General features: G+C 43.3%; 1 protein-coding gene across 1 annotated transcript; it reads right to left on the bottom strand.

Moving 5' to 3' along the window:
* Positions 1-59,827: 59,827 nt before the first annotated feature.
* PJA2 (praja ring finger ubiquitin ligase 2) lies at positions 59,828-134,302 on the bottom strand. The gene is made up of 9 exons (XM_063453638.1): positions 134,232-134,302; positions 116,647-116,847; positions 110,715-111,738; positions 73,596-73,760; positions 69,419-69,604; positions 65,514-65,625; positions 64,097-64,211; positions 63,819-63,940; positions 59,828-60,587 (listed from the first exon to the last, which is right to left on the bottom strand). Exons 2-9 carry the CDS (start codon positions 116,843-116,845, stop codon positions 60,465-60,467), a joined length of 2,046 nt encoding a protein of 681 aa, XP_063309708.1. The 5' UTR covers positions 116,846-116,847; positions 134,232-134,302; the 3' UTR covers positions 59,828-60,464.
* Positions 134,303-144,179: the final 9,877 nt, after the last annotated feature.

Raw genomic sequence — 144,179 nt, 5'->3', positions numbered from 1 at the left:
GTAAAACAGCACAAATTTTTAAGGGAAATAGTAGGTTACGATAGGTTAGTGCGCAAATACAAGACATGCCCACCCACTGGGTATGTTAATGGTATGAGACAGTGTGCTATACTCAGGGGCCCAGCTCAGTAACATGTTAGGGCTACACATTATTCATTGTATAGAGTAGTGAGAGCTATACAGTCCTGTATAGCAGCCTCAGGTTAGAGTTGTTCATGCACAGATTAGGTCAAGCGTCAGAGTGTAGAATGTGCAAAAACAGTTGCTTTACTGGGTATGTGTCTATGGTTCAATGTAGAGCTGACTGTACAATTAAACAAATATTAATAATAGATAAACAATGTTTAAGCCATGCCTGCAGTTGTGTGTCAGTTAACGCATGTAGTCATTGCTAGTCAAGTAATTAGGCTAGTGCAGTGTAGCTTTTCGTACATACATTTGTGTTTGAGCCCTCGAACGTCCCTTCACAGGTAGCCCTTCATGTGCAACTAGGTACATAAAAAGAAACGTGCCTGCAAAAAGAGTCTCTATTGAGCTAAATGAATGTACTGGGCACAAAGTCACATAAGCTGGATCCTCAGTAGCAGGCACCTCTGTTTTCCGCTGGCTGAGGTGTTGTCCGACGGTCAGAGGAGCAGTTCAGGAAGCTGGTATGTTCATGGCGGTGGGTCTTGCTTATGACTGGCAGCGGTGTATCAGTCCTGAACTTGGGGTGTTCATCCCACCCCTGTGCTTGGGAAGAGGTAGGTATATGCCTGAGGGGGGGCTAGTTCGGCGTGCTTCATGGTGGCTCTTCCGCCCCAGGCTCTGCGAGGGGTCCGCTTTAAGTGGCCACAGACTCGGGGGCTCTTGTCTGAGTCCGGGTTTTTCCCGCAAGGGATGCGCCAGAGGCCCCCGGTGTGCTTGCGCTTCACATGGCGGGGGGCTTTCTGTCGTGGTGGTCTGAGCGTGGGGTGTTTCCCCGTGTTGGCCCTCGGCTCGGGTGGGCCCTGCCTGCTGGTGGTCGTGGCTCTTGGGTTGCGAGTGCCCGTAGGGCGTACCTGTGCCAGCCGCTCCTGTCCCCTTTGGTGTTTCCCCCGGCTTTGTGCTTGTGTGGGTTCGATTTGAGCTTCAAGTTGTGCCCAGAAGCGGAGGAAGAGCTTGTCGAGCCGTTGTTCCAGGCTTACGTGTGGGGCTGTGATGGTTGGTGGTTCAGGTAAGTTCAGTCCTGTATGTCCGTCCGCCATTTTGTGGGAGCACATGGCGGTCCTGGCCCTTGTCACCATCGCCGCTCGCTGGAGTCAAGGGTAGGTGAGGCAGCCAGTGGGGACAGGGATAACCCCCGCCGATCCAGAGGGGGGGGGGGGAGAGATGTCTGTGCCCGTAGCAGCCTGTGGCAGTGTGGCAGGGCAGCGGCCGTCTACCCCGTCCTCCGCTCAACAAGGCCGCGTTCCACGGGAGGCTGCTGGATCGGCCTGAGCTTTAGCTAGTCCGTTGTGGGGTCAGGCAGCCTTCTCTCCAGAGTGTTTTCCCCGTTTTTCAGTCCGTTTGTTGCACATTTAGTGTATATATTATCTGTTTTAGGCCTCGGGAGTCAGGAGCTCAGGGAACCTGCGTCTGATCAGTTCGGCGGCTTAGACCCGCCCCCAGTTTTTTATTATTGTATGTCATTTAGAGGGTGCACTTTAAGAACTAATAAGAATAAAAGTATCACTAAATTCACCTAATTCACCAATCATCAGGAATATAATATTAAATCATTTTTAACCTGTAATTCAAAGAATATTATATATATGGTTGTATGTTGTAACATCAAGGGCTTTAAAAATTTGCATTAGGGAACATATTAATAACATTAATCGCAAGTTTTTACAACATAGCGTATCCAAACATTTTTTGGAAGCCCATGGTGGGAATGTGAGTGGAATGGAATTTATAGGAATAGAAGGGGTTAAGGCACACTGGAGAGGAGGAGACATTGAAAACCTCCTTAGTAGAAGTGAGATAAGGTGGATTTTTAATATGGATACTCTGATACCTCACAGCTTAAATGCCAATTTCGAAATTAATTCTTGTATTTAAATGTTTTTATAAATTTTTTTCTTGTATTTAATGTTTTTATACACTTTTATCTAATGTGTTTTTTTCTCCCTTTTTCTCCTTTTTATTGCATTTTATTTTATTCATTTTTATTATTTTATTCCTCTGATTATTATCATGAGGTTTATTTTACATAAGACTTAATTATATCAATTTTTATTGTGTATATATCTTAATATTTTATTTGATATTCAATGTGTGTGTCTCAATTGTTTAACTTTTCAATTAATATGTATAGAGCAAAGGTCTTGAAGTACTTCTTTGTAAACATATGTCTCTAATTTGACATATATTTTTAATATGCCGCTTAAGAAATTTTTACGATAGAAAGATCCTGGCAAATGCTGCATTGGATGGACTTTTAAAAATGGCCGCCAGTAACTTCCGATATTACGGCTACGTCCTGACGTCACGGCGCAAGGATGCTGAATATGTGCGCCGAACGTGATAGACGGACATTGATGACGAACACGGAAGCAATAACCGGAAGGGGGAAAACGGCGCCAATATTTGATTTTAAAAAGGGAATCAATGGAGAAGAGCAGAATCACCACTTCTGAAGAAGGCTGTAATGCTGAAACGCGTCAGGTGGCAACATGGGCGTAGGAACCTGGGGGTATGGGGGGGCCACAGATGCTCTTCTCCGCTTTTTAGTCTGAGTCAGCTTTTAAAGTGACTCAGCTACATGTGAGTTTGACCAATAACAAGGTGTTTTAATATTAGTTTTTACTATATTACCCTATGGTCTTTTATGTCATTTTTTTAGGAATATTTCTTATGAAGTATTGGTAAATTTTATGATATTTGAGTGCTCTCACCATTTTATATTTCACAGGGAGTTAGATGGATTAGGACTATTTGAGGGAGGAAAGATGAGGACTTCAATTAACTCATTTAACTTTAGTTTGTTTTATTTATTTTTTAAAGAAACGGAAATGTTATGAATTGAGCAGAGGACATCAAATTTTGCAATTTACTTTTAAATTCAATAAAATTCAGAGTTAAATAAACACACCCCTGTATTTCCATGCTAAATAATAATGTTAACATAATATTCTTAGTGCTGGTTTATTAGAAAATATTTCTATAGTATATTGGCATAGTTCTCTGTAAATTCTGTTTGGATACATTTAACTCACGGTGAAAATATGATCCCCACACCTGGCAATCTCTTATTACTGGCCAGTAAAATGTTATCCCATCTAGCAGATGTTCAATTCAGACACCCGTCAATGGTTTTAATATCTTACTTTACCTTTATCTTACTTTACCTTTCCACGTTTTTAGAAGACAGGAGAAACATTTACTTAATCAGGTCTGTTCTGGATCCTTGTATCTGCTTTCCAATCACAGCCTTGGCACAATGTGTCTGTGTACAGTCAGGGTGCAGAATGCAATTGTTTGGTTTATCAGTTAGAGGTCTGCTCTGAGACCTTATCAGTATATTTCAGGCCGTGTGCTTCCTCCTGAATGACAACAGTACTAACTACATTCACGGTGATAGGCCGCGGGCTGAAGGAAGCCGGAGAAAGCTTGGCCTTGGGTATATTAAATGCCTTTTAGTCTACAGCAGGTCTCTTTTAAATGATTTGTAGTATCGAAATTGTACATTAAGGTTTGCTCATTGATCCCACACTCCAGCGGAATTTGTTATTTGAATAGATAGCCCTGCAAGGAGCAAAGAAATGAAATAAGAAAGTTAGTCACTTCATAATCAAAGGTAACAAAAAGTTCCACTACGATGACACACGAGAAAAAAGTTACCTTTATTACCTTTACCAAAACAAACTAAGAATTCCAGTTATTGTATTTTTGTACATTAATAACTTTATGTCAGACATTAAAGGATCACTATAGGTTCAGGTATACAATTGTGTATTCCTGACCCTATAGTGTTAAAAACACTATTTAGGTGAACGCATCTCCCTTGACCCCCTTAAAAGCTGTAAAACTCACCTTTACGCCAGTGCTGGCTCCGCCCCTGCCCTGTCTCATTGACTGAGATCATCAGAATTGACAATCTCAGCCAATCCAATGCTTTCCTATGGGGCAGAGCCATATGCCGCGCTGGCAAATGCCTTTCCCTGAGGAATGGTCAGCGTCTCAATGCTGAGCGTAGACACACTGAACATCAGTGCTACACGTTGTGCAGCACTGACTCAGGAAGCACTTCAAGTGGCCATCTAAATGATTGCCACTGGGGGGTATCCCTAGGCAGCAATGTAAACACTGACATTTCTCTGAAAAGGCAGTGTTTACATTAAAAAGCCTGCAGGGACAGGCTATACTCCCAGAACAAATACATTAAGCTGTAGTTGTTCTGGTGATTATAGTGTTATTTACAGAGTTATTTACTAAAGTGAGAATATTTGAAAATTCAAAGTGAATCAAAATTTAAGGCCAGAGTAGTTGAACTGAAGGCATTGCTGACTTGAGAATGCTAGCAGTTTGGCTATTTTGACCATAAATTTAAAATCCATTTTGAATTCCCAAACTTGGCACCCCAGGTATTTGTGAACTTTATTTCCCACAATACTTTGCCAGCCTGGATGAAGACTTCATATTCAAATCCCTCATATTTTACCTTTGTTAAGGTATATAGTTGTATATTTTAGTTAACCAAACAGTTTATTTTTAGACAGGCTACGCTGCGCAGAGTTAATAACGTTCCATGTCACTCTGATTTAAAGAGCCACTCTGTTGCTCGAGTTACATATTCTGATATGAAATAGCATCTGGTGTCATAAAGTGTGCAAGGCCAGCACACTCAGTATGAGGACTGGAGACTGGAGCTGCATATGGCGTGTCTCTGGAAACAACACTGTCCTGTTTAAATAATTCAAAACTGTTCATTGCTTTGTATCCAGCACTAAAATTTCTCCCTGAATGAGAAATATAATGACAAATATAAAAATCCATATTTCTATTGTACAATTCTTATAATTAGCTTTTATATATCGCCTATGTATTCCGCAGAGCTTTACAATTATATAATTGGGATATATGACAAGTCACTTACATACAGAATGCAAGAGAGGCAAGAGGTGAGGAAGACCATGCTCGAAATGAGCTTACAGTCTGTGAGGAAGGGGTAAGAACACAGGAAAAATAACAGCAAATCAGAGGTTGGGAGGGATTGATGGATAAAATACCTGTGTTGAAGTAAGCCTGTAAAAGCGGTGAGTGGAAGAGCCAAACTGTGTCAGGAAAGATTGAGGTGGGCTATGGAGGCGAGGGAATTCATGAGAGACGTGTCACCTAGGAAGATGGTAAGTTTTCATAATGAGGTCTGTTTTCAGTGACTTCTTGAAGGACTGGAGGCTAGGGGCAGGGCCGGATTAACATAGGGGCTGATGGAGCTGCAGCTCCAGGCCCAGGCCCATGGAATAGGCCCATTAAAAAAAAAAAAAAAACTTTTTTTTTTTTTTTTTTACACACTACGCTTAGGTTTGCCACCTGATTGGTATTTTAAGGCACAGCTGGTATTTGAGGCTGCCTGGCCGTGCCGGTATTGCAGTAAAACCGGCAATACAAATGCAAATATTTTTCTTAGTATAAACAGAGATTACTCTGCAATACCAGCACCGGCCAGTAAGGGTCACTGTGTATGGAGAGAGGCAGGGATAGGAAGTTACAGCATCTCCCTCCCTGCCTCTCTCTAATCACTGATCCGCAGGGGAGCAGCTACACAACACAGAGAGTCCAGACAGCAGCTCTCAGCCTGCAGAGACAGACTACAGCTCAGGTATGTGAAGGAGGGGGGAAAGGCAGCAGGGAGACATGGGGGCACTGAGACACTAGGAGACATGGGGACACTGAGAAACATGGGAACGCTGTGAGACATAGGTAGACACATTAAGACATGGAGACACTAGGGACACCGTGTCTCCATGTCTCCCAGTGTCCCTAGTCTCCCAGTGTCCCCAAATTGCTGTGCCCCCATGTCTCCCAGTGTCCACATGTCTCCCAGCCAGTGTCTGTGTCCCCATGTCTCTGTGTATCTAGTGCCCCCATGTCTCCCAGTGTCCCCAAGTCTCTCAGTCTCCCCATGTCTCACTGTGTCCCCATGTCTCTCAGTGTCCCCTAGTATCCTAGTGATATGGGACACACTGAGACATGGGGACACTGGGAGAAATAGGGACCCAGACACTGGGAGAATAAGGGACTGCGTGACATGGGGACACTGACACTGTGATACATAGGGACACTGATGCCAGGCTGGCCTTCCAATTCTTTGGACAGGCATGCCCCCTTTTTGGGCATGTTCGCCCCTGTTGGCAGATTTGGTCAGTGGCCCATTCTTTTACCCCACCCATTGACATCCTGCTTCACTGGACACTGCTGTTAGGGGGTATGGATTTACTTGAAAGATGAAAGCATAAGTTATATAAAGAGATTAGCATAGAGTATGTGTTTACTTATAGCTGCATCCTTTGAGTTTCCCTCCAACACCAACTCCATCAGATACATGACGCTTGAGAGGTATGACTGTTTTAGTGTTTTTGGTTGATAAGATTCTGTAATTAGGCCCCATCATAATTGTCAGCACCAGGCCCACAGGGCTCTTAATCTGGCCCTGGCTAGGGGAGAGTCTGAAGGCACGGGGTTACAAATTCTAAAGGAATGGGGCAGCCCTTGAAAAAATCCTGCAGAGGAGAGTTGGGAATGCGGGAATGTGCAGATGTCAGGAGAAGGTCATTTGGATTATTATTGTGCCATCAGCATTTATCTGGACATATATTTAATCTTTGGTATAATGGTATTATTACATTTTTGGAAAATTGAATACCCATTAAGAAGGGCAATGTAGAAATGTATGCCGATGTTGACCTCCTTTTTCAATACATTTTATCAGAAGAGGCTCTCTAATTATGCGATTTAAGCTCTCTTATTAGGCCTCCTAAGGCCTCGCACTGACTGGGGCCTTGTGGCGGCCTAACTTGCTTTAGGGCAGAATAACATGTCCTCTGCTCATTGTTTGGTGTGGACCCGATACAGGGAGGGGGCTCTGCTCTGTATGCCCCTCCACTGATATGGAGCTGCAGACTGGGAAGTTAATGTCTTGCGATCTCTGGCCAATTAGCTTGTTGCCATGGGTTACCACAGCAACTTTTTGATACTTCCGGATCTCATGAGACACTAACCCTGTGGTCGACAACTCTGCATCCGGCAGATAACAAGGCAAAAAAAGGTATTTCAGTGTAGGGAAGCCGGAAATATAACTTCCCCACAAACTGTGTTGTCATTTTCTTCTCACAATATCACCCCATCGCCCGCCACCCCCCCCCCCCCCCACACACACACACTGTCAACCCCAGCACACACTGCCAACCCCCCACAAAACTGTCACCCGATAAACCCACACACACTGTCACACCACCACAAACACTGTCACCCCATCAACCCATACACACACTGTCACCCCACACACTATCACACCCCCACAAACACTGTCACACCATCACCTCCCCCACACACTGTCACCCCCGACAAACACTGTCACCCAATCAACCTCCACACACACACTGTCACCCCACCACCACCCACATACACTGTCACACCTCCACAAATACTGTCACCCCATCACCACCCCCACACACTGTCACCCCCCCACAAACACTGTCACCCAATCAACCCCCACAAACACTGTCACCCCATCACCTCCCCCACACACTATCACACCCACACACACACTGTCACCCCCCCAAATACTGTCACCTCATCAACCCCTACACACACACTGTCACACCATCACCACTCGCACCCACTGTCACCCCATCACACACACTGTCACCCTATCAACCTCCACAGACACTGTCACCCCATTACAACCCACTCACAATCACAACCCACTCACACTGTCAAACCCCCACACACACTGTCACCCCATCCACTCCCCCACATACACTTGCAACCCCATCACCACCCACACACATTCAACCCATGACCCCCACACACTGCCACACCCCCACAAACACTGTTTGTATATCCTTTTGTAGTTTGAATGCGGCGGTGTGTTGTATGTAATATTTGTGTTAGATTGCAGGATTGTGTGTGTATGACTGATTGGATGTATGCACATACATACATACTTACACAGATATTCATATAGACACCTACACATACACACACATTGACACATACACACACCTTAACACACGCATACACCAACATATACACACACCCTGAAACACACAAATATTGATACATGCCCACACCATGATACAGATACACACGCTGACATAAAAACACACACAGATGCACGTACACAGACGCTTATCCCGACACACAGATGTGTGCACACAAACACACTGACACAGAAGCTCATTGACATATACATACAGATGCACAGCCTGACACACACACACTGATGCACACTCAGACACACACAGATACACACTCATACATACACACACCCTCATACATACACAAGTGATATTTTTAATATCTCCAGCCACCCTCCTGTTAGCTTACCTTGTCTGTCCATGATTATGGCTTGGAGCCCTGCTGCTCCTGGTGGGAGTGAGGGACCTGGAGCTCTTTGTGCTCCTCTCCCCTCATGCTTTGGCTGCCTCCTCTCTCTCCTGTGCTGTCTCCCTTCATGACACTGAGCGGAAGTGACAGGCTGCCACTTCCTCCCAGCCGGCCAATATTACCGGCGCCCGGTCACGGTCTTCAAGGACAGCGGCATGTTATGTTTCCTTGGTGCTATAATCATAGCACCGGGGAACAGCCCCGGACTGGCCATCGGGCATACCAGCCAAATGCCCAGTGGGCCGAGATGGCCATGGGCTGAGGCCGGCAGGGAAGATCACAGAATCTCCCTGGCCGGTCCATGCAGGGCCCACGCTATCTGATCAAAGATCTCCCTCACCGGCCCACTAGCACTAACAAGCGCCCGCGGGCTGGGGAGGAAGGGAGAGAGGACCCGGTGGAGCTCTAACCTGCAGCTTCACCAGGTTTATCTTGCGAGATCTCGCAAGAGTGAACTCTAGACTAGCTGGATAGAGTTCACTCTCACCACTAGGGATGGCAGCACGGTCCCCACCCTCCCAGGCTAAAGGTAAGAAGGGAGGGGGTAAGATATAACGTTTTGTTTTTTATTTAATACAAAAAACAAAAACATATATTTTTAAATCTGTCACCCCCCCACAAACACACACAATCCCTTAAAGATATACACACACACACACCCTCACACAGCACATTCACACACACAGCATCCTCAGACACACACAGCACCGTCAGACACACAGCACGCTCAGACACGCACAGCATCCTCACATACACACACACACAGCACACTCACACACATACACACATATATATATACAAGGTAAGAAGGGCTGCACTCACCTAAACATGCATATAATATAAAATAGCCCTCAGTGAGTTAACAGACAAAGAAAATTAGAATCATAGAATGTGATGGCAGAGAAGTCGACCCTCACACACAGCACCCCTTTTACACACACACTGCACCCCTCACACACACACACACACACACATGCTCAGGGGTGGACTGGGAAAAAAATTTTGGCCCGGGCATTTTTTTGTCACAGCGGCCCACTAAGAAGTGGGCGGGGCAGAGAGGGTGTGTTCTTTTCATCACTAATGAGAAACACGCCCCCTGTCAAAGTGAGCATGTTAGTTTAATGCTCTTTCAGGGCAAACCATTTGTTCTGCACTACGCAAGCATGTTTGCTTGCACTGTGTTTCCTTGCAACCTGTCACTGGTGTCACTATAAATGGGATACCAGGAGACAAAAGGGCCAGGGAAGAGTATTGTACATGTGTTTGGAGCCTGCTTGTGGGATTGCGTGTGTGTAGAGTGAGCTAATTGTGGTGTGGGTATTGTGTAATAAGGTCGGTTTTAATCGTGTTGTGTTTGTGGTGTAATGCAATGCATGTATGGCTAGGGGCTGTTGAGTGTGTATAGGGGATGCAGTATGTGTGTGAGAGGTGCAGTGTTTGTGTGAGGGGTGCTATAGTGTGTGTGTGTGTATATATATATATATATATATATATATATATATATATATGTATGTTTGGAAGTGTGTGTATGTGTGAGTGGTGCAGTGTGTTGGGGGGGTTCTGTGTGTATGTGTGAGGGGCGCAGTGTGTGTGTGTGAGTAGTGTAGTGTGTATGTGAGGGGTGCAGTATGTGTGTGTGGGGGAGTAAAGTGTGTGTGTGAGAGGGGTGCATTGTGAGGGGTGAAATGTGTGTGAGGGTGATGTGTGCGTGAGACTGCTGTGTGTGAGTGTTGTGTGTGTGAGGCATTGTATCCCCCCTCCTTCTTACATTTAGCCTTAGTGCTGCCATCCCTGGTGGTGCTTAGTGCTCCCCAGCCGCATATCTGTGCAAGTGGGCCGGTGAGGGAGATCTTTGATCTCCCCACCGGCCCGTCATGGACTGCTGCAGGGCTGGCGCTCGGTAGCACGGGCCCTGCATGGACCGGCTGGGGAGGTCCTGTGACCTACCCTGCCGGCCTCGGCCCATGGCCATCGCAGCCCACCAGGCATTTGCCTGGTGTGCCTGATGCCTAGCCCAGGCCTGCACATGCTGCACCCTTCACACATACACACAGCACACCCAACACACTGCGCCCTCAAATATACAATATGTCCAAACATATATATATACATACACACACACACTACAAAACCCCTCACACAGCACCACTACACACATTATGCTCCAAATACACGCTGGATCCCTTACTCAACTCTGGATCAGCTAATCTACACACACACACACACACACACTAGATCCCTATATACACTCTGAATCATCTATAGACACACACATACATACACAATCTCCTATACACACTCTGGGTCCTTTACACTCTAGATCCCTACACAGACACACTGCACCACCTACACACACTACATTCCTGACATACAAACTCTGGATCCCCTATGCACACACTACATTCTCTTAACACACACTCTCTACAACCCCTACATACACTATGCCCCCTATACACACACTGTCTACAGCCCCTAGCCACACACATTACATCACAAACACAAATTAAATTGACCTATTTACACGATACCACACCACAATCCGCTCACTCTACACACACGCAATCTCACAAGCAGGCTCCAAACACATGCACAATACTCTTCTACTTCTACTATGCTTATGGAGACACCAGAGGCAAGTTAAAAGCAAACACAGCGCAAGCATGTTATTAAATTTGCTTGCGCTGCGCAGAACAAATTCAGGGCCTTTTTCTCATGCTAGAGCTCTTCAGCAGGGCTCTGTGCATTGAACCAACATGCTCACTTTGAGAGGGGGCGTGCTTGTCATTAGTGATGACAAAACACACCCTCTCTGGCCCCGTCCCCTTATCAGGGGGCCACTGTGATTAAAAAATGCCCGGGCCAAATTTATTTCCCAATCCGTCCTTGCCGGGGAAACCGCTGTGTTAGCCACTTCCTGGTGCAAGGAGAACTTTCTGTAGCAGGTGCAAATCCCGTTAATTGCAAAAAACATCTGAACTTTAAAAATGCTTTTTTTTTTAACAAATATCTTCATTTTGTTTTATATTCTTTTTTGCATTGCAAAATTCCATTTTTTTTGTATACTACTAGGTAAAACCTAGCCTGTAGTATTGATTCAATGTATTTTTTTTCTGAGAAAGACATGCAAAATGAAGCCAATTCCATGCACGCATCAGATTGCAAGGGAACAGGTTAATTACTTACCAATCTAACAAGAAAACAATACTTGATTAATGAGCTTTCTATCAGGTGTGTGATCCTGCATCTACCTACTAATCAATGGGTTTTACACCAGCCTAGTGTGGCTGAAACAGTGTTAAAGAAAGTACTTTGTTCGTCAGGAAAGAATTATATCATACGCTTTATAAGAAACCATTACCTCTAAGAAAATTAAACTTTTGCCGCAATGAATATAGGACAGATCTTTTCATTTATTTTCTCATAGCAGAAGCATAGCATAAATCGTTCGGCGAACAGGAGGACCGTATAACTTATTTGTCTCCATAAATCAGACACTGCATCGCTACCTTTTAATGCATATTAAATCACAGAGGTTACATTATAGTCTTCTTTCACCTTTTCACATTCAAGGAAACAGAAAAGAGAGATGTTCTAAAGTCCATAAGAAAAAGATAAAACCGTTTTATTATTTCATCCCTCCCACAGACAGAACTAAACATAATCCTCTGAAGCATTTGTTTTTTTAATGAAAGGACTAAACAAGGAAGGCATTTAGTATTGAGAAAGCATCGGCGGAGAAGTAAGAAATGTGGAAATCTTCATAAAAATATAACAAAAGCACTATTGAAATCATGTTAATGTGCTTTAATATTTTATACACACATAGAAAAGAAAAATATGACTATAGAATAACATACACAGTTCTAAAATAGTGGTCTTACACTTAGAGTTAAATATAGGTTTCATGGGCTAAGGTTCTTCTCCATGCCGCTGTCCTCTCTCGCTTGCACTACTGTAATCCGTTTCTCAGTGGTCTTGTGTTCCCAACTTCCCCAATACCTATACTGAATGCGTTGGCGAGACTCATTTCCTGTCTGCCCGAACCTCCCCCCTTTGTCAGTCCCTACATTGGCTTCCCGTAGATATAGGGCTCAATTTATGATCCTGATACTTGCTTACAAATCTCTACATAATGCTGCTCCGACTTACCTATCATCACTAATACACAAATATATCCCGTCTAGGCCCCTACGCTCTGCCGGAGACCTACATCTAGCCTCTGTTCGTACTCCTACCTCTGATGCTCGCCTTAAATACTTCTCTAAGGCTGCACCGTTCCTATTAAACGCCCTTCCCCTCTCTGTTAGACTTTCACCCAGTCTCCACTCTCAAATCTTTGAAAACTTAGTTTTTTAGGAATGTGTATCAATTAAACTGTCAACAGTTTTCCCTCCCCGCACCCTGATTCCTCTCCTGCAACAGTCAGCAAAACAAAACACTAAGTGAATACTATCCTAACAACCTACTTTTCTACCCTACCCTTACCTTTTGTGTCACTATACCCCACTCCCTCTAGCATGTACGTTTATTGAGCAGGGCCCTAAATCCCACTGTTCCTGTGCATCCAACTCGTCTGGTTAGAAATAAGTGTCTGTTAGTCCACCCATTGTACAGTGTTGCGGAATGTGTTGGCGTTTTATAAATAATAATAATGGACCATTGTTATATCACCTGACAAAATGCAGCTATCTACCTTGCAGTCCATCAAAGGGAATCAGATTTTTTTTCTTCGAGATTGTAATAAAACCAAAATATGTGTATACAGTCCTATGGACCCCTATAAAATATAGAAGGGACCCACCATGTTGAGGGAATGGGAGAAGATAAACCATAAGTGTTTTCTTAACACCTTATGTTGGTTGACAGTGGAACCAACCACTTTGGTTGGACCTATCATGACAATAAGATAAAAATGAATCCACATAGTGACATCACATTCTTGTCAGTGGAACATTGTGTCCTCAGAAATACTTCCAAAAGAGGAATAATACCTAGTCTTAGCTCTGTAAACTAAAGATAGCATCTGGCTGACGATGAGGTCTTGATTCTATATTATCTGAAAAATCCAGTAGTAAAATCCTCTGATAAATGTGCATCGGAACCCTGTAAGTCCTTTAATAAAAAACTAGCGACTGTCCGTTATTCTCCCCCCCCCCCCTCGTTATTATTAAATTAGTCCCACCATGGGGGTATGGAGGGATGCTATGTTTCGCCCTGCTTTTTTTCTTCAAATTGATGCCCAACCATGGAGGCATGTGCAGTGGACTGATCACAGTCCATCCCCGTTTTTTTAATTAATGCCCCAATGCCCACAGGTGGGGTCCCCTGATTGTTACTATCGACTGAGCAGCAATAGCCTTAGGTCTTCATTTAATTAAGAAAAGCTTTTCAAATGATTTATCTACAGAAGGTAACATTAAAGGATTTTTTCTAGATAAATTATTTAAAAGTTTGATTGTAATTACCGTATTTGAAAAGTTTATGCAAAATAATTAAATCTAGGCCTTTGGTGTAGTCACCTCTTGCTTATTGTAGGCTAAATGTATCAATAAAATGTTCAATTCCCTACATATCGACAATGCCTTGTGATGCCCTCAGCCATTGTAAATGATAGGGGAAAAAGTAAGAGGATATTGTGGGTTACTATTTTGACCACAAATCTGCTTGTTTTAGGTCTTATTTGATTAGTTGAATATGCCTTTTTCTCATTGGAAGTGGTGGAAATTCTACAAAATATGTCTGGAAAAAGTTTTACTGAAGTCTTTGTTACAATGTATAGTATTATTAATGCATTGGTCTAAATATATAATAAATTTAGTTTGTCATAAAAGGTGTACTTTATGAGGATTTATAGCTTACAATAGGTGTCACCCAAAATAAACATATTATATGCCACAATCTCACAAATTTCTCTTACCCCTTGACATTCGATCCAAACAAACATGTCTCCTTGTACTGTTGGGTAATTACACTACAAATCATTGTGACATGATGTAAGAGGCTTTTTCCTGCCTCTATAGCCGAACCTATTATACACCTCTCCTGCATAAGGTTAGAAACATTGCGGCTAAGTTAACTGAGCAGAGTATCTAATAGATAACAAAACATGTGCTAACACAGAACATAATGACTAGAATCTATTTAACCTCTAATCCTTGAGTTTCAAAGGAAACAATAGAACCATCTCCCTCTATTTCCTTTAGTTTATGTAACGTATTTTATTTATTAAATAAAAAGTAAATGTAAATGTCAATCCTAAACCAGGATAAAGAATAGATAGACATTGTACCAGGATTGTCGTAATTGAAGAGGCGCTTTATGCTTTGTCTCATTAATTTAAAAAAACAAAAACATATTAAAGATTATTTGGAGATCTATTCCGTGCACTCGGTTTGGAAAGCAGAATATAAAGTAAAGTTGCCATAAACACTTGTTAAAATATCTCCCTCCTAAGCAGAAGATCAAAAACAAGAAGATAGTGATGGGGTCCAGAAAGAACAATCAAATATAGAAGTCCATTGGCGTCGCAACGTAGCGTGAAGAACAATAATATTTATTGTGGATCAAGAAGGACAAAAAGGATACAATGTTGTGGCCGTGAGGCCTTAATCATGTCCAGAAAGAAAATGCACTAAAAGATGTATCTTCAAATCTAAAACAATAATAAATTAGACGTAATCCACAACATGAAATTGTACCTTAAAGTCAGAGAAGGACTAAGATTAGACGGGGCTCTAGGAAGGTGACCAGATCCTTCGCCCCTCTTTATTCTCTACATAGGGATGGTTAATAGGGCTAAGCAAATTCAAGGGTCTTGAACCTCTGTCTAACGCCTGGGCTCCAGGTGGCTGCCTAGAGCTGCCTTCTGGTTAATCCTGCTTTGCTCACAGGCTTGTAGGAACTAGGAAATAAAGGAAGGAAACTCCACCAAAACCTTTTAACCTAGCAGTCCCAACCTCTTCTATCCCCAAATAATCACTACTTAGACTGTAAAGTTATTATTCTTCACCACTTCATCATTTCCTCTCCACTCTTTCCAATACCACTGTTTCACCATCTCAGCCCTTTTCTGATGCACGTATGACTCTCTATTCACCCAAATGTGGCCAACCCATCAGCGAAGTGTCCTCAGCTTCCCAGCGAAGTGTCCTCAGCTGAGAAGCAGTGTCACCTTCTCTTCGCCCTTTGCCACCTAACTCCAGCTACCTACCCTAGTGTCATACTGAGGGTCATCATCTTTAATGTTTTTACAATGAGGGTTATTATGGGTAAATGGAGACACCTTATCCGTTCCCCACCATCATTACTGTTTTCCACATCTCTTACAGGTTCTTTTCTATTGCACTCTGTAGCGGAGCTGCAATAGTAAAATCCTTGATCTCCGCTGATACAGTAGGTAATCCACAGCCAGCGCTGAAAAGTAAGGCAATATCCCAAATCCCCCAGTAACCAGACGAAACACAGTTCTGGGAGTCAACTGAGGTCTTTATTCACAGCTTCCAGTATTTATGCAAGTCCCCATGCAAGGGGTTTCCTTACTGACATGGCAGGGGTAATACAGTAGTGGACTACATGGGGGACTTAACATTTGGAGCATTTCTCCCATCAGGCACTGCTGCACGAGAGGGACACTCCCACTGAAATACACCGTTAAGTGGATTATCCCTCCGTGCAGCAGAACCGGCAATTCACATGAAAATCTATAACTTCAATAATATTCACTTTATTTGCACGAACGGACGTTCGGTAGATAGCTGGGGTCTCAGTGCACATTTCGTGAGAGTATCGCTGAGATCCCAGCTAAAACAACCGAACGCCGCACGAAATACACTTTATTACTAAAGTCGTCTGAAAGTACCGAACACTGATGGGGAACCACAATAGGGGAAGACCGGAGCTCCCGAACGGCCTGGAAGTACAGTGGTGTTCGTGCTGTCGAGTAGCCATTTTCAGTTCCAGGCACTCGACGACAAAACACCGCTGGGGAGACAAAGGATCCAAGATGGCCGACCGCTGCGTGGTCGGTAGTCGAACGACGGCCACCCAGGAAAGAACTTAACTACCGATTACAACAATGTTGCAATCTGTTAATTGGTGCCACACGACCCTCAGTGTGTGAGCTTGGGTTCGGTACTTAATTTGTTTCACGAACAGCCGGTAAAGTTGCTGTTCGTGAAACAACCAGGTAAATGCTAGCGGCTTTCGTCTGCCAGCTACGAATGCTATAGGAATACAGGTAATCATACGGTTCAAAACAGAAAGCAAATTACATTTAAACATAATATGGCAGCAGTGTGTAGGACAACCTTTAGAGACACAGTTCTATCATCTAAAGTGGCTAGGTTTTGCCACACACTCCATCTTCTTTGTTGCTCTCATGTCGTCTTCTACTTCTTTTTCTTTTATATCCTCATTTCCATTTTTCTTTAACATATTCCTCTATTACTGTGCTTTTTTTCATGTCTCACCACTCTATTTTTCATGCTGTCTCCCCTTTTATTAACTTGGTGTCCTCACTCCTCTTCCATCAATCTATCCACCTCTCATCCCCTTCCTCTCCCACTGTTATTCATTTCTTTCTTCACCTCTTGCATGCTTGCTGTCCCCCGTTTTATTTCTCTCCCCACTTTTCTTTCTCTCTTCTAACTTCCCTTACACCTCTCAGCCTTCATCCATTCTGTGGCTTCCCTATAGTTCATTCTTGCTTTACCATTTTCTTTATTTCAATCCCCTTTTCCGTGTTTTCTTTTGTTATTCTTTGTCAGTTTCTCTTTGAATGTTCTCCCCCATATTTATTGCTCTCCCATCACCCTTTGTTCTGTTTCACGCATTTAGCTTTTTCTGACGTATTAAGTCAGTCAGCGTATATATATATATAGAATCCACCAACTGCAGCTCATTCATGTAATATAGATTGATTGCACTGAGTAGAGTCACATTTTCAATAAACCTACTGTCTGTGCAATATACGACCTACGATTTAATTATCCATTGACATGCATTGCCACTAATGGAACGGACAAGATAATGATGGCTAGCTATATAAAACACCGTGAAGTGCAACATCAAACACAGCTGGGGTTTGTAATTGTAACGCAAAACTTGGGCAAAAACTTTATAATTATAAAAATTATAATAATTGTATCCCCTTATGTGTATTTAAACTAGTTAGACAATTTTTTTTTTAGCAATGTAGCAAGTTCTTTGGTATTGAGCTTTGTCGATGATTGTCAAGGTCATCATTATGTTTCCACTGGTATATGGCAATAAAACTAATGTGTATTATAAGTCCTCATTATTGTAAAACAAAACTCTTCCACACAAAAAAAAAATTGCAGAATGAATGTTAAAAGCAGTTCATAACAGAAGCAGACTGCGTTCTTTGCAATGAAGGACTTCGTAAAAGAAAGGTCAATGCTGGAATATAATGTTGAACAATTTGAAATCGAGCAAAGGTAGTTTTTTTGTAACCAATCATTTTTATTACACTTTTTTTTATCAACTCAGAATAATATATGCAGAATGCAAAATTAGAGGTGGTTATGAATGTACGAAATAGTTTGTTGTGATTACAGGTGGCAATATTTTCTTTCGAAATTATGGTAATAGCATTTGATTGCAGTTGTCATAAAGCGAAACGCTGATGGTATATTAGTTAAGTTTTTCCCAACTGTATTTTCTACGGCGAGTTAAACGTCGCTAGCAGTCCTGAAATATATATATATATAGAAAGGCAAAAGCTACACCCCGTTGCGATTGTGTGTAAAAAGAAAAGAGTGTTGATTAAATGTCACTTTAGTAGAGTGGCCGAGACCAGAGGGTGATTGGCGTCAAAGAATATGTATAATTTTCAGAAAATCAAAGCACAGTATAAGGATAGAAAGACAAATATGACTAGGGATGATTGGCTATGGAGCATAACAATTAAATTTACCAAAACAAACAGATATTTGAAGGAGAATGAGCCATATAGAACAAAGTATGCAGACTCCTTAGTAACAGTGGTAGAGGTTTTGAGTATAATTAGGGTTAATATTCTTAGAAGTGAAATTATATTATTAGAATTATACATGCGGAACATCTGTCACAGTAAAATCATTACATACAATTTGTCCCCTGGTAAGTGATTAATACCATGCAATATTCTAAATAGTGTTATGCGGTAATTAAGGTACTGCTGAATCTTTTTTTTCCCGAAGATAGAAAATTTTCCAGGACAACCAAACTTCGATCAGTTGTCAGTTTGACTCAGCCAAATGTCAATTCGGAACCGAATCAGGAGAGCAACCAAAAAGGCATGAAGATGGACCAATCCGTGTACTGCACAAAATATACATAATATAATATTATGTATATATTATGCAGAACGCTGATAGGAACATTTTTCTACCATTTAGTTCACAGATCAAGTGAGAAAACGAAACCAATAGCGGCATGCAGAATATTGACCAGCAGCCCCCCAAGCATGTTCAGTAGTGATGTCCCGAACTGTTCGCCGGCGAACATAGCTTGTTCGTGGCGAACGTGGCGGGCGAACATATGCGATGGTCGGTCCGCCCCCTATTCGTCATCATTGAGTAAACTTTGACCCCGTACGTCACAGTCAGCAGACACATTCCAGCCAATCAGCAGCAGACCCTCCCTCCCAGAACCTCCCACCTCCATGACGAATAGAGTGCGGACCGACCATCGCATATGTTCGCCCGCCGCGTTCGCCACGAACAAGCTATGTTCGCCAGCGAACGGTTCCTGGCTAACAGTTTGGGACATCACTAATGTTCAGCATTGTGTGTTTCCTTTAGTTTGTAATTCCTGAATATTTGGGCTCTTAAGTCAGGAATTCTGCCGAACAAGCGATTTACCCCAAATTTGGCCGAATTCCAGTCTAGCACTCTACTGAAGAAAGAAGAGTGATTTTTCCGTGGCAAAACAACTGAAAGTTTAAGCATCGCATTCATCCAGGGTTATTTAACAAAGTAAGAAAGCAAGGTGAATTCAACGTGAATTTCAAATTTAAGGTTGAATTAGCCTTAAATTTTAAATTCATTTCAAATCCTGATTTGAAAAACCCTGGTAGAAAACAGAACAACAGAAACATTAATAGAAGGTAGTCATCAGGATTCCATATTAATAAGAAAGTCCCAGCATATATTCTTTGTCTATTCCTCTACGTGTGGTGAGTAGTTAGTAACAGGATCCATGCCATCCCTCCATTCACTCCTTCCTATATTGATTTGTATGTGGCTCCCGTAATTGCCAAGTACTCTCATTCCACTTCAGCTAGGGAAGATGTCTTTATGATCCCCTCCCCAGATGCATTATAAATCCTCTGTAACGAACCCTGAAGTGGTAGCTAGGGGTTCATCAGTTTTTACCCGAACGGCTAAGAGCAAGAGTGATTATAGCTCGGTTCTTCGTTCGTCTAGTATTCCAGAGTAGATGAAGCTCTCAAGCTGAATTTCCCCAAAGCAGTAATCAGGTACCCAAACACCAGCCAAAACACGATGAACGGTGTAACAGGAATTATTATTATATTCATATAGCACCATCAAATTCCGCAGCGCTTTACAATGGGTGGACTAACAGACATGTAGTTGTGACCAGACAAGTTGGAATGAAATTTTATTGTGCCACACTGGCTTTTATGCAAATTTCAGGCCAGGGGAACACCTCCCCTGGACCTTGTGGAAAACTGGGACACAACTTAGTGCAACCAATAGTAACACAGAGCAAAACAGTGACACTCCCAGTACAAACAGTTAATCCCCTCCTCTCTGCCTGGAGATAATTGGGTCAGCTAAAGTAATAACTTAATTATCTCTAGGCAGAGGGGACACAATTTTCACAATATCTGGAAAACACCCCAAAACATACAGGACCCCCACAAATGTAACATCTCTTGATAGCCCGATCTGGGTGACCAACATATCCAAAAATCACCCAGATCGGTTCAGGGGTTTTCGAATGTCATGGAAGTCTCATTTGACCAACCGCACACGAGGCTCCTGCCCAGAACAATTCCATAAGTTTAGGCTGTGCGGCCGGGCTATTTCGTTAAGTCATAAAACCGAACAAAATACACGAATGGATCCCTATGGCTCATAGCAGCGATTGTTCCCCTAGTTCGTGGGAACCAAATTACCGAACAGCGCTCTCCTAACTGTTCAGGAAAAAGGAAGCAGGCGTTCGTCAGTTTGACCGGTGTTTCGGTGTAGCGGTACTTACCCTTTCCAGGGGCCGACCGGGGTCCTCTGTTCCAGCCGCGCATGGTCCTGCTGCTGCACAAGCCGCGCGCGGCTCATCCGACGGCTGCAACAGGAAGGCGGGCAGTGACCACGAGAAGCGGTCACGTGTCCCGCCTGACTCTAAGAGCGCGCCGCGGATCTCGGGCGCGCTCTTACAGGGACAGTGGGAGCCTAAATTGGCAAAGGCCTCCCATTGGTCCCTGTCATACCACACTCCCCATACACTTACCTTTTGGGGGCGTGGAAGTGACAGGGACCAATCAAAATAGATGTTTAGGCATATATACTCACCTTTTTCCCTTAGTTCCTTGCCCTTTCGTGGTTTCTGTTTCAGTTCCCTTTAGCGCTCATTGTGTTCACTTGTGTTCCTTCGTACTTGACCTTGGCTTTGTTTCTGACTATGTTATCTCTTTATCCTTATTTGTTTGCCGGCTTGCTGTTTACTGTGTACCAGACCCCGGCTAGTCCTAGTTTCCTTATGGCTTTTCGTAGAACTTTTGACACAACGAAAAGGTCAAAAAATGCCGCCAGAGCATTAATGAGAATTAAACAGGGTTCTAGGTCTGTGGCTGACTATGCCATTCAGTTTCGTACCCTTGCTTCACAGGTAGATTGGACCAACAATGGGTTAACTACTGCATTCGTGGAAGGTTTATCTGACTCTATATTGGATGAGGTAGCAGCTAGGGACCTTCCTATTGCATTAGAGGACCTTATTGACTACCTCATTGATATAGATCAGTGGTAGTCAACCTTTTTCTAACTACCGCCCACTAATGCATCTTTTTGGTTGAAAAAATTTCCTTACCGCCCACCAGTTTTCGCGCAAGTGCGGAATATTTTTTTCGAAAGGAGGGTGTTTTAAAAAAAATAAATGTACGTACATTTATCTTTTTATTTGCAATTAATGCATGTTTATAATGTTTTTAACTTTATAAAAAGTTTAATGAGAAAACAATAAAGTAAATTGAAATTACCTTTACTAGTGATTAATGAGATCCTTGAGGTTGTAAGGAACAAACGAAGGTCTCCTCTTTCGGTGATATTCAGACGACTTCTCTGTTTGCGCATAATATGATTTCTCATCTGTGCGTCAGCTCCCCTCTTCTCCCTCCTCAATTCCCCTCCCCACCTTTTTTCCCCCTTTTTTTAACCTTCCTTATAGCAATGCCCAGTAGGAAGGCTGAGCTAGGTATCCCACTATAACAGACTGGCACACATACATACAGACATACAGACACACATACAGACATACAGACAGACAGGCACACACACACACACAAAGACATACATACAAAGACACATACACATACAGATAGACACAAGAAACAGACACACATACACACATATATACAGACAGACACACACACATACATCATACACACATATATACAGACAGACACACACACACAACACATACAAAGACACACACACACGACACATACAAAGACATACATACAAAGACACACACACACAAAGACATACATACAAAGACACACACACACACACAAGACATACATACAAAGACACACACACACAAGACATACATACAAAGACACACACACAATACATACATACAAAGACACACACACACACAAAACATACAAACACACACACACAAGACATGCATACAAAGACACACACACAACATACATACAAAGACAAGACACACATATATACAGACATACACACAGACACAAACAAGACATACATACAAAGACAAGACACATGTATACAGACATACACACACACAAGACACATACATAAGACACACACAGGACATACATACAAAGACAAGACACACATATATACAGACATACACACACACACACAAGACACATACATAAGACACACATACAGACACACACACAAGGCATACATACAAACACAAGACACATGTATACAGACATACACACAAGACACATACATAAGACACACATACACACACACAAGACATACATACAAACACAAGACACATGTATACAGACATACACACAAGACACATACAAGACATACATACAAACACAAGACATGTATACAGACATACACACAAGACACATACATAAGACACACACAAGACATACATACAAAGACAAGACACATGTATACAGACATACACACACAAGACACTTACATAAGACACACACAAGACATACATACAGACACACACAAGACATACATACAAAGACACATACACAAACAAACACACATTATATTTAAGTCACCCTCCTGTTTCCTACCTTTAAGGTGCAGGAGGGTGACTTTCCCTGGGGTCCAGTGGTGGCTCAGGTGCATGGGAGTCAGAGTTCCCACTCTGACTCCCTCCTCCTCCTTCCTCCCGCGCGGCTCTCTGTATGCTGGGAGGAGTGACCGGGGAATCACTTCCTCCCAGCAGATTTGATGTCATCACAGGGGGCCCGGTCGCGCTGTTAAAGCGCCCAGCGCTGACCGGGCCCCCTCACAATCCACATCCATCGGGTGGCCCTGACAGCATGGGCCACCCGATGGACCCCTCCATATGCGGCCCCGGCGGTTTGCCGCCGGGGCCGCAAGTGGTGATGGCGGTACCCAGTCACAGTGGTACCGCCGGCTCGCGCGCGCCCGCCCGCCTGCCCAATTTATAAAAAAAAATTGAAAATCCCTACCGCCCACCTGGAATCCTGAAACGCCCACTAGTGGGCGGTAGGGACCAGGTTGACGACCCATGATATAGATAATAGGATTCGTGACAGGCTCTATACTAAAAACAGGAATAGACGTTTGGTTACACCTTTTAACCCCAGAGTTGATAAACCTGAGAGTGTTAAAGTATCTGAGGAGGAACCCATGCAATTAGGGGTTGCCAAACTCTCTGATACTGAAAAATTACATAGGAGAAGGGACGGACTCTGCCTCTACTGTGGTAGGAGAGACCATATGGTAAAAGAATGTCCCTTGCTTCCGGAAAACTCTTGCACCTAAGACCTTATAGGGGACTGGCCTTGGTTGTGATATCTAAGTCTCCTAAATTGCCTCCTAACCGTTTGCTTCTCCCTGCTTCTTTGCATATGGGAGAGAGTTGCATAGCTGAGCACATACAAGCTCTGGTTGACTCCGGGGCAGCTGAAAATTTCATAGACTCTGGTCTGGTTTTGTTAAGAAAAACAACATTCCCATCAGAGAGAAGGAGATACCCTTGGCCGTTGAGGCCATAGATGGTAGACCATTAAGTTCTCCAGTTGTTACTCATGAAACTGTACCGTTACACATGTATACAGGGGTTTTACACTTTGAAACCATTCGGTTCCTGGTCATCACCTCTCCCACGTCGTGTTAGGGTACCCATGGTTACGTGCTCACAATCCCATTTTCGACTGGGAGTCAGGGCAAATAAAATCATGGAGCGAGTCCTGCCACGAGTCTTGTACTATTGAAGTCACCCCTTTTAATTCTATTAATGTTCCTACTACTCCTCCTTTGTCTACTGTTGTACCCCCTCAGTACTTATTTCTCAAGACTGTCTTCGATAAAAAGGAGGCTGACAAATGACCGCCTCACAGACCCTACGATTGTGCTATCGATTTTTTGCCTGGCACTATACCTCCAAAGGGCAGGGTGTACCCTTTATCTGTTCAAGAAAACCGTGTCATGGAGGAGTATATTAAGGAATCAGTAGAAAATGGGTTTATTAGGAGATCCTCTTCTCCGGCTGGAGTGGGGTTCTTCTTTGTATCGAAGAAAGAAGGTGATTTAAGACTGTGTATCGATTATAGAGGTCTAAATAAAATCACCATAAAAAATGCACACCCTATACCTTTAATCACGGAATTATTTGACAGACTCAAACATGCTACTGTATTCACTAAATTAGATCTTAGAGCTGCTTACAATTTAATACGTATTAAGAAAGACCACGAATGGAAGACGGCATTCAACACTAGATCTGGCCATTACGAGTATACTGTTATGCCATTTGGTCTATGTAATGCCCCAGCAGTATTTCAAGAATTTATTAATGACGTCTTAAGATACTTTATTCACACATTTGTAATTGTGTACTTGGACAACATATTAATATACTCTACAGATTTACACACTCATCACAGACATGTTACAACAGTTCTGAAGACCCTTCTTGCTAATGGTCTTTATTGTAAACTGGAAAAATGTCAATTTGATCAATCCGAAGTCCAGTTTTTGGGGTATTTGATTTCCGCTAAAGGTTTTCGTATGGATCCCCAGAAGCTTTCTGCTGTCATAGAATGGCCTCTACCACAAGGTTTGAAAGCCATTCAGCGTTTTCTTGGCTTCTCTAACTATTATAGACGCTTTATTAAAGGTTTTTCCTCTATTGTAGCGCCTATCACCCGTATGACAAAAAAGGATGGCAATACTCGTGTCTGGTCTCCCAAGGCACTTCAGGCTTTTGAATTTCTTAAAACTACATTCGCCTCTGCACCTATTTTACAACATCCTATATTCTTGAAGTTGATGCTTCCGATATCAGGGTAGGTGCTGTCTGATCCCAAAGAGAGTCGCCTGAAAAGCCATTGCATCCTTGTGGGTTCTTTTCCAAACAAATGTCCAAAGCAGAAAAGAATTATGATGTGGGTAATCGCGAACTCCTTGTTATTATTTTAGCACTTAAAGAATGGAGACATTTGTTAGAAGGAACTAAGGATCCCATCCTCATATTTACAGATCACAAGAACCTATCCTACCTTAGTGAGGCTAAAGGATTGTCTTCTAGGCAGGCTAGGTGGTCACTGTTTTTGTCTCATTTCAATTATATTGTCACCTATAGGCCAGGTGATCACAGCACTAAAGCAGACGCTCTGTCCAGACAGTTCGAAACTGCTGACAAACAGGAGATTGATGTTACTCCTGTCATTCCCCCAGACAGGATAATAGCTACTACTATTTTGTCTATTTCCTCGTCCCTCTTGCAGGCCATACAAGCGAAACAAAGCATGGCACCTAGCGAGAGGCCTACTGATAAACTATTCGTTGATGTTCCCGAGAGACGGGATATTCTGTCGTTGTATCATGACACTAAGACTGCTGGACATCCTGGTATTTCTAATATGGTGTCAGCTGTTTCTATGTATTTTTGGTGGGATTCCTTGCGCAAGGATGTCACAGACTATATAGGTGCTTGTACTACTTGTGCCTGTATGAAATCCTCTCGTAGAGTTCCTTGTGGGCTGTTGCATCCGTTACCCGTTCCCGAGAGACCTTGGTCTAACCTGTCCATGGATTTTATTGTTGAATTACCCCCTTCGAATGGTAACACAGTTATCCTAATGATAGTAGATCGGTTTTCCAAGATGACTCACTTTGTGTCTCTTCGCAAGCTGCCCATGTCTAGGGAACTGGCACTTATCTTCGCTAGAGAAGTGTTTCGGTTGCATGGCATTCCCGTATCTATTGTGTCCGATCGTGGTAGCCAATTTATTTCCAGGTTCTGGAAAGCCTTTTGTTTGGAAATGGGATTACTCTCTCATTTTCTTCTGCTTACCACCCCCAGTCTAATGGAGCTGCTGAACGTGCCAATCAATCTCTGGAGCAGTACCTTCGTTGTTTCGTATCCCACCATCAGAACAATTGGGCTGACCTTCCTTGGGCTGAGTTTGCTCGGAATAACGCTACTCATGATTCTTCCGGCAAAGGTCCTTTTTACGTTGTCTCGTTGTGTTCAGTTGTGTTCCTTCGTACTTGACCTTGGCTTTGTTTCTGACTACGTTATATCTTTATCCTTATCTGTTCTGTTTGCCGGCTTGCTGTTTACTGTGTACCAGACCCCGGCTAGTCCTAGTTTACGCTGTCTCTTTGTGCCCTTGACCTCGGATCGCTCCTGACTCTGTACTCCTCTCATATACGTCGAGTCCGGCCATTCTAAGGTCTGGTAGACGTATCTCCCCTCTGTGTTGTCTTCTGTTGAGTTGAATCCTGCGTGTTGGGGTATATTTTCATTACATTCGGGAAGTCGAGTGTCCGAGCTTAGTTCCAGACCAAGTCCCGCTACCTCCTTTCGTGCAAACAAGATGGCCGCCGTTTTCTCTTCCACGTGGCGTTCGGCCACACATAAAGAGTGCTCAATTGAAGGTTTCCTGTAGTGATAATGAGCCAAAGGGGTGGTTGGTTGTTCAGTAGTTTGAAAACTACTGAACAAATAAATGAAATATAAAGAAAAATCCGAAAAGTTGCACGAATAAAGGTAGAAACGGCTGATTATCTCACATCCTCCATCTCATTCTATAACACAGAAATATGGAGTTGGTGCATTAATTGATTGTAACCTAGTTATTTACTAAAGTAAGAATTCTAAGTGAATTTAAACTAAATTTTACATTTAAGGTTAAAATAGCCAAGCTTGAAAAATTCTCTAAGTCCGCTATGCGTTCAGTTTGGCTAGTCTGGCCATAATTTGAACTTCACTTTTTTGAATAACCGACCTCTCAGCCCACCACATGCAGCAAAAGAGAAGAAAAAAAGGCAAACTGCCAGGCCATTGTTGGTTACCGGAGGATCCAAGGAACATTCATTTTTTCAGGGTTGCCAATTCTCTCATGCCCTACTTACTGACAGGTTGGTCCTGTAAACATCTGCCCAAATAAATTTTTTCCTTTTTTTTTAAGACAATCCTGGATCCTCAGACACTCTCCATATCACCATAATGTACCCAATCATTATGGTGATATGGAGAGTGTCTGAGGATCCAAAACACCATTTTGTCATTATTCTGGCATTTATATATGTCCATCGCAGCAATGAGCAGTTATATGTCCTATTTTCTGCGACAATAAAGAAGTTATTGTATTAATGCATGCAAAGTAAAGTTTTATGGTATGTGCATATTGCAAGTGTCCCTCCAGGACACTCCAAATACGAGACACTTGGATTCATTGCTTCTCTATGAAATACATTTGATTGGATGAGAGAGGCACTTCCCACGCATTCACTTCTTGCGGCCCTGAAGCTTTCATATGAGAAGCATTGAATTAGATGAGAAGACAAAGAGGAGATGTCTGCAGGAAGATGACGCGGGAGGCAGAGCAAGCAGCTGCAAGGAGTGATTTGTGGCACTTAATAAAAAGTGGGACTTTTTGCCAAACTCAATGGTACTTTGTACTTTGCATTATGATTTTTCAGGGATTAGTAACTAAAGTTAGATTTGATGAATAATAATAATAAATGATAACATTTTTCTATGTTATTTTCTCAGCAACATTCCTAACAACAATTGTCACTTTCTACTCTGTGACATGGCTACATTGTTTCTGTCACTTATTGCTATTGTAACAGGAAGGTCTACTGAGAATGTCACTGCAATTACTATTGTTGTGAGAATGTTAACGGGGTCATTTGCATAGAATTGCATCTGTGTTTGTATGGCTCACCATACGCTGAATCATGTGTAGCTGGAGGCTAGTCGTTGTTATGAATAAAATATTTTAGTTATTCTTGCCTCCTGAACTGAAGTGTTGTGTTTTATTTGGAGGAGCATGGTGGCAGAATAATGGACCTCTGAGCCAAAAGCTTAATCACTTGGGACTCTGAGCCAAAACTGTATTTTTAAAGACGGTGTCAGGTAGCACTTAGATGAATTGATATTTTCAGAAGCGGTCAGAAGACGGGATGTCTGCCTGTGGGTAGAGGAACGACCTTACCCTGATGAATCATGGTGGTAGACTCTGATGCCAGTGGATAAAGTTCAGCTTTAGCAACTGGGTCTGTAGCGCTCCAGAGTCCCCTGAAAGCAGCGAGGAAGCTGACCTGACGGAGCTACTCAGTCCGAGTACAGGAATTTGTTACAACTTGATTTGTGAATAAAATCAATATTTAGTGACTGACCTTAGCAATTAATAATCGATTTTTTTTTTAAAAAATTTCTTTGACTTCATGTGCAGAATGCACGTGGAATGATGATACTATGTACATAAAGTGAGTTTGATTTTGGTTCTAATTAGCTGCATAAGACTGTTTATATATTATGATTCAAATGCGCAATGTAGGGTATTGTATTTACCAAACTGCTTTCCATGCTATGGATCGGCCTCGAAATGCATGTAATAGTGTGTACTGTTATTTCTTAAATGTTAAAATGTTATGTTGTATGCACATCAATTTTGTGTGAAAATTCAAAAAACATAAATAAAGAATTAAAAAAAAATAAGTTACGTCTTATATGGGATTGATAGCCTCCTTCTCGTTTTTTCTGATAAATTGCAGAGCCAGAGAATGAAAAAAAATGTATTTCATTTCGAGAACCGAGAACAGGGGATGACAAAATACTGAGTGGCATTGAAAGTTTTCAGAAACAATTAGTGCCACAAACACAGAAATATTTACGTCTTTCTATGTTAAGTTGAATGATAAGATTGACAAGCTACAAACTGAAATTGTTGAGTGGAAAAAAAAGACATTTATACGAGACAATGAAGACTATGAAGATCACAATATCTATGTGAGAAAGAGAAGCTTTAGTCAATTCAGAAATCAAATAAATGATGACAGGCCATTGTGATCAATTTTAAAAGAGGCAAGACGTAAGAAAAAAAATGTTGGGGTGGGGCCTGTCTGCCATGGCGGACAGACGCACTTTGTCTGAGCTCCAGCACACAATCTCAAGTTTACAGCTATGTTGGCATACTACTCCCCCATCATTGACTCCAGCTGCGCTGCCGGTGACCCTAAACAGATTCCGAAGCGTGTTCTGATGTTTTTGGGTGTCCACGCTACCGGAGACCCATGAGCAGTTTTGGCGGCTTAGTGGACCTAGGAGAGTGGAGAAGCGGCCGATCTCCACCCTGGACCCGTGCGGCCGATTAATGACCTGTAACCCCCCCTTTGGACCAGTGGGGGTGATCCCGGTCTAGGCACACCCGCCATACAAGCAACAGGCCCTCAAACTTACTCAATATGGCGGGTTCCATGTGCGCCCCCGGGCAATATAGAGGCTTCTCAGATGTCCTGCACCATCTGGATGGGCTATTTCAGTCCTTTCAGGCAAGGCTGGAGGCACACTTGCGACCCACTATACCAAGGGACCTGACAACTGCTACAAGTCCACGGACAGACCCTGGGCAAAAGGAGAGCAGTTAGTGTCACACCGAGGACCGAATGGCGCGTAGAAGGAGAGCGAGACCCACAGTGAAGCCGGCAGCACAAGCTGGAACTTGGGACCACCTGCTGATCTCACTGGATTTACCTGACTGCCACAAACCACCACTTAAGGGAGTTATCAGACTTCCATCTGGGACTCCTGTAAGGGGTCTACATTTGGCCACCACAAGGCATAGGCTCATCTCATACCCAAACCAGGGTCTACCTACCTTTAACATCACATCCCAACAGTGATGCTGCTGAATTCGCTATTTAAACGGTTGTCTCGTTTCTTTTCATATACTTCTTAATGCTTTTACATATAGCCTGTCTGGGGGGGCCTCCTGAGGATTCTTACTCGTTGCTAAACTGTGACATTCTTAAGTTAACTACTATTAACTCTATAGCTTCTACAGCTGCAAAGAACCTGATGGCTATTATCATAATGTTTCACTCAAACTGCACTCTTTCTTGCCGTTTTTATTTTTTCCTTTAGTTAATTTTAAAAAGGTGCTGCTTCTTCTATACACTATAATTTTCAGCATATACTATCCTATTTTTGTCATTGACAAGCACATCAAAAATAAAGAATTAAAAAATAAAAAGAAACAAAATGTTGATGTCACAGATTATCAGGTGTACTGGGGGAAGTCACACATTTGGTTCTTCATCAACTAGTAATGCTAGTAACAGCAATTTGAAAGAGGAATAAATATTAAGAAAACATACAAAATCAAAAGACTGAAGAAGAATATGAGTATCCATGAACGAGATTTAGAAACTGTCACTGGCAGCCACCAAGCAAGGTGGATTTTGTTCCTGTAGAGAACATTTCCAAACAAGGTATTTACTGACAGTGAGGTAAAAGCAGGTGAAGCTGTTTTGGTGTATAGATCATGTCCCTGCAGGCTCACTGCTCAATCCTCTGCCATTTAGGAGTTAAATCCCTTTGTTTATACAGCCCTAGTCACACCTCCCTGCATGTGACTTGCCCAGCCTTCCTAAACACTTCCTGTAAAGACAGATCTAGTGTTTAAATTTCCTTTATTGCAAATTATGTTTAATTTAAAGGGAAACTCCAGTGCCAGGAAAACAATCAGTTTTCCTGGCACTGGAGGTACCCTCTCCCTCCCACCCCCCAATCCCTGGTTACTGAAGAGGTGAAAACCCCTTCAGTCACTTACCTGAGGCATCGGCGATGTCCCTCGTCGCTGTCTCCTCCTCCGCGCCGCTCCTCCCTCTGATTCCGTCGGCCGGTGGGCGAGACTGATCCCGCCCACCGGCCGAGGAGACCTAATGCGCATGCGCATTAGCGCACCCCATAGGAAAGCATTGAAAAAAAATTTCAATGCTTTCCTATGGGGAAATGAGCGACGCTGGAGGTCCTCACACAGCGTGAGGACGTCCAGCGACGCTCTAGCAAGGAAAATCCTTGCTAGAAATCAGGAAGTGACCTCTAGTGGCTGTCACTTCCACTAGAGGTGGAATTAACCCGGCAAGGTAATTATTGCAGTTTATAAAAAACTGCAATAATTACACTTGCAGGGTTAGGAGTAGTTGGAGTTGGCACCCAGACCACTATCATTAAGCAGAAGTGGTCTGGGTGCCTGGAGTGTCCCTTTAATTTCATATGTCCTTCATTAATAGCTTCCTACACCCTGCATGAGCCTCCTGTATATAATTAAAGTTCAATTTGCAGAGCTAAAAACTTTTAAAGTAAGTTAACATCTGATGCAGGCTGTTTTAGTCAGAGCCAGTAGAGGCGTGGCTAGTTCTGCATGACAAACAAAAATGATCTAACTCCAAAATTCTATTGTGATTCAAATTATATTATGCTTGAAATGGAGCATTGCAATGTGAAAAATTATGACATAGGTTGTGTGCTTTGTAGTCTGTAATATTTGCATAATACATATATATATTAGAGATGTCGCGAACATAACATTTTCCGTTCGCAAATGGCGAATGCGAATTTCCGCAAATGTTCGCGAACGGGCAAACCGGACGAACCGCCATAGACTTCAATAGGCAGGCGAATTTTAAAACCCACAGGGACTCTTTCTGGCCACAATAGTGATGGAAAAGTTGTTTCAAGGAGACTAACACCTGGACTGTGGCATGCCGGAGGGGGATCCATGGCAAAACTCCCATGGAAAATTACATAGTTGATGCAGAGTCTGGTTTTAATCCATAAAGGGCATAAATCACCTAACATTCCTAAATTGTTTGGAATAACGTGCTTTAAAACATCAGGTATGATGTTGTATCAATCAGGTAATGTAAGGGTTACGCCCGCTTCACAGTGACAGACCAAACTCCCCGTTTAACGCACCGCAAACAACCGCAAACAGTCCATTTGCACAACCGCTAACTCCCCATTTGCACAAGGTTGGATACCAAGCTAGCCATGTCCCGTTCCTTGTCCTCACTGATGTCATTGAAGGTCTCTTCCTCCACCCAGCCACGTACAACACCAAGGGTCCCCGAAAGGTGACAACAAGGCCCCTGGGACGCCTGCTGTGTTTGGTCTTCCACCTCCTCAAAGCCACCTTCCTCTTCTGACTCCTCTTCTTCAGACTCCTCTCTCTGCGTTGCTTCTCTCTGTGTTATTATAAGGTGTGTTAAGTAGTACTATTCCTATCAGTTTAATCCCTGTTACGTCCCCTATCAGGGGACGTGTGTATGGCATCGATTTTAGCAACCGGGAGATGGAAAAAGATGCTTGGTCGGTCCTCCTACTTCAAATTTGGGGCACTGCGCGTGCAATCTAATGTGCCACCAGATAGGAGTGGTGTGTTAAGTAGTACTATTCTTATCAGTTTAATCCCTGTTACGTCCCCTATCAGGGGACGTGTATATGGCATCGATTTTAGAAACCGGGAGATGGAAAAAGATGCTTGGTTGGTCCTCCTACTTCAAATTAGGGGCACTGTGCGTGTAATCTAATGTGCCGCCAGATAGGAGTGGTGTGTTAAGTAGTACTATTCTTATCAGTTTAATCCCTGTTATGTCCCCTATCAGGGGACGTGTATATGGCATCGATTTTAGGAACCGGGAGATGGAAAAAGATGCTTGGTTGGTCCTCCTACTTCAAATTTGGGGCACTGCGCGTGCAAACTAATGTGCCACCAAATAGGAGTGGTGTGTTAAGTAGTACTATTCCTATCAGTTTAATCCCTGTTACGTCCCCCTCATCAGGCCTTTTTTAGTCGAATGTATCGCCCACTGTCAGTCCCTTCGGGATCCATCCCTCATTCATCTTAATAAAGGTGAGGTAATCTAGACTTTTTTGACCTAGGCGACTTCTCTTCTCAGTGACAATACCTCCTGCTGCACTGAAGGTCCTTTCTGACAGGACACTTGAAGCGGGGCAGGCCAGAAGTTCTATCGCAAATTGGGATAGCTCAGGCCACAGGTCAAGCCTGCACACCCAGTAGTCAAGGGGTTCATCGCTCCTCAGAGTGTCGATATCTGCAGTTAAGGCGAGGAAGTCTGCTACCTGTCGGTCGAGTCGTTCTCTGAGGGTGGACCCCGAAGGGCTGTGGCGATGCGTAGGACTTAAAAAGCTCTGCATGTCCTCCATCAACAACACGTCTGTAAAGCGTCCTGTCCTTGCCGGCGTGGTCGTGGGAGGAGGAGGATTACTTTCACCTCTTCCCCTGTTAGATTCCCGTTGTGCTGTGACATCACCCTTATACGCTGTGTAAAGCATACTTTTTCATTTATTTTGGAACTGCTGCATCCTTTCCAACTTGGGGTAATTCAGTAAAATTTCAGGCACTTTCTGCTTATACCGGTGGTCTAGTAGCGTGGACACCCAGTACAGGTAGTTTTCCTTCAGCCTTTTTATACGAGGGTCCCTCAACAGGCACGACAGCATGAAAGACCCCATTTGCACAAGGTTGGATGCCTAGCTACTCATGTCCTGTTCCTCGTCCTCAGTGATCTCACTAAAGGTATGTTCTTCCCCCCAGCCATGTACAACACCACGGGTACCAGATAGGTGACAACGAGCACCCTGGGATGCCTGTTGTGGTTGGTCTTCCTCCTCCTCCTCAAAGCCACATTCCTCCTCTGACTCCTCTTCCTCACAATCCTCTTCCAGCGTTGCCGCAGGTCCAGCAAGCGATGCTGATAAGGCTGTTTCTGGTGGTGATGGTGACCACAACTCTTCCTCTTCACGCTCATCTACGGCCTGATCCAGCACTCTTCGCAGGGCATGCTCCAGGAAGAAAACAAATGGTATGATGTCGCTGATGGTGCCTTCGGTGCAACTGACTAGGTTTGTCACCTCCTCAAAAGGACGCATGAGCCTACAGGCATTGCGCAAAATAACTGTCCTAGCACCCCGGTCATACAAATAGTCGTTAACGGCTTTTTCTTGTTGGAGCATGCGGTCGAACATTAGGAGTGTTGAATTCCAATGTGTCGGGCTTTCGCAAATCAAGCGCCTCACTGGCATGTTGATTCGCCGCTGGATATCTGAAAAGTGCGCCATTTTGTGCAAAGAAATTTCGGCCGGGTACCTTCCACTGCAGTGTCCCAATAGCTACAATTTTTTGGAACGCCTCAGACTCCACCAGCTTGTATGGTAAAAGCTGGCGGGCTAAGAGTTCAGACAAGCCAGCTGTCAGATGCCGGGCAAGGGGGTGACTTTGTGACATTGGCTTCTTACGCTCAAACATGTCCTTGACAGACATCTGACTGATGAGCAGGAACTGCTCAAGGCGAGAGACGGAGTGGCGGATGGTTGAGAGGGGGCAAGGAGGACAGCAGTGGTTGACGTGGCTGAAGATGCTGGACCAGGAGGAGGATGGCGGCTTTGATTTTGTGTGCTGCTTGTACTCATGTGTTGATCCCATAGGTGTTTGTGATGTGCGATCATGTGCCTTCGCAAAGCAGTTGTACCTAGGTGGGTGTTGGACTTCCCACGACTCAGTTTCTTTTGGCACAGGTTGCAAATGGCATTGCTGTTGTCAGAGGCAGACACACAAAAAAATGCCACACTGCTGAGCTCTGCAATGACGGCATTCTGGTGGTGGCAACAGCATGCGTTGATTGGCGTGCTGTCTGGCTGACCGCAGGTGCCGATGCATGCTGTCTGACTGTGCCACTAGCTCCTTGCGACGACCTCCCCCTGCTTCCAACTCATCTCCTCCTCCTCTCTGTCTCCCCATCTGAACTTTCCCCCTGTTCTTCTTCTCTTCTAGCAGGCACCCACGTGACATCCACGGATGCATCGTCATCATCAACCGCTTCACTTGTATCTGACAACTCAGCAAAGGAAGCAGCAGCGGGTACAACATCATCATCATCACACCGTACGTCCATGTGTGTAATGTTGCCTGACTGAGACATATCCCTGTTATCTACATCCTCTGGCAATAATGGTTGCGCATCACTCATTTCTTCCAACTGATGTGTAAATAACTCCTCTGACAGATCAAGTGAAGCGGCTGTGGTGCTAGTGTTGGTGGTGGTGGCAGGCGGGTGAGTAGTAACTTGAGAGGTGCCCGAAGCTAAGCTGGAGGAGGATGGTGTGTCAAGGTTCCGAGCGGAAGCTGTAGAAGATTGGGTGTCCTGTGTTAGCCAGTCAACTATGTCCTCAGAACTTTTCGAGTTCAGGGTACGTGGCCTCTCAACACTGGGCATTATTCTAGGGCCAAAGGGAATCACAGCACCACGACCACAACAGCCCCTGCGGGGTGGCCTGCCTCTGCCTGTCATTTTTTTCGATTACATTTTTACTATGCGTGCAAGCTACTGTGACAACAGATATGAGTGGCACTGTGCACTGGCAGAAGTTGGCAGAGTAGACGCTGTAGGCCTGACACACACGCTTGCAGACAACTAACTGATATTCAATCTATTACAGTCATGATATGAGTTGCACTGGTGTGACACTGTGCCCTGGCAGGCCCTGAAACGCACACGTGTGAAGGAAACTGACTGCTATTATATTGCAGTCAATTTTTTAAATGCAAGCTATTGTGGCAGGCAGGCAGGCAGGCAACTGTAATTAGATTACACAGGAAAAAAAAAAAAGCAGACTGATGTTCTAGCCCTAAAAACTGGCTTTTTGGGGTGCTGTCCTTACAGCAGAGATCAGATGAGTCCTTCAGGACTGTAGTGGACACTGAATACACTAGCCTAGCTATCAATTTCCCTATTAAATCAGCAGCAGCTACACTGTCCCTCCTCTCACTAAGAATGCAGCTTCCGAATGAATCTAAAATGGATGCTGTCCAGGAGGTGTGAGGGTCTGTGAGGGAGGGATTGCTGCTGATTGGCTGGAATGTGTCTGCTGACTGTGAGGTACAGGGTCAAAGTTTACTCAATGATGACGAATAGGGGGCGAACGCGAACAAGGTATGTTCGCCGGAAGTATTCGCCAGCGAACTATTCGGGACATCTCTAATATATATGCAATAGCTCTTTGTAAGGCTCTATTAATAGAGTAAAATGTATTATTTATTATTATTCTTTGCTAAACATAACTTATGTTTAATGTGCGATTAAGGTGTTTAGGACCTTTTTACACCCCTGGCTGTCAATTAGACAACAGATCATGTAATTTCCTGGTTTGTTTAGCTCTATGGGGCTAAACTCAAAAAGCAGCAATTGCCCAGAGCAGAGTGACTGCAAAGTTTACAGTACATCATGCAGTACATTGCACTGCATTTAGCAGCCCTGGGGAGATGGAAGCAGGAATTAACCACCAGCTGCTTAGCTCGTTTTGGCGTTAATAGAGTAGCAATGAACCTCTGGGTGTAATGGGGTAATTCAGCACCGGAAACTGACTCCGACACTCCCCAAATGTGTGTGTGTCTGGGAGTGACAGTGTGTGTGTCTGTGAGTGACAGCGTGTGTCTGTGAGTGACAGTGTGTGCTGTTACAAATCGCTATTTGTAACTGGCCCTTTAAATGGAAAATTGCCCTGCTTCCCTGGATTGTGGAGAAGCCTATTTGCCAGCCTCCTTCCTCATGACTATGGCCCCTGGAAGATTGTGCCCCTGAAAACGTATTAACCTATATTGGGCTGCTGCTGGCCCTTTAAGAACTGTCTGGGGCCATATTGAGACTTTGGGTAACAATACCCTTTAAGACTATGGCCCCTGGAAGGTATTACCTGTTAAAGACTCTTTTAGCAGATTGGATTTTATAAGACTGTCCCTTTAAATAATTTGGAACAGTGCTGCAGCTTTAAATGGGCACTTCGGATGCAGCCGAAGTGCCGAAGTATTCGAAGTGGCCGCCATTCGACAAACGAACACGTGGCGGCGGCCATCTTTGTTCATTCGAACGAGGTCAGCGGTATGTGTAGCCAAATTCATGGAACTGAAATCGGCTACACATTTTACCGAACACCGCTGACCCTTACCTTCTCCTACACTTCGTTTTTCAGCTCCAGAGACTAATCCCGTTCGAAATGGGACTTAGTCGTTTTTTTCGCATGAAATTGACCGACCGCACAGCCCAAATCTATGGAACTGTTTTGGGCAGGAAATTGTGCTTGCGGTCGGTCATAAAGGGACCTGCAGCTAACTTTTGATCCACTGGGGGGGTTTGGCTGATTTTTGGAAGTGTTTATGTTTGAAGTGTGCTGAGTTCAAATATGTAATTATGGAGATTGAATGTATAGTTTTAAAGTTACAGTGTATGTGTGAAAACTGTATTTTTACTGTATGCTATAATTATGTTATATGTTTATCTGAGGGGAGGAGACGTGGGGGTGGTACCATGTAGGTGATTGGTTAATTTCAACCTCCCCCTGGGAGTGTCCTGTGTGTACCTTTTTGTAATAAAAAGCAGGCTGGGTGTTCCAGTCCTCAGTTCTTCTTGACCCTTCAAAACGTAGCCTCGTCTCGTTATTGGAGGGGATTGCTGTATCACACTGGGGATTGCTATGCTCTGCATATTCCCCTGAGCTTAATCACTTAGCTCTTTTAAGAGCTTGTTCCAGATACGCTCTCCTGGAGGAGAGGTCTTCCCCACACGGTCCTGGAGGACAGAAGCCGATCCAGGGTGGAAGGAAGACGGCGCGGCTCCAGTTAAGCTACGGCGATTGTGGAGTCTGCGGTGGTTGTGGTGTCCAGTGCGGTGCTTGTGGTCCTCGGCGCAAGCTAGGAAGCGTCCATCAACGGAGGGTACTCGGTCGGAGTACACGGAGCTCCGTTACAGTGGTGTCCAGTGCGGTGCTTGTGGTCCTCGGCGCAAGCTAGGAAGCGTCCATCAATGGAGGGTACTCGGTCGGAGTACACAGAGCTCCGTTACATGTGTGTTTGTGAGTGACAGCGTGTGTGTCTGTGAGTGACAGAGTGTGTGTCTGTGAGTGACAGTGTGTGTGTCTGTGAGTGACATCGTGTGTCTGTTAGTGACAGCGTGTGTGTCTGTGAGTGACAGTCTGTCTGTGAGTGACAGCGTGTGTCTGTGTGTGTCTGTGAGTGATTGTATGAGTGTGTGTGTATGTGAGTGTATGAGTGTGTATGTCAGTGTATGATGAGTGTGTGTCTGTCAAATCAGTGAGAGTATGTTTGTCATTGAGTCTGTGTGTGACTATCAGTGTGTCTGTCAGTCAGTGTCAATGAATGAATGTGTGTCAGATCAATGAGTCTGTGTCGGTCAGTGCAATGCAACAATAGAGGTAGGAGGCACACCAGAAAGGGGAGTGTGACCACTAAAGGGGGTGTGGGGTACACCAAGGGACAGGGAGGGAATGGGAGAGAAACACCAAGAGGCAGGGAAAAGATGGGGGAGTGGAGAAGAACACTAAGGGACAGGGAAGGGACCACTAATGGTCGGGCCGGGGAGAGGGGCTGGTTAAGAGGCACATAGGTGAAGTTTTTTGGGGTTTTTTTTGGGGGGGGGGGGGGGCAGAAAAATGCATCTTCGCCTATGTACCTAAAAATCCAAGCACCGGCCCTGATCGCAACCGGGGTGCAACTCCAGTCAGGCTGTAATCACTGGAAAATCTTTGTGATCAGATAAGAAAAATGGATATGCCGCGATGTGAGTCTAACTTGTATTGGGCGTTGGCACTGCCTACTTTATTTATTTTTTTTTTTTATTTGGGCAGTCAAGTGTCCATTAAAAAAAAAAAACAAGTAAGAATGTTCAATTGTGTACAAAAATATAACATAAATATTAAAAATTTTGGAAAAACCAATATACAGGTAGACACGCAAGAAACCTGTCAAATTGTCAGGTAAAACGTGACCTCATGTTAATTTAATTTGAACACATTAATGTTATAGAAAGTTGAGAATTACCGTATATACTCGAGTATAAGCCGACCCGAATATAAGCCGAGGCCCCTAATTTTATCCCAAAAAACTGGGAAAACTTATTGACTCGAGTATAAGACTAGGGTGGGAAATGCAGCAGCTACTGGTAAATTTCTAAATAAAATTAGATCCTAAAAAAATATATTAATTGAATATTTATTTACAGTGTGTGTATAATGAATGCAGTGTGTGCGTATGTGTGTGTGTATGAGTGCAGCGTGTGTGTATGAGTGCAGTGTGTGCATGAATGCAGTGTGTGTGTGCATGAATGCAGTGTGTGTGTGCATGAATGCAGTGTGTGTGTGTATGAATGCAGTGTGTGCAGGGCCGGTGCAAGGATATTTGCCACGTAGGCAAAAAAGTTTTTGCCGCCCCCTCCCCCCCCCATATGTCCTGACTTCCCCTCCTCCTCCCTCAGTGGTCCTTACCTCCCCACCCCCGTGTTCCTTCACTCCCCCCCAAGTGGTCCTGACTCACCCCTCCCCTAGTGGTCCTTACCCTCCCCTCCCCTAGTGGTCCTTACTTCCCCCTCCCCTCCCATAGTGGTCCTTATCCCACCCCCTCCCTCTCATAGTGGTCCTTATCCCCCTTCTCCCTCCCATAGTGTTCCTTATCCCCCCCCTCCCTCCCATAGTGGTCCTTATCCCCCCCCCTCCCTCCCATAGTGGTCCTTATGCCCCCCTCCCTCCCATAGTGGTCCTTATCCCCCCCCTCCCTCCCATAGTGGTCCTTATCCCCCCCCCTCCCTCCCATAGTGGTCCTTATCCCCCCCTTCCCTCCCATAGTGGTCCTTATACCCCCCTCCCTCCCATAGTGGTCCTTATACCCCCCCCCTCCCATAGCGGTCCTTATACCCCCCTCCCTCCCATAGTGGTCCTTAACCCACCCCCTCCCTCCCATAGTGGTCCTTATACCCCCCCCTCCCATAGTGGTCCTTATACCCCTTTTTTTTGTTATTATTAATTTTTTTTTTTTTTTTTTTTATTATTATTTATATATTTTTTTTTCATCCCCCCTCCCTGCTTGATATATGGCAGGGAGGGGGGCTCTCCTTCCCTGGTGGTCCAGTGGCAGTTCAGTGGGGGGGGAGAGGGGGGCTGGCAGAGCTGTAACTTACCTGTCCTGCAGCTCCTGTCAGCTCTCTCCTCCTCTGCGCCGTCCGTTCTGCTCTTCTGTCAGCTTACACTGTAAGTCTTGCGAGAGCCGCGGCTCTCGCGAGATTTACACTGGGAGCTGACCGAGGTGCTGACCGGACGGCGCAGAGGAGGAGAGAGCTGACAGGAGCTGCAGGACAGGTAAGTTACAGCTCTGCCAGCCCCCCTCTCCCCCCAGTCTGTATTATGGCAATGCAAATTGCCATAATACAGACCTTGACTCGAGTATAAGCCGAGTTGGGGTTTTTCAGCCCAAAAAATGGGCTGAAAAACTCGGCTTATACTCGAGTATATACGGTAATTTCGGAAATGTAGGACAAAATAGTCAGGGTCATACACTAGAAGGAAAATATAAAGTTAAGGTCAAAATCCAAGTTAAGGTCAAAATAGCCGAGCAGGGTAAATGCTCCGTCAGATATGCCTTAAATGTGAAATTCACTTTGAATTCTATAAGATAAGAGGAGTGTGTCAGACACCTCATACAAAAAAAGCGGAAAGCGGAAAGAAGGAGAGATGGTACTATACCAGTTACCTTAGGTAATCCAACCTCTGATTGGCATCAAACAGTACCAACTATAACAGGGGAGTAAAAGCAAAGGAGCAATAATATGTATCCCTATAACTCCTAAGGAAACACCTTCAAGGGTGTTCTATGCTGACCCTAGGAGCTCCAAGAAGGCAGGGACATAGCTACTCCAAATGCTTATGGCGTTCCAATTCTTAATATAAGCGGTGCTGTCTGGACAAAAAACTTAGGTGACCCAAATAAAGTTAATTAAACACCTAGTGTTCCCATAGTGCTAAGTGAACAAAATAATAAATAAAATAAAAGGTTGGATTACCTAAGGTAACTGGTATAGTACCATCTCTCCTTCTTTCCGCTTTCAGGGAAAGTATAGAACACCCTTGAAGGTGTTTTTTAGGAGTTGCAGGGATAACTGCTATTTTGACCACTTTTTAGTGGAACTTCTCAGATTTACCAGTGATTAGCCTCATATACTTTGGAGGCGCATTATCTAGGAATCTAGGATTATGCTTCCGTTGGCATCATTTGCAGTATACCGATCTGACTTTGGGCGATTCTTTATTATGTTCATTGTTTAAAGAATCTACCACTATTTTTTATAGCCTGTGCATTCCATTTCTAAGTATATCGTATCTCTCCCTGTTGGTACTCTCCAGTGGCATTATGTGTTCTTATGAATTTCTGTTCTGTTAAAGAACATTATAAAGTATTTTTATTAGAATCTATGCCCTTTATCTGGAGTTACACATCAGGATAATATAGATACTATACAGTGCGTCTGGTTGAGTCATTTATATATATGTTAAACTATTCAGTATCTATTGTATTAAAACCAGCTCATGAGCCTCACTTCGGTGAGCCTCTACATTATCTATTTACTTTTTGTTTATCACTTTGAATTCTTACTTTAGTAAATAATCCTGAGTGAGTTTTCCAAAACCTCCATTTTGGGTCTTGGTCTAAGATGTCAACTTGCTGCAATGCACTGGTTAGCAATTCATTGCTAATATTTTGTGATATGCAGCTTTTCTGATGTGTCCCTCCAACACAAATGCTTCATCAAAAGACTGATGGCAAACTGTCCAGTAATTAAAAAGTCACCTTCAACAGTGAAACCAAATTAGTGATTTGATTAAGAGAAGCAATAAAACATGAAAATGATTAGCTATAATGTACAAATCACTTGTATTGTAATTAAAATGGCTCTTTACGTTCCTATTGTTCCTGCTTTTTTTTCCAGATGTTTGCTACGAATTCCTTTAAAGCACTAATTGTCCTTCCAATACCAGCCTTTTGACTTTACTCCATCCTTCAACGCTGAAAGTGCAGGGCTTCAGTTTTAGGGTTAGATATGCGAAAACATAAAAATACCATAAAAAAAAAAAAAATCAACTATACTGACACACAATACTATTACAGTGTTTTATATATCAGACGTTATTTGTATTCTTATGTAACTTTTTTAACATTTAGATTTTTATTTCATGTAATTATACAATGTTCCAGTTTAACCCTTTAAGACCAGAGGGCGTACAATTACGTCCTTTTTTAAGCGGCTCCAATTGCCACCGGGCGTAATTGTACGCCCTCCGTTTTTTTTTTTACTTACCCGGTCGCTGGCTGTAATGACAGTTAGTCCTCCTGCTGGCTGAAATCAAATAAAAAAAAAGTAAACTAAGTGTAAAAACAAATAATTATATACTTAGATCATTATATATATTTTATACACATATACATACACACACATACACTGTCTAGGTGTATTTTACTATTAATATATATATAATTATATATATATATTAATTTCAAATTACACGTAGACTGATACTGATTAAATATCTATAATTATTGTTATATATATATATTTATATATAATATAAAAAAATGTAAATACATAAAAAAAAAAAAAAAAAAAAAAAATAATTAAAAAATATATAGATGTGTGTTATTTCATTCTAACTGTATTGTGATATTAAAATATATATATTAATATATATATATATTTATATTTATATCAAAATACACGTAGAACGAAATAATATATATATCTGTATACATAAATATATACGTATATATCACTATATATATACCTATATATAAATAAAAATATTTAAAAAATTATATATATTTATATACATATATATACACATATGTATATATATATATATATATATATATATATATATATATATATATATATATATATATACATATATTAATTCTACACATATATTTATGTAATATTTTTACATCATTAGGTATCCTAATTAATTACAATTAGCGGGACCTGCCTGACCACCCATGCCGAAAGTATAGGGAATTTAATTTGCTAGCACTATATTTAACCCTATAACTTTCCAAGACACCATAAAACCTGTACAGTGGGGGTACTGTTTTACTCGGGAGACTTCGCTGAACACAAATATTAGTGTTTCAAAACAGTAAAATGTATTACAACGATGATATCGCCAGTAAAAGTGACATTTTTCATTTCATTTTTCATGCACAAACAGCACTTACACGGACGATATTATTGCTGCAATACTTTTTACTGTTTTGAAACACATGTACAGGTTTTATGGTGTTTTCAAAAGTTACAGCGTCAAATATAAGGCTTGTGTTTCATTTTTTTCACATTAAAATCCGCCAGATTGCTTACGTTGCCTTTGTGACCCTATGGTAGCCCAAGAATTAAAATTACCCCTATGATGGCATACCATTTGCAATAGTAGACAACCCAAGGTATTGCAAATGGGGTATGTCCAGTCTTTTTTAGTAGCCACTTAGTCACAAACACTGGCCAAAATTGGCGTTTTTTGCATTTTTCACACTCAAACAAATACTAACGCTAACTTTGGCCAGTGTTTGTGACCAAATGGCTACTAAAAAAGACTGGACATACCCCATTTGCAATACCTTGGGTTGTCTACTATTGCAAATGGTATGCCATTATGGGTGTAAATTTAATTCCTGGGCTACTATACAGTCTCAAAGGCAACGTAACCAATCTGGCGAATTTCAATTTCAAATGTAACATGCTATATTTGACCCTGTAACTTCCCAAAACACCATAAAACCTGTACATAGGGGTTCTGTTTTACACGTGAGACTTTGCTGAATACAAATATGTGTATTTTATTGCAGTAAAAGCAAACAGTATTATGACATTGACAGTTAAAATGTCATGTAGAAATAAAAAAATAAAATAATGTCTTATTTTCTCCCATTTTTTCATATTAAATTATGTTTCATAGCTAAATATTTGATATTAAATGAAAGCCCTGTTTCCCCTGAATAAAATGATATATAATAAGGGGGGGGGGGGTGCATTTAATATGAAAGAGGTGAATTGCGGTTAGACAGACATATAGCGCAAATGCCAGGTTTTGTTTATGTTTTGATCACAACTTGTACATTTGGCTGTGGTCTTAAGGGGTAAAAGGAACACTATAGGGTGAGGAACACAAACATATTCCTGACCCTATAGTGTTAGAAACACTATCTGGCCCCCCTTGCCCTCCTAAATATAGTAACATCTTACCATTATTTCACTCTATGTTGCTGGCTCTGCCCCTGATTTGCCTCCTTGGCTGACATCAATAGAAGTGATAATATCAGCCAATCACTATGATTCCCATAGGAAAGCATTGGATTGGCTGAGCTCAATTCTGATGATCTCAGTCGAGGAGGTGGGCTGGGGCGGAGCCAAACGCCACCCTGACCAAATTTCATCTCCTCATAGAGGTGCATTGAATCAATGGATCTCTATGAGGAAAGTTTAGTGTCTCCATGCAGACGGTGGAGACACTAAATAGCAGTCACACTGTGCAGCACTGCCCCAGTGAGCACTTCTAGTAGCCATCTGAGGAGTGGCCGGTGGAGGTATCCCTAAGCTGTAATGTAACCACAGCATTTTCTCTAAAAAGACAGGAAAAATCCAGATGGGAATGACTATACTCACCAGAACAAATACAATAAGCTGTAGTTGTTCTGGTGACTGTAGTGTCCCTTTAATCTTTTTATTGAAGACTTTTCTTGTTCATTACTCTCTATCAAGTTAAAATAATGCTATGTATTTGAAAGATGGGAAGCATAGCTATACATACATGCAGGTTAAAATGGTAGATTTCTGTATATACAGTGAGGGAAAAAAAAGTATTTGACACCCTGCTGATTTTTAACGTTTGCCCACTGACAAAGAAATTATCTCTCTATAATTTTAATGGTAGGTGTATTTTAACAGTGAGAGACAGAATAACAAAAAAAAAAATCCAGAAAAACACACGTCAAAAAAGTTAGAAATTGATTTGCATGTCAATAAGTATTTTACCCCTTTGACTTAGTACTTGGTGGCAAAACCCTTGTTGGCAATCACAGAGGTCAGATGTTTCTTGTAGTTGGCAAACCAGGTTTGCACACATCGCAGAAGAGATTTTGCCCCACTCCTCTTTGCAGATCCTCTCCAAGTCATTAAGGTTTCAAGGCTGACGTTTGGCAACTCGAACCTTCAGTTCTGTCAACAGATTTTCTATGGGATTAAAATCTGGAGACTGGCTAGGCCACTCCAGGACCTTAATGTGTTTCTTCTTGAGCCACTCATTTGGTGCATTGGCTGTGTGTTTTGGGTCATTGTCATGCTGGAATATCCATCCACGACCCATTTTCAATGCCCTAGCTGAGGGAAAGAGGTTCTAACCCAAGACTTGATGGTAAATGGCCCCATCCATCGTCCCTTTGATGCGGTGCATTTGTCCTGTCCCCTTAGCAGAAAAACACCCCCAAAGCATAATGTTTCCACCTCCATGTTTGATGGTGAGTTGAGTTGATGCCAAAGAGCTCGATTTTAGTCTCATCTGACCACAACAATTTGACCCAGTTCTCATCTGCATCATTCAGAATTTCATTGGCAAACTTCAGACAGGCCTGTACATGTGCTTTCTTGAGCAGGGGAACCTTGCAGGCGCTGCAGGATTTCAGTCCTTCACGGCGTAGTGTGTTACCAATTGTTTTCTTGCTGACCATGGTCCCAGCTGCTTTGAGATCACTAACAAGATCCTCCTGTGTAGTTCTAGGCTGATTCCTCACCGTTCTCATTACCATTGAAACTCCACAAGGTGAGATCTTGCATGGAGCACCAGACCGAGAGAGACTGACAGTTATTTTGTGTTTCTTCCATTTGCGAATAATTGCACCAACTGTTGTCACCTTCTCACCAAGCTGATTGGTAATGGTCTTGTAGCCCATTCCAGCCTTGTGTAGGGCTACAATCTTGTCCCTGACATCCTTGGACAGCTCTTTGGTCTTGGCCATTGTGGAGAGTTTGGAATCTGAGTTTGGAATCTGAGTGATTTATTGCTTGTTGTCTTTTATACCTTCAAGCTGAGATAAGAATTACTCCCTTTAAGAGAGTGCTCCTAATCTCAGCTTGTTACTTGTATAAAAGACACGTAAGAGCCATAAATCTTGCTGGTTGATAAGGGATCAAATACTTATTTCACTCATTGACATGCAAATTAATTTATAACTTTTTTGACATGCGTTTTTCTGGATATTTTTTTCTGTCTCTCACTATTAAAATAATGCAAAAAATAACACCTACCATTAAAATTATAGACTGATCATCTATTTGTCAGTGGGCAAACGTTCAAAATCAGCAGGGGATCAAATACTTTTTCCACTCACTGTATTGCTGTAAATAGATCCCTAGAAGTATTTGAGATGAGTAGAACTACTTCAGAGAGATTTAGCCCATAATCCCTTTTGCTTGACAGTGGTTTATGGGATAAGATCAGACCAATAAACAAACAATAATGAAAGGCTCCTGATTGGTGGAGACACTTCCTGATGAGGGAGGGATCGCCTGAAGCTGCAGTCAGCTTATCTAAACTGTTTCAGGATTATGGAAAGCAAAATTGTATTCAGTGTAATTTTTTTTATGTGTTTTTTGTTTGCATTAGTTTTTGTCTGCCTTATCTCTACAATGTATTAAAGAAACACTCCCATTCCCATAACAACTTCAACTCATTAAAGTCGTTATGGGGCAGGAGTTGCTTAGCTTCATCTTATCTCTAAAGGTTAAACCATTTTCTAATGGCCTAACCCCAAAGTTGGTTCCCTGGTGTCTAAAACTGCTGCACCCTAACGTTTTTCCTTCCGGCCGCTGCAGTATGAGTAGGATTTACTGAGAGATCGGTGATAGAGAGAGTATCACCTGAAGTTCTCAGTCTCTCACTGGCCAACCACGGAGAACATTAGCTCCTGCAGAACAGCAATGTTGTCAGTTGAAGGGTTAACCAGACAGGGAAATGGCACCCAGACCACTTCATTGAGATCAAGTGGTCTGGATGCCTTTAGTGTCCCTTTAATTACAGAAACAGCCAGAGTATTTTTAGACAGGAAAAAAGGAAGCAATCCAGCCATGGAAATATGGATTGCCCTAACCCTTTCTGACAATAATATGTTCCAATGTTGGAAGGTATGAAAGGTTAGAGTGCCCGTGGATGGAGCAGAAAATAGAGTGACTGACTGCATGACAAAGTTTCTAAATATGGAAGAAGTTATTTGTCTCCACTTGAAAAGTAGATGCCATGTTAGTCTGTGTCCTTGTTTCTCAACCAGTGGTATCAGGGCCGGTCCAAGACATTGTGCTGTCTGGGTCCAAGGATAAAATACTGCCCCTCCACTCCAAAAAAAAACATGCCCACCAAAACACGAACACATCCATCATGTTAGATCATAATAATGAAAAATAATATTAAACTCAATAATGAGCTGATTCACTCTATGAGGATTGCAGGTCAAGTGCCCCCGAGTGGAAACTGTTATATGTACGGAACTGTTTTAAAGCCAAGGGTGGCCAAATGCCGCTATGGTAGACCTACAAATCCTTTAATGCTTTGCCAGCTTTATGTTGGCAAAGCATCAGGGGGACTGTAATTCCACAATATTTAGCTTCCCTGGTTTAAAGGGACACTCTAGTCACCAGAACCATTAGAGCTTAATGTAGTGGTTCTGTTGTCTATAGCCTGTCTCTGCAGGCTTTTCAATGTAAACACTGCTTTTTCAGAGAAATTCACACTTCAGTCAATAACCTTATATGACTGACCCGGACCGTTCAAGCCATTGCATTTTTCTGGGTAGGTTAGAAAATTTTTAATACTTTGGGTCTATGCTTTGTTAACACGTTTATTAGAACGTTAGAGTTGATTTGACAGTTTAATAACAGTAATTTGTGACTGTGAATATCAGAACTACTTTTCAAGACAGTTGCTACGATCATTTCATGTTTTTTCCTTTTTTTTTTTCTTAATTAAAAATGTTTATTCATTTCCGAAATAATAGAACAATTTTTAAGCAGAAATTGCTCTGTCAATCCAGGTCATGTTTGTTAAAATTGCTGGTCTGGTAGTCCTTTGACTGATATTTCTGTAGTATGTGACTACTACTTCATTATGGAAATCGGTTTCCTATTATTCTGGATATTATAGTTGAAAGACAATCATCGTAATTTTCCAATTTTAACTACATATCATGTTTTATTGAGAAGTAAATTGGGGCAAGGAAAATAAAAAAAGGGTTAATTGAGATTTTTTTAACCTAGAAGCAGTTGTTTAATCATGTATTAAAAGGGAAGAAATATACATTTTATTCCCGATTGCTTTTATCCCTCCAGAATATTATCTTCATATATTGCCGTGAATGCATAACACATCGAGTTTGATATTATGAAAAATAATTACCTGTAGAGTCATTTTCATCTGAAAGATTGAGTACATAATGCATGCTGAATTTAGATTTTGCAAAAGAAACACTATTTGTCTGATCTCTAAAATACATTTTTCCCCTCAAAGGTCATCTCTCGGATTAACTGGTCACCGTAGAATGCTGTTAACCAATTTACAAGACAAAATACTCGATTTACTGTCGTTTTTTTACCCAGCAGGCTTCCTATTTCACAGCCTCTAAGCAATCATATGCTTCTTGCGGATATTAATCAAAGTTGGCATCTGTTTCAAGCTAACAATTTTGTAGGTCCACTTGTTTTCACGAGAACCGTACTATCCATTATAAAAAATAAAAAAAATCAACTCAGGAGGACTTTTATTTCATTTACAATATCTGAACCTTAATCTACTTTGAGGAACATGAAATTACCGAAGACATTAGTATTCTTCCTGCATTAATATTAAGTATTTAATCACAATGGGATATAGAAAAAAAAAAGATCCCCTGAATGCGCTACGTGTAATGGCAATAGAATAGTAAGAAAATAATATTATTATAAAAAAATGCTATCACCTTAATATGCCATATGGCCACGACTGTGGTCCTCAGAGGGTCTGTCTAAGACCCTCGGCCTAAGTAAGCAGTTTTGGTGTATAGATCATGCTGCTGCAGTCTCAATGCTCAATGCTCTGCAGTTTAGCCCCGCCTCCCGTGACTGAGACTCCCACAGCCTCCCTAGCACTTCCTGAAAAGATAGATTCTGTTTTATAGTCAGTACCAATGTCTACTTTAGAAACGAGTGAATGCATACTTTTAAACTACATTTTCGAAATCCATATAATAAAAATGCATTTTGTAACCTAGACATTCCCTTTAATACTTCTAGTTCGCTTTTATACACTGTAAAACATTATGGTGATAAACTATGTTTTTTGTCAAGTGAGCACATTTTGATGTATTTACCATGTGTCATACAATGCAGTGTCTCCTGTCTGTGTGTGTGTGTGTGTGTTTTGTACTGACTGGATGGATTTACCCCAGTTGTTCTTTTTACATATCCATCTTATTTTAGAAGATTTATTATGCAACATCTTTCTTTTAATTTCAAGGCTTCTCCAGCTACAGAGCAAATGTAAGTAACTAGGTCACTGAGCCCCATTTAAACATTATGCCGACACAGAATAAAAAAAACACAAAATTAATATTTTTGTGGCTGAAGGAGATAGATAGTAAATGTGAATATACAGTGTTTATAGTTGGTCCAAAATCAACCCACAGGGCCAGATTTAAACGATACTCAGACACACCATTTTGATTCATTTAATTAGAAAATGTATTTCTTTTTTTTAAGTAAACACATAAATGATGAGCAACTACATCATTTTTTCTCCCGTGTTTCTTGAATGAATGAGAGAGACCATTGTCTGCTTCACTTCTAAATGATAAATACTTAACTGCACTATTTTATGCAATTTATTAGAAAAAAAAATAATATATATGAAATAGGTTTAGTCTTCCAATCACATTTCTAAAGAACACACATGAGGATTCTTTTTTAGTTAAAATAAGTAATATAGTGTGACTGTACAATGTGCAGGGGTATGATAGCATTAATCTACCACTAAGAGGGGAACTATGCCTGACATTTGGGGAAGGGGGGGGGGGGGCGGGGGGCATCTGTGTCAAGTACCTGACACTTGAGTTAAATAAACTGTATTGGCTATAACAGCTCAGTGAACATAATATACAAAGAGCCACAGGATATGGTACAACATTTTATCACACCTTCAAGATTTTGGCATTCATAGCTCATAGAGGGGACCTGTAGCGGTTCTATTACTAAACGTAATCATTAAACCAGGCATTGTGAAGTATTTACAAAGGAATTGCAAATGTTATGTCAAAATAACTGAAATAAAAAAATTAGTTGAATTGGAGACATTTTCCATTATGGATAATTTGACCAAATTCTGTATTTATCTTTTTTGATTTTATGAAATGTATTGTTTAGTAAATTATCTCAATGAGTATTGTTTCTGCAACAGGAAACAAACATTTTCCATATGAAATATATTTTGATTAAAAGAGTGTTGAAGTTATCTGTAAAGTTAAGCAAAATACTAGACTTACTAGAAAATGTTTATTTTGGCCAAAGCAATTATTTCAAAAAGGTTCTTAACACCCGAAGTTTGTTTGAATAATTTTTCAGCTCAGCCCAATTCCAATATTATGTATATATTTTGTAGTATAATGATAGGAGCATTTTCCCACCAATCGGTTCACAGAACAAGTGAGAATATGTAACCAACAGAGGGAAAAAGTAGAGAAACAGTAAAATAAATTAATAAATGAAAATCATATATAAATATACATATGATCAGCAACAGCAAAACCACTGACAGGGGAAATTAGAGCATCTGCAAAATGACAAGTCTTGTGGAGTGTTTACATTATTCAGTGGTTAGTGCCTACCAAAAGTGGTGCAAGAAAGGACAACCAGTGAACCGGCGTCAGGGTCATGGGCGCCCAAGGCTCATTGATGCATGGGGGGAGCAAAGGCTAGCCAGTCTCATCCGATCACTCAAAAGAGCTTTCCTACTTCAAATTGCTGAAAAACGTAATCCAAGCCACGATAGAAAGATTCCAGAACACATATCACAACTGCATCACATGTGCCTATGATGACCCCTGCTCCACCACCAAAAGCGCCTTAGATGGGATGTGAGCACCAGAACTGGACCACGGAGCAATAGAAGAAGGTTGCCTGGTCTGATGAATCATGTCTTCTTTTAGATCAGGTGAATGGCTGAGTGTGTGCGTTGTATACCTGGAAAAGAGATGGCAGCAGAATGCATCATGGGATGAAGGCAGGCCGGCAGAGGCAGTGTTATGCTCTTGGCAATGTTCTACTGAAAAAACCTTGAGTCGTGGCATTCATATGGATGTTACTTTGACATGTACCACCTACCTAGAGATTGTTTCAGGTCACGTACACACTTTCATGGCAATGGCCCATTCAGCAGGACAATCCACCCTATCACACTGCAAAAATTGTTCAGGAACGGTTAGAGGAACATGACAAAGAATTCAAGGTGTTGACTTGGCCTTCATACTCCCCTGATCTGTGAATAAAATCAACATTTGGTTATTGTCCCCTAGCCATCAATTATCTTTTTTTCCCATCAATTATATAGTTTGTTGGCATGGTTGGGATTCATATTATTGATTCCCCATTTTTGGCTTTGCACTGTTCGGTTAGTCCAATATTCGGATACATTGCTGTTTCAAAGTCGAAAGTCTAGCCAAACAACAGATCAGCCCAAATTCGTTGGTCCAAAATGAATCTCCGTCTCTACAAAATACCATCAACTTATAAACGTTATTTCATGTTGACCTTTGATAAAAGGTATCAGATCATAAACTGTGTCCTCAGAGTCTGGCAGAGAAATTTAATATTCACGTGCAGTGTTCTATACAGTTAGGAATACATTAAATTAACAGATGTAAGAATGAATCTCTGCTTTATATGATGGATGGGTAGTTCTCAGATCTGGTCTTCAAATATGTTACTTCACAAAATATCCGTCACTGGAGAATTTCTACAAACACACAGATGTTCGTCTGAACCAACATTAGAAATATTGCTTGTAATAAAGAAAAGCTGATTATGAGGATAGAGTTCATAAAGACATATTTGTTTAGTACTGTTTATGAACTGGAAAATATCTCAGTCAGTCTTTGTAATTTTGTTCGCTCAAAGAACATTTTATCTAATAGAAATTACTTTCATGATATTTAAAGTCTAGATGTAGCACTGGGCAAAAAGTAAACATTTTGCTTTGTTCTGGTCTCCTGTGAATAAGACATCACGTCTTTGCCTTTTATTTTGAACTTAAAATGACATTCTATGCACCATAACAACGTCATTGTTGTTATGGTGTTAGCAGGTCCCAGGCGCTGGCGTACCTGCAGGTTTACAGGTACAAAACCTAATCACCCTTCCTTGTACATCTACTTAATATCCAAGGCTTCAATTTAGAAATCTTGGACAGGGCATTGCTTATAGCCTGAGCTCCTAGCCGATCAGTAACTCCCTATTGTAAAAAGAGAATGAAAAATGTACTTATCATTTAGAGATTTATCTGTTGAAATAGATTTGGTAATAATAGGCAGTTGAGCCGATATAAAGCCATTCTTCCGAGTTCCGGCCCTGAGCCCACAACAAAATTGATAAAATATTCCTACTGATCGATTTTTTTTAGCCGAATGCTGGATGGACTAGAGTGGGGGAACTCCATAGCTACCCTACTAAATATGTCTGAAGCGAAATGCGTTATGAGAAATGAGACACCAAAATCTCTGGCTGAATCAACATCATAAGCCTGTGTTATTATGAGCTTGATCTTGGTACAGGACCCCTAGAGACCACAGAGACATGGTTTTGCCCTTCAGGTTACTCGGAGGGGATCTTCACGCTGGCTCCTTTTTCATGTGTCCCCTTCTGTTTTTGCAATAAAATTCAAATACAAATAATAATAAGTATCAAATATATGTTCAGCAATTCCAATTGAAGCTATAAAAGTCCACAAATATATAGCCTAAGTATCCCTAACCATGCTTGCAAAAACAACACAGGACTGGTGGTACCAATGACAAATATTATACTTTTATATCAAATCTAAAAGATGATGTATTGTCCCACAAAGAACACAAGCAAGTCAGTATAGGGAACTGGTTGCTAAATAACATATGACGTTGGGAAATGCGCTTAATATTTTTTTTTCTATTTTAGATTATTTGAAGGATTTTTAAAAAATACACATTTGGATTAATATGTTTATATATATATATATATATATATATATATATATATATATATATATTTTAAATTCTTTATTTTGTCGTGCATAGGATAAACAGGGAGGCAAGCAATGCCACAACAGCTGTGTGGCATTAATTAACAGTGCACATTTTTATGTAATAACGTAGGTTGATCACAAGATTAGTTTTTATGTCAGCTCTGATATAAGATTTGGGAGACTAAGTCATATTAAACTTGCTGACAGATATACGGGGTGTCATATGAACAAGCTTGTACCAGTCGTGTAAAGACCGGGTTTGATATGTCTAACTACTGTCTGCTACATCCCACTGGGGGACCCCTCCTGTGGTGCTTAAGGGTTCTCTATGGGTTAGGGCATGAACCTGCAGTATGGTCAGTGGGTTAAACATAAAGGAGATGAAAAACAACAAAGTAAAAAAAACAACAACAAGGGGTGTGCAGTGCTCATACTGTTGTTTTAAGCTCATGCAGGTATGGTCTTGCGGTAGCCAGTCCAGTGCCCTGAGTCCCATAGAGTGGATTTATATTTCTAGCTGTTATTTTTTATTAAGTGCATTTTATTTATCATGTATTAGGTTTTTGTTTCTTTAAGGTCCCCCCCCCCCCCCCAGCAAGCAAATGGTTAAAGAGGAAACAATAGTAACGAGAAACGGGACCCTAAATTAACCAAGGGCCAGTAATATGTCTCCGTTTGTCTAATTATACCAGGGACATGGATTGAGAGTTAATAGAGAGAATAGGCAGCTGTTGCTTCTCATGCATTATCCCCCGCCCACTTGGCTTTAGGATGGAGGCTAGATATCCTAACTACCGGTCCACAGGATAGGTTACACTCTGATTGCCATTAAAGTATATGTTCACCTGCCACGTCAAGCACTAAGCACAGATTCCAAAAAGTGCTATGTTACCAGTTATTTCTCTTAACCCATTCTATTCATCGTTCCCTCCCCCTCCAGGACATAATATAACATCAGCCACCAGTTACCAGAGGTCAGGGCCATGCAAGGACTAATTGATACAAAGGCAAAAACGCATTTCACCGCTCCCCCAGACAGGTCTCCCCCTCACATATGAACACAAAGGTTATAGTTTTAAAGCTTCTTTAAGAAATGCTTGCCTATGGACTGTTTAAATGCGCGCGCGGCTCTTGCTGCACATGCGCACTCAAAGCTGATGTCGGGAGAGGGAGGAGAGTCATGGGGGTCATAAATGAGAATGTGCGGGGGGGGGACCTACTGTCCTCCCCCCGGCCCCACCCCTGCGCGGCGGGTGGGGGCCCTAAAGAACAATAAGGGGGGGGACCTACTGTCCTCCCCCCCCAGCCCTAAGCGGTGGGTGGTGGCCATAAATTAGAATGTGAGGGGGGGGGGACCTACTGTCCTCCCCCTGGCCCCAACCCTGCGCGGCAGGTGGTGGCCCTAAATAACAATAAGGGGGGACCTACTGTCCCCCCCAACCCCAATCCCTGAGCGGTGGATAGGGGCCATAAATAAGAATGTGGGGGGGGGGACCTACTGTCCTCCCCCCGGCCCCCACCTCTGAGCAGTGGGTGGGGGCCATAAATAAAAATTGTGGGGGGAGGGGGAAACTACTGTCCTCCCCCCGGCCCCCACCTCTGAGCAGTGGGTGGGGGCCATAAATAAAAATTGGGGGGGACCTATGTCCTCCGCCCCTGCCCCTGAGCTGTGGGTGAGGGCCATAACTAAAAATTGGGGGTGGGGGACCTATTGTCCTCCCCCCTGGCCGCCACCCCTGAGCGGCGGGTGGGGGCCCTAAATAAAAATGTAACACCCCCGCAGGTGACTAAGGGTCCCCAAACCCCTAGTCACCCCCCTCCCCAAAAAAGAATAACCCCTACCTAGCCCCCTCATCCTAAAAATAATGAGGGGGGACCCTGATCTAAATATGTAAAAATTAAAAATAGACTTACCATTTGATGTCTTCTTTCTTCTAAACTCTTCTCTTTTCAGCCCCCCAAAAAGGGCAAATAAAAATCCATAATAACCAACGCACTTTAAAAACAAAAAAATTAATAAATTTTCACCCATGGACAGCTCTACGCAGACTGAGCTCTGCAGGGCGGGGGAAGGCTTATAAAGCCTTGCCCCGCCCTGCAATTAGGCTCAGAGCACTCTGATTGGTGGGTTTAAGCCATCCAATCAGAGTGCTCTGACAGGTAAATTAAGAGACTGACAGGTAAGTCTCTACATTTACCTGTCACAGCACTGATTGGTTGGCTTGAAATCCACCAATCAGAGTGCTCTGTCATTTTACACAGCGTGGGAAAGTTCAGTGTGTTATGAGTCAAATTACACATAACTCTCATTATTTTTAGGATGAGGGGGGTAAGTAGGGGTTATTTTTTGGGGGGGGAGGGGGGTACTAGGGGTTTGGTGACCCCCCTAGTCACCTGGGGGGGTTACATTTTTATTCATGGCCCCCACCCACCGCTCAGGGGTGGGGGCCAGGGGGGTGGACATTAGGTCCCCCCCCCCAATTTTTAATTATGGCCCCCACCGCTCAGGGGTGGGGGCCGGGGGTGGAGGACAGTAGGTCGTCCCCCCCTTATTGTTATTTAGGGCCCCCACCCACCACGCAGGGGTGGGGACAGTAGGTCCCCCCTTATTGGTATTTAGGGCCTCCACCCGCCGCTCGGGGGGGGGGGGGCAGGGGAGGACAATAGGTCCCCCCTCCTTATTGATATTTAGGGACCCCACCCGCTGCTCAGGGGTGGGGGCCGGGGCAATAGGTCCCCCCTTTAGTTTAAAAGCCCCCACTCGAACATCGAGGGTGGGGGCTCAGGAGGGAGGAATGTGTTTTTTGTTTTTTTTTAACAGTGAACAGCCACAGGCTACTCACTGTTTAATAGACATGCCCCTACTCGGGGTATAGCAAGTAGGGGCATAATTTAATAATACTAAGTAACCAGCTTATATAGAGGCTGGGTCACATGCTGCACTGGCCAATCACAGCCATGTCATTAGTAGGCATGCCTGTGATGGCTTCTAAGGGCACACAAGTCAAACACTTGTTGATTGGCTGTCCTGCAGCCTTTCAAAACGCGTCATTAAATCGCTGAACACCAAACTCTGACCCGAACATACAGTGATATGTCCGTGTTTGGTCCGGGGTCCAAAAAACAATGTTCGGTACAAACCAGAACTTTACAGTCCAGGTTCGCTCAACTCTAGTTCTAACAGATTGTGATAATTTGAAAAGCGTATTCTATAGAATTAAATTGAGGCCATTGTTGGTAAACCACACCTAACAATTAATCATGGACTCAGTGGGAGATCTAGTGTATCAGAGAAAACAGAGAATCCAGAGACAAATCCAAGGTTATGATCTTAGATTGAAGTTTACAGCAATAGAAAGAGTGGTGCAGATAAAATATAGGTTTGTTGATGAATCTTCCTGGATCCTACACTAGTAATATCTGGATATCAGAGTCTAGGACAGTTTTCAGCACAGCTCTTTGGGAGTAGAGCTGCATGATACTATGTATCTATTTCATCAAAATCAGGCTTTAGTTTCAGAGAACAGAGCTCCACACTGCCCAAGTAAGGGGCTTCCCATTATTAGCTTTTATAAACGTATTAATTCAGCATTTCTATTTATTGAACCGTTTAGTGTGCAGTACTACAATCATATCACCAGTAAACATTGCTTATCTTACAGCTTGTTCAGTTTAATTTCAATGCAAATGGCAATACAGGTTTCTGCAGACAATAGCAATAAAGAATTGGATTATGTATTAGTATACGTATATAAAATTCTAACAATCCCAGGTCACAGAATTAGAGAATAGGTTATAGCATAGACCAGAACTGTCATTGTGTGACATGTGCATCCAGGAACATGAGTTGGATAAATGTGAGTTTGGGATAAGTAACAATCGGTCACAGGGAATAAGGGCATAGAAAAATAACATCAATCTTTGCTCTTCAAAATATTTAAGATTTACTTACAGCCCTGTGGGAGTACAGGATGTTCCACAACTATAGCTTAATAGCGTATAATTCTTTATTTATCACCCAGGACATACTGGAAAATGAGAGAAATCTCAATGTATCCTTCCTGGTAAAATATTTTATAAATAAATGTAAATTTTAATTTATTTTATAGCTGTGACGGACAAACATACAATATACTTGAAGTGGGGTGTATCAGAATGTCACTACAGAATTCCTGGAGATAGTGAGCTTTCAATATCACAAAAAAAAAAAAGCCATGGCTCAAAAGCACAGAGATGGCAGATAAAAGAAGGTCCTGTCACCTCTGACATGGCCTCCAGGTCAGATAGCCTCACTCAACTTTCTAACAATATTCTTGCAAATGAGCGGAAATTTCAAAAGTTTCTGTCAATCTTCGTTTCCATTCCATTATGGCTGATGTACATAAGGAGCTTAAGGATTTAGGTATATACATGTCCCATTGTGAATGCCGCACAGACAACTTTATGTTGCACATAACAAGTTCATAAGACATGGACACTGAACGTTTGCACATTTTTCTGAAGTCAGCAGAAATAGATAAAGCAAGGAGAACCAATTTAAGGATTCGAGACACACCAAATTCAGTCACCTCGGATGACTTCACTTTTTACATCACCTTGGGTTTTTAGTGCAATACTCCCAGCTTTCTAAGAACAGATGTTCGACAGGTATAATTAGACAATATGAAGCGGTGCGCATGAAAGGTTCAAACTTTCCCTAATCCTTACCATCCGTTATCTAGGTCGATATGTTCACCACCACAATGGCACAAAGGAAGGAGTTTGTCAATATCTTTAAAAGCTTAGGAAATCTTATCCCATACAGATGAGGTTATTCTTAAAAACTGCTAATATGGTGGAATGGTGTACACCTCTCTACCTGAAAACCATCCTTACCTGGAATCTAATACCAGACAAATCTGACATCTCGCTCAAGCCAATTGGATAATAAAAAACAAATTGCTCTAGACTGGCAAACTAGCTCTCCACCACGTAAACATGAAGTCAACTAGGATCTCTACTTGACTTTGTTCAGATCATTCTGAGTTTGCAAATTGCGGTCTCTTCTTCTACGCCATTTTCCGCTTAGTTATGGACTTTGATGTTCCCAGAATATACACTGCTATCACCATAAGGAAACATCAGTATTTTGCCCCAATCTATTTGAGATCTCTTTAGTCCTTTGGCATGATTTTACTACGTGAACGTGTTATTGTTGCCCTGACTGAGCTTTTATTTCACATTGATTGTTCCAATTAACTACCAGAAAAGGTTTATTTGCATATTGTATGTACTCCGAACATCTTTGACTGCATGCTTACTATAAAGTATATACTTTGTTACACACGATATTACCCTGGTTTGACTAATTATTTATAACCAGTGTTTCTTTTTTAATTTGTTTATTTGCTGGTAGCCTTGTTATCCTTGTTGCTCCTTTGGGTAACCCATGTAGGTTTCTTTTCCCAATTTAACACTGGAGCATAGACCTTAAATGTCCTCTTAGACACTGATCTGTTCCCATGCACTATTTTCCCCGAAATTCTAGATTGCTGTATCAAGACACCATTATTATATAAGAAACCATTATATTTCTACCCACTGCCATACTATACAAATCCCTTGTGCTCTGTTTCTCAATGGGTGCCAAGTGATAGGCTGAGAGCGTCAAAATAACAATACCATCCTCTTACTTGGGCAACCAGGTGGAAGGAAGTCATATTTTAAGGTTAAACCTTTGTGAAATTTAAGAAAGTGCTTGAAACTACTGCTGCATAACTTCAAAGAACTTTATAAATGATTGGAAGAGCTCCTTTAAGAGAAAAATAAGGCCAGAACCATGAGGAAATCTAGTAGTAAAGAAACACCGTGGGATTTATTAACTGAACCAATAACCGCACAGAATTAATTGGGGGGGGATTAAAAATGGTAGCCTAACATGATCCAATTATAAAAAATAGTGCGGTTCTTTCATAGTGTGTATTCTAGCATTTAGTTTGCATTTCCCTTGCCAGTTATCTATAGAGCCCAGGTACATGACTTGAAACCCAAATTGCTACATTTCGGTTCAAATACCCAGCGGTGACAATAGTTAATTTGGCATTACTTTTCTTTTTAACTCCAATTCACTATATAGTGCTTAAAGCAGCTATGTCACCTCACCTAAAATGTTGAACTTTTTATAGGATTGCTACAGGCTCTTTGAAAGCACTCATCTTGATTTATTAATCACACCATCAACTATGCATCTCAGCCACATACGTACACACCTTACTCAATATATGGAGAACTTTCTCATAGGAGACGGTGGTGGTAAACTGACTTTTGGCTCCTGTTATTTTTAGACCCAATGCAAACCTTGTTTCAATATGCATTTTATTGTAATAACGGAACCAATTGGTTATACTATTGTTATGGTCACAGAATGTCGTCACATTTGATGCAAACATGAGAGATCAATTACAAAACACAGTGGCACAATCAGCCTTTTTTTACTACAGGAAGGTGCAGAAACTTGATGCTTTGCATTAGATTTCCACACCTTAAAAAAAAAAAAAAAAAAAGTATTAAACTCAAATAACCAAAAATATTCAGCACTGGGGGTTTAAAGCTCTAACTGCACTGCAGTTACAGGAACACAAACATGTGCCACATGAAAAAACAAACAGGCAAGCAGAACCGTTACTCGAGTTTAGGATACAGGACATTCAAAATGTATTAGTTTGCAATAATTCTATGCTATTAATTAGCACTGGTTTCAAGTTGCAACTAGCGCTGCAAACAAAGAATTGCTTACAAGTCCTTGAGTCTCTCTATGCTACTATATAACATACTGTATGTGTGTGTGTGTGTGTGTGTGTGTGTGTATATATATATATATTTATTTATTTTATTTATATTTTGTGTATGCAGAATCATCTCATTTTACATGATACATTTTGAAAAGAAAACAAACTGTAGGTTTTTAGTAAAGTTTAGGAAGGTTTTATGTTATTCTATCGTGTTCCTGCAGCGCTGTGAATCGAAGGGGGGCTTTCGTGACCAGAGAGAAACGATGTGGCGGCGGCTTCAGGAAGCAGGGAGGCTAGGACGTGGCGGCATACGGGGCATGTTCCAGACTAAAAAGAATAGAAAAGAGAAGACATGAATTCATGCTTGTAAATCAAAAATAAACAAACACAGACTTTTAATTAAGCAGCTATTGTACTCTTCGGTAAAATTTCATCCCTTTAAAAATAAATTTTTTATGGCTTCAGTTAAGTTTATGAAGAGCTGTTGCAAAAAAAGTTTAGAAATGTGCTGTACAGTGAGGGAAAAAAGTATTCGATCCCCTGCTGATTTTGAACGTTTTCCCACTAACAAAGAAATGATCAGTCTATCATTTTAATAGTGAGAGACAGAATAACAAAAAGAAATGCCAGAAAAACGCATATCAAATAAGTTATAAATTGATTTGCATGTCAATGAGTGAAATAAGAATTTGACCCCTTCAACACCTTAGTACTTGGTGGCAAATCCCTTGTTGGCAGTCACAGAGGTCAGACGTTTCTTGTAGTTGACCACTGTAGCGAAAGCCACTTCGCCACTGTGTTTTGGAGGGGGCTGCTTGCCCGCCTCTTACCCTGTGACTACGGTCCCTGGGCGATTTGGCCCTTTATGCACGGTATTTGGGCATACTGTGGGTTATTGGGCTGCCCCAGGATTATGGGCCCTCTCATCAGCCCATACGAAACTTAAACCTCATGGCGTTTGAACTGTGTTTGTGGCATCTGAGCGCTGTTTGGATATGTTGAGCGCTCCGATCCAAGCCATCTGGGGATGGGTTGAATGTGGGGGTTCTGTTTAGTATAACAGGAGTTATGCATTTTTATGTCTTTTGGTGGTTGCTGGTAACATGTGCTTAATGGAGGCTGTGTTTGTCCCTGGATATAATTAAATCAGCTTCTCCATTGTCTCCAGGATAGAGGATTCTGGGGAACTAGTTTGAGCTGGAAAAAACATGCTTCCAGAAGGTCAAATGCACATTTGTACTAACTTTTGAACCCCTGGTCCAATTCGTATGATTTTTGAGTATGTTGTTCCCCCGAATGGATTGATTGTGAATATGTATTTTTATGCGAATGTGATGTATATTTTGGGAGTTATGAATGTTGTGTAAAAACTGTATTTTCCCTACCTATGATAATTGTATTTTCCTGTGTGTACAGATAATTAGTTTACAGGTAGAGGGGAGGGCTATGTGTGGGATGTAACTATTGTGTGATTGGTTAATGTACGTTACTGTGTGTGTCCCTCCCCTTCATGGGAGCACCTAATAAAAAGGGCTGCAAGCTAGCAGCCAGTGAGTTCTATTTTTACCCTCAACTTGAGTCCTGTCTCTTATTGGGGGAATCTGCTACAAGGGATTGCTATGCTAGGCATATTCCCTTGCTATAATCACTGAACTCTTGTAAGAGCTTGTTCCTGCTTCGTTCTGAAGGGAGATAGCTGCAGCCTGCGGTGCTTATGGTGTCTGGTGGAGTGCTTGGAGTCCTCTGGAAGCGCTAGGAGCATCTTTCAACGGAGGTACCCAGTCGGGGTGCCAGTGGATCCGTTACAGCCACCAAGTTTGCACACATCTCAGGAGGCATTTTGTCCCACTCCTCTTTGCAGATCCTCTCCAAGTCATTAAGGTTCCGAGGATGATGTTTGACAACTCGAACCTTCAGCTCCCTCCACAGATTTTCTATGGGATTAAGGTCCGAAGACTGGCTAGGCCACTCCAGGACCTTAAAGTGCTTCTTCTTGAGCCACTCCTTTGTTGCCTTGGCTGTGTGTTTTGGGTCATTGTCATGCTGAAATACCGATTCACGACCCATTTTCAATGCCCTGGCTGAGAGAAGGAGGTTCTAATCCAAGATTTGACTGCACCGCATCGTCCCTTTGATGCGGTGCAGTTCTCCTGTCCCCTTAGCAGAAAAACACCACCAAAGCATAATGTTTCCTACCTCATAGGCAGCATTCCTCCTCCTCCAAACACGGCGAGTTGAGGCCAAAGAGCTTGATTTTGGTCTCTTCTGAATCATTCAGATGTTCATTGGCAAACTTCAGACAGGCCTGTACATGTGCTTTCTTGAGCAGGGGGAACTTATGGGTGCTGCTGCTGGATTTCAGTCCTTCACGGCGTAGAGTGTTACCAATTGTTTTCTTGGTGACTATAGTCTCAGCTGCATTGAGATCATTAACAAGATCCTCCTGTGTAGTTCTGGGCTGATTCCTCACCGTTCTCATGATCATTGAATCACGAGGTGATATCTTGCATGGAGCACCAGACCGAGGGAGACTGACCGTTATTTTGTGTTTCTTCCATGTGCAAATAATCACACCAAGCTGCTTGGCGATGGTCTTGTAGCCCATTCCAGCCTGGTGTAGGTCTACAATCTTGTTCCTGACATCCTTGGACAGCTCTTTGGTCTTGGCCATGGTTTGGAACCTGCTTGATTGATTGCTTCTGTGAACAGGTGTCTTTTACAGAGGTAACAAGCTGAGATTAGGAGCACTCCCTTTAAGAGAGTGCTCCTAATCCCAGCTCGTTACCTGTATAAAAGACACCTGGGAGCCAGAAATCTTGCTGATTGATAGGGGATTTCACTCATTGACAAATCAATTTATAACTTTTTTGACATGCGTTTTTCTGGATTTCTTTTTGTTATTCTGTCTCTCACTGTTAAAATACACCTACCATTAAAATTATAGACCGATCATTTCTTTGTCAGTGGGCAAACGTTAAAAATCAGCAGGGAATCAAATACTTTTTTCCCTCACTGTATATCAGTGGCATGTCTAATGGGCCGTACTGTCTTCAAGAGAAATCAGACCTTTCATAAGACACCTTTGTTGCACCTGAATCCTTACATGAACTACGTAGAGTTAAATTTATCCTAGGGTGCATGAATTGTGGCTTACCATGAACACCATATCTAACACCATAACAGCACGCTGTAGTGGTTATGGTGCTTATACTTTTCCTTTAAGGGAAAAAAAAAAAAAGGCATTTTTAACAAAATACATCACCAGGAACATCACACTTTACATTTAAAATCCAAACTGTGCACTGTGACATACTAAAACGAGCCTACAGTCATGAGACACTATCAGAGGGGATTTATTGGACGAATGCTTTTGTTGTCAAAAGTAGCAGAAATCGTGCTTTTAAAAATATGTGTTCACATGTTAAAGAATACTGAAGAATGCAGAAAATAGCAGATCTGTTAATCTTCTTTATGAATGTTGCAGCTGTCTCTGTTTACATTTCTGGTACAGTTTGTGAAGACACAGAATTGGCCGTGTAGAGTACAAAGTCCACTTACTTTCTGTAACCAAAGTGTGACACAAGGCTTGTGAAAGAGGTGGTGACATGGCAGTTCAGTTAAAATCTCATCTTTAATATACTCGCTGCAGCAGATGGCACAACATTGTTCTTGACCTACAACTAAAATAATAATAAAATGATAAAACCGTTTTGAAATAGCATAAACAACCTTTGGAGAATCTTATAAAGAGAAAACAAATCTCAAAATACTGAGACTACATCTCAAACCCAAACCGGAGTATGTATGTATTTATCCATTAACAATTTGTATCTCACCGGTATGATCATCAGTGATAACTATTTGTGGCAGGCAATCTATACTCTCTTTCGTAGCTGGAGGGTGCGCCTGCTCAACATCCACGGCGAGAGATTCCAAGTGCGCTAGAGCAGTCTGCAAAGTAACAACAGATTTGGAGAATTTTTTTTTAAAAAAAAATTGTAATAACAATTTAATATTAAAACCAGACAAAAATTATTTCGATTTCATGGAATGTAAGACAACTGTAAATTAAATTGTGACTTTTTTTATCCCCGCCCCATACATTTAGAGCATCTTCGTTTGCCCAGTCCTCTGGCGGTAAGATACTACGGTATATTTGTGCCACCAGTGGCTTAGTGAATGCCTAGATTAAATCATCTAAGACAGCGAGCGGTGACACACTAATCTAGGACGACATGCGTTCTACGTTAAACTTCATTTGTGTTAAGATTTCTACATGAAGAATACAATATCAACAGAGAATCTCATGTAGAGAGGTTGCTTTTCGCATGTTCTGCCACTCTTTGTGTGTCACACGTTCTGGATCAATACCGTATAATAAAAGGAACGCTGCGGAGTAATTCCAACATTCAGAATTATATTTAAATGACATTAATGCCATAAATGACCTTAGAAAAGGAGGATTCCTGCCAATACTGTAAAACATTTATAAGAGTTTGCAAAACAGAGCATGAAGCACAAAACAGAATAAATATTGTGCTCAGTGCATGGAAAGGACAGAAAACACTTTGAAATTAATGAGGCTGTAGCTGTAAATACACTTTTCCTTTAGGCATGCTGTTATGCAATGTACACCATCTCTACAACCACTTCACAATCCCTCTGTGACTGCTATTTTTATCTATTCCACTGGTGCTACTGTGCAGTCATGTCTGTCTGTCACCTGCCTGTGTGCAACAGAAACACACAACAACCAAATAAATGGAGACAAAAAGTAAACCAAATTAAATCAAATGTATGGATTACTAATGATTGCTTTCTTTATTAAAACCGAATGTAAAGAGAATGTCATTTTACGTATCCATAATCAATGTTTCTCTGTGTAAAATATTGAATTTCTATCATGAAATACTCCCATAAACAGAGGATATGTAGCAGGTGAGATGTTTAAGAAAGACAATTTAGATTCCCATCAATTCTGGCCGTTATCTTTTAGGTAAAAGCATTTAGACCAGGAGTTCCCAAAATTTAGATCCCCGGATATTGTAGAACTACAACTGCCAACATGCTTTGCATGCCTTTAGAAGTTTAAAAACATCTGGGGGATCTACCTTTTGGGCACCCCTGCTCAAGACCTTCAGGATTTACATGGAAACTAACAAAAGCAAAGTATACCCTTCCTGGTTCAGTAATGCGATATCTTATAAGATTTTAAAGAATATTAATATTCACAAAATACACATGTATAAATACCTCCATCGCCTGAGCAAGGCGCTCTTCGAGGGCCATATATGTAAGAAACTGAGGATCCACGTAAGACATGGCTTGAGCTACTCCCAATCCATCTCCAAAGTCATCCAGTAACCTGCGACAAACAGATTCCATCAGTGAAGTCATGGACATATTTCATGCAGACGGGTAATATACTTATACAGTACATGCAACAGCCACCAAGCACGCTCCATTACAAGATGGAGAAGTAACAATTAAAAAATAAACAAAGTTTAAGTCATCAAAACAAAACTCTTTGAACAGGGATGCCACTAGAACAGGGTAATCACACCATAATTACACATTACACACCATAATCTGTGAAGGGCACTGTAATGGTTATGGTGTCAATTGTCCATTGGAACCATCCAGCTAGAAGGAAAACCGAAAGGCTATGACAAAATCTGGCAATGGCGCCGACAACTGTTTAACCATTTAAGAAAGTATGTAACCTAGAAAAGGTACAGATTACTCTGTTTTTTTTTTTTTTTAAATACGTCCTGTGGATGTTACCTTAGCCCAACATCCAGGGGTTGTTACTATTACCCAATTTAATGGTACTCATTTTATCTACCTCGGAAGGATGAATTGCTGAGTGAACCCCGCCAGGATTTGAATCTGCGACCCAAGGTTTTACCAGATTCTACTGATGATGCATTAGCCCACTGAGCTATCTCACCAGTTGTAAGATGCCAGGGACCTCCAGGTAGCATAACAACTTTATTTATATTCAGTTGTTATGATGTCACTGTAGCACCATACCCACTACAGCTTACTGTAAAAGTTAAGGTAGTATAACTATCGGTACAATCCTCTGTTCTAAAAAACAGTTTTAAAACAGTATAACAAAGACAAGGGCACTCCCAGTTATCAATAACCCTCTTACTTGGGAACGGCAAGTGCAGCAGCAGCCATTTTCACCGATACGTAATCAATGTTTTCTGATGCATATACCTTTGCTAGCAGTGTATAAGGTCACATTTACAAGCCCTACTAAAGTGGATATTCCAAGTAGTTTCAACGAACAGGGGAGTTTAATATGTATGATTTGAGGGACATGCTTAAATATTAAAATCTAGAGATATCATCTGAGCACATGTAAGGTAGCAGGTTCACATGAATGTACGTTTCATAGGGAAATCTGCACTAATAACTAATTTAAAATTGTATTTATTCTGTGTTTCTCAGCATTACTATATAGCATTTTATAAAACACTTTCCCGATAGGAACACAAACATGTATTCCTGACCCTAGAGTATTAATATCACTATCTAGCCCCCCTAAATATAGTAAAATCATACCTTTCTTCCAGTCAGCTGGTGCTGGTGCTGGATCTGTCCCTGATTTGCCTCCTTGACTGACATAATCAGAAGTGATGATATCAGCTAATCACAATGCTTTCCTATTGGAAAGCATTGGATTGCCTTAGATAGTAAATTTTTATAATCTCGGCCAAGGAGGCAGAGGGGTGGGGACAAACGCAGAGCTGGCCAATCAGCATCTCCTCATAGAGAGGCACTGATGCAATTAATTTCTATAAGGAAAGCTCAGCATCTCCATGCAGAGGGTGGAGACAATGTGCAGCACTGCCCCTGGAAGCACCTCTAGCAGCCATATGAAGAGTGGCCAGTGGAGGTATCCCTATGCTGTAATATAAATATTGCATTTTCTCTGAAAAGGCAGTGTTTACAGCAAAAAGCCTGAAGGGAATGATTATACTCACCAGAACAAATACAATAAGCTTGTTCTGGTGACTATAGTAGCAGTTAGAATGCAACACACTTACTGAAAGACACTAATTGGTTTATTCACCACAATCCCGTTGTTTCTGGTCTGCTTTGAGAGACAATGCTTTAACTAGCATTCTAAATGGAGTCTGACAAACTGAACCGGACTGTGGCTGATCTTTAATAAGGATTAGGGGCGTTTATCTTTATTACTAGAGGGATAAAGTGAGTATCTCATGTTTGAAGGTCATCATATTGTTTTGTGATTTAATTGTTCAATGCTGCCGTCTTCATGTCTCAGGATTAGTAAAAGGGCACACACACAAAGCATATCCAAATGTTCTTGTTTTCTGGTTCACTTAGAATATGACTGTGCCACCCATAATATAAGATTTGCGGGTTTTCACAGTGATAAACAATATAATTTGATTTCTGACGGATTTTCCATCTTTCACACTTTGCAACAATAAGAACATTTATATAATTTCATCTCAAGATATTTTTATAATTCATTGCTTGCACAGTTTTTTGATTTGTTGTCTGTTCCCAGGACAAACTCAAGCCCCCGATTTCCCTTCCCATTTTCCTCTACTTTAGCAATAAACCATTTTTGATGGATCTGAAATAAAAAATATAGTCCAAAATATGTTCATTGGTAAAATTGGAGAATATTTTCAGCGCTGTTATTTTGCCCTAAATTGTGCACTTTGGTTTATTCACTAAACTATGAAAGGCGTTTAATTTAAAACCCAACACGTGTATCCATTTCCTTCTCCTCTGGATCATCGCATCAAAGCAAACATTAACGTGGCCCTTCTTCCTTGCATTTATTGATCAAGTGTGACAAGCTGCCATCATACTGTCTTAATTGACACCTGCAGGCATAGAATTATGCTACATCTGTCCCCTATGTGAGCATTATCCATTATACATTAAACTCCTTTTCAGGTTGTGATATTGATGGGAAAAAAAAAAAAAAAGTCAGCCTGCAAAATGCGCTTTTAGAGCACAAGGCAGGTGGAACATCGCAGAGAAATTGACTAAATACAACTGAACAATTATCTTGATGGACTTCAAAGGCACATTTGCCATTAAACATCTATAAAGTATGCAGAATAAACACATTAAAAAAAAGTCTGCACACAGCATCTGCAAAAGCAAATGTGACTGTTCAGGTGAGGGAAGTTTGGGGAGAGGGATTTCATTATAGAATGAGGAAGAGACAGCTTAGCAGATCTAGATCTAGCAGGGCTAACTCGACCTTCATTCCTTCTAGATTAATAAAATAAGTATCATTTAATGTTAAATGTATAATTTCTTAAATAATTGTCATTATTAAGGCTAGGATAATTAGGGACGAACCTATTCCCTTCTTCATTATTTACCCATTTAACTATTTAAGTCTTTGTTTTTATATTTATTTTTATTTGAAGTCAGGGAAATAAATATTTTAAATTTAAATTCACTGAGAAATTCAGGAACAAGAGAACCAATTAACATGATCATTGTCGTCCAGAACGCTCCAGGTCTAGTTGTGATTTTCAGTTGACATCACTACAACCTGTACTTGCACAACAGGGTCTCAAAACTGCAATTTATTAAGCAAAAAAATATAAAAGGCACCATAGGGGTAATCAATGACCTTGACAAATGTGAAGTTGCCTGATTTCTAATTGCAGTGACAGCAATGCAAGACTTGTGCTACAAAAAAGTAAGTTTATACAACATGGAAGTTGGAAGGAGCACTCCTTCCTAATGACAGAAGTAGATCAGGTCATCTAGAAAGTAAGGGACAATGTGGCTCCTGGAGTTTGGATGCCTATTGCCAAGAAGTTGATGACACGCAGTTCAGATTTCAACAAGATGGAACAGGAGAAGGTCGGGATTACGACAGAAAGAAGGTTCAAGAAAAAAAATAAATGCACGGGAATCCTAAGGAAATTTCCAACATCAAGTTTTTCCCACCTTTAAGCAAATTTTAACTGAAACACACAAGGGGTTTACTGAGACATGAAAAGCATGTAAAATGATTGTTCTTTGGACATCACGGGTGGTCACTCCTCCCCTCCCCCTTTTTATTTTGCAACATATAAAATCCTAAATTAAAGGCAGGGCAAAAAAAAAAAACAAAACAAAAAAAAACCACATTTTAAACTTACCTCCACTCAACTTCTAAGTCTTCACTCATACTCGAATCATCTTCAAGATTGTTATTGCCATCCAACATGAAAAATCCTGGATGCACAAAATGACTGCCCATTTCATTTTCCTCATCGGTGCTACTTTCGATATCTTCATGGTACTGTAGCCAGGGAATTTCTCCATCTTCTAAAGAGTTTTGCTCCCTGAAAAGTTACACAAGAAATCCTGGATATAAAATCGAATTATTTAAATGTCCTATAGAATGATTATATTAATCGCACAAAGTGGTCAGGCTGAGCCAAGGAATGAGATATTTCTCAGGTCACACAATTCATAGCTTGACAAATATCGCTAGAATTTAACAGACAGGCAATGTCAATTTACTTTCTAACTGCCCCGATTGGGTATCTCCAATAACTTCCATTAGGTTTATTATTTTTAAATGAAGAAACAGAATTGTAACTTTCATGGAAATCCAGATACTGTTAGTTTTTTTGGCATAAATTTAGTGGGGTCCAACTATTCTACAGCAATGAAATTAGTGCACCTCTGGTACCCAACGAGTTAATAAAAGACAACACATCCACACTCTTAACCATCCATACTCAGACACACGCCTTGTCGATTCATTTGAATATGCACACATAACTAGTAATAAAATAGCAGAAATTTCAGTGCACACCCAAATAGACAATCACATTAGATCAATTCTTCCTCAACCTCTGGCGCAGTTTATATGCCGCAGATTACCAGGAAATGGCTCAGCCAATCACGCTTCCTTAATTTTTCTATAGGAGGGCTGATGATGACACTGTACAACAGGAGTTTGTAAGCTTCTGCGTTAACGGTCCCCAATCTCCTGCTAAAAGTAGGCAGGTGAACAACAAGCGCCAGCCTCATTCTGGTCTATAGTTTAATGCTCTCTAATAACCTGTCTAATAGAGGTTTATATCAGTGCCACTCATGAGATTTGATAAGTGGAACGTTGAATATGCAGTTTAAAGAAAGCCCTGTGAGAATCTGCAATAGAAAAGCTCAGACTTTTGAGATAAATGAAAATTAAACCAAATATTTAAATCAGATAAAGTTACTTTGCAGAATAAATAGGACTTAAGAAATGATGGTTCTGCATCCCATCAAAGCCAAGGTCGGCTAATTTTGTGATGGGGGAAAAAAAAAATAAAAAATTGAAATGTAAATGTCACAGCACTACAGATGTAACATACACCATCACTGCGTAATACCAAATAACTTGCACCATCACTGCACTTAAGTATATAACAAAAAGGTCAACGTGCTAAACTAGATAAACACACGTTTTATTACAAGTTTTATTGATGTGTAGAGGGAACACTTCAAGCACCACAACCCCTACAGTAATAGGAGAACCCTGATACCCCTATTGTAAGTAGTCAAACGGTTTAAGAATATTTCGACTTTTTACAAGGTGTCCCCCAAAGCTACAGGAGAACCAGAAGCGCTCTGTCTGAGCTAAGCCCAGCAGTGCATGGTTCATGTTATTTACGTGTCGGGAGTGCCCCTTTAAATTTGGAAACTTTTAGGTTGTATTACAATAGTAATAGAAGCTATATTCTAACTTTGTACCAATGGCACAGCTGTGCAGAAGTTACAAATTCCTGAAAGAGACTCGTGATAAAGTACCAGTCAGGCATAAACCAAAGAACAGCATTAAATCACTGCATTATGTGATGTCTGATGGGGTTAGGTTTTGATGATGACAGTCTAAGGTGATTAACTGCTGTTAAATTTTTGTTTATAGACTTTTCAAAAGTTACGGCTAATAAATCTGTTGCGGATCGGAATTTTTTTTTTTTTTTAAGTAAGTAAGCAATGGACCTAGCCTTCCAAGACATGGCTTACACCTTGTGTATGGTCTTTTCTCAGAGCTGAAAATATACAGCAAAATACTGCCTTATGGTGCAATCTGACAAACGACTATATGCTCCTGTCATTGACAGACACCATAAAACAAAATTTACATTTAAAATTGCCCACACGTTTCATCATTAGAGCATCAGCAATATTTGGAGATCACTGGCAGATTTCTGGCAGATTTCTAGCAAGATTGTCTACACAAGACTCAGTGTCTCGGAGGTTTCAGGGACTTGCAGCCGACTTTTCAGCTTTTAACTTATGACAACCCAGACAGCATCCACTTAAGACCTGTACAGGTGTGTTAATGAAGAAACTGATTGGAGGAGGGGCAAAATAAGTGGGATTACTGAGCTGGGACATCATGGACCTTTGTTTAGAAAAATAAATACAAGGAAGTATTTTAAAATGAGGGAGGTGGGTGAGAAGAGGGTTAAGATGCAAAAAGCTGCACTCTTTGGGGAAAACTATACAAACTCAGACATGAACACAAAAAAATAAAAAATGAAACTAATAATTGAGGCCAAAAGCCATAAAATGCATTAAAAAAAATCGTATAGACGCCTGAAGTGTCCCTTCAAGTACAAAAACAAAATAACGCAGGCATTTTTCTTTTTTATTTTTGTTCTATTATTATGCACATCCAGAGCCAGGAATCCTAAAAAAATATGAATTTCCCCCTTAGCAGGAGGTTTTAAAAGGCAGTCAGTGGAACACTGTGTACAACATAGAAATCAATAAGATATCATTGCTTCGATGGGCAATACTTGCTTCTTCTCCTGCGGGTGCATTTTTATTGCATGATTAAAGCAGATGCTGTCTACTATGGACCTCACTTTTTTATGTGTTGCCAAAACAAAACTAGTATGGTTTCAGTGCGGGATTCAAATTGAGGTGGGAGGGGGCGGGGGAGACCGTCTACAAACGAGTGGTTAAATCTATTGGTATAGATCTTTAAATGGCAAGGTTTGACACTAACACACATCAAATCAAAGTAAATTTCAGATTTAAGGCCAGAGCATGCAAACAGAAAGAATGTTTCCAGTCTGACTATTTTCACTCTGAATTTGACCTTTAAACTAAATTCTCACTTTAGTGAATAATCCTCACAGATTTTCGTTTTGTAACGTAACCGGAAAGGATTTTCACACACACTAACTGCATGCTCTCTCTAATCTAGTACTGTCGCTCTTAATACAATAAAAGCACGTGTTCCAGCTCTATCGGAACAATACACTCCTTCACCCATAGCACCATAACCCTTTCAATACATGGAATAAGAGTGCCACAACCTAAAAAGTTGCGGTGGGATGGTAACAAAAAAGGGATGATGTTATATGGAAAACCCAATTCTATTTATACGGTGTACCAGCCGCACGGTCACTGGCATACAGAGTAAAGATGCTGATAGCTAACTGTGTGTGTGTGTTAACCATCAGCACAATATAAGTGTAATAAGTAATAGCTACCGTATTTTTCGCTCTATAAGACACTTTTTTCCTCCTCAAAAGTGAGGGAAAATGTCTGTACATCTTATGGAGTGAATGTGCCCCTCTAAATCGCGGTGCGCACTGCTCTGCTCGCCATGCTACATAAAGGAAGGAGACCTACCGTGGACCAAGGGGGGGAGGGGAGAGAGAGGGGCACTAAGGGACAGGTTGAGGGGAGGGGAGGTAAGGAACACTAAGGGAAGAGGGTGGCAGGTAAGAACACTATGGGACAGGGGAGGGAGTGTCTGAAAGAACACTATGAGACGGGGGGTGAGGGGGGGTGAAGAACACTACGGGACAGGGGTGGGTGATAAGGAACACTATGGGGCAGGGGAGGGGAGTCGGTGGTAAGGAACAATTTTTCTTCTCGTTTTCCTACTCTAAAAACTAGGTGCGTCTTATAGTGCGAAAAATACGGTATATGCCAAGCTCTACAAATAATAGAACAAACAGAGAAGTTTAAGGATCTACATGAACATCAGATAATATGTCTGTTTACTTTAATTGGAAAATCGGAACCTTTTTACAGCAGACTGGTGAGTAACACTGTCCTTGGTTCACCAACAACCCAGGATCTATATGTATTCTCCAATAAGGAAACCGACAAAACCTGGACAGCTAGTGTACCTCAAAAACCGATCAGGAAAATAGAGCATGAGATTACCTTTGTCTGAAGAGTTCCGATTTACAAATCTGAATTTTAGTTCTAGCTGTATTCTAACCGGCAGAACGTAATCTGATGGAATGTACACCTCCGAAAACACCAAGATGTCTGATGGACCTTACTATGAAAGAATATGAAAATACATACTCAACTTGGAAGCAGAAATCGGAGTTCTCCTCTTCTAGACTGCTGCTATTACTCTGTACTTCGTGTTCGTCTTTCCCAGGGAGAGTCTCCCAGCTTTCGTCACTAGAAGATTGGTCTTTATCACCGGAGAAGTAGGATGGCAAGCACGTGGACCACTCTCCATCACTGCAAACAGAGTTACACAATTACACTGCTATCAATATTCAAATGGAGTCCATCACTAAAACTGTACAGATTGCATTTATGAACAAGTCAGATTTTATTTAGAATCCACCTAATAAAAAAAAAAAAAAAGTTTTACATAGACACCCCTACTCCCTCCCCACGTCCTGAAGTGAGACCCTAATGTAGTAAAAGGGGACGTATTTAGAAGAAACTTAGATTATCACTGCTGTCCAGATTGCATGGAGCTGCACTTGGTAATATGTATGCATAGTCCATCCGAAGAGAGGATAGAAACATAGAATGTGACGGCAGATAAGAACCATTCGGCCCATCTGGTCTGCCCAATTTTCTAAATACTTTCATTAGTCCCTGGCCTTAGCTTATAGTTAGGATAGCCTTATGCCTATCCCACGCATGCTTAAACTCCTTTACTGTGTTAACCTCTACCACTTCAGCTGGAAGGCTATTCCATGCATCCACTACCCTCTCAGTAAAGTAATACTTCCTAATATTTTTAAACCTTTGCCCCTCTAATTTAAGACTATGTCCTCTTGTGGTAGTTTCTCTTCTTTTAAATATAGTCTCCTCCTTTACGGTGTTGATTCCCTTTATGTATTTAAAATGTTTCTATCATATTCCCTGTGTCTCATCTTTCCTTCAAGCTAAAGATGTTAAGATCCTTTAACCTTTCCTGGTAAGTTTTATCCTGCAATCCATGAACCAGTTTAGTAGCCCTTCTCTGAACTCTCTCTAAGGTATCAATATCCTTCTGAAGATATGGTCTCCAGTACTCCAAGTGAGGTCTCACCAGTGTTCTGTACAATGGCATGAGCACTTCCCTCTTTCTACTGCTAATACCTCTCCCTATACAACCAAGCATGATGGTCAGATGTTGAGGTTAGGACTCTATCAAATATTCTGTACTCTGTGCATTATCTTGCACTTATCCACATTAAATGTCAGTTGCCACAACTCTGACCATTTTTCTAGTTTACCTAAATCATTTGCCACTTGGCTTATCCCTCCTGGAACATCAACCCTTAGTATCATCAGCAAAAAGACATACCTTACCATCAAGACCTTCTGCAATATCACTAATAAATATTAAAGAGAATGGGTCCAAGTACAGATCCCTGAGTTTATTGATGTAGTCTAGAGCAGTATTCCCCAACCCAGTCCTCATGGACCACCAACAATCCAGGATTTATGTATTTCCCCATTTTATTCCAATGGAGATACTGACAAAACCTGGACTATTGGTGGTCCATGAGGACTGAGTTGGGTAACACTAGTCTAGAGTGTCTCTTAAGTCAGTAAGAGCAAGTCTTTCCTAGTTGACTAGGAACAAGTGTAGATATTCAGAAGGAGCAGGAAAATAAAATAAAAAGTATTAAACAGGTGGCCCCATTACGAGCTTCAGGTGACAGATGCCAATTTTCTAGATTTCTGCTTATTATTGTGGAGGTGGGAACCATTTCAAATCACAAGTGTTTAGTGGGATTAAAAACTTATAAAACTATGGAAATGTGATGACTTTTCTTTAAATAGTACACGCTAAGTACATATTTACATTTAATTCTGTATTTCTGACAATGTGAATCCAGCAAACAATGAAAATGTGACCTTACACTATTGGCAGGTTTTCAAGTATTTACCAATTATCTACCTACATACGTATAGAATAACCTAGGGCAGGGGGTGGGCAACCTTTTGTACACATCTGGAGTGGCGAAGGCTGCCTACCTCTGATCTACAGCATTAAAGGGACACTACATTCACCAAGATTGCGCCCAGACCAATTCATTGTGATGGTGTGGTGTCCCTGTCCTTTTAACCCGAGTTAAGTTTTAGAGATATCAATATTTACATTGCAAGGCTAAGTCCACCTCCGTCCCTACAGAAGCTTTCGCATCACTGGCAGCTCACAGAAGCCCTTAGGAAAGCATTGAACACGTGCACATCCTTCATAATGTCACAGGAAACCAAAATAGGAGACTCAACGCAGCAAAAATGTAAGAAACGTAATTCTTTAGAAAAGGTTTGCAAATGGGGATGGGGAGGGTACACACCTCTATCTGACTACTGACAGGGACACTATAGCATAAAAATGCAGGTTTTCATTCCCAACGCTATAGAATTGAATTATTATTTATAACAGATTGAATTATTTATAATATTGCTGCTGAAAACAAAGATTTATAGTTTAAAATTGACACCAGTTTGAATTATTGGTTATTACTTCTATAGCACCAGCTTATTCCACAGAGTTTTACTAAAAGATGGGAATTTACCCTCGGAAAGCGGGAGGGCAGAGGCTTATACACCTGGAAGGAATATATGCATGGATGAATCCCTGATGAAGTATAAGGGAAGGCTGGGATTCAAGCAGTATGTTCCTTCCAAGCGCTCTAGGTATGGTGTAAATGTGTATAAGCTCTGTGATAGCAAGACTGGGTATACTCAGGCCTTCCGGGTGTACGAGGGAAAGGATAGCCACCTTGACCCTCCAGGTTGCCCAGAACATATGGGAACCAGTGGCAAGATTGTCTGGGACCCGATATTCCCCCTGATGAACAAAGGGTACCACTTGTATACTGACAATTTTTATACAAGTGTCCCTTTGTTCAAGTTACTGTATTGTTTTGATACAGTAGCTTGCGATACAATCAGAATTGCGCAGGTTTCCCAGGACAACTTGCACGCACCCGGCTACAAAGGGGGGAGACCTCAGCTCTGCACCAAGAGGAGCTGTTGGCAGTTAAGTACAGAGACAAGAAAGATGTGTACCTTCTTACCACCATCCACACTGAGAGGACTGTGGAGGTCTCTGTACATGGCAGAGCTGAGAGCACCAGGAAGCACGTGTGCATCAAGGCCTATAACCGGAATATGGGTGGGGTTGATCTTGCAGATCAGCTGCTGCAGTGATACCTAATTATACAGAAGACAAGGGCCTGGTACAAATAGGGCGCAATTTACTCAATGCAGATTGCAACCCACAACGCTTTTTTGTTCAAAAAAAGCAAACCCCGAAATTAAACTGACTTTTTTACGGTTTCAGCTCCAGATCATTTTGTGGATTTTGTGCGGCATGAGTGTACTCAGGAGGCCTTGCAGAAAACGACCCGGGTTGTTTTCTTGCAATAACCAACAACAGGCTCCCCTAAATCACACACAAATGTGTGTGTAAAAATGAAAATTAAAAATTACTACCACACATTTTCTCCATTTTTATTTTGGCTAAAACGGTTGCATCGAAGGCATCAAAACACTTCATATACAATACCTTGGGGTGTCAACCTTTTTAAATATATGCACGTTCATGGCAAGAAAATAAATTGGGATATGTAAAAAGGCCCCCAAAAATAAGATAGGCAAAGAAGATATGTCATATTTGAAAAACACGTCAGAAGTATATAATATGTGTGGGTACAGTAAATGAGTAAGAGGAAAATTACAGCTAAACCCAAACACCGCAGAAATGTAAAAACAGCCCTGGTCCTTAGCGGTAAGAAAATTGGAAAACGGTCTGGTCACTAAGGAGTTAAAGTTTTTAAAAAAGCAACAATTTCTACACAAATCAGGCATTAACTGAATATGCTGAGAGCAATCACACTCCTATCACTCTCAGGAAGTCAGTACATGTTGGGATCACAAGTGCTAGAATGTACAGTACTATTACTGATAGTGTAGTTGCTGTCAGCTATCACACACCTATCACTCTTAGTCAGCCAGCCCAGTACATTACTGTAGAATAGATTATTCACGGTCTCATATCCTTGCCTTGAGCTCCGCATACAGGGACTCAAATGGAGGGGTGACTTGAAGAGGTAAGTTATTGGTAATATAGGTCCAATTACAAGACCGATATCAACTATCAGAAATTTGCTGAATAGCGGCTCTAAAAATCATCACAACCGATAATTGGTCTATCCCTACTTTGCAAGAACCCAAAAAATGTGTTGAGAAGAAAAAGATTTTAATCCTTGAGGGTCCACAACAATTATAGGAAAATACCTTTATTTACAGGAGGAAAAAAAAAAATACATTTGTAGAAAATGGAGATAACCAATTTAGTGCATTGCAGTGGTTATTGGACAGATTTATTTGGGCACCATACCCTCCGGGTGTTCATGTTATCTGAGATTTATCAGTATCCCTTTAAACAAATATGATCAACTCTGATCACTTTGTCACACAATTAAACAATGGAACTAGATTTCAGTCTCCTCTTAACTATGGACTTCACTTGTTAAGAGCCATTTTAGATTTTTTCTGAGCGTCTGACTCCTATGACACAATATAGTAGATGCTTTCAAACACATTGTAAAAGATAAATAAAGTGAGAACAGACTGCTTCCTGTACACACAATACACCACTCATAATCGCACAATGTGTCAAAGTGCTTACAATCACTTATTGAGGACACTCTCAAACAGCACAGATGTTTGTACTTATTTCAATAAAAAGAAATCCATATAACATATATACAACTACTTTTACAACTGCATATCTAGCGATTTAGGCATTATGCTTTAACAAAAACATACAAACATGAAAAACAAAGCAAACAAAACATTTCTTCTAATAGATATAACAATATCCAGTTAACCCCTTAAGGACACATGACATGTGTGACATGTCTGGATTCCATTTTATTCCAAAAGTTTGGTCCTTAAGGGGTTAAAGCACTTCCTCGAATACAACGCTCAGCTTGACCACTTCAATCTGGATTCCGTGCTCATCACTCTGTTGAAATAGCTGGGACCCAGGTATCCAATTATCTTATCACTGCAAAATCCCATGGTCACTACTCCATCCTAATTCTCCTTGACCTCTGTGCTGCTTTTAAAAACGGTTGATCATCAACAGCTTCTTCTCATCCTCCGTAATCTCCGTCTACGAGATACCGCTCTCTCCTGGTGCTCTTCCTACCTCTCCCAATGCTCGGTGTTTCTTTCTCTGGCTCTTCACCCCAAGTCCTCTTTGCTGGTGTTCCCTAAGGGTCTGTCCTTCGTCCCCTATTATTCTCAATCTACCCTTGGTAAACTCACCCGCTCCTTCGGTTTCCAGTATCATTTCTATGCGGAGGACACACAAATTTATCTGTCCTCTTATTTCTCACCACCCCTCTTGACTCGTGTCTCTGACTGCCGCTCTGTTATTTCCAACTGGATGGCTGCTCATTTCCTTAAACCGAACCTGTCCAAAACAGAACTTCTGGTCTTCCCTCCCTCAAGTGTTGCTACTCCTTTGTCTGTGTCCCTCCAAGTAAATGGCGCCACCATCACCTCTAAGGCTCGCTGCCTAAGTGTTCGCTCCGACCTTTCCTTCACCCCTCATGTCCAATCAATCGCAAAATCCTGCCCCTTCCACCTCAAAAACATGGCGGACATCTGACCCTATTTAACACCTGATATGGCAAAGGTGCTTGTCCAGGCCGCTGTCCTCTCTCGCCTGGACTACTGTTATCCGCTTCTCAGTTGTCTTACGCGTTCCCAACTTGCCCTGTTACAGTCTATAATGAATGCAGCGGCGAGGCTCATCTTCCTGTCCGCCCGCACCATCCACACCTCCATCTTTGTCAGTCCCTACATTGGCTTCCCGTAAGATATAGGACTCAATTTAAGATCCTGATACTTGCTTACAAATCTCTACACAATGCTGCTCCGACCTACTTATCCTCAATAATATACAAATATGTCCCATCTAGGCCCCCACGCTCTGCTGGAGACCTAAGTCTAACCTCTGTTCGTACTCCTACCTCTGATGCTCACCTTAAAGACTTCTCTAGGGCTGCACCGTTCCTATGGAACATAGGCGTGCGCACGGGGTGTGCCGGGTGTGCCTGGGCACACCCTAATCCCCGCGGCACGTCTATGGATTGTCCTGCAGGAACAGCGTTCCTGCACTGTTATTTGCGCAGGAACGCCGTTCCTGCAGGCACTCAGCGCAACTTAATGTCCCCCTTCCTCCCCCTGTGTCCCCCCTGTCCTTATCAGCCTCTCTCTCTCCATATCAGCCGCGGCGAGGGAGCTGTGAGCTGTGTGCTCTCTGCTCCCTCTCGCCGCGCGCTGTTTGCTGATGCTGGGAGCCAGAATATGACGTCATATTCTGGCTCCCAGCTACTGTAGACAGCCCGCGCGGCGAGAGGGAGCAGAGAGCACAGAGCACACAGCTCACAGCTCACAGCTCCCTCGCCGCGGCTGATATGGAGAGAGAGAGGCTGATATGGAGAGAGGCGCCCGCCCCACTGGACCCCAGGGACAAGTCCATGCCAGCACTCCAGGTAGGGAGGCTGGGTGGACAAATTTTTTTTTTTTTTATTATTAAAAAAATTATAATTTGTGAGTGTGTGTCTGTGAGTGTGTGTGTGTGTCTGTGAGTGTGTGTGTGTGTCTGTGAGTGTGTGTGTGTGTCTGTGAGTGTGTGTGTGTGTCTGTGAGTGTGTGTGTGTGTGTCTGTATGTGTGAGTGTGTGTGTGTGTGTGTGTCTGTATGTGTGAGTGTGTGTGTGTGTGTCTGTATGTGTGAGTGTGTGTGTGTGTGTCTGTATGTGTGAGTGTGTGTGTGTGTCTGTATGTGTGAGTGTATGTGTGTGTCTGTTAATGTCTGTGAGTGTGAGTGTCTGTGAGTGTGAGTGTCTGTGAGTGTGTGTGTCTGTGAGTGTGTGTGTCTGTGAGTGTGTGTGTCTGTGAGTGTGTGTGTCTGTGAGTGTGTGTGTCTGTGAGTGTGTGTGTCTGTGAGTGTGTGTGTCTGTGAGTGTGTGTGTCTGTGAGTGTGTGTGTCTGTGAGTGTGTGTGTCTGTGAGTGTGTGTGTCTGTGAGTGTGTGTGTCTGTGAGTGTGTGTGTCTGTGAGTGTGTGTGTCTGTGAGTGTGTGTGTCTGTGAGTGTCTGTGAGTGTGTGTGTCTGTGAGTGTGTGTGTGTCTGTGAGTGTGTGTGTGTCTGTGAGTGTGTGTGTGTCTGTGAGTGTGTGTGTGTCTGTGAGTGTGTGTGTGTCTGTGAGTGTGTGTGTGTCTGTGAGTGTGTGTGTGTCTGTGAGTGTGTGTGTGTCTGTAAGTGTGTGTGTGTCTGTAAGTGTGTGTGTGTCTGTAAGTGTGTGTGTGTCTGTAAGTGTGTGTGTGTCTGTAAGTGTGTGTGTGTCTGTAAGTGTGTGTGTCTGTAAGTGTGTGTGTCTCTGTAAGTGTGTGTGTCTCTGTAAGTGTGTGTGTCTCTGTAAGTGTGTGTGTCTGTGAATGTATGTAATTGTATGTATGTGTCTGTGAATATATGTGTGTACGCGTGTACATACATACATACACACACACACACGTGTATATTATTTTTTTTGAGGGGGTGGGAATCTTGGGAGAGATCCCACATATTATTCCCCAGGACTTGACCCCTGCCGGCAGGGGAGATCTCCAGATCTCCCCTGTCGGCTCATGCAGAGCTGGCGCTATCTGAGTGCCGGCTCTGCTCTTAGCCTCCATGGGCCGGCGGGGAGATCAACGATGTACCTCACCAGCCACAGCAGCATGGAGGGAGGAAGGAGAGGACCCGGGGAGCTCTAGACAGAAGCTCCGCCAGGTTCCTCTCGCGAGATCTGAGCTTTGCCGCGGCAATGCTCAGATCTCGCGAGAGTGAACTCTAGCCCCGCAGGCTAGAGTTCACTCTCCCTTGGACAGCAAGGATCCCCCCTCCCTACATAAGGTAAGAAGGGAGGGGGGTTATTTACTAATCTGCCCCCACCTTCACAATCCCTCCAAACATACAGCACCCACACACACATACAGCACCCACACACACATACAGCACCCACACACACAGCACCTACACACATACAGCAACCTAACACAAACAGCGCGCGCACACGGCACCCTCACATACACAGCACCCACACACACACAGCACACATACAGCACCCTCACACACACACAGCACACAAAGAGCACCCTCACAAACACACACACACACACACACACACCACCCTTACAAACACACAGCACACTAACAGCACCCTCACAAACACATACAGCACCCTCACACACAGCACACTAACAGCACCCTCACAAATACACGACACAAACAGCACCCTCACAAATACACGACACAAACAGCACCCTCACACACACACATCACACAAACAGCACCCTCACACATAGCACACTACCAGCACCCTCACCCACATAGCACACCACACACACACACACACACACACCAGTATATATATATATATATATATATACACACATGCGCCATGTGTTTGTGCTTTAGGGTGCACACCCTAATGCAATTGGCTGTGCACGCCTATGCTATGGAACAACCTTACCCTCTCTGTTAGACTCTCACCCAGTCTCCACTCCTTTAAAAAAAAATATATATATTTGAAAACTTACTTCTAAATAGTGAGAGTGCAGCACGTAATGCAACCCCATCCGGCCCAGTGCTGGCTATACTGAATTCCCAGATAAGACCAGAATGTCAGTGGTCACGCACTGTCTATCTTGGTAGACAGTCATCAGTGAAATTCAGCCAAAACTAACGGTAGTACGTTCCCTATAGATCGCTCCATACAGGCTCCAACCCCTACTTCCCTAACTAAACACCCCAAACAGTGTGAACAAAAAAATAAAGTGCCGTGGTTATAAAAGCATTATCTGCCTGCCTAACGCGTTTCGGCGCTAACAAAGAGCGCCTTTCTCAAAGGGCTGTGAGCTGTGAGTTACTAGTATGCTCTATTTCTAATCCTTACTAGGATTCAAGTGTCTTTCTATACAACTGTTGGCAATATCACCACTGCCAGCCCTTTATTGAGAGGTACTGGTGTCTCTCTCTTTTATAGTTTCATTCAGCAGGGTGAATATCCATACAGCTATATACTCCTTTGCATACTCCCCCTATAGCTCCCTGAGCTCCTTAGATCTCCCTTCCAGAGTGGGTTATTTATTTGTTATTATTATTTTGTTCATTATCTCTCTTTTGTGTTCATGACTTTGTATACCGATTAAATGATTACTAAATTTTAACAGACAACTGAGATCTATATCTCACCAGTGTTTCCTGGACCTTTGGCCCTAGGTTTACACTTTTTTTTCTTTTTTCTATACAGTATAAGGGTTATCCCCTACTGAGATATGATCTCGACACACTGAATCTATCCCCGTCAGGGTTTTTTTTTTTCTTTCTTTCGCTTTATACAAACAAGACTACTAACCAATGGCAGGTCTTTACATCATCCTAAGAGGACCACAAACGTCACCCAGGCCACTTCCTGTCAATGAAGTGGCCTGGATGCGATGGTCCTACATTAAAACATTCAAAGTAAAACACACTCTTTGCAGAAATGGCAAGAGAGAGAGAGAGACACACACACACACACACACACACTGGGACCTCTGTTTACGAATTTAATGCGCTCTCCGGGACGTTTCTTATTGCGACAAATTTGCAAACCGAAACACAGTTTCCCATAGGAATGCACTGAAAACCAATTAATCCGTTCTGGAGGTCAGAAAAAAGGAAAAATGAGCTGGCATGGAATCCAACCCACAATACAGAATACACAATAAAAGACATGCAAACGACGAAGCTCAGCTCCCTACCTTTCCACAGCTTAAGAAATGCACCAAAAAGACCCAAAACAACTGCAAACAATTTCCAGAATGGCACCAAAACTCGATGCAAAAGCTGCTCCAACACCTCCACACTCGACGCCACGTGCTACCCACAGGCTCCAGCATGCACGGGGGTGGTGCAATAAACCTCCCCGGTGCAATGCATCCTGGGGAAACTTACTTTGTATTTGGAAAAATATTGTTGTGTGTGTGGGCTGACTAGCAAGTTTTTAAGGCTGGCACATCTTGGCAATATTATGATAAACTGAAAGCTGCACTAACAACGCAGAAATTAAAAGGAGCGTTCTTATATACCTTACCCCCTACCGCCCAGAGTAATGGTTACGGAGCAAAGAATCTGAGTGTTCATTAAAACAGGCCCTATGCCAGCCACACTGTTATGAAGAATTTACACGCCTACAGTGTTAGTCTAAGCCACCCACTTGTACTCTTAACCTTAGCTATCCTGATTGGATGAAAATTAAACAATGTTCTACTCCACCCCACATACAATGTACTTGTTTTTTCACTCAAGTTACCCAAAACATAAGAAAATCAAGTAATTTGTGGTACACCTTGAGATAGATTTAGTACTTTGACTGGGGAAAAAAAGTGAAAGAAAAAAAAAACCAAAACAATTACCGGTATTCAGCATTCGAAAGAAATCATGGCAGGAAAAATGCAAAGTCAGATTAATCTAGGCAGGGTACCAGATTGTAGCTTGCTCCTGGAACCCTGGGCTCTGTTTTTGTAAGTGGTGTGGGTTGACCGAGTGTTGTGAGTGTGTATAAGTTGTATTCCCCTTCCTCCTACTTACCTTCCCTAGTGGTCCATTGTAGGGTGAGCTAAATCCCTGGTGGTTCAGTGGGGGATTCCATTGTTTGCACAAATATCAGGCACAGATCACTTTGCGTGAGCACCAGAACCGCAAGGAAGCTGTCAATTACTCAGATCTGGCTGTGGCACTCTGTACTGGATATTGGTACAGAACACAACTTTTCATAAATGAGGTTAAGGGGGCACAAGGGTGTGCTGCCTCAAGGCTGACCGCTCAGAGTCCCTAACTAAAGGCTATGCCTTGTGCCACCACATTGGTTGCCTAATAGATAATCGCATTCCTTTTTCAGTGATTTATAGTGAAACCGTTGTTCGAAAGGCATCTAAATGTTCATTGTGAAATTCCTAGGGCTGTTTGCATTACACGTGGTTCGCATGGATTAATTAATTGCATCGCAAAACCTGGAAACCGCAAAATGTACTTCATATATCTAGATATATTGTCAGTACTATATTGTGAATTCTACAGAAATGGCATCCAATCTGCCTTTAGAACACCAACACCAAATCTCCACCTCTTACATACTTTATTCGCTCACTGCCAATTATTGAAATTCTGGTCTCATCACTATAGAGGACTCCGTCCTGTTCCTCAGAACAATTAACATGGTTTTAATCTAAGCTCTTCCTTCCTTGTTTGCAGGAAAGAAATGGCTTTTTCCTTGGAATTCAAATGTTTTATTTTTGAGTCTGCGTCTAACAAGGAAGTCCTTCTGGCACGAGTGGGCGTGGCTAAGGAGGGTTTAATAAGTAGTGTCCAATAAGGCATTTTAAATCGAAAAATGCACCTCCCCTCGCTTCCCCAAAGGAGTAGAGTAACTTTTTAAGGAATTCTACTCCATGTTACGCATGGCCTTTTTTCTTTTTCTGGTTAAGCAGCTAAAACATGGCAGAATAAAGATAAGCATTTGCTGCATTACATTCTAAATGAAATTGTCTTTATAGGAATATGCAAACTTATGGAATTATTATAATAAAAAAAAAAAAAAAAAAAAAACAGACTGCTGTAAGGAGCCATCAAATGTTAAACATACAGGTTTTCCAAATGGTTTCCACAATTTTGACCACTAGTGTATATAATATAAAAGTGTCGGAGGTACCATCAATCGAGTAGTCTGAGTTTATGAATGGAAAACTGCATGCATGCGCAATCAGAGGCTTCTAGATTGATCTGCCGTCACGGACTGAAATTTTGAGCCCTGATTTTTATTTATAAACATATGAATGAATCTAAAATATGTAGCTGCAGGCTTCACCATAAGTCATAGTAGTACCTAGTATTTTTTTCCTTTTTGTTGTGTTGATATTTCAATGAAATTTCAACACAGTCCATGAGTATTTTAGAGATTTTATCTTTAAAAAAAAAATACCTAGAAAAGATATTGTGGCGACAGAGCCACTTTAAGGGCAAGTGCAGCTATAGTACTAGTTCCAAGGGCAACTAAAAAGCATATAAAATGCCCAGGCATGCCAGAGTATGCGTTACCGCATTTTTTTCTGGTGGTAAAAGCTGCTGCTGCTGCTACAAATCCTTGCTAGTCTGGTGGTAAAAGCTTCTGCTGCTCGCCAATACAAGATGTGCACGAACAGCAATTTGTCTTGAGTCAAGAGTGCAGCACAGATTGTTAGATGTATGAGAAAGTAGGGGTTTATTTGTGCAGAGGGTCAAGCAGGTGTTGGAATAAAGGAATAAATAAGTGAGCGGTCGAGGGGTAGAGAAGATGAATTATTATTGTGCAATGCCTCAGCCATAGCTGTGAGACCAGTCTATTTCAGACAAGTCACAGAGAATAAACCAGCAAAGGAGCCATATAACAGACTTTTCTAAATTTAGAATATGTGTTAAAGAGGCATTATCAGACTGGAGCAATTTAAATGGAGTCCAAGAGAAATGGGATTATTTAAAAGTTGCACTGCAGAAGGCAACAGAAAAAATGCATTAGGCTTGTCAGTAAAAGCAAAAAATTCAGTGGTACTCCGCAGATGTGGCCAAAATAGTAAAAAAACTAAAAGTTAGCATTTAGTAATTATAAAAAAACAACCAGAGTTAGGAAGACAGAATGATCTATAAGATTAGGCAGAAAGAGGGGCTAAGCAAATTATAAGAGCTTCCACAATCACACACAGAAGAGAAAATAGCACAGTCCGTAAAAAAAAAAAAAAGGGGGGGGGGGACACAACTTTTTTAGATACATAAATGAGAAAAGTAAAACCAGGGGCGTATTAGCCGCGAGGCAAACAAGGCATTTGCCTTGGGCGGCATTTTCCAGGGGGCGGCAAAAAACGCCGCCCCCAAATGCCCAGGGCAAATGCCTTGTTAGCCTTGCGGCTAACTTGGCTGCCGGTCGGGCTGCTGGGCTGGTTGCTGGGCGGGCGGCTGGCGAGGGAGCTCTTCCTCTGAGCTGTCTGCTCAGCTCCCTCGCGCGCCGCACAGTGAGGCTGGGAGGCGGAGCCGGAATATGACGTCATCTTCCGGCTCCCAGCCTCACTCTGCGGCGCGCGAGGGAGCTGAGCAGACAGCTCAGAGGAAGAGCTCCCTCGCCAGCCGCCCGCCCAGCAACCAGCCCAGCAGCCCGACCGGCAGCCCCACTAGACCCCAGGGAGGTAAAGAAACTCCCCCCCCAGCATTCCCAAAAGTAAGGAGGCTGGGGGGGTAGGTTAAATTAATTATATTATATATATATATATATATATTATTATTATATATTTATTATTATATATTATATATATATTATGTTATTATATATTATATATTATATATTATATTATTTATATATTATTTATTATTATATTATATATTTTATATTATAATATTATTATATTAGATAATATTAGATAATATTATTATATTAGATAATATTATTATTATATATTTATATATTACATTATATTATACATTACATTATATTATATATTATATTATATATCAGAGAGTGTGTGTCTGACAGAGAGTGTGTGTGTCTGCTAGTGAGTGTGTGTGTGTCTGCTAGTGAGTGGGTGTGTCTGACTGTGTGTGTTAGCTAGTATATGCGTATCTGTCAGTGAATTTGTGTGTGTGTGTGTGTATTTAGAAGACGGGGGAGGGGAAGGGTTGGGTGGGGGTGTCGCGCGGGGGAGGGGGCGCCTGAGTTTTGTCCTGCCTAGGGCAGCACAAAACCAGGATACACCACTGAGTAAAACAATGATTAGTTAGATTAAAAACAAAAGAAGGAAGGTATGTAGAAGATGATAAAGGTCTAGCTGACTGCCTCAACGAATATTTTTGTTCAGTATTTAGAGATGAAAATAAAGGACAGGGGCCTCAGTTAAGAAAAAAGATAAATGAGTCATTTATTACATGTGAGTTTACAGAGGAAGAGGTTTTATTTCAACTGTTAAAAATAAAGACAAATAAGTCAGTGGGTCCTGATGGAATACAACCAGTTATTAAAATAGCTTAGTGGTGTACTAGCAAAACCATTAACAGATTTATTTAACCAATCATTGTTAACCGGAGTAGTCCCAGAAGATTGGAAATTAGCGAATGTTGTGCCCATACACAAGAAAGGTAATAGGGAGGAGTCGGGCAACTATAGGCCAGTAAGCCTTACTTCAGTAGTCGGGAAAGTAATGGAAAACATGTTAAAGGATATGATTCTTAAACATCTAAAAACACATGGATTTCAAGATCAGAGACAACACGGGTTTACTTCACGGAGATCATGCCAAACTAATCTTATTGATTTTTTTGATTGGGTAACAAAAATAATAGATCAGGGTGGTGCAGTAAACATTGCTTACCTAGATTTCAGTAAGGCTTTTTGACACTGTTGCACATAGAAGGCTTATCAATAAACTGCAATCTTTAAATTTGGATTCCAATATTGTTGAATGGGTAAGGCAGTGGCTCAGTGACAGACAACAAAGGGTTGTAGTCAATGGAGTATTTTCGAAGCATAGGCTTGTCACCTGTGGGGTACCTCAGGGATCCATACTTGGACCCATTTTCTTTAAAGGGACACTATAGTCACCTGAACAACTTTAGCTTAATGAAGCAGTTTTGGTGTATAGAACATGCTCCTGCAGCCTCACTGCTCAATCCTCTGCCATTTAGGAGTTAAATCCCTTTGTTTATGAACCCAAGTCACACCTTCCTGCATGTGACTTGCACAGCCTTCCATAAACACTTCCTGTAAAGAGAGCCCTATTTAGGCTTTCTTTATTGCAAGTTCTGTTTCATTAAGATTTTCTTATCCCCTGCTATGTTAATAGCTTGTTAGACCGTGCAAGAGCCTCCTGTATGTGATTAAAGTTCAATTTAGAGATTGAGATACAATTTAAGGTAAATTACATCTGTTTGAAAGTGAAACCAGTTTTTTTTTTCCATGCAGGCTCTGTCAATCATAGCCAGGGGAGGTGTGGCAAGGGCTGCATAAACAGAAACAAAGTGATTTAACTCCTAAATGACAGTGAATTGAGCAGTGAAATTGCAGGGGAATGATCTATACACTAAAACTGCTTTATTTAGCTAAAGTAATTTAGGTGACTATAGTGTTCCTTTAATGTTTTTATTAGTGATATTGCAGAAGGTCTTGGTAAGCTTTTTGCTGATGATACTAAGATATGTAACATGGTTGATGTTCCAGGAGGGATAAGCCAAATGGCTAATGATTAAGGTAAACTAGAAAAATGGTCAGAGTTGTGGCAACTGACATTTAATGTGGATAAGTGCAAGATAATGCATCTGGGATGTAAAAACCCAAGGGCAGAGTACAGAATATTTGAAAGAGTCCTAACCTCAACATCTGAGGAAAGGGATTTAGGGGTGATTATTTCTGATGACTTAAAGGTAGGCAGACAATGTAGCAGAGCAGCAGGAAATGCCAGCAGAATGCTTGGTTGTATAGGGAGAGATATTAGCAGTAGAAAGAGGGAAGTGCTCATGCCATGGTACAGAACACTGGTGAGACCTCACTTGGAGTATTGTACACAGTACTGGAGACCGTATCTCCAGAAGGATATTGATACCTTAGAGAGAGTTCGGAGAAGGGTTACTAAACTGGTTCATGGATTGCAGGATAAAACTTACAAGGAAAGGTTAAAGGATCTTAACATGTATAGCTTGGAGGAAAGACGAGACAGGGGGGATATGATAGAAACATTTAAATACATAAAGGGAATCAACACAGTAAAGGAGGAGACTATATTTAAAAGAAAAACAACCACAACAAGAGGACATAGTCCTAAATTAGAGGGACAAAGGTTTAAAAATATCAGGAAGTATTACTTTACTGAGAGGGTAGTGGACACATGAAATAGCCTTCCAGCTGAAGTGGTACAGGTTAATACAGTAAAGGAGTTTAAGCATGCGTGGGATAGGCATAAGGCTATCCTTACTATAAGATAAGGCCAGGGACTAATGAAAGTATTTAGAAAATTGGGTAGACTAGATGGGCCGAATGGTTCTTATCTGCCGTCACATTCTATTTTTACCTCAAGGAAGTGCTAGGGTTTGCAGGTTTCAAGCTAAGTCATTTTATATGTTGTAGGAAATAGGCTGCATAATAATACATACAAAAATAAAATAAAAAATGGACAATAACCCTTCAGCTATGGGTTGGAAATTTTGAGTGGTTTAGCCAATGTGCTTGTTGCCTCTCCCCCTGTGGAAAAGGATGATTTCCACCACGCTGATCCCTTCAAACCATAAGTGGGGCAGAGGGCCACAATCTGCAGTGAATCTCGTGCACGTGGCCTCCATAGATCAGTGATCTGATAAATATGTAGAAATGTGGTCCATGTGTACTGCTGTACGGGAAAGAGCAGAAGGGGGGTGGTTAAATTTCTTTTTTTCCTTTCAATCTTTGTTTTATTGAAGCATTGAATGAGGGTTACAGAAAGGAAGAAAAGGAGATATATATGTCTGATAATTGATGCAAGAATACTGTGAAAAAACAACATTGTATATTCTCCCATGGGTGGTTGCTTCATTTTATAGGCTAATGTGAGTCGTCTAGTCTAAGCAGCTATGAGAATCCAATAATTATATAAGAACATACAGGCTGAACTATACAGGCTAAAGCTGGCCTGTGGAAACTAACTGTCCGGTAGTGTCTATCAATGTACTCAGCCCACTCCGCAGGGTATGAATGCTGCGCGGCTGCCGGGGGCTCGTCTGCTGTGCCTCGGGGTGGTAGCCTCGTGGATCTCTAACATGTCGGAGGTCCATTCCGGTCTGCCGAAGTTTCTTCTCCGGTGGTGAGGTCGGCTGATTTTCTTCAATGCCGCGGTGTCACTGCGCCCAGGGACCGCCTGTCTTCGGCCTGAGGCCTTAGTAGGTGCTCGAACCCGTTTGCCATTGATCCCATCAACAGGATCGTGGGCCCAGGGTTCTGTCAGATTCCGATCTTCTCCCTGGGTGTATGGCAGGCTGTGGAGAAGTTCCTCCTGGTGAGCGCCCAGCTCAGATGAAGGACGAGCGGTCACAGCAGCAGCTGTGGGTGGTGCGTCTCGTGGGGACACTAGTGCCTTGCACTCGGTGTGTCTCTGGACTTGGTGGCTGCTGTACGATTCAGGTTGTCTGCTGATGCCTGTTCACTGGATTCAACGGTGGCTGCATCTTTGCTGCACGGGATTCAATCCTGCACCAGAATGCTGCACAGATTCTGTCAAAGGTTGCGTTGAACCGTGCTTCCCATGCAGACATCCGTGTGTGCCCCTCTGCAGTCGCCATTTTAGTTTCTGCTTGTCGGGAAGGACTATCCTGGGGGGTCGGGGAATTATTTGTGCTTTGTAGTTGTTGCGTCCCCAGGTGGGACCAGGATAACCCCCGCCAGTCTTGCTGAGCTGTCTTTTTGCGGATTTCGCTGTGGTTGTGTGAGGAGCTCCCCTCAGACACGTCCGTCGGCCATGCTAGCTAAGCCCCGCCCCCCGGGGGGTGGTTAAATTTCGATCAGATTCAGGGACACTTCTTGTCCTCGATGAAACTCACCAAGATAGGCCAACAGAATTTCTCTTTTCCTCCCATAACTTCACTAATAGAATGCATTTTGCACTAAATATCTTGCTATCCTGACTACACCTCTTCATATGAACACATTAGTTGATAGATCAATACAAAGCAATTTTTTTTTTGTAAATCTTTTTTTTATTAAGGTATTAACATGACATATAGAATGTGCAGTAAATAAGCAGTGGGAAACACGCAGGTTTCAGGCATTTAGAATAAAATGTCATAACACGAGACATGCAAATCTCAGCGGTATTATCAATAAGGAGACGCGCAGGTCTCCTGGTAAGTGAACATAATATACGTGCTTAATGGACAAAGTAGGCACTGAAATAAATGTAATGAGGATATCTCTTGGAGCACTCAACAAAGGGAACCTGTAGGGTTTCCCAAGGCACATCAATACGTTAAGGACAAGTGTGGTTAGCGTCGGGGGAAGCTATTCTTTTTCGTTTTTTTCCCAACTTGGCCTGGGACACGGGAAGGGTACGTAAGTATGGGACTCTAGAATCTTTGGCGGAATGCCAGGGCATAAAATAAAGATGGTAGTCTATGTACCTTCATCGAGTCAGGCGCACCAATCCGTAACTGCGGCGTCTAACAGTCATGTGAACCCGTGGATGTCGGGGTCACCATGGGTGCCTTTCACAGATTGCTACAGGGTGCCCGGGATGACACCTATTCTCTTCAGTGTGTGTATTGTGGCCCGATCCCCCACTCGGGACAAAGTGGTCGGAGAAGTTGTCCCTGCTAAGACTTCGCGTTCCCAGGGGCCTTTCCGTCATGTTCAAAGACGGAAGTGGTCATAAGTTAAATCGTCGTCCCCGTCGGCGGAGCCTGCGGGGTGCGTACGTCTCAGGTGTAGGTCACTTGTAGTTGTCGTGGGTAAGTTAAGTGTGTGGAGTGAGAGATTATGTCATAATTGTAGTGTGTGTGTCAGTGTTGTCAGGGGGGGGGAGTGTGAAGCGATGTGGTACCTCGTCGTGGACAGGGAACCAGATTCGATTATCGCCACGGCATTTTTCGTGAAGATGCGAGATGGTAAATTTATTTCGCAATTGCTATGGTGTAGGCGGTCGTCTGCGCCACGTAATGGCCTAAGGCAGAGGCATCAGTGGTATGGAGCCTGTAATTTGGGAGGACGATATCTCCCCGATCCCGGTTTCCAACCCCGAGACCCCTAGGCCTAACAGTCGAGCCGCAGCAGAGTTAGAGAGAGAAGAGGAGAAAGTAAAGGTGGGAGGAAGGGGGGGAGGAGGGTGAAGAAGGTTGGTCTGCATCAGGGGGGACCCACTGCCGCCGTCCCCCCACTAGGGTGGCCGCGAGCACCCCTCGCCAGTTTATAGCGGGTGATGTATGTGAACCATGGGAGCCACATCTCCAGATGTTTCGTTGTGCGGCCGGTCATGGCGGCATGGATGTCTTCCGCTCCGTGTATGTCTTCCACCCTGTTGATCCATTCTTTCTCCGTTGGGGTATCGCGCGTTTTCCAATGTGCCGGTATGTTGGCTTTGGCGGCATTCAGCAGATGGCGTAGTATGGACCTCTTGTAGGTTCGGACAGGTTGGGTCGAGATGTGCAACAAGGCGAGCTCAACACTCCACTCCGGGATGTCACCCAAGACGTCGGTAATGGCATTTTTTATCATCGCCCAGTATGGGACTATGTCTCTGCACTCCCACCAAATGTGAATCAATGTACCTCGTTCTGCCTGGCATCTCCAACACAACGGTGTGATTGATGGGAATATCCTGTGCAGTAGGGTTGGGGTCCTATACCATAACGAGAGCAATTTGTAGTTGACCTCCTGGTAGTATGAGCTCATGGAGCTTTTCTGCTGCCAGAGTAAAGCTGTATCCCACTGTGCTGGAGTCAGAGTTTTCCCAAGTTGTGTTTCCCACTGTCGGCGGAAGGTGTGCGACTGGGTCCCGTCCCCGGCGATTAAGTGCTGATATAGTGCCGAGATTGTATGGTCCAGCGGGCTGCCCCGGTCGCATAGGTCTTCAAACCAGGTAAGTTCCCGATGCAAGCGTTCTTTATGCGGTATCGAGTTGTAGTAGTGTTGTAGTTACCTGAGAACATCTAGGGGTGTCCTAGGGGCAGAACCCAACAACGATGTCGAGTCGCGTAGTCTGCCCTCTGTAAGGACCCGGTAGAAGGGAATGTACGTCCTGTCGCTAACGGCGGGCCATGCCCTCGAGGATAAACCTCCTGCTAAGGTCGTGTTGTGTGTGATAGGAATCATGGGGCTAGGAGTAGGTGATACGTGACTGCGGTTTCTCAGTGATCTCCAGCCCCTTAGTGTTTGTTGTATCGGTCCGTTTGCAATTTCTCCACCCATCCGCCTCTTTGCTGTTCCCCATATCTCCATTTCGAGGGAGGGTCCGAGTAATCCTTTGTCAAGTGTAACCCATTGTTTTGACGTGGTATCTGTGTGCCAGTCCAGTATTCGCTGCATTATCGTGGCTTGGTGATATTTCTTAATGTCTGGGAGTGCTAGTCCTCCACGGTGCCGTGGTCGGCAAAGGATGTCGTGTCGAATTCTAGAGCGACCACCTCGCCAGACAAATTTAATAATCGCCGTCTTCAGAGATGAGAAGAAGGCATTTGGTATGGCTAGTGGGATGGTCTGCATGAGGTATAAGATTCGTGGAAGGACATTCATTTTGATGACCGCCACTCTGCCGTGCCATGTAATGTGGGGGTACGACCATTTCTCCAAGTCGGTCGCAATCGCCTTCAGAAGGGGTGTGAAGTTAAATCGGTAAGTGTCCTCGGGGTCTGTGGCCACCCAGACCCCGAGGTACTTCATCTTACCGTGACACCACCGGAAAGGGAATTGTGAGTCAAGAGAGATGTAGTCATCTGTGGGGGTTGTGATATTTAGGACTTCGCATTTTGAAAGGTTGAGCTTAAAACCCGAAATGCGTCCAAATTTGTCGAATTCTGAGAGGAGGCACGGTAGCGTCGTTCTTGGGTTCTGCACGAAAAACAGAAGATCGTCAGCGTACGCTGCTACTTTATGGTGTGTGTCTCGCCAGTTATACCCCTGGATATCAGGATTTGAGCGAATTGCTTGGAGTAGTGGTTCGAGGGACATCGCAAACAGAATCGGTGAAAGAGGGCAGCCCTGACGGGTGCCATTGTTGATCGGGAAATCAGTAGTTGTTGACCCATTGACTCTTACCGTCGCGTGCGGCGTACTATATAGGGCTGATATCCAGGTGAGGAACCTCTGCCCGCATCCCATCTTCTGAAGAGTTGCTTGCATGTAAGTCCAATCCACTCTATCAAATGCCTTTTCGGCATCGGTTGATAAGAGTAGTAGACGAGTCTTCGTTATTCTGGCGTGTTGTTGGATGGAGAACACTCGCAGTGTACTATCCCTGGCCTCACGTCCCGGGATGAAGCCCGTTTGGTCCGCGTGGATCAGGTCCGGCAGAAGGCGGTTAAGTCTGCTTGCCATAACCTTGGTAAACAGCTTAGCGTCCACGTTCAACAAGGATATGGGGCGGTAATTCCCGCAAAGCAGCGGGTCTTTACCCGGCTTAGGCAGGACCGTGATGGTCGCTGCCAGGGACTCCGCGCCCAGGCGCCCACCCTCGCCCACCGCGTTAAGCGCTTTAGTTAGCCATGGTAGTAGAAGAGTGGAGAAGCTCTTATAGTAGCCAGTTGAGAAGCCATCGGGGCCAGGGGCTTTGCCCGATTTTGTGACTTTGAGGGCCGCTGCCAGCTCCTCCAAACTGATCGGGGCGTCGAGTGCGATCGCTGAGTCTTGATCAATCGTGTTTGAGACCGTTTCGGTCAAGTAGGCCATTATGCGTGACTTGTGACTGTCTGCTCCAGTCCCCTGAGGAGGTGGAGGCAAATTGTAGAGGTTCTTGTAAAAAGTCCGGAATTCGTTAGCTATTTTCTGTGGAAAGGAGGTTCTCGTTCGGAGCTAGTCGCAGCTTTCTTATTTGCTTGCGGGGTGCCGGGCCCTTCAGTAGCCTGGCTAAATATTTTCCCCCTTTGTTGGCATGGGCGTAGTAAAATCCTTTCGTACGCTGTAGTGTGCGGAAGTGTTTACGGGTGATGAGGTCCCTAAGTTTTCTCCGGTGTTCCATGAGCTCCCCGTAGACCTCGTTCAACTGTGTTCTCTTGTGTTGACATTCCAGGGTTGTTATCTTCTGGTGTAGGTCGAGCATCTCCAACATGTTTGCCTTACGTTTTTGTGATGCAATGCGGATGAGCACTCCTCGGATGGTACTCTTGTGGGCCTCCCATATGGATATTGGGGAGATGTCAGGTGTGTCATTCTCCCTGTAGTATTGTTCTAGCTCCTGATTTATTTGGTCTTTTGTGATGGGATCCAATAACAATGTCTCGTTGAGCCGCCAGGACCAGGATGAAGGGCGAAACAGAGGGGATTCCAGCTCTATCCAAACCGATCCATGGTCCGACCAAGTGGCAGGATCTATGTCAGCTCCTAGTAAGCGGGTGAGCCCCTCTTGTACGATGAATATATAATCAATGCGGGAGTATCGGTTGTGGAGGACGGAGTAGTAGGTGTAATCCCTCGCCATTGGGTTGTGTGCTCGCCAGCAGTCGACCAGTCTCAGATCTTCCAAGGATCTGCGAATGGAACGTATACTAGTCTGTGGGATGCAGCTATGTCCCGAGGAGGAGTCCATTATCGGGTCCAGGGGTACGTTGAAGTCTCCACCAACTATTAGTATACCGTCTGTGAAGTCTTCCAGGATGTGCAGTGCATTTCGAATGAAGGGGGCTTGCCGTCGATTAGGGGCGTAGATATTGGCCAAGGTGTATATCTTATCGGCGATGACCCCCTTGAGAAAGAGGTATCGACCTTGAGAGTCCTGCGCTCTTTCAAGTTCCTTAAAGTCTAGTTCGGCTGCCAGGAGGATAGCTGTGCCAGCTTTGTGGGACGTTGGGTGGTTGGAGAAAAAGTTAGTTGGGTAGTGTCTATTCCGTAGTGTGGGAGCCGAGTTCTCTCGGAAATGGGTTTCCTGGATCATGGCCACCATAATGCGTTTTCTCTTCAGTTCCCTGAGAAGTTGAGACCGTCGCTCAGGTATGTTGAGGCCTCTGCAGTTCTGTGTAAGGACCCTCATGGGCGACTTTTGGTAGGCCATTCCTGTGAAGTGTTGTTAGTATGTCTCACAGTCTCAGCGATACACGGATATTCCGCGGTCCCGCGGAGCGGCCGTCAGAGTGTGCCCCCCGGACACCGACCAACGGTGGAGGGGGAGGAGAGAAGGAAGAGGAGCTAAGTGAAGGAGGGGAAGCGGAAAGTCAAAAAGTAAGTATCAGAAGTGCCGCAGGTCGAAAGCCAGGTTCCGGACCCCGGGGGAGGTCGTCCGAGAGGGTTTGTGGTGGGGATGTGAAGGTGTAAGTGTATGTGTGGTTCTGCACAGGGCAGTATTAGTAAGAAGTCTCGTGCTGCAGCTGGTGCTAGAGGTGCCCCGCCCTGGTACCAGCCCAGAGGGCGAGGAAAACCACAGCCCAGTTGCCCAACTCGTAGCACGAGTGTGTAAAGTGGGAGGCGCGAGCCAGGCTCCGCCCAAGAGGATCGGTTAGTCCAACAGTGGAGTCGTCCGCTCCACCGAACCCCTTCTATCTTGTACGGGTCAAAAGGTCAGCTTGTAATTATTGGGTACCTACATCTACTGGGTAGCGGATCCCGGAGTCAGCGTTGAGGGGCCATGTGTCAGTCACGGTCCCACTTTTGGGGCCCTCGAGACCCCCATCAGTCCTCCGAGTCTAGGAGCGCTGTCCCGGGAAGGGGGGGAGAGGGAGAAATAGGGGGGAGGTGAGGAGGGGAAGAGGGGGTAGAGGAGGGGGGGGGGGGAAGAGGGAGGGGGGGGGGGGGAAGAGGGAGGGGGAGGGGAGAGGGGAGGGGAGGGGGAGGGGAGGGAGTCAGTTGTGATTTCAATGTGTCAGCTTGTCGGGGGGGGCTGGTATCTCTCCCAGGGTTACTGTTTGGTGCGACTGACTCTGGGTTGGGGTTTTACGTGGGCCCTCGTGTGGGCGAGTGCCATTACCAAGCAGAGAAAGAAATTACATAACAACCTCAGGTAAAACACAATCAAGCAGTTTATCAAAGGCAACCTACTGTTGCCGAAGCCCAGGTACCATACCATTACATCTGCCTATGAGGGGGGGGGGGGGGGGGGGGAGAAAAAAGGAAAGGAGAAAAAAAAGTTAAAATGAGAGAAAAGGAGGGGGGGGGGGGGGAGTGGAGAGGGGGAGGGGAGTCACAATTTCAGGCAACAGCGCTTGCCCAGGGCCTCCCGCTGGTGAGGGTGTGTTGTTCAGCCCGGAGGAGGGGTTGTCGGTTGATGGGACTGAGTCAGGGCTGGAGCCTCGTGTAGGCGGACGGGGGTGGGAATGTTGATACCACGTAGACACATAAAATATTCAATAACAAGGTTGAAAACGGGATTGAGTAGCGTTTCAAAAACAACCTTAGGCAGTGGAGGACCGTCCCCCCTGCAGTAACGTCTGTGCACTTGCCCATCAGGTCCTTGCGGGCACCTGAGGTTCGTGTGGGGAGGGGGGGGGGGGGAGGGGGGTAGGGAAGGGGGGTCGGAGGAGGGTGTCTGAAGTTTGCTATTTGGCTGAACCAGTTCAGGGTTGGAGCTTTGTGGGAGCACCAGGGGGAGGGGTTACTAGAATACTGCAGGTAACCAAACGTATAACAACATCATGCAAGACAGAATCAAACTAAATATTACCAGTAACCGAAACCCATCTCCCATCTCATACTGCCCGTCCGTGCAGCAGGCTCTCTCAGTCACCTGGGTCTCGGGTGTCGGGGTGTGTAGAGGAGGCGTCTTACTGTTTAATTTACTAGGCTATACAAGATCATACTTAAGTAGCCTCACGTAACTCACCCCCGACTTTCCTATGCATGCTAGGGGCAAAGACATAATCAAGGCAGTTCCCCCTGACCCTTTGTGAGCCCCCCTCCATCCCCCGCGCACTTTCATATACGTAAGTAAAGCTCTCCTAGACATGACAGGGAGTGGGAGACATAACCACTGGGGATTATCATGGGCGAGAGGTTCTGCGTTATTACGTTAAGTTCCCACCCCCACACCCCCGGTACATACCTATATGGTTTAAAGACACAGCCAGTGTTATATGTTACTGCCTCCCCCAGGTGTGCACCCCACCCCCGTCCCCCGCATATCGGCACATGCATGAACAACCATAATAAAATAACAACAAAAATATAGTTACTGTGCCCCTATGGAGTCAAGGGGTGCGTTGTAGTGTTGCAGCGGCAAGTGATGCGACCGAAGTCCATATTCTCACCCTGTGGTCCCCACCTCCCCAAACAAAGGTATCCCATCCCCTGCATCGATGCCGTTCAACCTGGGAGTCAGGTGGCAACTGGACTAGGCCAGGAGACGTCACTCAGTAATGCTGGAACTTTCAGGGAAAAAGATAAAAAGGGGAAAGTTCAGGGAGCCCCGGAATCAGTCCCCTGAGTCCCCCCACGAGCCCCCCCCAAAGAAGTCCCGTCAAACCTGTAGGTAGCCATCACCCCAACCGGGGCCAAACACATGGTAGGTCCGGGATCAGAAAGCCAGCGAGGGGTCGTCAACCTGGATAGGAGGCCGTTAAGGAACATCCAAGTTAGCGGGGGTGCATTCACTCCTCCGGGGACGTCGGGTTTCTATGCCGTCTAACAGGTTGAGCCGATGGAGAACGGGCGTCTCTCCGTCTCGGTGCCCGTTGCGATCTCGTGGCAGGGGCCAACTGGCCTAGGATCCAATTGGGAACAGGTGGCGGTGGAAGGCCTAGTTCCTCCATGAACCGCGGGACGTCCTCAGGCCAGCGGATGGAGATCCAACCATTGCCGTTTCTGGCCATCAGGGCGAATGGGAACCCCCATTTGTAGGGAATAGCTCGTTCCCGCAGGGCTGCTGTTACAGGGCGTAGAGCTCTCCGTGCCTCCAATTTAATGGGGGACAGATCATTGTACAGGGCAATTTGCGCGCCTCGGAAGGGCCACGTCGGTCGTTCCCTGGCCTTCCTCATGATGGCGTCCTTAACGGGGAAGGAGTGGAGGCAACAGATGATGTCCCTAGGGCCCTCTTCCTGTGGTCTGGGCCTTGCAGCTCTATGCGCTCTCTCGAACTCTATGTGTTCCGGGGGAGTCGGTTGCAGTATTGCCTGGAAGAGTTCGGTGAGTATGCCAGCTACATTTTCGGCTGGACCCTCGGCTTCAGGGATTCCCCGGACACGGATATTGCACCTCCGACCTCTGTTGTCTAGGTCTTCGAGGTGTCTCCTCATAGATAGTAGCATCGATCCCTGGCGGGCAATTGCGGTGTCGGCAGATGTCTGGCGTGCCGAGAGGGTTTCAGCCGCTTCCTCAACACGTGTGATGCAGCCCGCGTGGGTAGTGACTTCTGACTGGATTCCCGCTATTTCTGCTCTGAGGGTGTCCTGTATGACCGTGGTAAGGGACAGCAGGTCGTCTTTTGTGGCCATAGAGGCCGTGAGGCTCATTAACTTCTCCTCAATCCTATCTAGGGCCGTGCTCTCCGTCGTCGGAGGGGTAGCCGGCGCCATCTTGGGGCTTCCCACGTCCCCGCTAGCGCCCGGCTGCGGGTGCAGGAATCCGTCCAGGGGACCTTGCTGGAGGTTTCTGGGGGTCTGGGGCTGCTCCGGTTTCTTGTTGCGACCCATTTAGCAGGTGAGAATGCTGTGCTATGCGGCTGTATCGGGTCCGGTGGAGCGGAGCTCTTACTTTATGCGGCCATCTTGGTCGGCTCCGTAACCACGCCCCCCTCAACTCCTGCCATAATGTATCCCTTTATATGTTGACACAGAATTCCTCTGACAATGGGAATAAACGTCTTCTTCGTTCTGTTACTGAGTGTTGCGCTTCTTCATAACGGGAACTGTGCTGGCTTCATCTCTGGAGGTGAAGATCCCCAAGCCAGCAGCTCCCTGTTGACTCCACTACTCTCCTTCCTGCAGTTTACACCAATACAAAGCAATTTTGTGGTTGATGTGGGTTGTACCTATTTTTTTTTCTCCTGGTACTTTGTGCACTGAAAACATAAATAAAAAATATAAAAAGAAGAAGTGTGTGTGTGGCTGGTCAGTGTATCGGTGAACATAGAAGTATCTTCTTGCCCTTTTACAGATAACTGCAGCTCAATCTGTAATGAAGCAGAATACTGGAAGTGACTACAGCGCAAGCCCGTTGGAAGATGTACTGATCTCTACCAGAACAAGTACAGAACCTCCATGCGTCATTGCTCACACTGAAACTGGGGCTCTGATCCTGGAGACTACAGGACCAAGAAAACTCCAGACAAGCTTTTTCAGCCCTACCAGCAGCAAAATGTGTTATGTGAACCTGGGTAACCTAAATTGCATCGTAAAGGCTCCAACTCAATTTCCAGAGCCATTGTGAGAAGACCAGTGAAAACTATGAGCTTTGCTTTTTCAACTGTATTGTAATAGGACTATTAAAACTTTCAGATGTTGCTCTCCTTATAAAGTTTAAGGGATTAAAGAGCAAAACATCACAATGGTTCATTACTTTACAACTGAGTCACTTAACTAAAATATCCGCTACAAGTATAGTGCATAGTACATTCACACAGTGTGTATGCATACAATAAAATGGTGGGATATAAAGCGGTGCTTTCTGTTTAAGACAACTATGAAAAAAAAAAAAAAAACACCTTTACTGGCGCAAATTATAAAATTCAGGAAAAGGCAAATTCAAAATATGTACTGTTGAGCGTTATGGGAAGGAGTGTATAAAAATCTAAATAAAGGGGGCGGAGCCAGCAACTAGCCAGAGCAGACATGCACCAGCAAAGTTCCGCGAAAACAAGCCTGGAAAAAGCAAATTAAACACTTTTAATCCACACTAATCCGACCGCCATTGAGTTACAACAAGATGGGGAAGAAAGCCAAACACCAAGGAGCAGTAAAACCGGCAGGGGCACGCGACATTGGAGACCTTCTCCTCCGGGCTGCAAAGGCCCTGAGCCTCACTGCGCCAGAACAACATGGCGACACAGCCTCGGCCTCCTCCGAGGAACAAATCATGGACGAGCTGGATGAATTCCCAGCCTCGGGGAGTCTCTACCACCCCTCCTCCGACGAGGATAGCGAACTGCCCTCCACGAAGGGGGATATCAAGGCCTTACACTCTGCAGCCTCCGCAAGCTGTTTGCAGCAGACGTCGCCACACTGCGCGAAGAAATACACAGTGTAGAGGGGCGAGTCAAGACTATGGAGGAGAGCTCGCAGGACCTCACCGCACGATGCACACAGCTAGAAGCCCAGAACGCTGAACTACAGCGCACTCAGATTCAGCTTAATAGCCGTCTGGATGCAATTGAGGACCGGAACAGGAGCAGAAACAAAGATCCGGGGAGTCCCTGAGACAGTGGCCCCAGGCGACTTACCGCAATTCATCAGGAGGCTTCTTAACTCCCTACTCACGCCACAACAGGCGAAAATGGCTACGATCGAGGGGATCTACCACATACCGAGGGCCACCAGAGCTCCGGCAAGCATGCCACGAGATGTCATACTACAGCTGCTGACACGGTCGGCCCAACTCACCGTCATGGCGGCGGTAAGAGGAAAAGCTACCCTCCCATTTGAAAACACCACTCTGTCCTTCTTCCAGGACTTATCGAGACCCACATTACTATGGCGAAGCAGGTTCAAACCGCTAACCACAACACTTCGCCAACACGACATCCCATATCGCTGGGCATTCCCTAGAAGCCTGGTCATCTCTCATGGGGGCGCGACAACCAGCATAACTGAAGCGGACTGGGGCTACCGCAACACCCTGTGCAGACCACTCAAGCCCCGAGACAACAACCTCCTCACATCTGGGACATGTCTAAGGTGCAGTCGTTCTAGCCGACCGGAGCCACTGCTTCACTCTCTACCGCATTTAAAGCACAAAGGGTCGGCCGCCAGCCAACAGGCACCTGAGACTGGGGAGAAAATACAGGGACACTCACCGCTGCGGATGGGAGAACCCCCTGTCAGAGAGACTGGTACCGGCCCATTGTTTATGCATGTTTTTCTGTTTTTTTTTCTATCGTTATCACAGTGGATTTGTAATAGCTAGGACGGCATCTAAACCGTAGTGGCCCTTGCTTCAGGCCTTTAAACATATCAAAAATATAGCTAAATTCTGTTCCTGGCTTAACCCTAGCCTGAAATCTAGCAAGGTGAAATACCTAAGCAGCACCCATTAACCTCTGTTGTCTTGAACACTCTACCACATAGCTCCTAGCATAAGAGTAAACCACATTTAGCATGATAACGTTACACCTGAAGACTAGACGCCCACACACACTCATGAATAAGCTCTTAAACTACAACCCATGCGAACACCAATGGAATAGCCGGATTGGTGTGTCCCTCGCTAAAAACACCTACCATGCAGGCCCAACCAGCATTAAAGTGCCCGATATGTAGTTGACAGGAACTGCGATGCTGAGGTTTCCCCATGAGACTGATGCCCTAGCACTGCATAGGCCTGAACAAACCTGCTCATTATTCTAGTTATTAATATTGTTACTAATCTTGTCTAAAAGCTAACACATATCATATGTAGTCTAACTGTCTTAAGTCGACATTAGTTGCTACCCCAGAGAAAGACTAATATACAACTTGTTATGAATCTTATTAATCCTGTTTAAAAACTAACGCATGTCATATATAGCCTTACCTGCTATCCTACTTAAGCCAACATTATTTGCTACTCCTGAGAAAAACTCACAAAATATTAACAAAAAGTGCAGCACCATCAAATGCCACACAATTGTTAAAGGAACACTATAGTTACCTAAATTACTTTTGCTAAATAAAGCAGTTTTAGTGTATAGATCATTCCCCTGCAATTTCACTGCTCAATTCACTCATTTAGGAGTTAAATCACTTTGTTTCTGTTTATGCAGCCCTAGCCACACCTCCCCTGGCTATGATTGACAGAGCCTGCATGGAAAAAAAAAAACTGGTTTCACTTTCAAACAGATGTAATTTACCTTAAATAATTGTATCTCAATCTCTAAATTGTCAATCTTTGTTTTATTGAGGCATATTAGGTTTCGGGTACAGAATAAAGAAGGGAAGACAATAATAAGTTGTACAAGTCGGGAATGTCATATTGCAATACATATCTTAAAAATTTGTCAGCCTCATTTTTTTTTTTTATGTGAATAATAAGTACCGTATATACTCGAGTATAAGCCGACCCGAATCTAAGCCGAGGCCCCTAATTTTACCCCAAAAAACTGGGAAAACTTATTGACTCGAGTATAAGACTAGGGTGGGAAATGCAGCAGCTGCTGGTAAATTTCTTAATAAAATTAGACCCTTAAAAAATTATATTAATTGAATATTTATTTACAGTGTGTGTATATAATGAATGCAGTGGGTGTATGAGAATGCAGTGGGTGTATGAGAATGCAGTGTGTATATGAGTGCAGTGTGTATATGAGTGCAGTGTGTATATGAGTGCAGTGTGTATATGAGTGCAGTGTGTATATGAGTGCAGTGTGTATATGAGTGCAGTGTGTATATGAGTGCAGTGTGTATATGAGTGCAGTGTGTGTGTATATGAGTGCAGTGTGTGTGTATATGAGTGCAGTGTGTGTGTATATGAGTGCAGTGTGTGTGTGTATGAGTGCAGTGTGTGTGTGTATGAGTGCAGTGTGTGTGTGTGTGTGAGTGCAGTGTGTGTGTGTGTGTGAGTGCAGTGTGTGTGTGTGTGAGTGCAGTGTGTGTGTGTGTGTGAGTGCAGTGTGTGTGTGTGTGTGAGTGCAGTGTGTGTGTGTGTGTGTGAGTGCAGTGTGTGTGTGTGTGTGTGAGTGCAGTGTGTGTGTGTGTGTGTGAGTGCAGTGTGTGTGTGTGTGTGTGAGTGCAGTGTGTGTGTGTGTGTGTGAGTGCAGTGTGTGTGTGTGTGTGTGTGAGTGCAGTGTGTGTGTGTGTGTGTGTGAGTGCAGTGTGTGTGTGTGTGTGTGTGAGTGCAGTGTGTGTGTGTGTGTGTGTGAGTGCAGTGTGTGTGTGTGTGAGTGCAGTGTGTGTGTGTGTGAGTGCAGTGTGTGTGTGCGTGAGTGCAGTGTGTGTGTGCGTGAGTGCAGTGTGTGTGTGTGTGAGTGCAGTGTGTGTGTGTGTGAGTGCAGTGTGTGTGTGTGTGAGTGCAGTGTGTGTGTGTGAGTGCAGTGTGTGTGTGTGAGTGCAGTGTGTGTGTGTGAGTGCAGTGTGTGTGTGTGAGTGCAGTGTGTGTGTGTGAGTGCAGTGTGTGTGTGTGAGTGCAGTGTGTGTGTGTGAGTGCAGTGTGTGTGTGTGAGTGCAGTGTGTGTGTGTGAGTGCAGTGTGTGTGTGTGAGTGCAGTATGTGTGTGTGAGTGCAGTGTGTGTGTGTGAGTGCAGTGTGTGTGTGTGAGTGCAGTGTGTGTGTGTGAGTGCAGTGTGTGTGTATGAGTGCAGTGTGTGTGTATGAGTGCAGTGTGTGTGTATGAGTGCAGTGTGTGTGTGTATGAGTGCAGTGTGTGTGTGTATGAGTGCAGTGTGTGTGTGTATGAGTGCAGTGTGTGTGTGTGTATGAGTGCAGTGTGTGTGTGTATGAGTGCAGTGTGTGTGTGTATGAGTGCAGTGTGTGTGTGTATGAGTGCAGTGTGTGTGTGTATGAGTGCAGTGTGTGTGTGTATGAGTGCAGTGTGTGTGTGTATGAGAATGCTGTGTGTGTGTATGAGAATGCTGTGTGTGTGTATGAGAATGCTGTGTGTGTGTATGAGAATGCTGTGTGTGTGTATGAGTGCTGTGTGTGTGTATGAGTGCTGTGTGTGTGCATGAATGCAGTGTGTGTGCATGAATGCAGTGTGTGTGCATGAATGCAGTGTGTGTGCATGAATGCAGTGTGTGTGCATGAATGCAGTGTGTGTGCATGAATGCAGTGTGTGTGCATGAATGCAGTGTGTGCATGAATGCAGTGTGTGCATGAATGCAGTGTGTGTGTGTATGAGTGCAGTGTGTGTGTATGAATGCAGTGTGTGTGTATGAATGCAGTGTGTGTGTATGAATGCAGTGTGTGTGTATGAATGCAGTGTGTGTGTGTAATGCAGAGTGTGATGCAGAGCCTTGGTGGGGGTGGGCATTTTTATTTTTGAATTATTATTTTAATATTTTTTTTGTTTCATTAAATTTTTTTATTATTTTTTTATTTTATTATTATTTTTTATTTTATTATTTTTGTATTTTTATTTTTTTTATTATTATTAATATATATAAATTTTTTCGTCCCCCCTCCCTGCTTGCTAGCTGGCCAGGGAGGGGGGCTCTCCTTCCCTGGTGGTCCAGTGGATGGGCACTGTGTAGGAGGGGGCTGTGGGGGCTGCAGAGAGATGTTACTTACCTTTCCTGCAGCTCCTGTCAGCTCTCTCCTCCTCCGCCGGTCCGTTCAGCACCTCGGTCAGCTCCCAGTGTAAATCTCGCGAGAGCCGCGGCTCTCGCGAGATTTACACTGTGAGCTGACAGAAGAGCTGAACGGACCGGCGGAGGAGGAGAGAGCTGACAGGAGCTGCAGGAAAGGTAAGTAACGTCTCTCTGCAGCCCCCACAGCCCCTGTCTGTATTATGGCAATGCAAATTGCCATAATACAGACAATTGACTCGTGTATAAGCCGAGTTGGGGTTTTTCAGCACAAAAAATGTGCTGAAAAACTCGGCTTATACTCGAGTATATACGGTATATAATGGCATAGCAAATATAACCATAAACAATTCCTATCTAGGTATGTTATTAAAACAAAGTCTGTAAGCTATATAACACCGTAGACATGCTGTAGGCGATTAAATTAACAGGTTGAAATAACATGTAGAATGGAGTAGTTCGCAAAAACCATACCGTTACTCTTGAAGCGTGAGTTATATACAGGTTTAGTCAGCAAGTTAATTGCATGTTAGTCTGCGGGTTAGGCAGGTGGGTGCTCGGAACTATGACTAGGAGCGATCCTGGTCGCAGGAATTATAAGAATGGGCGCAAGCATAGAAAGATGGTTATACGTCTGCCTAGTCTGCTGAAGTTCGAGGTAGCTTAGTTTTAGTCTGGATGCAGTAGCAGTCCAAAATATTCACCCCCAGTAACATGCCTATTTGAGTAAGTCAGGGGTGCGTCTCATGCGATTACCGCGGAAGGACACTGGAAAATGCCACCTGGTGGCTGCATGATTTAATTACACAACTTAAATAACTAGTAAAAACGTAAGTGTAGTAATCGGTAACGCAAAACATGAGGACTATCGTATCTTTAATCTTGTGTCTATTAAGCAGACCGTTTTTTGTGATTGTCTCACTAAAGATACTATATCTGCTTACATCTTAGCGGTTCTTCTCTTAAATGTTTGCGCTTAGCAGTCGCTGAATCTTAGCTTTTGAGTGGGAATATCAACCGTGGGTAATCATAGCCCAATTCCATTCTAATAACCAGACTAATAACCAGAAGTACAATGGTTTGGCACCTAGTATGCCATGTTAAAAGTATGAGAACTGGCTTATCCATAAAAAATAAAAAATAAAAAAACATATATATAACATTGGGCACAGAAAATATGGCTGGTAGAGGTAACGTGGTATTATGTCCTGTTATGGTAAAAAGCTGTAAGGCCTTATTCTGAACTGGATCATGAGTGAGCCTACTTTAAAGTCGTCGGCTAGCAGTTAGATATGTGAGTACTGGCTTATCCACATAGGTAACACCTTCATATGCCGGTGGTTACTACAGAAATAGCCATTAGAGAAGTTATCCCTGTGAAGTCTAGATTGGCAGGTCGAGAATGCAGGGCGTTTAAGTCTGCCTTAAGGGGCTATCTGTGCCTTCTATGTGTAACGCTCTGTATCCCTGAGCTCGGGGGGGGGGGGGGGGGGGGGAAGGGGTTAGCAGTACCTGGCGCCTCCTGGTCCATAAGATGGGTCCAGAAGTTCGTACTGGGAGAAAACTCACAGGTAGTAAATCCTAACACACAACTTGTATTTGGTAAAACAATTAGACTATACACAATTTCGTGTCATGGTGTGCCATGTAAACAGGTGGGTAAAGTCCCGGTACGTGGCCTGTGGCCTCAGGTTGCGCCGGTCGCCTGTGCGTTCTGTGCGGCCTGTCGAGGGACGAAGGTGGTGGCTTTCGCCGGGTTCCATCTGTGCGCCGCTGGCACAGCCAGTTGAGGTGTTTGTGGCTGTAGGTTAGTCAGTGGATGACCCAAAATTATAGTACCTTTCTCAGACCGTTGTTGTCACATATAACTAGCACTCCAAAATGGCTGGTGGTCAGCTGTCACTTCAGTCCAATCAGGTGATAGAGTCCTAGGTGGTGATCGCTGCATAGGAATTCGGCGTGGAGCCGTGAGGCACGAATGGGGTGACCCTCGCCGGGTCCCAGGAGTGGGTTGGGGAAGCATTGTTGTATGGCCCCTCTTGGGAGAGAGAGTCTTGCGGTAGGCCCAGAGTTCGCAGTATAGCTGGGGCGTCTTGGATATCTTGGACGCTATGTGTGTTGGTCCCCTCCATGACTATCAGGGTTCAGGAGGACCGCCAGCGGTAAATAACCTTGTGCTGTCGCAGTATGGAGGTGAGAGGGCGCAGCGACCTCCGCCAGGCGAGGGTGCCGCTGGATAGGTCTGTGAGGAAGGCCAGGTCCATGGTCTCATAGCGGAGAGGGGTTTTGCCCCGAAGTGCCGAGAGGACAGCCGTTTTGTCCCTGCCGTTGTGGAAAGTGACTATTACGTCTCTGGTGCTGGTTGCCGGGGCCTTCAGCGGTTTGGGGACCCTAAAAATCTCCTCTGGGGTGATTGGTTTGTCCCGTCTGTGCGGCAGTATTGCTGCTAGTATGCGCTCCATGACTTTCGGCAGCTCAGCGTCCGGTATCTCCTCACTGACCCCCCTAACCTTTAGGTTATTTCTGCGCCTGGAATCTTCTTGAGCAGCCAAGCGGCGTTCTTGTAGCAGGGTCTGCATTTGTAGAGTTTGCACAGTGTTTTGCAGTGCGGCAATGTCCTGGGTTTGGGATTGCGAGGTTCCCTCCAGTTTCGTGATGCGACCTGTCAGGCCTCTCAGGTCCGCACGTATCGCCATTACATCCTCGTGGATGTGTTTTCGTAGGTCAGCTAACATAGCCTTTAGGGCTGCCGCGGTTACCGGCTCTGAGCCCTCTCCCGTGTCACCTTGTTTTGCCCTCCGCGTAGGGGCGGGAGCCAGCTGGACCTCCTCCTCCATGTCTTCAGACAAGTCGTCGGAGAAGTCAGTGCAGCCGCCGCGTAGTGCCGCCATGTTGGCTTCGCTGGCGCCTCGTGCTTGACTCCACATCGCTCCGATTGTGAGCCCCGAAGCAGGCTTGTTTGGTGTCAGTTTTTTCCCCTTGCGCCCCATATTGTGTTAAAGTACCTTGTAGTAGGTTTTGGAGGGGTAGTAGGGTGGGATAATAGTGTTATTCTCCGTTTGCTATTCGGAGCGACCTGTTCATGCGACCGTTCTCTTCGGCGTTCAGGCTCCGCCTCCTCAATCTCTAAATTGAACTTTAATCACATACAGGAGGCTCTTGCAGGGTCTAGCAAGCTATAAACATAGCAGGGGATAAGATAATCGTACTGTTAAATTGCTTGTCTGTCGATGCTGTTGGGGCATGGACGGAATGTTTGTAAACCGTATGCACACAAAAATAAAGAATTTATATATAATAATAAAAAAAAAAAATCTAAATAAAGTGCTGCTGGTCAATGCCATATGGTAATTACATCAATTACAAATCCCATGACGTACTTAGCAAGCAAAATATCACCCATTTAAAAAGTATTAATATTATCTAAAAGAACCTCTCCACGCCTATAAAAAATAAATAAATAAATAAAAACTTTAGCTTGCTCCAAATTTCGAAAGGCATTTTATAAAAATCTATGAGAAATCTGCAGTTTTATGATAAATGAATGAAAAACACGTGGCTGTCAATCAACGTTGAGCTAACTGAAGTGGCAGGTGTGCTCTACTTTCGGGCATCTGCGTCCCCACATATAGCTCCTTCTCAGACCTTAGGTCAGAATGCTGTGCCATGTGTATGGAGGCAGAGCTCCTGGGGAAAAGGTAAGGGCGTGAAAAGGTTGCATTTTGTAACAACTGCAACTTTTGCAAGCTCTTAAGAGATACCCTCCCAAATGAATATATTCATGAAAAATTGTGATTTCTACTTATTTATACAATAAACAAAGTATGGAGAGACTAATTAACAAAAAGCATAACCATCTGGGTGCTAATCCTCACTGGTATTCCCTCAAATACCCATATAAATAGTAATCTAACAAGAAAGAGAATGCACACCAAAAAAACCCACAATAGTCACTTAATTTGGTTTAATAAGCCAATATCAGATACAGGCAAAAGCAAACAATTATAATTAAAGTGACAAAATTAGGCACAAAAAATAAAAAATAAAAAAATCAAAAAAAAAAAAATAAAAAAAAAAATCAATGATAATTACCAAAAGTTTTCACAAGCCTAACAGGGCAGGAACAACATGTTCCCTTGATAAAGGCAACCAGGAGGTGCCGAAACGTTTGGGGGTTACTTTTTGTGTCCTGTTTCTGCCCTGTTAGGCTTGTGAAAACTTTTGGTAATTTGGTAATTATCATTGATTTTTTTTTTGTGCCTAATTTTGTCACTTTAATTATAATTGTTTGCTTTTGCCTGTATCTGACATTGGCTTATTAAGCCAGGTTAAGTGACTATTGTGGCTTTTTTTTGGTGTGCCTTCTCTTTCTTGTTCGATTTCTACTTATTTACCCATTTGGGCAGTGAATTGTCACATTAAGGTTACTGACTGATACACAAATAGGTATCTGGTATAATCTCTTGTCTAAGCTTAAACGGGATGCTATAGGCACCCAGACCACTTCAGCTCACTGTTTACATCGCAGTACTAAGAGAGCCTCTAGTGACTGTCTACCAGACAGTTACTAGAGGTGCTTCTGGGAGTTAACTGGACTCAAGGTCGCCTAAATGACACAGATGGTTTTCCAGTGTCAGTGAAATCCTCATAGGAAAGCACTGACTCAATGTTTTCCTGTCGGGAGGACCTAATGTGCTTGCGGCACTTGTCGCGCATGTGCATTAGGTCCCTCTTTGGATGACGGTGGATGCGGAACACAGACAGTGGAATCGGGGGAGGGGGGGACTAGAGGGAATTATAGCGTTAGAAATATAGATTTGTATTCCTAACACTATAGAATCCCTTTAATATCTAAGCCTTTTTGAGGCCTAAATATAAATTGGTTTTTTTTAGATTGTAAATATCATAATTCAGCTATTTTAGCATAATTAAAATGACAAAGTGATAATTCAAAACATTTAGAAGCTTATCAAGTCAATGGAAGACACAATTTTCCACAAAAATACATTCCTTCATAAAAAGCAACAAGAAAGAAAGAGCCTTTCGATTACAGAACAGGAATATCTGACAAGAAGCCGCAAATAATCTTACCTGTCTTCATCCTTATTAGAGCCCGTTAACGTCACACCATAAAATTTAAAGTCATCCCAAAAAGCATCGTCCTCAGCAGACTTATCGTGTAAAGGGCTATTTTCCAGATCTTTGCTACAGGTCCTTATTTGATCACTGGCTCCTTCAAAATCTATTGGGTCAAACACTGCGTCACGCCGTCTTTTCTCGTCCACAGAAATGCTGTCTTTGCGGACTTGGGAGTCCCAATCACCTTGTTTAGAACTTTCTTTTCCTTCATTTTCAACCCTAAGTAAGTTCATTTTAGTGCAGGGACTTGAAGATACTTGCTTTCTAATTTTTGGCCTAACAACAGGTTCAGTCCCTAGGTCCAACTGTGTGTTATTGGGATTTAGTTCATGGTAGACTGCTACAGTATTTATTGCTGCAATATCAGCTTTACTTTTCTTCTGTTGTATTTCACAGATATCTATGCTTGTATCTCCTGTGGCTTCACCCATTGATACATTCCACTGGGCATGGTCTGGACTTCTATTTTTGTATTTGCTTAACGATACAGGGCAGACTACCGACAAACTGTCCTTTGCAGAACTGTGACTTGTCCTGGAAGAGTCAGGCCGACTTTCACTAAAGCATTCCTTCTCCAGTTCTGACAGCATGCTGTCGAGGGTTCTCGGTGGCTTTCCTTTCGCTTTCGTTAATGAAAATTCTTCCACAGGGAAAATATTTTCCTCCCCTTCACTGCTGTCTGGCTCAAAAGAGTCAATATTCACAAAGGAAATGCCATTTTGATGGGACTGCTGTGAGCGCTTCACTGGAGCATGCATTGTGTGGATTTTAGAACTGTTTTTACAGTCATCACCACTGCTTAAACTATGACAGTCCTTTGCCTGTTCTGACACTGCAAAGTGAGGAGCACCATTCTGTTCTACTTCAGTAAGCACAGAGATACCATCTTTGGGATCTGTTTTTCTGGTTTCTTCTGGACAATTAGAACTTAAGCTGTCAAAGCTGAATATTGAAGAATCACAATGTTTCTCTAAAACTGAGAAAGAAAAAAAAAAAAAAAGTGTGAACATTTATATACTAGTAATCAAAAATGACTAAAGACATCTAACTCCAATTACACAATAAGCAATAAAAATCTAAATTCTCACAATGAGCTTATAACTTTATTAGGGATACAATCAGAAAGCTGTAAAAGAGGCAAAGCTGTACTTTTTAAAACATCTGTAACACAGAATATGAACATTTTATTTTAAATAATCAAGATTTGTTTTGTGTGTCTTCTTAAGATGAACACTAGCACAACAAACGATCAATCTCTTATTTGAATACAATAAATAGCCAGGACATCACGGGAGCTGAAGTCCAGCAACATCTGGGGGTTATATACATGTCAAACATTTAAAAGGACACTCCAGACACCTAAAGTACTTTAAGTCGCTGGAAAGCTTTGTGTGTGAAGAATGTCCCATTTTTGTCAAATTTACAAAGAGTTCCGATTTCAATAGAAATTGACACTTTTATAAATTAACCTAGTTACACCTCCTATCTGTCAATCAGACAAGAGGTCCTGTTCCTTCCTGGATGTTTAGCTCAAAGAGGCAGCAATTGCATATAGCACCGGCCTTGCAAAGTTCTCATTGAGCTGCATTAGAAAGTGTTCCTATTAACATTTAAAATTAGAGGCCCTATTTGAGGGGGGGGGGGGGGGGGGGGGGGGGGGGGGAGACAAACTCAGCATTTATTCAGTGCTGTCATGTTACTGTGTAATCATCAATGTGATCTCATGTCCAATCCAATGCTGCTTCTAAGGAGTGGCACTGGGAACCTTTTAGCCCGACAGCCACTGCTGGTGTGTTTTTACAAATGTAAAACATTTTCATTTCTTACCAGGGATTACATTTGTCAAATCAAAACCTCAATGTAGTGATTTTGGTGCCAAGACTCTTAATCCTCTGCTTGAACAGTTCTCCCCAAAGTTTAAAATTGGTGATTTCCATCTAAATAGCCTGTGGACTCATTTATTATTGGCATATCACAAAACAAGCACTTTTCAATAGAGCTGGTATTCTCTTTAATCCAATTACATAGCCATTTCGCCACAGCACATAATGACACACAAAAAAAAAAAAAAAAAAAAGGAAGGGGAGAGCCCAAAATTTTTACATTGTGCAAGCTAAATGTGAAAGTTATTCAACTTTTTAAAACTTTGACTTTCTGGACTTTTAGGTCTGATTCTCTGCCATAACAGTAAAAATTACTAACTTGAGGTTTGGAGACAGATACTCCACTTGTCACTCATCAGTATGACGTAGCTTCTAATCTTAGGGAAGCTAACACACGTACCAGTCTGCCTCAGATTTTTAAGAGTTGCACTCCCAGGCAAGCCGCTGCTACTGGTTGCTGTCCTTAAAGGGATACTCCAGGCACCCAGATCACTTCTGCCCATTGGAGTGGTCTGGGTGCCAACTCCCACTACCCTTAACCCTGCAACTGTAATTATTGCAGTTTTCATAAACTGCAATATTTACCTTGCAGGGTTAAGTCCTCCTCTAGTGGCTGTCTATTAGACAGCCACTAGAGGGACTTCCGTATTCTTAGAACACGAAAAGTGTGTTATAAGACGCTGGACGTCCCAACGCTATGTGATGACCTCCAGCGTCGCAAAAATCCCCATAGGAAAGCAATGAATAATGCTTTCCTATGGGGAGGTCTAATGCGCGTGCGCAGCAGAGAAGGAGAGTAGGCGGAGCCTGACCAGCACCGAGGGACATCGGCGCTGGACTCCCGTAAGTCACTGAAGGGGTTTTAACTCCTTCGGCAACTTGGGATGGGAGGGAGGGGCACTACAGGGTCCTGCAGTGCCAGGAAACTCTGCCCCTCCACAAGAATGGGGAGCAGGAGAGCGTGAATTGCTGTGTCTTTGTCTCCTCTATATAATCTAAAAACTTGCCTCTTCTTCTGTAAAGAAGTTAGTTAAGCAGAGACTATATACACTATGGTACGTCAAGACGCTGAAGAAAATCAGCCTGAAATGCACCGGATTTAAACTACAGTTGCCTACTCTATGCCCACTCTGATAGTTAATATTTCTGATAGCAATTGGTTGGAAATTGTATTGAAAAAGTATATCAGATAAAACAAATAAAAATAAACAGCAGCCAGGAAAAAAAGAAACTAAACAACTCCGTTTCTGTTTATACACACACAAAACCCCAATCCTATTGCAAGAAAATCTTTATGTGAATAAAATTCAGAGGAAGTACAAACAGTGTAGATTTCAATAGAAATTTACACTTTTCTAAACTAACCTGGTTACACACCCTTACTGTAAGACAATCGTTCCTGTTTGTTTAGCTCAGTTGAGCTAAACTCAAGAGGAAGCAATTGCCCAGAGCACCTAGCCTTACAAATACTTCGCATTGAGCTTCTCTGGGAAGTCTGTGATTGGACAGCCACAGTAGTCTGGGCGGGGTTAGAAGGGGAGGGCTTGCAAAGGCAGCAGACGAGATCTGCAGGTTTAGCAAATTGTTTCCAAATAAAAATATGCATAATTAAATGAATGCATGTTTTCATTTGTGGTATATCTACTAAACATTGATTTTTATTTAGGCAGGGGAGTGTCCCTTTATCTAGATTATTAAACAGATTCTTCATTACATATGTATTTCTGGAAAGCTCACAAGACATTTAATCAGATTTTTTTTTTTTGTTAACATTAGAAGAAGATATATACAAATTTAAAACAAGAAACTAAACAGAATAAATAAAAACAAAGAAACATTTATATGCACAAAACTTTTTTTTATTTTTAGTCATGTAAAATCTGTTAAGCTACAAGCGAGTGGGCTTTCAACTAGAGACCATTCTCAATGCCTTCTTACAATGCTAAGTGGTGTACATAACCAGAGGAAAAGCAATCTTTTTATATCACATCCTTCTGGCCCTCTGGATACAGGCATGCAGGATTTTAAGGGAGCCCAGAAGCTGATTGGATGAAAGGAAAGCGAATGTCAATTATGTGCATATTTGTGTGCTCTCAGGTAAAGAATGGCCAACAGGCTCAACCTCTAGCTTCTGCAGATGCTGAATCTTATCACCAGCCAAGATCTCCAGCTGCTGCTCTCATCCTCTCTCTGGCACCCAAGACAAATATTTTGTATCAATAAAAAAGCTGGAAGGAAGGCCACCCAGGGGGAAAACACTGAGGTTAACCCATTCTAAAAATGTTATGTAAGAAGGTACACAGGGACTCCAGCCCACATAACGAATTGAGAGTATCCCTTTAAGATTAAATTCTTTAAAAAAAAAATCAAAAAAAAAAATCCATTTATTGCCAAGAGATGAAAGGGATAGAAAATACACACACACACACACACCTCCACCGACCACTTACATTATTCCAGCACCAAGTCCTTCGGCACTGGCCGTCTCCTATGATGTCATTGCAAAGAGGTAACCTAATGCGCATGCACAGAGAGTGCGGCACGCACATTAGGCCTTTCCCCTAGGAAATGCATTGACCCAGTATTTTCTTATGAAGATACTGAAGAAGATAGACGTGCTCACACAAAGCTTGAGGACGTCGAGTTTTGTTCACAGAGTTAAAGTCTGTGAAACAGCAGGAAGTGCCTCTAATGGCTGTCTGGTAGACCGTCACCAGAGGGGTCTTAACCCTGCATTGTAAACATTGCAGGACTAAGTGGGACAATGAAATTGCACTTGGACCACTTCAATGAGATTTAGTGGTCTAGGTGCCTATAGTGTCCCTTTAAACATGCTGGTATTATTGTACATCAATAATCAACACTCAAATTGGCTCTGTCACTTACTTACTCACTTTTTAAACACTGAGCTTATCCTACTGGGTCTTCTTTCACGGAGCTGCCAAGATGGCGGCAGCCGGAAATTCCACCTTCTGGCTTCCAATAAACTTGTGTGACAGTAAACACGGAGGAAGCAGGCAAGTACAGGTTGACCAGACAATGGCAAAGAGCACGGAGCATGACTAAAAGCTCCATCCTTTGTCAACCTGCAGATTATACATAAGGAAAGGTCATTGCTATTTTTCCTTATGAAAAACTTACAAAAAATATGCAAGGAAAAAATAAAACAAAAAAACAGTGGGGGTTATTTTGGACAAGCTGCTTTAAGTCTTGTGCATTTTTCATTAAAAGTTAAATAATAGACACAAAAAGCAAAAATATATGTTCACGTAGGGTTACAATTTTAAGTTAATTCAACATTCCAGTTCTCAGTCCAAGACAAAATGGAGCATTCCATTTGTCGTGGCACTGCAGCTCCAGTGATATTCTGCCAACCACAGATACATTACCCTTAACTCATCAAGAACCAAATATAAAACATTGTCATCACCTGATCACAATTTGATGTCTACAGACATTTTTTACAGCATGAAACAGTTTTACTGCTTTAGTACTGGAGTTATTACATAAGTATTTTTAATGAGCTGTCTAGGTACCATAACAACTATATGTCGATAACATGGCTGTTGTCCAATGAGACTACTGGAAAGCACCCATTGCCTGACCTTTGCTCAATGAAATTGCATATGTAGAAGCTGAACCTTCGCATTAACAAGGTAAATTCTATCCTATTTTAGGGATGCACATGTCAGTTGACCTACTCAATTAATGCATGGCATTGAAATGTGGATAAAACTAATGTTTCCAACATGCGAGTACAATTTGATAATATGAACAGTATGATTTTCTAATGAGCAGAGCTTGGGCTGTGGGTGCTTTTAGGGACCCTGGCTTTCATTGTACCACCTAGAAATGGTTTGACCAAAATCCAGGGGACAGTTCCATCAAAGATAGAGAGCTACTTGATTATTACCCCAGATCCTTAAGGCTATTCCCTTATCCTCCATATTGTTAATATTCACAATTCAGCATTCCATTGAACAAACAATAACAGCACACACTTAAAGGGTTTTCTTTCTGCACATCGTCTAGTTCCAATCCTTCGCAGTCTCTGCTTTGTTGACTTGATGTTCTGTTTGGACTCTCCAAAGAGGGTCGAAAGCTGACATAAGCATGTCTTCTTCCATACCTCCTCCCAGTGATGGTTTGGTAACCTCCTGCGGGTTTAGGCCAGGCTGATTTACATGCCTCCTGACCCATTCCTGCAAAGAGAAATTAAAATCAGATCCAAGTACCTCAATGGACACTCCAGGCACCATACCCACTACAACTTACTGCCTTGACTATGGTGCCAGCAGGCTCTGGGTGATGGCTCTTAGCAGCCATAGAATGCCAGTCTCAAAATGATGGTGCTACCATAGATTAGAAATGAAATCCTGCTACGGTGTACAAATAATCTCAACAGGACACAGGCTTGCTTTTGGTGCTAAAAACTGCTTTTTTGACAATACACAGAGATCCCTACAATCATCACTATTGTGCTTTGAGTGCCCCTCTAATGCAAAAAAAAGTAAATGTATAGAATTTAAAAATGTTTCATTTAAAATCAATTCACATGTGTCAAATAGAAGTGGTATTTTGTGCTTTGTTCTATGTAATGTATTGACCACAGTAACAAGAGCAAGTGGAGCACCCCATTATAATAATCGTAAGTAACAGGAAATCACCTGGGCAGCTATATATTGGAAATAATAGAGCAGGTCTTACCACTGAAGTTGAAAGAATGGCTGTGTCCATGAGTGACCAATAAGAGCAAGATGATAAATTATCTATTGGCGGGGGAGGGGGTGGTGGGGGGAGAGTATTGGCATGTTAAAGTGACACTGTCACATTGCAGGTTTTGTTTTTAAAGGTCTTATCCCTCCAGCCTCTTTTTTTTTTATTAAAGTAGGGACTATTTTTTCCCTATGTAAAATTTGATTTTGGCAGTGGGTGGAGCTTAAGCAAATTTTCATTTCAGTTGCTAAGCCAATTCATCCACAATCCATGAAGTTAAAGAATCGCACAGAAAGACAAACTAGAGTCAACATGAACAGAGAAGAACAAAATGGCAGCACCCAGATTCAGTGTAAGGTAGAAAAATTAAATATAAAAAGCAATCGGGGGGGGGGGGAGGGGGAGAGGGAAGGGAAGGGGTTTAATCTTTAAGATACAAAGGGTACAATGAAAGAAAGAAAAAAAACGAAATGACAGTGATGCTTCAAGTAACATGGAACCATTTAATTTTCAGTATTTTGAGATGGAAGAGGAACGGTCCAATAAGAATTCTAACTGCCAAGTAGTCTAACCACGCAATACTGCGGAGCTGTGAAATTCTAAAGTATTTTATAAAGTATTCCGTCAGCTACAGGAGGGTAAATAAAATGTTCAAGGCCATGCGGCTGACGAGACACGGAAAACTCAGCAATATGTATGTTCATTAGTCTCTAATGTCTGCGTCTGGAAAAGGCCAGACCACCTAGGATTGTCCAGAGAATATCCCAACTCTCCAAGACCATGGTCAATTTGTCATAGAAGGCCAGGGAGCGGGAATACGGATCACGCACATTTCGTAAGGTCATTATAAACACTATTGTAATATTATGTAACAATAACACTGCTTACAATGAGGAACCTAAGAATAAGATAATGAGGAGATTTCTTAAAAGTAAATCTATTTTAAGCATTTTGATTTAGCTGCACTAGTTGCAAAAAAAAATATACAAAACTAGCAAAATTTACACCACTTGTAGGTCAGTCATCCTAAATGATTAGTTATATATTATGTATCAAAGAAAGCTGTCCTTAAAACAGATATTTCCTCTGTGCGTGCTGTTCATACGAGATAATTATAGCTGAATAAACCAATATCATGATTGCAAATTTGTTTTGGTCATTAAGTTAATTGCCTTTTCTCTTAAGAGTTTAAAAAGAGTTGTGTGCATTTTATTGTAGTCTAACGGTGAGCAGGAGAAACACTTTAGTTAAAAGATCACTATAGTGTCAGGAAAACAAACTAGTTTTCTTGACACTATATATCCCTAAGGCCCCCCCCCCCCCCCTCCCCCTCAGGGCCCCCTCCCTTGGCTCTGTTGGGGGCCAGGCTCCCTCGGCGCTGGTGACCTCCCCTCCCCCGCAAGAGCCATGCACGCATTCAAACAGTCCATAGTGATACCGGAGAAACTGACGGAAGCCAAGCACAGAGAGATGGACACAGGTTTCTTCAGGAAGGAAGAGATTCTTTATTGGATCACCGATCGGGACTCAGAGGGACTAATGTCACCAAAATACAGCAAGTTCTGAGCCCCGGACAATAGTGCAGGCTCCTTATATAGGCATATAACTCCTCCCATATTAAGCTCCACCCGCACATTCTCTTAACCAATCAACACAAATAAGAATTAACTTCCTGTTTGACCGCATGGCTTGTCCAGTACAATGGAGGAGGGGGAATACTATATCCTGTATTCTTGCACATGCTCCGTACACTACTGATCGTATCTTGCCTCGTGCAACCAACTGATCGATACGTCAGCATATGCACGTACACATGCCACGTGGTAATCTCGGCCCACCAAACCCATCTCCACCGAGACTCCACCACATTCCCCCCTTTGATGCCTCTTGATATTTTACAATTACTTGAGGCATCACATAACCTTAGTTTTGCTTACACCGCAAGTTACCTTGAACCAGACCAGACTTATCTTATGATGTGAATCTTCAACATTCATCTTCTTGCATTGGTTCTCCCTGATCTAGAGCCTTATATTTATATATCGCCATTATCTGTGCAGCAGCCTTCCTCTCTGCTATACTTCCTATCAGGCTTTGCACAGACCTAACTACTAGGGGTATAAGACACGGTAGGAGTAGACACAACAGTAAAATCAGTAGGACTCCACCTACCACTGCCTTAAGCCCTCCAAACCACTCATACCAGCTACCAAACCAACTACTTGGATTGTACCCTTTCCATACCTGAGTAGGCACATGCGCTAGTTTAACCATATGGCTAGTAAGCTCAGCTATTGCTTGCCCTTCATCGTCTATTTGAAGACAGCAATTGCTTAGGTTAAACTTCCCACATACACCTCCCTCTACTGCCAATAGGTAATCCAAGGCTAATCTATTTTGGTAGACTGCTGTCCTCATCCTGGTGTTATGCTTCGCTAGAAGATTGAGCGCTTGTGATGTCTCATTTGTGATAATCTCAACCACCGCCTGTAATCTTATAATACGGTTGAGCATATAAATAGGGGTTCTATAACCAAAGGTACCATCCTCAGCCCACGTGGCTGGCCCATAATAGTCTATAATACGCTGGGGAGGCCATTCATTATCTTCCCAGGTGCCTATCTCTATGGGTCCCCTTTTCTTCCTATGATTCACATCATACACTTTAACACCTAAAGTCTCACCTGTTTCAATCGGTAACAAGAAGAAGGATGGTTTGAGCATACCCAACACACATGCCCCTTCCCAGTCCTGTGGCAGCTCCGAATAGGCTTTCTTACCACAGATCCAGTACAAATTGGCTGGGGCTCTCCAGGTAGATGTGATAGATAGATCAAACCACGCATCCTTTAAATTGGCGTATCTAGCAAACGGGTTAGATGGTTCTGAGACATTTGAAGCCGACCACCAAGTTGTATTCTTTGTATCATCATCATAAGCTTTTTGCCCTAGACAAGTTAATTCTCCTACAGAAGTGTTATACATTATTCCTTTCCTTGCTATGCAAACATAACCTATGATGGAGGTCTTTAATCTCCACTCAGATTTACCTCTAACACTCATATGATAATCGGCTTGTGTAGATATTAGTTGGTCAACTGCCTCAGAACCGGACATTACCTCCTTTGCTTCCCAAGGCCATTGGTCTCCCATGTTAGTACCTCCACACACATAGCAGTTGGTAACATTAAGACTACCGGCAATACTTTCAGCTAGGTCAATGAACAGGTTTTTAGCGTTATGGGGGATCTTATTATCTATACTCATCTCTTCATAAAAGGAATGATATACTTGATGAGTCTGGGAGGATACCGTATCAGTCTCTATCCCTATAAACAATAATGTCCCAGGATCTAAACCCGTCCCGTATATCTGAAACCCAAATAAATTGCCATACTTATCTAGGAACTTGTCGGGGTTATTAATAAGTATATGGACTGGGTTGCATTCCATAGACTTACAATAAGGGCTAGTCGGCAACTTAGTCACTATCATGTCTTTATCTACTGTCTGTCCCCAAGTCGCCCACCCCACACAAGACCAATATGGGCAAAAGTTATAGTCTTTATTTGGGCATCTAGGACTTACATATTTATTTTTACTACTGGGACAAATATATTTATCATTAGACCCATACGTCCTCTCCCATCTAAGATCCCCACATACATTCCACGGCTTTCTACCACTCGATATCGCTTTACACGCATCAAATAGCAGAACACCCGAAGAATGTACGGATTCTAACACCGTCTTATTAATTAGGGTCCCCTGAGGATCTCCATTCCTGAGAGTCAACCAAATTGTACGAGGTTGATACTCTGGACTGAAGCACTTAGGTTCTCCTACTCCTAAATGGCACACACTATAATCTATATTTAGGTATCTACATCTCGATACATCTCCTTTACACTCGTATTGTGAATGCCAAATTAGGGTTTGGGAAATATGGTTACCTGTTCTCGTAGTCTTAATGCATACCTCACAGCTAGGAGTGTCGGTACCTCTACCTTCCTGAATATAAAAACACATGTAAATAAACACAATCAAAAGCACATCTTTCGCCGTCATCCTCAGTCTTCGTCCGTGCGATGGAACCTCAGCTTCCAGGATGTGAGGGCTGCAGGGAATGGAGTTCTGCTCGTCTTCACAGGTGTCCCTTCGAGACTTTCCTGGCTTATACACTATGTGTTGGTAAGCGGACAGGCTTTATTATGGCCTTCTCACTCACACCTGTAACAATAAAATTTGTAATCCACAATAATTCCTCGTTACTCCGACTGAGTAGTGCGTTTCAACCGGATCTTGCAGGGATTCTCTGGATCTGCTGTAACTTGCCAAGAATCAACTGCTGCTGGCTTAACCCTGGAGTGATGTATCCACGGAGTCACTTCTGCTACTTTTATCGCTGTAGGGGTAGACAAAAGAACAACATAAGGACCTCTCCACTTGGGCCCTAACGGTACATTATTCCACTCTTTAATCCACACTTGGTCTCCTGGATGGTAACTATGAACAGGGGGATAAATATTCACAGGTAATCTATCTTGTACCCATTTCTGTACCTCCTCCATAGTCTTACCCAACTCTACAACCTGCTGCCGAGTAATTCCTTCTCCCAACTGACTCAAATCCCCCCTTAAGTTACCAAGTACGGGAGGTGGTCGCCCATACATAATTTCAAAAGGAGAGAGGCCCATCCTTCTGGTAGGGGTACTGCGGATTCGCAATAGAGCTATAGGTAAGAGAACGTTCCACTTAAGTTGGGTTTCCTGACACATTTTAGCCAACTGGTTCTTAATAGTTCTATTCATTCTCTCTACCTTACCAGAACTCTGGGGTCTATATGCAGTATGAAGCCTCCACTTTATACCAAGCATATGAGTCAGTTGTTGTAGGCACTGGTGAACAAAAGCTGGACCATTGTCCGATCCTATAGAACAGGGTAGTCCATATCGGGGTATTATTTCTCGTAGCAGGAATCTCACAACTTCTCCTGCTTTCTCTGTACGAGTAGGACATGCTTCTACCCAGCCTGAATAGGTGCACACAATTACCAGCAGGTAACGATGTCCACCCGATTTAGGCATCACTGTAAAGTCTATTTGTAGATCGGACATGGGGAGTCCCCCCATAAACTGGACTCCTGGTGGCTTTACTGGTCCTTGTCTTGCATTATTCTTAGCACACGTTACACATCTGCGTACAATGGCCTGAGTCAAGTTGGACAATCTTGGTATGTAGAAATGTTTCCTGAGAGATTCTTCAGTACTGTCTCTCCCAGAATGTGTCCCGTTATGATAATTTTGGACAATTTCTACTGCTAGTGATGCTGGTATGACTATTCTTCCATCTTCTAGCTGATACCACTTGTTCTCCAAATACTTTCCCGGTTCAGTCTTTAACCACTCCTCTTCTTGAGTTGTATAAACTGGAGTCCATTGAGACAGTGGGGTTGGTATTAGAGCAGCTATATGCCCCACATACTCCTGTCTTCCTGATTCAGCAGCACGCTTAGCTGCACTATCTGCCATCCGATTTCCCTTGGTTACATCACCATCTCCTCTCAGATGCGCTCGACAATGTATAATACCGACTTCTTTCGGCTCCCACACTGCTTCCAATAGTTGTAGGATTTCAGCTGCGTACTTGATTTCTTTGCCTTCTGAATTCAGTAGTCCTCTTTCTTTATACAAAGCTCCGTGGGCATGAGTGGTTAAAAACGCATACTTAGAGTCCGTATAGATATTTACTCTTAAACCTTCAGCCAATTGTAACGCTCGTGTTAGTGCTATCAATTCTGCCTTTTGTGCTGATGTTCCTTTCGCCAGTGGCCGAGCTTCTATCACCTTGTCTATTGTTGTTACTGCATATCCTGCATAGCGGATCCCTTCTTTCACATAACTACTGCCGTCGGTATAATATTGAACATCGGGGTTCTGGATGGGAAAATCACGAAGATCTGGTCTACTTGAGAATACTTCATCCATTACTTCCAAACAATCATGTTGACTTTCAGTAGGTTGTGGCAAAAGGGTAGCTGGATTTAAGGTGTTTACAGTCTCTAAATGCACTCTTGGGTTTTCACACAACATTGCTTGATACTTGGTCATACGGCTGTTACTAAACCAATGATTTCCTTTGTAATCCAACAACGTCTGTACTGCATGTGGGACTCGTACATAAAGTTCTTGACCCAGAGTGAGTTTATCGGCTTCAGCTACTAGCAGGGCGGCTGCAGCTACAGCTCTTAGACAAGGTGGAAGTCCGCTGGCCACTGCATCCAGTTGCTTAGACATGTAGGCAACAGGTCTTTGCCATGATCCCAAGTACTGTGTCAATACTCCCACAGCCATTCTTCTTTGCTCGTGTACATATAAGTAGAATGGTCGTGTGTGATCAGGTAGACCTAATGCTGGGGCACTCATCAAAGCCTTCTTCACATCTTCAAATGCCGTTTGCTGTTCTTGGGTCCATAAGAAGGGATCGTGCTCTGTACCTTTGATGGCTGCGTACAGAGGTTTTGCTAGTATCGCATAGCTGGGAATCCATATCCTACAGAAGCCTGCTGCCCCCAAGAATTCTCGCACTTGTCTTCTATTCTTGGGTATTGGTATTTGGCAGACAGCTTCTTTTCTCTCTGGCCCCATAATCCTTTGACCTTCAGAGATATGGAATCCCAGATACTTGACAGTTGGCAAACACAACTGAGCCTTCTTTCTAGACACCTTGTATCCTGCCTTCCAGAGAATATGTAGTAGATCGTGCGTTGCTTGCTGACATTTTTCTTTTGTAACTGCTGCTATCAACAAGTCATCTACATATTGTAACAATACACATTCTCCTGGGATAGACTCGAAATCCAATAAATCTTGACTTAGGGCTGAACCAAATAGGGTAGGTGAATTTTTAAACCCTTGGGGCAGTCTTGTCCAAGTCATCTGGCGTTTTGAGCCCGTTACAGCGTTCTCCCATTGGAAAGCGAAAATACATTGACTTTCTGCGGCAATTCGGAGGCAAAAGAAGGCATCTTTGAGATCTAAGACTGTGAAGTAAGTAGCCCCGCCCGGAATTAAAGCAAGCAGGTTATATGGATTGGGTACAACTGGATGTATACTAACAACCGCATCATTGACTGCTCTCAAGTCCTGCACAGGTCGATACTCATCTGTACCGGGCTTTTGAACAGGCAGCAATGGGGTGTTCCAGGGGGAAGTACAGAATTTTAGGATACCATACCGTATGAACTTATCCAGATAGGATTGGATGTTCTTCTTAGCCTTCTGTGGGATGTGGTATTGTCTTAGGCTCACTGGATAAACCCCAAGTTTCAGTTCAATTTTTATAGGTGGAATATTGCGGGCCAGTCCTGGTGGGTTGTTCTCTGCCCAAACTCCTGGTATGTTAAATAATGTCTCATCACTCCTAGGGTTTTGGCTAGTCAACACTGTATAAAGTCGCCACTCTTCTTCCTTTGGTACGGATAAAGTCATAATACCTGAAGGTCCATTAAACTTTAAAGATGTTGTTCCATTTGGTAGGAACGTAATCTGCGCTTGTAATTTTGATAGCATATCACGTCCCAGCAATTGGACTGGACATTCAGGCATATAAAGGAATTGGTGTTTTACTACGTGGCCTCCCAATGTACAGAGTCGACTTTTAAGAACCGGTCTTTCAGCACTTCTTCCAGTTGCTCCTATCACAGTAATAGTCCTTCCAGATGGAGGAGCAACTAGATTAGTCACCACTGAATGTTCAGCACCAGTGTCGATCATGAACGCACTCCTTTTTCCCCCTATTGATACATCGACCATAGGCTCCGCTCGACCAAGGGGGATGGAGCCCGGTCGGTATCAATAGTCCTCCATGACCGTGTCAGCCAATCCTACGAAGTCCCTACCTTCTCTATCGCGGGACCTTTGCGCTGCTGGAATATACCTGTCTTCCCTAACACTTCCTCTGTTCCCATTACTCCCTCTATAACCATTACTCCCTCCGGGGCCTCCTCTACCTCTCGCTCTGCCTCTAAAGTTTCCGTAGCCTGCCCTGGGTTGGTCTCTCTCGTTCTGCTCTCTTTGCGGACATTCGTTCCTCCAATGCCCTTCTTCCCTGCAATACGCGCACTGATCCCTACTCAAAGGCTCCCTACTCCATCTATTATTGCCTCTATCTGGGCCCCGTTTATCTACGCCTGCGATCGCTACCGCTAGCATATCAGCCTTTTTACGCATCTTGCGCTCTTCCTCTTTCTTACTTTCTGTATCCCTGTTCATATAGACCTTATTTGCTACCTCCATTAGTTGGGTGATGGACATACCTGCAAACCCTTCTAACTTTTGTAGCTTGCGCTTAATATCTCCGTATGCTTGGCTGACAAAGGCGGAGTTAACCATTCGGGAATTGTCTGCGTCTTCCGGATTAAAGGGGGTATACAAGCGGTATGCCTCCAATAATCGGTCATAAAAGACACTGGGCGCTTCATCGCTTTTCTGAATCACCTCAACTGTCTTCGACATGTTAATGGCTTTCTTTCCTCCTGCTTTCATGCCAGCAATTATAGCGTCTCTATAGGCTCTGAGTTGAACCATATCAGCACCATTTACGTTCCAATCGGGATCAGTGTTGGGATAATGTGTTGCGGCCCATGCTGCTGGATTAGCTTGGTTCAAAGCACGGGCTCTATCCTCTAGTGCTTTAATGGCTGCTTGATTTATTCTTGTCCTTTCCTCATTGTTAAATAAAGTCATTAGTAACTGCTGGCAATCAGCCCATGTCGGATTATGCGTCTGTACTATTGAGGTGAACAGATCAGTCATGGCTTGTGGTTTCTCAGTATACGAGGAATTATGGGTCTTCCAGTTTAAAAGGTCGGTAGTGGTAAATGGGACATATACGAAGACTGGGTCAGCGTGTGCCATTTGACCTGCGGCATCGATATAAGCTGACCCAGGATTTAGGCGAAGAGGCATCTGATAGTGCTTTAATTGTTGGGCACCAGTCAACTGTCGGGTTTGGATGGGGCTACGTAGAGAGGCGTCAGTCATGGGTTCCGGTCGGGGAGAGATAGGGTATGGGGATGTGGGAGGTTGGTTTTGGGAAAAGGTTGTAAATAAAACACTTCGAGCCGAGCTAGATGAAGCTTGACCGGAAGTCTGAAGTGGCGCCAAATCAGGATATTCGTTTTTAATGGGGGTGGGTTCTGGTTCCGGAAGGGGAGATTTAGTACGAGGGGGGGTGGATCCTGTACTGGAGGAGGAAGCGGAAGTGGATGAGGGTAATGAGGGGAGGGGTGCAGGACTTCCTGCGTTTGCGTCACTTCTTCTTAACGGAAAGTAAGGGGGCGGCAAAGGGATCTCGGACTCAGGGGGCGTGTCCAAAATGGGCCTAACACCAGTCCTAGTGGACGAACAAGTCCTAGCTACCATGAGGCGACACTGCTCCTCGTGGCATGTCTGGAGCCATTTTGGCGAGTCATTTACGGCCTGTCTCCAACAGTCAATATAAGGAAACTGGCCGTAAAGTTCAGGCCTACCTGATACAGCCACGTGTAAGCGCTGTACCAGAGTTAGATCCAAACTGCCACGTGGCGGCCATGCCGCAACCAAAGTAGGCCACTCCTTAGTGCACAAAGTAACTAAACGCACAGGAGACATCTTAACCCCAAAATCACAAGTTTTGAATCCCTTTTTAAAATTCTTCACCATACAACCTAAGGGATCCGGAATCGTTGACTGCGACGCACCCATACTTAACAATGGAACGTCGTCGACAACGAATACTATACACGCGTACTATTCAACAATCACACCCGTTTCCTCTGGCAACAGCACCACGTGGTACGGTTACCAAGTGAAACGTACACAATAACACAATAAACACTCAGGGAATTCCCGTACACACACAGCTGTTACACCAGTCACTATATAATCAATATTATGCCCTTTGGCGTAACTATACAGTCACCCACGCTATAATTCTCTATATACGAATTACCCGTCTATAACACACCCCAGTAACATCGTCTTTTACAAATAGCGGTTACAGTACGGTTAGCATAGGTCAAAGCACAAGTTAAGGTCACAATACAATTATTAGTGGTTATGGTGTTAAACATGCATTAGACGACAATGATTAGTACTTATATACAATGTCAGTAAATATACAGGGTTATGGTACCGTGCACTATAATACAGCAACACACTATTAACACTCTCGCTAGACGGCTGAGCTCGCGCTATCTAACAAGATATACACTTTACTAAAACAATCGTTAACACATTTACAATTCCCAACTAAACTATTGGCCAGTACCTTGAATGGACTACCTAAAACTATATACACCCGTTTTGGTTAGCCACACTGCCCAATCACCACATATATAGCGAGCTAGAGAACCGAATTTACACAGGCGCCTCTTAGTCGCACTATCAAAAGTCTAGTGGGTTCCAAATTTACACGCCTTCCCACTTAGCCCAGATAGGATGAGAACTAGCGAACCGAATTTACACAGGCGCCGCTTAGTCTCCCGGTCCCTCCGACCTAGCGAACGTAATATACACCCTAGAACGCTAGTCTAGACAAGACACCGGTGTCCGGCTAGGGCTATTTACACCAGAACCCCGCCTGACTAACCAAATCAAACGGTCTGACTAAAGAGCGTTCGATCGAGCGGTGCGCCTTCGCTCCTTCCCTCCGACAGAGGGGGCAGATACACAGATTCAAAACCCCTTTGGGCCTACCGCACAATCGGTATACCCCTAGTGGGTCCTGCCGTCTAAAACAGCAGTTGTCTTACCTCCTCGTTCCTGAACCTGAGTTCACACTCATCGACGGGGACACCCCAGCACTTCTCACGTAGAGGCCGATGATCTCCTGGACAACGGCCCAGTGGCGCCGAGACGAAGGGAGGTCCACGCAGAAGTTCAGGGGTGCAGCCGTAGAGAACGTGGGCAAAGATAGACCGTCTCACGCCTCTGCCTCTCAGCTACCGTTGAACGATGAGCTTCCCGGCCAATGCACCAAATGATACCGGAGAAACTGACGGAAGCCAAGCACAGAGAGATGGACACAGGTTTCTTCAGGAAGGAAGAGATTCTTTATTGGATCACCGATCGGGACTCAGAGGGACTAATGTCACCAAAATACAGCAAGTTCTGAGCCCCGGACAATAGTGCAGGCTCCTTATATAGGCATATAACTCCTCCCATATTAAGCTCCACCCGCACATTCTCTTAACCAATCAACACAAATAAGAATTAACTTCCTGTTTGACCGTATGGCTTGTCCAGTACAATGGAGGAGGGGGAATACTATATCCTGTATTCTTGCACATGCTCCGTACACTACTGATCGTATCTTGCCTCGTGCAACCAACTGATCGATACGTCAGCATATGCACGTACACATGCCACGTGGTAATCTCGGCCCACCAAACCCATCTCCACCGAGACTCCACCACAATAGGAAAGCATTTCTCAAATTTTCGCATCCAGCGTCACAAAAGCGTTTCTAGCGGCTGTCAGAAAGACAGCCACCAGAGGCTGGATTAACCCTGCAATGTAAACATAGCAGTTTCTCTGAAACTGCTATATTTACATCGGAAGGGTTAAACCCTGGGGGACCTGGCACCCAGACCACTTCATTGAGCTGAAGTGGTCTGGGTGACTATAATGTCCCTTTAATTTTACATAAATGTACTTTGGACTGAATAGGGGAGACTTTTTAAACCATCCATGAATGATAGTGGCAAAAGATGGACTTATTAGCTGTAGTGTAAGGAAAATGTCTATTGGATCACGATGAAGCTGGGCAGAATACAGGTTAAAATCCATCAGGCCAAAACTAGATCTGTCAGTATTCACTGTTCCTATAAAGTGTACAGACTGCCCTGGAGATATCCTGTGCTTGCGAAGATATCTTGGATGTAAACAATCCATTTATGATTGTGACAGCAAGGATTTTTATCGTCACTTGATAAAGTCTCAAAGGTGAAAGACGCTGTGGATATTTTAATATTGTTCAATAAAAAGGTATTTGGGCTACTTTTATACCGTGAGTGTGCCATTTTACCATTTTATATTTTTACTTCTCTACTGCCTGGCATCCATTCTTATTTTGTTCCAGTGAGGACTACTCTAAAGAATCCTAGGTGGGGATTATACCACTCAAACACTATCTATTGAGCAGTTTGTCTGCTTAACCCCTTAAGGACACATGACGTGTGAGACATGTCATGATTCCCTTTTATTCCGGAAGTTTGGTCCTTAAGGGGTTAAATCGAATGCGAGTACAAATTGATACAGTGAGCACTATTATTGTTCTTTTTATTTTATGGTCTTCATATCATTGAGACAACCATCAACTTCTCACGTATCCTATAAGTGGGGGTTGTACCACTGTACACCATACATACTAGGGCTGGTCAAAGCGCTAAAAAACGTTTTTCTTCTGACCCCGATCTCCTGGCGGAAGAATAAAGTCTCTGAACACCACCATAGTCGTTTCTTCTAGCAAGGTTTATCTGTATATTGGACATTTCTATATTACTACCAACCGTTTTATTTCCATCATTTTTTATATGTATTTACTCTATCCTGTTGTAGTAGCTTTTCGTGTTGCTTACTTATATTAGAATTATTTTGTTTCTGGCACAACCTTTTCCCCTATTAATTTCACCATTGTATTTTCTGTGTAGGGCCAAGAGGGAGCCCTACATTTTAAGGTGTACTGCCTACCTATTCAATATTTTTAACTGTCTTTGGTTCGGTTGAACAGCGCTGATCCATTTGTCTGAATTTTTACCTCAAACAACTCTCACAGCCTCTCTGCTAACCCATGGTTTAGGCACAAGATCTAGTAAGATTGGCATACGAGTAGCTGCTCTTGCCAATAAATATCCAAGTAGGAAGTGGCAGATCCATCACTGTTCCAGAGATCGGTTTTGCAGGACCAATAGTCAACATTGTGATTAGCAAAAGGCGACTTTGGCTTCTAGTTCACTGTCTAGTGACATCCACATGTCATGCAATCACACAAATGCCTTTCACCTGTGGCAGAATGCCTTGGCCTACAGACCTGGACAATATATCAGCTTATGCTTCAAAAAGTATATAAGGATTTAAAATACAAGAAATCCTGCCATGTTGCCAGGGCTTCTGATGAGGGGCCACTAAGGCACAAAACAAACCATCTACTTGGTGCTTTCTCCCGCTTACTGGGTTCCAGCTTGAAAAGCAGAGGTAAAAAGTAAGCAACAAAAAAAAAAATTTGGCAGGCACCATCCTTGGATGGGTTTGTGGCAAAAAAAAAAAAAAAAAAAATACAATTGTGAGGTTAATATGCAGGTTTTTCTGGGTATAACCTGGTATCGGACAACTTCTCACTATTTCTGTAAGGAAACCGCTTAACAGAATTTGCTCAGAGATGCAAACTAAATAGGGGCTTGACAGAGATGCTGCCATCTTTGCTAAGCGCACCCTCTATATATTAATTTCAATTTGTTGTTCGGGTGTGAAGTAGGTCTTTCAGGTGTGGAGCATGTAATCAGATGTAATGACTAGCTGAACATCATTGGAAATACAGAGTGAATGATAATTATTCTCCTGCCAGACACACCAGGATTACAACCACTAGCAACACATTGTAATCCCAGACACTACTTCCGGTTCGGATACTTTATATTTGTCATATTTGTACTGAATAGAATAGCAGAACCAGGCAGGCAGTTATATAGCTACCCAAGTGACAACACGCAAGGTGCCACATTTCACAAGCACTCCTATTTAATACAATGTGTGAGATATCCTGTGGGTTTATACCAGTGTTTTAACAAGTTAGAAAAGATGAATTAACGGATTGCAATTAGAGCTACATCGATGTAAATTAAATACACCATATAGACCGAACACATTGGTTCTTCATACTCATGGTTACTACCAAAAAAAAAAATGCAGCCATGTAGCATTTACAATGCACATACCGCAGGGTGTAATTCAAGTGTGGGGGTATGAGTTCAAAGGAAATGGCACGAGATTTCTGTACTGCAACAACGTCTACACACAGGAAATTGCCTGGAATTCAAACCGAATTAAATTGAATGTCAAAATTTTGATCAAACAGCAAAAGTAATTTACTGGCCAGCTACATTCTGTTTTGAGTTTGCTTATTTTGGTATTAAATTTAGAATGCAGTTGGAATTCACTCTGAATTCCCAACAATTTTCACTTCAACAAATAGCTCTGATAGGTCTATGTAATCATCTCCATGGTGACGGTCTATGTGTCTCCTCCCCCCTGGCCTGGCTCTCTGTGTACATGGTGACGGTCTATGTGTCTCCTCCCCCCCGGCCTGGCTCTCTGTGTACATGGTGACGGTCTATGTGTCTCCTCCCCCCCAGGCCTGGCTCTCTGTGTACATGGTGACGGTCTATGTGTCTCCTCCCCCCAGGCCTGGCTCTCTGTGTACATGGTGACAGTCTATGTGTCTCTCCCCCCAGGCCTGGCTCTCTGTGTACATGGTGACGGTCTATGTGTCTCTCCCCCCCCCCCCCCCCCCCCCAGGCCTGGCTCTCTGTGTACATGGTGACGGTCTATGTGTCTCCCCCCCCCCCAGGCCTGGCTCTCTGTGTACATGGTGACCGTCTCCTCCCCCCAGGCCTGGCTCTCTGTGTACATGGTGACCGTCTCCTCCCCCCAGGCCTGGCTCTCTGTGTACATGGTGATGGTCTATGTGTCTCCTCCCCCCCCAGGCCTGGCTCTATATGTACATGGTGACGGTCTATGTGTCTCCTCCCCCCCAGGCCTGGCTCTTTGGGTACATGGTGATGGTCTATGTGTCTCCTCCCCCAGGTCTGGCTCTCTGTGTACATGGTGACGGTCTATGTGTCTCCTCCCCCCAGGCCTGGCACTCTGTGTACATGGTGACGGTCTATGTGTCTCCTCCCCCCAGGCCTGGCTCTCTGTGTACATGGTGACGGTCTATGTGTCTCCTCCCCCCCAGGCCTGGCTCTCTGTGTACATGGTGACGGTCTATGTGTCTCCTCCCCCCAGGCCTGGCTCTCTGTGTACATGGTGACGGTCTATGTGTCTCCTCCCCCCAGGCCTGGCTCTCTGTGTACATGGTGACGGTCTATGTGTCTCCTCCCCCCCAGGCCTGGCTCTCTGTGTACATGGTGACGGTCTGTGTGTCTCCTCCCCCCCCAGGCCTGGCTCTCTGTGTACATGGTGACGGTCTGTGTGTCTCCTCCCCCCCCAGGCCTGGCTCTCTGTGTACATGGTGACGGTCTATGTGTCTCCTCCCCCCAGGCCTGGCACTCTGTGTACATGGTGACGGTCTATGTGTCTCCTCCCCCCCAGGCCTGGCTCTGTGTACATGGTGACGGTCTATGTGTCTCCTCCCCCCAGGCCTGGCTCTCTGTGTACATGGTGACGGTCTGTGTGTCTCCTCCCCCCAGGTCTGGCTCTCTGTGTACATGGTGACGGTCTATGTGTCTCCTCCCCCCCAGGCCTGGCACTCTGTGTACATGGTGACGGTCTATGTGTCTCCCCCCCCCCAGGCCTGGCTCTCTGTGTACATGGTGACGGTCTGTGTGTCTCCTCCCCCCAGGCCTGGCTCTCTGTGTACATGGTGACAGTCTATGTGTCTCCTCCCCCCCAGGCCTGGCTCTCTGTGTACATGGTGACAGTCTATGTGTCTCCTCCCCCCAGGCCTGGCTCTCTGTGTACATGGTGACAGTCTATGTGTCTCCTCCCCCCAGGCCTGGCTCTCTGTGTACATGGTGACGGTCTATGTGTCTCCCCCCCCCCAGGCCTGGCTCTCTGTGTACATGGTGACGGTCTATGTGTCTCCCCCCCCCCCCAGGCCTGGCTCTCTGTGTACATGGTGACGGTCTATGTGTCTCCTCCCCCCAGGCCTGGCTCTCTGTGTACATGGTGACGGTCTATGTGTCTCCTCCCCCCAGGCCTGGCTCTCTGTGTACATGGTGACGGTCTATGTGTCTCCTCCCCCCAGGCCTGGCTCTCTGTGTACATGGTGACGGTCTATGTGTCTCCTCCCCCCCAGGCCTGGCTCTGTGTACATGGTGACGGTCTATGTGTCTCCTCCCCCCAGGCCTGGCTCTCTGTGTACATGGTGACAGTCTATGTGTCTCCTCCCCCCCAGGCCTGGCTCTCTGTGTACATGGTGACGGTCTGTGTGTCTCCTCCCCCCAGGTCTGGCTCTCTGTGTACATGGTGACGGTCTATGTGTCTCCTCCCCCCCAGGCCTGGCACTCTGTGTACATGGTGACGGTCTATGTGTCTCCTCCCCCCCAGGCCTGGCTCTCTGTGTACATGGTGACAGTCTATGTGTCTCCTCCCCCCCAGGCCTGGCACTCTGTGTACATGGTGACGGTCTATGTGTCTCCTCCCCCCCAGGCCTGGCTCTCTGTGTACATGGTGACGGTCTATGTGTCTCCTCCCCCCCAGGCCTGGCTCTCTGTGTACATGGTGACGGTCTATGTGTCTCCTCCCCCCCAGGCCTGGCTCTCTGTGTACATGGTGACGGTCTATGTGTCTCCTCCCCCCAGGCCTGGCTCTCTGTGTACATGGTGACAGTCTATGTGTCTCCTCCCCCCAGGCCTGGCTCTCTGTGTACATGGTGACGGTCTATGTGTCTCCTCCCCCCAGGCCTGGCTCTCTGTGTACATGGTGACAGTCTATGTGTCTCCTCCCCCCAGGCCTGGCTCTCTGTGTACATGGTGACGGTCTATGTGTCTCCTCCCCCCCAGGCCTGGCTCTCTGTGTACATGGTGACGGTCTATCTCCCAGGCCTGGCTCTGTCTCCGGTGTCTCCCGGCCCCCTCCTCGCTCTCTGGCCCCCCGGTGTCCGGTACCTGTGTCCCGAGCTCCCGCACCTCCCGGAGCCGCCAGCGCCACCGACAACAGCAGCTCCGTCACGCCGTGCGTCACCTGACAACCAGCGTCAACTTCGTAGCCAATCACAAAGAGCAGACTGGCCGCGGTCAGCCAATCAGGCGCTGGCACGGGGGCGGGATAAGGAAGTTACACCAACCAATCACAGAGAGCTGCCGTGCAGCAGCCAGCCAATCAGCGTGGGGGACATGGAATAACGAGGAAGTACAGCATCCATTAAAAGAGCGTCATGTAAAGGGCGGGTCCATTGTGACGTCAGGGTCAGAGTGACAGGGGCGGAGTTACAGTTGTCATAGAATGGCAGTGGCTCAGTGCAGTTTATAAATGGGGATAAAATCATCACATTATGGCAATAAAACCCTTAATATAGTAATATAATATTTACAGCATGGGGATCACAAACTGCAATAATATGGCTTTTTAATTTATTTTAACCATGTTTATAAATTATAACCATGATAGAGGAAATGGTGGGCACCATAACCACTTCATATAAATACAGTGGTTATGGTGCCACTAGGCATTCCTCCCCTCATTCCAGGTGGAGTTGTGTTTTTATATTTGTTGTTTTAGCCGCATTGTGGTAGAAGTGAAGTGTCCTGTCCTGATTATTGTTACATTGAATCCTTTCCCGGTCGGCGGATGATTCCTTCCTGTAATAATTCTCCCGGGTGATATATTTCATAGAAATCGTATTTTGTTACCGTGACTTGTTTAGTGCAGCAGTTGACACGTCTTATGTATTTGTTTATTTATTGTTCGGTTATACACTTTTCACTCGAAAAATAAATTTCTATTCCTTGATTGTTGTCGTAGTTTGTGGCTATCCAGGTGTGACTGTGTCCTGGCCAGGCCAGGACTGGGAAAAAAAATTTGGCCTGGGCATTTTTAAATCACAGCGGGACACTGAAAAGGGGGCGTGACCAGATAGGGTGTGTTTTGTCACCCCCAATGACAAGCGCGCCCCATCTCAAAGTGATCATGTTACCAAGAGTTACCAAGTGGCACTGATACCGGAGAAACTGACGGAAGCCAAGCACAGAGAGATGGACACAGGTTTCTTCAGGAAGGAAGAGATTCTTTATTCGATTCACCGACCGGGACTCAGAGGGACTAATGTCACCAAAAAACAGCAAAGTCTGAGCCCTGATCATACAGTGTAGGTCCCTTATATAGTCATGTAGCTCCTCCCATAATCAGTTCAACCTACACATACTCTTATCCATCAACCGAATAGAGACTAAATTCCTGTTTGACCACATGGTTTGCCCAGCACAATGGAGGAGGGGAAATACTCGTATATCCTGTATTCCTACACATGCTCCTTACACTACTGATTGTATCGTTGCCACGTGCAACCAACCGACCGATACATCAACATATGCAAGTGCACATACCACGTGGCAATCTTGTCCTAGTAAATTTATTTTTATTGAGATTCCACCACATTCCCCCCTTTGATGCTTCTGATATGTCAAAATCCCAGATGCATCACTTAATCAGGGTTTGCTTACACCTCAAGTTGCCATTAATCAGAACAGACCCTGCGACTCCCTAAAGATACGAATCCCTCAACATTCCTCTTCCTGTACTAATTCTCCCTGATTTAGAGCCTCATACCTATATATAGCCATTATCTGTGCAGCAGCCTTTCTCTCTGCTATATTCTCTATAATGCTCTGCACAGACCTAACTACCAAAGGATTCAGACATGGTAGGAGAAGGCACAGCATCAAAATTAGCATGACTCCACCTACCAATGCCTTAAGTCCTCCAAACTGCTCATACCAATTACCAAACCAACTACTTGGATTATACCCTTTCCATAGCTGGGTAGGCACATGCGCTAGTTTAACCATATGGCTAGTAAGCTCAGCTATTGCTTGCCCTTCATCATCTATTTGAAGACAACAATTGCTTAGGTTAAACTTCCCACATACACCTCCCTCTACTGCCAATAGGTAATCCAAGGCTAATCTATTTTGGTAAACGGCTGTCCTCATCCTAGTATTGATGTAGAATTGATGTAGATTAATTTAGAAATAAACAAATATGTTTAAATGTCTATCTGTTCCTGTCCAAATCTGAGATGATTAAATTGCGTATACGCAGAAGTAAGTTCACACTGACACATGGAGTTCAGGTTAAAAGCACTTCAGAAAATGTAATGCCATCTAGTTGGAAAACGGTTATGCAGGCCTTTTTAAAGGCAAAATGACATCATCATTGAATATCATATAATAACAAATAAACATCATTAATTGGATTAAATGTTATGTGACTATATCAGTGTCCACCCATCAATATTATTAATTGGCTCAGGGGTTTGAGTGACTAGCTAGGTGTCCTCCCACCGGGAGGTGGTATTGTTCTGGACAAGGGTGTGGACAGAAGGCTCAGGCGCCATCTTTCCCAGCATGAGGTTTACTCGGTGGAAAGGGGGGCTTGAGCGTCATTTTACACAGTCAGTGATGTCAGGTCTTGTGGTCAGGTGCAAGGTTCTTTTATGAATAGAACATTTCATTAGTACAGTGTTCTCATGGCCTTGGCTCTGGCTTTGGTTATACTTTGTTGCATGTTACAGGAGATTCAATAATTCCGGAGTCAGCTATGTCTTTATAGAAAATACAGTCTCTGTTCATTGTATTAAATGTACTGGGAAATTCTGTCATGTAATGTAGTTTAAGATGGAGAATCTGTCAGGTAATGAGGAGAAAATGGAGGGTTTGTCACAGTGTGAGGTTAAAATGGAGTTAGTACAATAATTCAGTACAAGTTCAATAAAGATTTTTAATAATTCTACATCAGTCCCCCCTATGAAATGTTAAATTCTAAAAGATAAACTTTATTGGTTAGTTTCAGAAGACAGGTTAGCCCAAAGGCACAAAACCCTATGAAGTAACGGTTCTTAAAGTCTTCTTAGTTCTTCAGAGGGACATCATAAATAGACAAGCTTACATTACCATATGGACCTGTGTTATCTGGAATATAGGCACAACAAGTCATGGTGACAGGTAAACGTTGTTGGTTGCAATAGATATAATAAATGCAAATCAAAATATTATTATTATTATTAGCAGTGACGGTTGGGAAAATGGACTCAAACTTTCCTTTTACTGCAAAATCATCTGGTACCCCCCTTGGCACACCTATGGCATCAATATATATATATATATGTGTCAAACTTTCCCTTTAGAGGGGTGCTCCTCTTTATGTTCTGAAACATGAATGTGGTGTGTCAAGAGTACCTTGTCATGTATTATGTGTATGGACATAATAACCTTGGCTAGGGCGCATTTGCTTATGCATTGTAGTATTAAACAAGTCATTTTTTTCTTTAGAGTCAAAAGTGTGTCAAAATCAACAAATGTTACTTCTCATGTTGCAGAGAGAGAGAGAGTCTTGAATCTGGAACAATGAATCCACTGAGTGATCTCTGCAACTTTCACAATGCACTATTGGGTATATGGTCTTGGTTGTCACATTGATGACCGGCTAGGCTTCTGGCCATCCTGAAAAAATGTCTATTATAACTAGTGCATATTTGACCCAGTAGCTCTTTGTCACTTGGATTCTTGAAAGGGATATTGAGAGTTAGCTAGGTGCTTAGGAGTATTTTAGAGATCAAAGAGTTCATGAGGGTCTTGGATAGGTATAAAGTTCCATGGGCTCACTGCCCAGTACATGTTTTTGGGTAAACAGAGCTTGAGAGTGTTAGAGTACAGCCCGTCTTCAAGGGTTGCCCCTTTCTGTTTTTCCAGCTTTGTATTTCTTCAGGGTCAGCAGCTGCTTGTCATTCTTTCAGAAGCTTGAGATCTGTAGGTAGGATCTACATGGTGAGTATAGAAGTTTCTTTAGCGGACACCATTCTGTCCACTTCCCTTGGTGCACTTGTGGCTTGGTTGGCAGCTTTTAGTCAGCTGAGTGGTGCTTCTTATCTTCCAGATTGATCCAAAATAATGTGCTGCACCCAGGGCATATCTTGAGTCAGTGTAGGTATTGGCATGTCTTCCTTCAGGCATTTTGTATGCCACTGAGAAGGCTGTCAATTCAGCGTCTTGAGCAGATGTGAGTGAGGAAAGTGAAGATGCTTGACGTACCTGATCTTCTGTAGCAACAGCAAATCCAGTATGGTACCTTTCCTCTTTATCCGCAAACAGAGTGGAGTCAGGATCTGGTAAAGCTACTGCATGCTCTGTTGAAAGGTGTCTTGTTTCTTCTTTCATCTGTTCAAAGCAACCATGAGGAGCAGTAGAAGAGGTTTCCTCACCTATTTCTGTGTGAGATTGGGGGGTATTTGTCTTTCTATTTACAGTTCTCTTGCTGACCCCCCTCTGTAGAGAGTTGTGAATTGATTGTTCATGTTTTGTTCTAATGAGTCAGGTTTCTTTCATAAGATTTCTGGGGACTTAGTGAAGAAAAAAACATGGGGGACAGCCACCCCCCTTACAGGTGTCTTACTTCCATGGGAATCTGGGTCAGGACCGCACTATTGTCAGGGTTCTCACCTGTGAGACAGATGGCCAGACGTGGTCGCTCCTGGAGTTCCCAACAGGGGACTTGAACCGGGGAACTTATCAGTCCTAGTCCTGCTTTCTGCCTCTGAGCCACAGCAGCTTTACACAGAGACTACTGATTCCGGTCTTGTTCATCCTGGCATGGCTACTACACCGGGGGCTGCACCTTGACTTGTCTGTGTCTCACCTGACTCTGATCGATCATCAGCAGGGTATTTAAACCCAGCCTCGCCCTGTGCTCAGTGTCAAGTCTTTGATCTAGTGTTCCTGTGTCATACCAGTGTTCCAGTTTATCTGCTTCGTTTATTTGACCTCGGCTTCTGACTACGTTTATTCTGACCTCTGGTATCCTTTGACCTCGGCTATCCCTCGACTATCCTGCTGGTTCTGTCCTTGCCTGTTCTGCGTATTTGGTACTGCATCCTGCACAGCCCCCGTGCACAGACCCACAGGCCAGGTGAATTCTTACCTGACCACCTCGGCCTGTGGCTATCTGCAAGGGTGAGCAACATATCTGCGCTACAGACTCCCAACTCAGGTAAGACCCTGACAACTATTTCCTTGAGAGTGCCCAAAACAGTTCTTTCATGTCTGAATAATTTTTCGTTAGTGTGGTATTCCCCCCTGGGAAGTGGCGGAAGAGTGGCCAGAGCAACTTTTCTTCAAAATATAATGTTGTCAGGTAGAGGCAGAGTTGTCTATGAGCGGAGGAAATTGGTAAGGAATAAGAAGGGAGGAAGCATATAAAGGATATAGATATGGTGGTGGGGAGATGGAAGAATGAGTAGTGGATAGAGTGAGAGGGAAGAAGGTGGAGTAGGAGGAGGAGAAGGTGGAGTAGAGGGAGGAGTAGGAGGAGGAGAAGGAGGAATAGAGGAGAAGTAGGAGGAGAGAGGAGAAGGTGGAGTAGAAGGAGAAAGTGGAGTAGAGGGAGGAGTAGGAGGAGGAGAAGGAGAAATAGAGGGAGGAGTAGGAAGAGGAGGGAGGAGTAAGAGCAGGAGGAAGGAGTAGGAGGAGTAGAGGAGAAGTAGGAGGAAAGAGGAGAAGGTGGAGTAGAGGGAGGAGTAGGAAGAGGAGTAGAGGAGAGAGGAGAAGGTGGAGTAGAGGGAGGAGTAGGAGGAGAAAGTGGAGTAGAGGGAGGAGTAGGAAGAGGAAGGAGGAGTAAGAGCAGGAAGAAGGAGTAGGAGGAGGAGAAGGTGGAGTAGAGGGAGGAGTAGGAGGAGGAGAAGAGGAGAAGTAGGAGGAGAAGGTGGAGTAGAGGGAGGGGTAGTAGGATAAAGTGGGGGACTGTAGATGAAGGGGAGGGATCGGTGGGAGGAGTAAGCGGGGGTGGGCAGGTAAGGGAGCAGACAGGTGATGTAGCAATGGAGGATACATCAGAAATCAAGACTAGGTAGAAATGCAATGGAGGCTGCAAATAGCCCATGTACAACAACTATTAACTGGCCCTATGCTTTCCCTAGAGAAAAATAATAAAAGGCTAACATGCTCATCTTGTCTCCACAAGCCTCGAACGTTTCACTCCGTGGGTGTCCTGCAGCGGCTAGCCCACCACATCTCCCACACCAGACTTGTGCCCGTGGAGACAGACGCTATCCCTGACTCTCGTTCTTTATTTTATTAATTTATATCTAACATCCCAAAATGTAATTCCTACTTATATCACAAATATACATTATCACAATTTTATGTCTCGCAAATGGGATAAAATTTATTCTACTCTTCACTGATAATGTATATTTAAAACATACAAAATAGACAAATAACATTGTCTTCTGCAAAATAAATGGAAAAGATAATGGAGATTTTGTTAAGCTTTGTTAAACAGCTATACCTGAATTCACATTTCTTGTTCTCCAGTTCCTGGCTGTTAATGGCAATGTACAATGTAATAGAGCAGCAGAAAATGCTAGCAGAATGCTTGGTTGCATAGGGAGAGGTATTAGCAGTAGGAAGAGGGAAATGCTCATGCCATTGTACAGAACACTGGTGAGACCTCACTTAGAGTACTGGATACAGTACTGGAGACCATATCTTCAGAAGGATATGGATACCTTAGAGAGAGTTCAAAGAAGGGCTACTAAACTGGTTCATGGATTGCAGGGTAAAATTCACCAGGAAAGGTTAAAGGATCTTAACAGGTATAGCTTGGTGAAAAGACGAGACAGGGGAAATATGATAAAAGCATTTTAAATATATAAAGGGAAACAACACAGTAAAAGTGGAGACTATATTTAAAAGAAGGAAAACTACCATAACAAGAGGACATAGGTTTAAAAATAGTATCAGGAAGTATTACATTACTGAGAGGGTAGTGGATGCATGGAATAGCCTTCCAACTGGAGTGGTAGAGGTTAACTCAGTAGAAGTGTTTAAGCATGCGTGGGATAGGCACTTGCTGCTAGTAACAGATCTAGAATTAATATACTATAATGCCCAAAGTCTCAATTCCTATGCATATGCAATAATAAAATATCTGGGCTTACAACAAAAATTATGTTAGTCAGTCTTTAAACTTGGCTTATTCATTTGTTAATAGTTATGCTTATAATGTTAACTGGTTCCTTTTCAATTAGATCAAAACATTTTGAAACCAATCCCTAATTGTATTACCATTTGTTCAAGAAATCTTGGTTTATTAGAACTTTCTTTTAGTAAATGTTCTTTAAGATAACCCTTCTTTCAGCATGTTATCAATCTTTGTACACAAAGTTAAAACACACTTGTTACTTATACGTGAAACGATAGACATATATATTCTATCTACATATTAACCATTACTTGTCACAGACACTTTCCTGATATAGGGAAACTAATAGTAGGATAATTTTAGTAATTGTAACTTTTTTGTTCATAATATATGGGAATTAAGGAAGACAGCATGTCTTAGGATAGGATGAGCGTGGTAGAAATAGATCTCGTCAGCCTTGGATGGCCAGAATTGACACGATATATGGGCGGATATGACTTCACTAAGGGCAGAGTGAGGGCAGGAGGAGGCGTGGGTACTAAGGACAACCTTCTTTTGTTCAAGGGGCCATTTTCTTTTAGGGCATTTCAGCTTGCAGTAGCTTTACACTAAATTATAGCTCAATACATTTAACAGCCCGTGAAGCTTTGGAATAACATGGTGCAAAAAATAAACTCACGGGATGCAACCAACCTCCCCCATCATTCACCAGCTATTAATCACTCAACACGTCCAAATACATATACAACGCCACGGAACCTGCTGGCGTCGCACAAATGGCAGCAGCAACAACACACAAACCCTAGAAACCTCCTATACGACACATCACTCCTATGTAAGTAGCAAAATACACAATTAGAATATTTCCGAGCAAAAATTCCATTGCTAAGTCTTATCAGTAATAACTCTACGAAACACAAATCTGAATCTGCAAGCACGCAACCCCCCCTCACAGAAAGCAAGAGAGAGAGGAAGGCGGGGGGAAGTGGGAGAGTGAGACTGCCAGCAGAATCTCTTTAACCATGTCAATGCTGTACAGTAACAAGACAGAAGGATAGCCACGTTACAGTTATTGCAAAAGCAAAGAGACACAAAAGCACAACATTTAATAATACTCTCAGTGAATGGCTAATACAAAATACAAAAACAATTATTATGATATACATACATTCTTAACCCTTTGTGATCTAGTTCTTCCTCAACCCAACCTTCCTGCTGAATAGCATTGCTACTCTGTGAGCAATCTATGCCAGCTTTCCGGCTGCAATCCACCACATGAAGGCACAGCAATTTTACACACTTTAGCAATCTCTATCTTCAACTAGATCACACGCGCTAGCCAGCCCTTATTGGGCTTTTCTAACCCTGTTCCATTCCCCTCCTATACAGGCGTCCCAGATATAGGGGAAAGAAGATGAAACAGATTATCTACAATGGTCGGCTGCCACTCAGAAGGGTGGGTCCCTCCAAGTGCATCTTCCCAAAACGCAGACTAGTCACTAATTCCGTGTACCCGAGGTGGTAGCCACGGATTGGAGCGGGGTGAGAAGTGTGTGACCAATCACTTCTCTCACAAGAGAAATAGTAGAGGATAGTGTAATAATACAGGAAGTGTAGAAAAGGTAAAAAGGTAAGGAGAAATCCTTAGAGACAGACACAGGAGTTTGAATGACTCCTAATTAAACAAACAAGACAACAATACAATTGAAATACAGTGCATGCATCACAGTTCAAATAAAATCAACAGTAATTCCTTTCCTTTACTCATGTGCTTACTCCAAAGTCACCTCCCTCAACCTCGTAGTGTCCCCGCTCGGAGAACGACTTCCTCAAGTCTCACTACCAGCGGCCAAGGATAACAGCTAACACCGGTCCGAAATCCATATGCCTCCCTCGTTACAGCAGTCCACTAATAGTGGCCACCTCTATCCTCACCCTCGTAGTGCCCCTATGAAACCCACTCATAAGTCCCACTACCCCGTGGTGATGAAGACAGCAATGCCTGCCCGAATCCACACACCACAAATAACAATTGGAATGACTCCAGCTCAGCGCTCAAAGCTGGAGGGTACCACCTCTCTGCAAGCAGAGTTATGTGCACAATGAGGCTAGCTAGGCTATCAAAGTGACACCAGAAGGATCCCCAGGAAACTATGAGTCTACACAATCTCCACAGATCCAACACCCCTCTTTTTCCATACAGCCACAGCCACGAGGCTCCTAAAAGAGGTAAACAGGCAAAGAAGACCCCCAGGAAAACTTCCACAGGTCCACCCCCCTTTTTCCCTACAACCACAGCCACGTGGTTCCTAAAAGGAGTAAACAGGCAACAGAAGACCCAGGCAAATCCCCTCAGGTCCACCCCCCTTTATCCCAAAAAGGGGAAAAAAGACAAACAGACAAACAGAAGACCCAGGCAAGTCCCCTCAGGTCCACCCCCCTTTATCCCAAAAGGGGTAAAAAGACAAACAGGCAAACAGAAGACCCAGGCAAGTCCCCTCAGGTCCACCCCCCTTTATCCCAAAAGGGGTAAAAAGACAAACAGGTAAATAGAAGACCCAGGCAAGTCCCCTCAGGTCCACCCCCCTTTATCCCAAAAAGGGGAAAACAAGCAAACAGACACTCAACCCGGGCACTTAAGCTAAAATAGGCCAATACAAACACACCCAGGCAACAGATAGACTAAATGCAGGTAAACAAGTGAGTAACGAGACACCGGGCAAGATATTACCTGTCTTTGATGTCCTCCCGGGAAGCAGTCACAGACACGTGGACGGGTCAATCAAAGGGGCTGGAACATACCGGTGGCTCTGCAGAAGTCTCTACCGTGTACCTGGAGGTGATCAGTCTCCTTTCCTTCCCCCAGGATTCCCCCGTCCAACAGTATCTTCCTTAGGACGGCTCGCCGGCCAGACATAGCC

The sequence above is a fragment of the Pelobates fuscus genome, chromosome 5, assembly GCF_036172605.1.
Source record: "Pelobates fuscus isolate aPelFus1 chromosome 5, aPelFus1.pri, whole genome shotgun sequence".
NCBI classification, from domain to species: domain Eukaryota; kingdom Metazoa; phylum Chordata; class Amphibia; order Anura; family Pelobatidae; genus Pelobates; species Pelobates fuscus.
The sequence above is the reverse complement of the archived record's forward strand: the minus strand, read 5'-3'. Positions and strand labels throughout refer to the sequence as shown.

Bases quoted from the DNA above. Each gene is read 5' to 3' on its own strand.
- PJA2 (XM_063453638.1), bottom strand. From the start codon at position 116,845: ATGGGTCAGGAGGCATGTAAATCAGCCTGGCCTAAACCCGCAGGAGGT. The intron at 73,761-110,714 runs GTAAGATTATTT...CTCTGTTTGCAG, and splicing joins TCTAATAAGGATGAAGACAG to TGATGGAGAGTGGTCCACGT. The intron at 64,212-65,513 runs GTATTTATACAT...GTTACTTTGCAG, and splicing joins GCCTTGCTCAGGCGATGGAG to ACTGCTCTAGCGCACTTGGA.